Raw genomic sequence first — 123,019 nt, 5'->3', positions numbered from 1 at the left:
GAAGACCTCCGAAGTCCCTGCAGCGGCAGACGCGAACGGGGGAGCCAGCGCAGCACCAAGGGCACCGGGAGAGGAGAGGGAAGGCTCATTAGGACCGGGCCTTCCCTCTCCTTAGGTGAGTATCTGACTTTTTTATTTTTAAACTGGTAACCATTGGCTTTAAGCATTTTACAATCGAAAAAGTACGCAAAAGTTGGATATTTTTGTGTATTTTGAGTATTTTCTTGCTTGCTGGGGGGATTAAAAAACATTTTATGACACGTGCCCATATGCAATTTATTTTTTCTCCTGAGTTTTGACCTAGATGATGTTTTTAAACTTGTCAATAAAATGCCTTTTAAAGTGAACCCGAGTCGAAGCTCAGGTTCAAAATCTGACACTTACTATTTAGAGAGGGAAGCCTCAGGATCCTAATGAGGCTTTTACATGGGGGCTGCACAGCTCCTCTTCCTGGATCAAGTGCGCCCAATGACAGCGCGAGCCCACCTGCCCATGCGCAATAGCACGAAGCAGGGGCGGACTCAGTCGGCTATTGCGCGCACTTAATCTATGAAGAGGAGCTGCGCGGCTCTGATGTGTTTAGCGACAAGGCAATGACGCTAATCTTCCGGGGGGCCGCACTCAGCAACAGAGGACCACAGAGTAGCGAGGGAAGCCTCATTACGATCCTGAGGCTTCCCTCTCTTAAGGTAAGTATCTGATTTTGTACATGAGCTTCGGCTCGGGTACAAGTTAAGGCACCAGAAAGCAAGAAAATACTCAATATAATTTTGATATTACTTTTTCACCTATGTTTTGGTACTTTTTTTATTTGAAAAGTGTTGGAAAGTTATTTTAAATTGAAGATGAAAAATTATCTCCTAGGAGAAAGCTCAGGTGAAAAAGTGAATTGCATATTGGTTAAGGGCCCTTATTCATTAATTTTTTCACCTTCGTTTTCACCAAAGTCATATTTTCACACCATGGCCCATATGCAATTAATTTTTTTCCCCTGAGTTATATCCTAGGAGATAATTTTCATAATCTCTTTAAAATAACTTTTAAGCACTGTACAATTGAAAAAGTACCTAAAAGTTAGCGAAAATGTACTATCAAAATTATTTTGAGTATTTTCTTGTTTGCTGGAGGTTTAAAATGCATTTAAAGGAATTCAATCAAACTTTTACTTTTTCTGTGAACACTTTAAATCAATTTGCCAACAACAGTAAGGATGAGCACAGCATACATGTTTGCTGCGCAGAGTGTCTTTGTCTTTATCTAACTACTGTCGGCTGTCCCCTAATAAAACTGACGGCGACGGGGAATTGGGGCAGTCCATTATACAAGAGGGGAGCCTCTTGCTGAGTACAGCTGTGGTTTATTCTATTCTGATGGTCCCCAGTGCAGAGCGAGTTATACAGCGTGTGATCCTTATAAAGTTACTGTGAGGAGACCTCTCGCTCTGCTAGTCTGGAGACTCTGCTGAGCTGCTGCTGCGTTGCTACACAAAGGTAAACATGAGCTGGAGGAGGGCAGTCATTGCTTTGTTTTGAAGAGGAGCCGTAGAGGAAGATTTATTATGATAATAAATCTTCCTCTACAGCTCTCTTCAAAGCAATGACGCGCCCTCCTCCAGCTCATGTTTACCTTTGTGTAGCAACGCAGCGGCAGCTCACCAGAGTCTCCAGACTAGCAGAGCGAGAGGTCTCCTCACAGTAACTTTATAAGAAGGATCACACGCTGTATAACTCGCTCTGCACTGGGGACCATCAGAATAGAATAAACCACAGCTGTACTCAGCAAGAGGCTACCCTCTTGTATAATGGACTGCCCCAATTACCCGTCGCCGTCAGTTTTATTAGGGGACAGCCGACAGTAGTTAGATAAAGACAATGTTATGATCATGTCTGCAGCGTTTACTGCTGGCGGTAGTGGTATTGTAACCCAAGCAGTTCTGATGTCATTACATGCATTTTCTTGCATAGTTTGGTTTGCACTTAAACTAGTTGCTGATTCCATCTGCAGTCGCTCTGAAGTTAATGACAGTTTAATATGCTTTTGTGTAAACAAACATTGTCTGCTGCAATGGAGGGGCAATCCCTTTCCTGCAGGCTGCATATCATTGTCTGCCTTTTCCTGCTGTCAGCCTGTGATTAATTACCATTCACTTGTGTGGGAATCTGCAGGTCTGCTCCCATTGGATGACCTCAGTATAAAGAACTGCTTCCTGCAATGCTTGATGGGCTACCATAGTCTCAGATTCTGTCTGTTACTCTGCTCGTGCCCCACCTCGTTCCTAGACCGTGTGGACTGCGCTGACTCCTGCGAAGGGGTCAGCGAGTCCTCCTAGTTCTGCTCTTGTTTCTAGAAGTTGTTACTTTGCTTGTCTTGTGTCATATATTGGTTCATCGCCAATATATACGCATACTTGCACGTTTATTATTTTCCTTGTATTCGTGTTACGTTGATACATCAGTGTCGCTGATATATACGTACACGAACTGTTTATATCCTGTGTTCCGTTAGTCAGCGTTCCAGCACGCTGAGCTAGTTATCCTGTTCCTGGTCCTGTTTGTGGATTGCGTTCATCTCTGCGAGGAGATAGCGAATCCTTCTGAGTCCTGTTCCCTGTATTACTCCAGTCTTAGTCAGAGTTCCTGCTTATGTCATATATCGGTTCATTGCCGATATATACATATGTTAGTCAGACGTTACAAATAGTTTCATTGATAGCTGTAATTGTAATACGCTAGGAAATCATACTTCTTGTATATTTATCTGTGTTACGTTCATCTATCTTGATCCTGCTATTTCCTGACTATCCTGTCCTGTCTTGGTGAGACACGCCATCGCTGCTAACGCATTGGCTACCTCATTCCAGTCTGTTTTATTGTGGACGCTTGCTGTCACTAAGTAGTGGCTAGTTAAGCAAGCGTTCATTCTGTCTACCTGTCCTGATCTCCTCAGTCCTGGTTTATGCGCTCAGCGGATAAGGATGAAATTATTCTTTAGGACCTCATGTAAGGCTGGGTATGCACCATGCAATTTTCTCGTCAGATCGACGGTAAATTTCCCATCATTCAATAATTTCCAGCATGTCTAACTTAACCTGCTTCTGATCAAGAAAGGGATTGATTTTGTGCAGTACAAATCTCATCTCAAAATCAATCCTTTTCTCGATCAGAAGCAGATCGGACATGCTGGAAATTATTGAATGATGGGAAATGTCCCGTCAATTTGACAAGAAAATTGAATGGTGTGTACCAGGCATAAGAGACACAAGGGGCCTTATGCAAATAACTTTTCTCCCATTTGATAATTTTTAATCTTCTCGGAAAAATAACTTGTCAGCAATAAGCAAAAGTACTACAAACTAGGTAAATTTCAAGCAATTCACTTTTTTTCTCCTGGGTTTTCTCCTAGGAGATAATTTTCATATTTTCTTTAAGATAAACCCTTAAAGTGAATGTTTACCAGTTTAAGATCAAAAAGTCAGATACTCACCTAAGGAGAGGGAAGGATCGGTCCTAATGAGCCTTACCTCTCCTCTCCCGGTGCCCGGTCCCACGCAGGATCCCCCGTAGCAGTATTCGACCAGTTCGGTCAAATACTGCCACTTCCGCAGCCGAAGGGAGCTTTCGGAAGCCTTCGGGAGCACTCGGGCTCCCGAAGACGGGCCGCTCCATACTACGCATGCGCGAGCGCCCTCTATGACGCACTCGTGCGTGCGTAGTATGGAGCGGCCTGTCTTCGAAAGCCCGAGTGCTCCCGAAGACCTCCGAAGTCCCTGCAGCGGCAGACGCGAACGGGGGAGCCAGCGCAGCACCAAGGGCACCGGGAGAGGAGAGGGAAGGCTCATTAGGACCGGGCCTTTCCTCTCCTTAGGTGAGTATCTGACTTTTTTATTTTTAAACTGGTAACCATTGGCTTTAAGCATTTTACAATCGAAAAAGTACGCAAAAGTTGGATATTTTTGTGTATTTTGAGTATTTTCTTGCTTGCTGGGGGGATTAAAAAACATTTTATGACACGTGCCCATATGCAATTTATTTTTTCTCCTGAGTTTTGACCTAGATGATGTTTTTAAACTTGTCAATAAAATGCCTTTTAAAGTGAACCCGAGTCGAAGCTCAGGTTCAAAATCTGACACTTACTATTTAGAGAGGGAAGCCTCAGGATCCTAATGAGGCTTTTACATGGGGGCTGCACAGCTCCTCTTCCTGGATCAAGTGCGCCCAATGACAGCGCGAGCCCACCTGCCCATGCGCAATAGCACGAAGCAGGGGCGGACTCAGTCGGCTATTGCGCGCACTTAATCTATGAAGAGGAGCTGCGCGGCTCTGATGTGTTTAGCGACAAGGCAATGACGCTAATCTTCCGGGGGGCCGCACTCAGCAACAGAGGACCACAGAGTAGCGAGGGAAGCCTCATTACGATCCTGAGGCTTCCCTCTCTTAAGGTAAGTATCTGATTTTGTACATGAGCTTCGGCTCGGGTACAAGTTAAGGCACCAGAAAGCAAGAAAATACTCAATATAATTTTGATATTACTTTTTCACCTATGTTTTGGTACTTTTTTTATTTGAAAAGTGTTGGAAAGTTATTTTAAATTGAAGATGAAAAATTATCTCCTAGGAGAAAGCTCAGGTGAAAAAGTGAATTGCATATTGGTTAAGGGCCCTTATTCATTAATTTTTTCACCTTCGTTTTCACCAAAGTCATATTTTCACACCATGGCCCATATGCAATTAATTTTTTTCCCCTGAGTTATATCCTAGGAGATAATTTTCATAATCTCTTTAAAATAACTTTTAAGCACTGTACAATTGAAAAAGTACCTAAAAGTTAGCGAAAATGTACTATCAAAATTATTTTGAGTATTTTCTTGTTTGCTGGAGGTTTAAAATGCATTTAAAGGAATTCAATCAAACTTTTACTTTTTCTGTGAACACTTTAAATCAATTTGCCAACAACAGTAAGGATGAGCACAGCATACATGTTTGCTGCGCAGAGTGTCTTTGTCTTTATCTAACTACTGTCGGCTGTCCCCTAATAAAACTGACGGCGACGGGGAATTGGGGCAGTCCATTATACAAGAGGGGAGCCTCTTGCTGAGTACAGCTGTGGTTTATTCTATTCTGATGGTCCCCAGTGCAGAGCGAGTTATACAGCGTGTGATCCTTATAAAGTTACTGTGAGGAGACCTCTCGCTCTGCTAGTCTGGAGACTCTGCTGAGCTGCTGCTGCGTTGCTACACAAAGGTAAACATGAGCTGGAGGAGGGCAGTCATTGCTTTGTTTTGAAGAGGAGCCGTAGAGGAAGATTTATTATGATAATAAATCTTCCTCTACAGCTCTCTTCAAAGCAATGACGCGCCCTCCTCCAGCTCATGTTTACCTTTGTGTAGCAACGCAGCGGCAGCTCACCAGAGTCTCCAGACTAGCAGAGCGAGAGGTCTCCTCACAGTAACTTTATAAGAAGGATCACACGCTGTATAACTCGCTCTGCACTGGGGACCATCAGAATAGAATAAACCACAGCTGTACTCAGCAAGAGGCTACCCTCTTGTATAATGGACTGCCCCAATTACCCGTCGCCGTCAGTTTTATTAGGGGACAGCCGACAGTAGTTAGATAAAGACAATGTTATGATCATGTCTGCAGCGTTTACTGCTGGCGGTAGTGGTATTGTAACCCAAGCAGTTCTGATGTCATTACATGCATTTTCTTGCATAGTTTGGTTTGCACTTAAACTAGTTGCTGATTCCATCTGCAGTCGCTCTGAAGTTAATGACAGTTTAATATGCTTTTGTGTAAACAAACATTGTCTGCTGCAATGGAGGGGCAATCCCTTTCCTGCAGGCTGCATATCATTGTCTGCCTTTTCCTGCTGTCAGCCTGTGATTAATTACCATTCACTTGTGTGGGAATCTGCAGGTCTGCTCCCATTGGATGACCTCAGTATAAAGAACTGCTTCCTGCAATGCTTGATGGGCTACCATAGTCTCAGATTCTGTCTGTTACTCTGCTCGTGCCCCACCTCGTTCCTAGACCGTGTGGACTGCGCTGACTCCTGCGAAGGGGTCAGCGAGTCCTCCTAGTTCTGCTCTTGTTTCTAGAAGTTGTTACTTTGCTTGTCTTGTGTCATATATTGGTTCATCGCCAATATATACGCATACTTGCACGTTTATTATTTTCCTTGTATTCGTGTTACGTTGATACATCAGTGTCGCTGATATATACGTACACGAACTGTTTATATCCTGTGTTCCGTTAGTCAGCGTTCCAGCACGCTGAGCTAGTTATCCTGTTCCTGGTCCTGTTTGTGGATTGCGTTCATCTCTGCGAGGAGATAGCGAATCCTTCTGAGTCCTGTTCCCTGTATTACTCCAGTCTTAGTCAGAGTTCCTGCTTATGTCATATATCGGTTCATTGCCGATATATACATATGTTAGTCAGACGTTACAAATAGTTTCATTGATAGCTGTAATTGTAATACGCTAGGAAATCATACTTCTTGTATATTTATCTGTGTTACGTTCATCTATCTTGATCCTGCTATTTCCTGACTATCCTGTCCTGTCTTGGTGAGACACGCCATCGCTGCTAACGCATTGGCTACCTCATTCCAGTCTGTTTTATTGTGGACGCTTGCTGTCACTAAGTAGTGGCTAGTTAAGCAAGCGTTCATTCTGTCTACCTGTCCTGATCTCCTCAGTCCTGGTTTATGCGCTCAGCGCTACTTTGCGCTGAGACGTTATTACGAAAGTGTTGTTTGTGGCTGTTCGGATCTGCACCGGCTCTGTGCACCACAATCTCCTATTGGAGTCAGTCCTCTCCTCCACTAAACTGGGGATATCCTGATTCCTTGTGCTGGTGTGTGTACCTCCTTCACGTCAGCTTATGTGTTGCATGCTGACTGTGGAGATTACACCTCCAAGCTTAACATTATGGTAGCCCCATTACCAATCCCTATTGTGGGGGGGATTTCCAGAAATTATGACACTGTTTGTCAGGGGTCCTGCTCCTTTAAAAAATTTGAAAAGCTTGGTCCTGAAGTTACAGACAAATTTATATCAGAATTGGTTAAAGTTCTGGCCAATCCCGACTTTCAGGCTTCTGCAATTTCTACCTGGTCTGATTGGATCGTTTGTGCTCTTTTTAAGGGCAAACTTTTTGATTGGGCAATCGATGTCTTAGATCACACTCAGTTTAGACAAAGTCCTTTGCAATTTATAGCTTTTGTAATTCACAATTGGTTGCGCATAGATCCATTGCCTTTTCCTCTTAATGAACTCCTGGCAGCAGGCCAATCAGCTGCTCCTTCAATTGCTTGCAAAAATGACCAGCAAGCAGAAAGTGTTACTGATAATTTTCCTGCAGTTTTGAATAAATCACCAAAAACAGCAAGGTCAAAGGCAAAACGCAAACGTTCTAAGAAACGTGTCCAATCTGCAGAATCGTTATCTTTTGCGACTGCGCATCAAACCTGCAATGAGATTCTGCCATTAACAGATAATGAAATGCAATTGTCTTTCAGGGGAGTTAAATGGACTTATGAAACTACTAATGAACTTTCATCACTGGCTAGGGAAAATAAAGATTTTTGTTTAAAAGAATTATCTGAGTATGATTATGAGGATATATTACAGAGTATTGAACAAATCAATCTATGCGTGCAGCAAGAAAGATTTGCATACACTACAGTCCAACACTTGCTACAGGTATTGGAGATCCTTAGGAATAAGAAATCTGCCAATCGCCTGCTAAATAATCCAATGTATGTTTCTGCCATAACCACATTTGCAAACTGTGATCTGCCTGTTAAGTATGCTTGGAATCCTCCATTTGAGAAAGGAGAGATGGAAGCTCTGGTCAATGAATGGAAGAATGATTCAAGTTCATTTTGTCAATTTTACAGTGCAAAGAGTGAATTAGTATTGAATGCATGCATTAAGTCTGCCTATAACCTAATAAAAACTGGTGTGTGTGGGTATGACTTTGTGGCTCCATTGATCGATGTGTGGAAGATGATTTTGGACGATTTTTATGCGATTCAATCAGTTGATACCAGGGAAGACACACTGTCAATTGGAGACTGTCCCACTTCTCCAATTACTGAGTCCCTGCCATGTTTTGTGAATGTTCCTGTAACTCCACCCTGTACCATGGATAACTCAGTGTTACTTCCCAGTAAAACAGAAGCCACTGATACTTTCTTAACTTTGCCCTGCACAAATTTCTCAGCAGAGAATCCAGAGGTCCTGCTGACTTCTGAGTCCAGCCTAGCCAGTACTCATGAGTCTTTGTTCAGTGAAACAGACACCAGAAAAATCTTGCCTGTCTCTGCAAACACTTCTGCAGAAATTACCTGTGTTAATAAAGTTCAACTCCTGTCTGATCCAGCAGATGCCAATAGATGCACTACATCAGTTTCCGAGTCCCAGCAATCCTGTCCAGAAACCTCAGAACCCCAGCATCTGAATTTTCCAATTTCACAATTGAATGGTGATTCAGATGCGCAAACATTGTGTTTTGATCTTCCTGTTTCTACACCTCACTCTAGTTTCGTGAATAACTCAGAGCGTCTGCTATGTGAATCCGAAATCGCAGAATTATTACCGTGTTCAGAAAATGTTCCAGTAAATTTGCCCTGTACCATGAATTGTGCAGTAGATCTCTCCAATGAAACTCAGGTCACAGAATCATTATGCTGTCCAGCAGGTGCTTCCATGGTTTTGCCCTGCAATATGGACTGTTCAGTGATCCTGTCCAGTGAAGCTGTGGTCGCAGAGTCTTATGCTTCACCCAGTACTTTGGATACTTCAAACCCTCTAGCAGAGGAGTCTGAGGCACTGCTTACCTCAGTTGGTGTTGCAGTAATATTCACTTGTCTAGCAGCTGTTTTGGAATTACAGTCTGCTCTAATAAAACTTGATGAATTTCTGCCCAGCAAAGCAGAAGCCATTGAAATATTGTCCTCGTCAGCAAGTGTGTTAGATACCTTGCCCTGTACACAGTCTGATTTAACCAATGTTGTTGAGTCCCTCTCCAGTGTTGTAACAACCGAGGAACTCCAGCCCTGTCCTCTGAATGTTTCAAAAGTCTTGCCCTGTAACATGGATAATTCTGATTCTCTGGTCAAAATAATAGAAATCTCAGAATTTCAGTCCGGTCTAATGAGTGTTCCTGAAACCCAGCCCTGTATCCTGAAAGATTCTGGTTCTCTGGCCGCTGTGGCAGAGGTTCCAGAGTTCCCTTCCTGTCAAGGGAATTCCTCAGTTTTGCCTAGTCCAGTGGGGGCTGCTGCAATACTGACTTGTTCTGCAGCGCCTCATGAGCTCCAATCCAGTGTATTAGATGAGTCTCTGTCCAGTCCAGAGGTAGTTGTGGAGTCCCTATCTGGTTCAGTGCATACATCAGAAGATTTGTCCTGTCTTGTTAGTGCCCCTGAATCTGATTTGTTACTGACTTTGCTGGAATCAGCGACATCTAAGTCTGATCCTGCATTCTCGTGTAAAAGTCCAGTAGTTGCGAAGTCTAGTCATGATGATTTTTTTTTGGCCAGTCCTGGTTTTGGTCCTGTCTTGGCTGACCCTGAGGCTCACAGTTCCTTGACATGCCCAGAGGTTTCTCTTGTGCCAGTGTGCCCAGATGTTCTTTGTGTGCCAGAATGCCCAAGTGTGTCTAAGGTGTTAGCGTGCTCTGATGCTTCCTTAGTGGGAACATGTTCTGATGTTGCCAGTCTGCCTGCATGCCCAGAGATGGTTCTGGTCCCTGAAAGCCCTGATCTTGATGTTTGTCCTTGTGGCCCTGACTCGGGAATTGCCCTAGGTTCCATAGGGGTTCTTGATAGTTCTCCATGTGAGCCTAAGGGGCGTTCTGACCTATGGGGATCTCTTTAGAGCTTCAAGGTGTTCTGGGAGGTCTCTGAGAAAACTTGTCCTGGTGCCTTGGACTGGTTCAATTCAATAGTGGGTTTTGTGTTGGTAAAGACAGTCCCGGTGGGCATTGCAAAGGCTTTGGCGTTTTTGAACGGTTCCTGGAAGGCGGTGGGTATCGCTCAGGGAGTTTCGGAGGGCTTTCTTCTGGAAATAATGGTTCTGATGGGTGTCACACTGGGGCTTGTAGTACTGATGGGCATGGTTCTGTAGGTTCTGGTTCTGATGGGTCCAGTCTTGTGGGGCCTGATTCTGGAATTTGGTCTTGCCGGGCGGTCCCGGTCATCATGAATTATCAGTCAGATTGTTTTGTTGGGAATTTCAGTTTTGAAAAGCGTCTGGTATCCGCTTTTAAGGGGGGGGGGGGGGGGTAATGTTATGATCATGTCTGCAGCGTTTACTGCTGGCGGTAGTGGTATTGTAACCCAAGCAGTTCTGATGTCATTACATGCATTTTCTTGCATAGTTTGGTTTGCACTTAAACTAGTTGCTGATTCCATCTGCAGTCGCTCTGAAGTTAATGACAGTTTAATATGCTTTTGTGTAAACAAACATTGTCTGCTGCAATGGAGGGGCAATCCCTTTCCTGCAGGCTGCATATCATTGTCTGCCTTTTCCTGCTGTCAGCCTGTGATTAATTACCATTCACTTGTGTGGGAATCTGCAGGTCTGCTCCCATTGGATGACCTCAGTATAAAGAACTGCTTCCTGCAATGCTTGATGGGCTACCATAGTCTCAGATTCTGTCTGTTACTCTGCTCGTGCTCCACCTCGTTCCTAGACCGTGTGGACTGCGCTGACTCCTGCGAAGGGGTCAGCGAGTCCTCCTAGTTCTGCTCTTGTTTCTAGAAGTTGTTACTTTGCTTGTCTTGTGTCATATATTGGTTCATCGCCAATATATACGCATACTTGCACGTTTATTATTTTCCTTGTATTGGTGTTACGTTGATACATCAGTGTCGCTGATATATACGTACACGAACTGTTTATATCCTGTGTTCTGTTAGTCAGCGTTCCAGCACGCTGAGCTAGTTATCCTGTTCCTGGTCCTGTTTGTGGATTGCGTTCATCTCTGCGAGGAGATAGCGAATCCTTCTGAGTCCTGTTCCCTGTATTACTCCAGTCTTAGTCAGAGTTCCTGCTTATGTCATATATCGGTTCATTGCCGATATATACATATGTTAGTCAGACGTTACAAATAGTTTCATTGATAGCTGTAATTGTAATACGCTAGGAAATCATACTTCTTGTATATTTATCTGTGTTACGTTCATCTATCTTGATCCTGCTATTTCCTGACTATCCTGTCCTGTCTTGGTGAGACACGCCATCGCTGCTAACGCATTGGCTACCTCATTCCAGTCTGTTTTATTGTGAACGCTTGCTGTCACTAAGTAGTGGCTAGTTAAGCAAGCGTTCATTCTGTCTACCTGTCCTGATCTCCTCAGTCCTGGTTTATGCGCTCAGCGCTACTTTGCGCTGAGACGTTATTACGAAAGTGTTGTTTGTGGCTGTTCGGATCTGCACCGGCTCTGTGCACCACAATCTCCTATTGGAGTCAGTCCTCTCCTCCACTAAACTGGGGATATCCTGATTCCTTGTGCTGGTGTGTGTACCTCCTTCACGTCAGCTTATGTGTTGCATGCTGACTGTGGAGATTACACCTCCAAGCTTAACAGACAAAGACACTCTGTGCAGCAAACATGTATGCTGTGCTCATCCTTACTGTTGTTGGCAAATTGATTTAAAGTGCTCACAGAAAAAGTAAAAGTTTGATAGAATTCCTTTAATGTCAAGGGCCCATATGCAATTAACTTGTCCCTTGCTTTTTCTCCTATGTGGTATTTTTAAACTTGTCAATAAAATGCCTTTTGAGCCACCAGAAAGCAAAAAATACTCAAAATAATTGTGATAGTACTTTTTCACCTACTTTTTTAGTTGAAAAGTGCTGGAAAGTTATTTTAAATCGAAGATTAAAAATTGTCTCCTAGGAGAAACCTCAGGTGAAAAAGTAAATTGCATATGGGTCAACATATGAAAATATCACTAGGAGAAAACCCAGGAGAAAAAGAGACTTTTCTCCTAGGAGATAGTTTTTCATCTTCAATTTAAAATAACTTTTTATCACTTTGCAATGAAAAGAGTATCAAAATGTAGGTAAAACGTACAATCAAACTTATTTTGAGCATTTGTTTGCTTGCTGGTGGTTTGTTTGCTTACTGGAGTTTTCTCCTACTATCAGTGGCGGCTCCAGCTTCAGATTTTTTGGGGGGGCTCAAAGGGGGCACGAGGGCTGGCAGGCCGGGCTTGGCGTCGAAAAATTGGGCGTGGTCATGATGTCATGTGGGCGGGGCTAACTGTAATGTAGTTGTACCAGCTAACGTAGTTACATGGAAAAAAAATGAAGTAAACGCACATAATGACAGGTAGCCTTTCACCAGTAAATGCACATAAGAGACAGCTTTTCACCAGTTAATGCACATAATAACAGACTGCGTTTCTGCAGTAAATGCACATAAGAGCCTGCTTTTCACCAGTTAACGCATGTAATGACAGACTGCGTTTCCGCAGTAAATGCACATAAGGGACAACTTTTCACCAGTTCATGCACATAATGACAGACAGCATTTCCCCAGTAAATTCACATAAGAGACAGCTTTTCACCAGTTAATGCATATAATGACAGACAGCCTTTCACCAGTAAATGCCCATAAGAGACAGATTTTCACCAGTAAATGCACATAAGAGACAGCTTTTCACCAGCTAACGCACGTAATGACAGACAGCCTTTCACCAGTAAATGCACATAAGAGACAGCTTTTCACCAGTAAATGCACGTAATGACAGACAGCTTTTCACCAGTAAATGCACGTAATGACAGACAGCTTTTCACCAGTAAATGCATGTAATAACAGACAGCGTTTCCCCATTAAATGCACATAAGAGACAGCTTTTCACCAGTAAATGCACGTAATGACAGACAGCGTTTCTGCAGTAAATGCACATAAGAGACAGCTTTTCGCCAGTTAATGTACGTAATGACAGACAGAGTTTCCCCATTAAATGCACATAAGAGACAGCTTTTCACCAGTTAATGCACATAATGACAGACAGCGTTTCCCCAGTAAATGCATGTAATGAGAGACAGCGTTTCACCAGTTAATGCACATAATGACAGACAGCCAGTGTCCCCAGTATATGTAGCCAGGCGTATAGCTGTCCCCAGTATATGTAGTCAGGCTAGTGGTGGTGGGCTGGGGGCCCCAGGGCACCTCAGGCCTGGCTGGTGGTGGGCTGGAGGCCTGCGACCTGGCACCAGCCCCAGGGCAGCTAAGGCCTGGCTGGTGGTGGTGGGCTGGAGCACCTCAGGGCAGCGCAGGCCTGGCTGGTGGTGGTGGGCTGGGGGCCCCAGGGCAGCTTAGGCCTGGCTGGTGGTGGTGGGATGGGGGGCCTCAGGGAAGCTCATGCCTGGCTGGTGGTGGTGGGATGGGGGGCCACAGGGCAGCTCAGGCCTGGCTGGTGGTGGTCGGATGGGGGGCCCCAGGGCAGCTCAGGCCTGGCTGGTGGTGGTGGTTGGATGGGGGGCCCCAGGGCAGCTCAGGCCTGGCTGGTGGTGGGATGGGGGGCCCCAGGGCAGCTCAGGCCTGGCTGGTGGTGGTGGGATGGAGGGCCCCAGGGCAGCTCAGGCCTGGCTGGTGGTGGTCAGATGGGGGGCCCCAGGGCAGCTCAGGCCTGGCTGGTGGTGGTGGGATGGAGGGCCCCAGGGCAGCTCAGGCCTGGTGGGAAGGCCTCAGGCCTGGCTGGTGGGATGGGGGGCCCAGGGCACCTCAGGCCTGGCTGGTGGTGGTGGGATTGGGGTCCCAGGGCAGCTCAGGCCTGGTGGGAAGGCCTCAGGCCTGGCTGGTGGGATGGGGGGCCCCAGCCCCCAGGGCAGCTCAGGCCTGGCTGGTGGTGGTGGGATGGGGGGCCCCAGGGCAGCTCAGGCCTGGCTGGTGATGGTGGGATGGGGGGCCACAGGGCAGCTCAGGCCTGGCTGGTGGACTGGTAGGTGGGCTGGGCCCCAGAGTCAGGCCTGGGGGTTGTTGGTGGTGGTGCTGCTGGTGCTAGGCTCAGGAGGCCTGGGGAGGCTGGGGCAGAATGACAATTTGGCAGTTGACTGGCTGGAGAGGACAGCCACTGCCCACCGCACCCACCTTGTCGGAGTTCCGACTTAGTTCCAAGTCCTGCTGGCTAGCCTGGCTGTCAGCTCCAGAGTCCAGCCCCGTGCGTGCGCTGCCGCGGTCCGTGTGTCGGTGCCTGGGTGTCACACTGTCACACACCGCGTGACTAGCCCGCAGAGAGAGTCTGACTCTGTGATGCAATCAGACACTCTCATGTCGGCGGCAACTAGCTGGCTGCGCGGCGGGCAAGTGTCATGTGACGCCGGACGTTGTCACGTGACACACTTTTATAACGCCGCTATACGCGGCGCCGGCGAGACGCCACCACCACGTTACCCCTGGGGCAGGCCGCTCTGCGTGACTCAGCTGAGCCTGCGCCCGGCCCAGGGACAGAACGGAAGCGGACATGTCAGTTGGCCAGGGTGGGTGGGTCTGTGGGACTGATCGCTGCTGGGGTGGGTGCCAGGCCAGCCCAAGCCCTTGCCCAGTCGCCCTCCTCCCAGAGTCCCAGACTCCCAGGCAGCCCTCGGCTCCATTCACTGCAGTGCAGCCAGAGATTGACGAGCCAGGTCGGGTCGGACACAGCCGGCGGGGGGGCTTTGAGGGGGGCTAATGAGTTGCCAGCTGGGGCTTAAGCCTGGGTAAGCCCCAGCGTGGCGCCGCCACTGCCTACTATCTAGTTACATAGTTATTTTGGTTGAAAAAAAGACATACGCCCATCGAGTTCAACCAGTACTAGGATAGACTCAGGTTTTTCTCATGAGTTTTCTCCTAGGTGATATTTTTAAACTTGTCAATAAAATGCCTTTTAGGCCACTAGAAAGCAAGAAAATACTCAAAATAATTTTGTGAGTACTTTTTACAAACTTTTTGGTGCTTTTCCAGTTGAAAAGGCGCTGGAAAGTTATTTTAAATAAAAGATGAGAATGTATATCCTAGGAGAGGACCCTAGGCCCATATGCAATTAACTTTTTCTATTGATTTATCTCAAAGGAGAAAATTTTCATCTTCTCTTTAAAATAACTTTCCAGAATTTTACAGTTGAAAAAGGACCCAAAAGATGGTGAGTACTAACAAAATCATTTTGAGCATTTTCTTGCTTCTTGGTGGTTTAAAAGAAATTTTTATGACAATGTGTGAAAATATTACCTAGGAGAAAACTTTGGGGAAAAAGGGAATTGCATATGGGCCCATGGCCCTTATTCAATTCACTTTTTATTCTAAGTTTTCTCCTAGGAGATAATTTTTCATCTTCTGTTTAAAATAACTTTTAAGCTCTCAGCAATTGACAAAGTAACAAAAAGTAGGTGATAAAAGTACTATCAACATTATCTTGAGTATTTTTTTGCTTGCTTTTGGTTTGAAGGGAGTTATATTGGCAAGGTTTGAGAATATCACCAATGAGAAAACAGGAGGAAAAAATAAATTGCCTATGGGCCCATGGCCCATAGGCAATTCACTTTTTCTTCTTAGTTTTCTCCAAGTTTATATTTTTACACCTTGACAATAAATGCCTTTTAAACCCCCAGCAAGCAAGAAAATACACACAATAACTTTGATAGTACTTTTTCTACTATTTTTGGTACTTTTTCAATTGCGAAATGTAAGAAAGTTATTTTAAAGAGAAGATGAAAAAAATATCACCTAGGCAAAAACTCAGACGAAAAAGTGAATTGCATGTGGGTCCATGGCTCATATGCAACTCACTTTTTCTCATGAGTTTTCTCCTAGGAGATAATTTATTTTGTACTTTAAATAATTTTTCAGCACTTTTGAAATTAAAAATTACCAAAAAGTAGGTGAAAAAGTACTATCCAAATTATTTTGAGTATTTTCTTGCTTGCTGGGGGTTTAAAATGCTTTTTTGACAAGCTGTGAGAATATCTCCTAGGAGAAAACTCAGGTGAAAAAGTGAATTGCGTATTGGCCTATGGCCCATATGCAATCAACTTTTTCTCCTGAGTTTTCTCTTAGGTGATATTTTCACAATTTTGGCCATATGCAATTAACTTTTTCTCTTTAGTTTTCACCTAGGAGATAATTTTTCATCTTTGATTTAGAATAACTTTTCAGCACTTTGCAATGGAGAAAGTACCAAAAAGTAGGTGAAAAAGTGCTGTCAAAATTATTTTGAGTATTTTTTTTTGTTTACTGTTGATAAACTGAGAAGGATATGGATTTTTCCTTTTAAAATAATACCAGCTGCCTGACTCTCCTGCTGATCCTGTGTCTCTAATACTTTTAGCCACAGCCCCTCAACAAGCATCCAGAACAGGTGCTCTGACTGAAGTCAGACTGGATTAGCTGCATGCTTGTTTCAGGTGTGTGATTTTAGTCACTACTGCAGCCAAAGAGATCAGCAGGACTGACAAGCAACTGGTATTGTTTAACCACTTAAGCCCGAAGAGTAGATGTACAGAGGCGCCAAAAGCATAAAATATGCTAAAATGTTTAAAATATTCGGGATCAGCAGGAGAGTCAGGCAACTGGTATTATTTTAAAAGGAAAAATCCATATCCTTCTCAGTTTATCAACAGTAAACAAAAAAAAAATACTCAAAATAATTTTGACATTTTTTGAATTCACAGGCGGCCCGCGGGAGTGCGCACAGCCCAACTGGAAGAGAATGTTCGTCCAGTTGGGCTTAAGTGGTTAAAAGAAAACATCCATATCCCTCTCAGTTAAGGTTCCCTTTAAAAGACAAGTTTGAAAATATTACCTGAGAGAAAACTCAGAAGAAAAATCGCATATGGGCCTTTGTCAATAAAATGCATTCTAAACCATTTACAAACAGAAAAATACAAACAAACACGACAAATACCAACTTTCTGGTACTTTTTCAATTGCAGAGTGCTGGAAAGTTATTTTAAACAGAAGATGAAAAATTCAATTCACTTTTTCGCCTTAGTTTTCTCCAAGTTGATATTTCCACACCTTGTCAATAAAATGCCCTTTATACCACCAGCAAGAAAGACAATACGTAAAACCACTTTGGTAGTATTTTTTTTTTTGTTCTACTACTTTTTAATTACAAAATGCTGAAAAGTTATTAAAGTGAAAATAAAAATGTATCACCTAGGAGAAAACTTTGAAGAAAAAAATGAATTACATACAGGCCAGGGGCCCATATGCAATTCATTTTTCTCCTTAGTTTTCTCCTAGGAGAACTTATTTTTAAAATAACTTTTCAGCACTTTGCAATTAAAAAAGTACCAAAAAGTAAGTGAAAAGGTACTGTCAAAATTATTTTGAGGGGCGTGGCTTGCTCATGGCACGCTGAGGACGCTTCTTCTTTGAGCTCCCGCTCCACCTTCCCTCAGGCCTAATAATTAGCTACTATCAGCGACCCACATCTGACCAAATGGGGAACAGAAAGAAAGAGAAGGAGGGTAAGACCCCGGCTGGGGGTTCAACGGCTCCCAAAGACCACATACAGCGATTCCTGAAGCCGTTGACCCGAGCGGCCAGCACCTCCGATATACCTAAGATGGCGTCTGATCAGGAGACCCGAGACAAGGCCGCATCACCGCCCTCGTCCGCTCCCTCTCCGCCAAGAACAACCAGTACTCACGCCTCACCAGCTCGGTCAGAGGAACCACCAGTACCATCTCCGCCTAGAACGGCCAGTATTCCTGCTTCCCCGGCTCGCTCGGAGGGCGCAGAATCTTATATAGAAGTGGACCTGCACGAGTACATACGTACTCTACCCACTAAAGACGATCTCGAGAGGTACGTGAGCCGCATAGAGGAGACATATAAAAGAGAGCTAGAGGTGGTGAAGCAGGAGATCCGCCATATAGGAAACAGGGTGGAAAAGCTTGAGAAAGATATAGATAACATAGAGAACACCTTAATAGTGCAACAATCCATAATTGACCTGCATACCACGCAGATCCACAACATATTCATGAAAATGGACGACCAGGAAAACCGCCACAGGCGCAACAACCTTAGAATTAGGGGGTTACCTGAATCCATACAAGCAGCGGACACTCTCCCTATGCTCCTCCGCATCTTTAAAAAGCTGCTAGACAAGCCACCGGACTCTCCCATCGAGATTGACCGCGCTCATCGATCACTAGGCCCGGTCACGAATAACCCGGACAGGCCGCGTGACGTAATCTGCCGCATCCACTATTACACGGTGAAGGAGGATATAATGGCGGCTGCCCGGAAAGCTGAACACCTCGAAATAGACGGCATCAAAATAAGCATCCTCGCAGATCTATCCAGGCTAACTCTCCAGCTCCGGAAGGCGGTGAAGCCTCTACTGGAGGTGCTCCGTGACAAACACATCCCCTACAGATGGGGATACCCATTTCAACTGCAGGTCAGCCATGAAGGGAAATCGGCATTCCTGGCTTCTCCACGGGACTTGCCACGCTTCTGTGAGATACTAGGTATCTCTACCCCGACTCTCTCCGAATGGCCTCTGGAACTCCCGCCAGACAAAGCCCAAGCCGACACAGGCCTTCCGCAACGCCCGACATGGCGCACCGCAACCCACAGGAGAGGATGGAAAAGGAGCATCGCTCCGACGGAGAACACTGGGTGAGATAATTGCCTTTATTCTCTTGTGTCAGCTTCCTTAACATGTCGTAGTTCCATCCTGATCTTCTACTGTTTGAACTTTATTGTTTCCTTCAATAGGCCACAGCCCGTGGTCTTTGAAAGTCAGTTAGATTGCACATATCCTCCATCATATCTCCTGTTAATAAAGACACTTCATGAGAAGTTCCTGTTATCAAAGACAATCCCACCTGGGACAGTGTGGAACACTGGACACAGCACAGCAATACTGTAACAGTAATATTATTTCTACCAGCTCTGTAAATCCACCAGCTGCCCACACTATGGACTTTCACAGAACTTGCAGGAGCTCTCCATAGCCCTGTCTCCTCAACATGCCTAAGCAGTTATTTCTAATGTTTTTTTTATTTTTATTTTTCTCCCTGTTGATAGCTTCCAGAAGTAGGTCAGTGGGCTTTAATTCAGAACTGAGGGGGGTGGAGGGGCCTCAGTGCGACCTGGGCCTCCTCTTCCCACCAGATATATACCTGGCTATAGCCAGTCACACTATAGTGTTGATGCTAATCTATGTTTCTTATAGAAATGTTACTTGTCTGTTAATCCCCATGTTGATATTTTATGTTATGTTGATTCTCACAACACCCCTCCAGGCACCTCACCTCTGTCACACAAACCATGGCTTAGGCAGCTACGCTTGCGGGCTATTGGCCAGCACCTTACAGGCCAAAGCCGGTGTAATTGCCCTCTGGCCCTGTACCCCCTTCCCCACATATGGCTTCAAACAATAGGTACGAACTGAGGTCCTGTAAATGTGCCACGCTTAACGCGAAAGGATTAAGTATCCCGACCAAAAGATCACAGATCCTTTACAACATGCACAAGAATAACGTGAAAATCCTGTTCCTACAAGAGACACATTACCGCACTGATAATATCCCACAGGTTAAAAATAAATACTACACTTCCTGGTTTCATAGCACTTTCCCTCACTCCAAGTCAAAAGGGGTGTCGATTGCACTTCATAAAAGCTTGCCTTTCACAGAGGTGGAATCACTCTCTAACTCCCTAGGGAGATATCTTTTCTTACGGCTCAAATTGGGTAATAAATATTTCACCTTAGCCTCACTTTATTCTCCCAATCAAAACCAGGGGCAATGGCTAATACGCCTTCTCCCTAAGCTTGAGACCTTTGCTAAAGGCCCGATTATAATAGCAGCTGACCTCAACCTTTGCCTTAATCCTGATCTTGACTCCTCCACAGGCCATGCTAACATACCCAAAAGAGTCCTCCTCCAAGTAAAGGCTAAGCTAAATGAAATGCATCTTTCAGACTGCTGGAGAATCCTTAACCCCAAAAAAAAGGATTTCTCCTTTTTCTCCTTCCCACACGGGTCCTTCAGCCGTATAGATTATATTTTGATTTCGCATGGTTTGCTGGATAAAGCACTTGCATCCGACATAGGAGTGAAGCTTTGGTCAGACCACGCTCCAGTTTACTGCTCCCTGGATGTCCTGCAGAATCCCAAAGGTGAATTCATTTGGATTTTGGAGATTGAACAATAATCTACTCAAAGACCCAGATTGTCTGCAGGACACCCGCAGGGCCATCGCTGAATTCATCGCAAACCATGTGAATGATAAAACACCCGAGGCAGTAAAATGGGAGGCCTTTAAGTGTACCATCAGAGGTCTACTAATATCCCACGGCACTAGACTCAAGAAAATTAAAAGTGCAAAACTGTCTAAGTTACTGCATGAGTTAGCTTTATTAGAGGCAAAACATAAGACAGAAGACAATAAAATACCATCTACCACAGTAGAGCTTGACAAAACTAGACACCAAATCCTAGCCCTGATGGACGCGCTCTACAATCTCCCAGGTAAATTCAAAGATCTAGAACCCACTGCCCTCACAGATAAGATCAAATCTTATATAAACGACACCAAACTACCCACCCTACCCTCTGAAATGGTTGAGGAGCTCGAAAAGAATTTCTCTGAGGCTGAGGTCCTCTCGGGTATCAGCTGCATGAAAATCAATAAGAGCCCAGGGCCAGATGGCTTTATGGGAGCTTTCTATAAAACATTCTCAAAAGAGCTGGCACCTTTGCTGACCTCTGCCTTTAACTCAATATCACAAGAGTCCCCTTTTCCAACACAAACCCTCCAAGCCCACATAGTAGTTATCCCGAAACCGGGCAAGGACCCTAATTCATGTGGCAGCTACCGCCCTATCTCGCTCATCAACCTGGACGTCAAATTATACTCCAAAATCATTGCAGACAGGCTTAGAGACTCCCTGCCTCATATCATCCACACAGACCAAGTGGGCTTCACACCTCTTAGAGAAGCGAGGGACAATACTCTAAAAACTATATCTCTGATCCATAGAGCCCAATCTCATAAGATACCTATGTGTGTGCTATCGGTCGATGCAGAGAAGGCGTTCGGCAGGATCCATTGGGAATTCATGCAGGAATCTTTGCTACAGATTGGCATTGGACCCAACCTTTTACAGAAGATCATGGGTCTATACAGATCTCCCTCAGCTCGGGTTCGAGTAAATGGGATCCTGTCGGACGCCTTCCACATAAACAACGGCACGAGGCAGGGGTGCCCCCTATCGCCCCTACTATATATCTTATGTATGGAACACTTTGCCAATGCACTAAGAGCTAACCCAGACATAAGGGGAGTCCAGGTGGATGGGCGAGAGGCCAAGTTAGCGCTATATGCGGATGACCTGCTATTGTACATATCTTCGCCACACTTCTCCTTTCCCAACTTCCTTAGATAAGCTGAAGCATTTGGAAACCTTAGCAACTTTAAAATTAACTTATCCAAGACTGAGGTACTAAATGTCTCCCTTCCACCTGCCACGATTCCTAACCTTAAAAAAGCCCTCCCATTCAAGTGGCACGAAGCTGCCATCAAATACCTAGGAATTATGATCCCATCTGACCTGTCACACCTCTACAACTTAAATTTCCCAGCCCTACTAGACAGAATCCATAAAGATCTACAATCCTGGGATAAACTACATCTGTCCTGGTTGGGGAGAGTGAACGTCATAAAAATGGATATCCTCCCACGACTTCTATATGTGCTACAGGCTATTCCCATTCCGCTGCCTCGCACCTATATTAACTTGTTAGAACACAGAATAAGAAACTTTATTTGGAACGGCAAAAGACCAAGGGTTAGATTCAAACTACTCCATAGACCGAAAGAAGAGGGAGGCCTGGGCCTACCTGACATGCTGAGATATCACGATGCTGCTCAACTAATTTTGATCCTGGACTGGTTCCATGGCAGACAACAGAAACAGTGGGTCTCCCTAGAGAAAAGCTCACATGATCTTGACCAGAGAGCTTTACTTTGGTCCCCAAAATCCAAACGTCCCCCATATCAATCTCTGCCATACTGGTCTGCAGTAATCTTATCTAAATGGGATATGCTCTGCTCCAAGCACCATTTATCTACCATCCCCAGCCCTCTCACGCCTTTACTAGACAATAGCGAATTCGGAACAGGTATAGGCAGAAACTCATTCCTGGGCCATGACAGAGCCAAATGGCCACAGATCAGACATATTACTGCTGCATCCACCTTGCTCCCACCTGAACGGTGGAAAGCCAATGTACACAGTCCCAACCCAGACTGGCTCACAATCTCTCAAGTAAGAAAATTTTACACCTCCCTCACGCCAAAAGCTAAGATCCACAGAGCCCTGTCCCCGTTTGAACAATTGTGCTGCATGCAAGATAAACCCTCACACATGTTGGCTCAGGTATACTCGATACTTAATGCTTCCAATGGCACTGATTGTCTGCAGAAATTGCAAGACTCCTGGCACAGGGACTTAGGTAGAGTGCTTGACACTGAAGAATGGGACAAAATATTCACCTTAGCTCATAAATTATCCCCATCCATAGACGCCCAGGAAAGAAACTTCAAAATCATTTGCAGGTGGTACAAGGACCCAGCTAGATTAGCTAAATTTCAACCTTCTTCCTCAAACCTCTGCTGGAGATGTGGAAGTGAAATTGGTGACTATTTCCACATTTGGTGGAAATGCAAACACGTTCGCCCGTTCTGGTCAGATGTTTTTGACCTGTACAATCTTTTATATCTAACCCCTATGCCTTGCACTCCCGAGATAGCATTGCTCTCTAACATACCGGGTTCCATTTCCAGGGCTAAAAAATCCATCTTTAGATATATCCTTATTAGTGCACGCCTCCTTCTCGCCAGAAAATGGAAACAACAGGCCCTCCCCACCAAAGCTGAATTAATTGTGCAGGTCAATCATCTTAAAAGGATGGATGAATTAACACTATCTGCCCAAAATAAAAATGATATTTTTGTTGCACGATGGTCTATATGGATAGATTTCTGCGACTCCGACAAGTGCTCTAATTACCTGTAGTGATCCCCACCATACCTGAAGTCAGCCACTCATGTAACCGGATTAGTAAAATACACTTCTCCCATACATTACATACCCAAAATGTGCCTAAGCTATATAAAACGCCTTAATGATTTCTCCGTCATGAGGTCCCTGGTACCTTCCCTCCTCTCCCCCCAGCCCCCCCCCCCCTGTCCCTACCCCATATGTCTATATCCTTAGGATATAGCCCCATCCTCACCCTCCCTTCCCCACCCCCCCACCCCTCGCTTTCTACCCTTCTCTCCCCATCACCCCTTTCTGCAAACACCACCAGCAGTTTCAGTTACTACGGTTGTGGTTCATTTTAACTAAGTTTCTTTGATATTTTATCTAAAGAAATGTGTTAAATGGTGACACCTTGTTTCTGCCTAAACTTTCCGCCTTAGGCTTATACCCTACGGGTGTTACACATGTCATCTAATCACCTAGCTATCTGTGTTACCCATAATACCAAATGTTGTATTATACGTGTTATGCTAAACCTGTTCTGAAAAATAATAAAAATTGATTTTCAAAAAAAAATTATTTTGAGTATTTTCTTGCTTACTGGTGGGTTAAAAAGCATTTTATAGACAGGTTTGAAAATATCACCTAGGAGAAAACTCAGGAGAAAAAGTGAATTGCATATGGCCCCGGGTGTGAAAATATGACTTTGGAGAAAACTTAGGAGAAAAAGTGAATTAAATAAGGGTTAACGGGCCATATGCAATTCACTTTTTCTCCTTAGGTTACGCCTAGGTAATATTTTCACATCATACCAATAAAATGCTTTTACAGCAACCAGCAAGGAAGAAAATACTCAGAATAATTTTGACAGTACTTCTTGGTACTTTTTCATGTACAGTGCTGAAAAGTTATTTTAAACAGAAGATTAAAAATCATGCCCCAGGGGAAAATTTGGGAGAAAAACCTTAGTTCCCTCAAGTCGTATTTTCACATCATGGCCCATAATTTACTCTTTCTCCTGAGTTTTCTCCTAGGAGATAATTTTTTAATCTTTTCTTTAAAAAAACAACTTTTCAGCACTTTGCAATTGAAAAAGTACCAAAAAGTAGGTGAGAAAGTGTTACCCAAATCATGTTAAGAATTATTTTACTTGCTGGTGGCTTAATCATTTATGCCGCGTGGACGTGGGCTTCACGTCCGCAGCGGCAGCTGCTAGAGCCGCAGGGACGTGATAGTCATGTCCCTGCAGCTTGAGGAGCTGTGCGGGTGATCGTGCGGGTAAATGCCCGCGATCACGCTGTTTCTGAGTGCAGGGAGGATTGGCCCCTGTGCCAATCCGAGCATGTCCACTGAGAATAAACACTTTTTTTTGTTAAAAAATTGTATTTATTCTGAAACAGAGCCGCCACGCTGCCTCCTGCCGACGATTTCCGCCGCCCGATCATTAGATTTATGAATGGGAACTTTGTTCCCATTCATTAATCTTCCCACAGCCCACCCGTGATGCAGGTTTCCATTAAAACGTGCATCACTTCCCTAGTAACAATGTGGCAACACATTGTTTCCTATGTAGCGTAGTTGTGCGTTACATATTTTGCTCGGTGGGGACATCTTGTGGCCAAATAGTAAAATTACATCTACAGACATTAGGAAATAAAAAAAAAATATGTATGTCAAGAGGGCAATATTATTATAAATTTATGGGCTAAAAATTAGCGATGGATGTAAAACTGAAAAAATGTACCTTTATTTCCAAATAAAATTTTGTTACCATACATTATACTAGGGATATCATTTTAACGTTGCAATAACCGGGACAAACGGGAAAATAAAATGTGTGGATTTTAATTACGGTAGCATATATTATTTTAAAACTATAATGGCCGAAAACTGAGTAATAATGATTTTTTTCCTTTTTTTTCGTATTATTCCCGTCAAAACGCATTTAGAATAAAATAATTCTTAACATAATGTACCACCCAAAGAAAGCCTAATTGGTGTAAAAATTAGGTATAGATCATTTCTTTGTGATAAGTAGTGATAAAATTATTGGTGAATGAAAGGGAGGAGTGCTGAAAGGGGAAAATTCCTCTCGTTTGTAAGGTGAAAAATACCTGTGGGCTGAAATGGTTAAATGGCATTTCATTAACAATGTGTAAACATTTCACCTAGGAGAAAACTCAAGAGAAAAAGTTAATTTCATGTAGGCCCTTGTGAAAAAATAAATAATTTTTTTAAACCACCAGCAAGGAAGAAAATACTCAAAATAATTTGGTAGTACTTTTTCATCCTTTTGTGGGTACTTTTTCCAATTGCAAAATGCTGAAAAGTTATTTTAAAGAAAATTATTAAAATTATTATTTCTCAGAATAATTTTGACAGTACTTCTTCACCTAGTTTTTGGTACTTTTTCAAGTACAGTGCCGAAAAGTTATTTTAAACAGAAAATTAAAAGTTATCTCCTAGGTTTTCTCTTTGTTCTAATTATCTTCGTGTTGTTACATTGCATTACCCTCTTTTCAGGGCTTATCACTGCTGTAAAGTTATAACTATAATGTCAATAAACTAAAATGATCCCCTAGGAGAAAATTTAGGAGAAAAAGTAAATTGGGCCTCTTGTCATAAAATGATTTTCAAACTACCAGCAAAAAAATTAAAATTATTAATATAATGTTGATAGTAGTTTTTCTTCTACTTTTGGGTACTTTTTCAATTGAAAAATCCTGAAAAGTTATTTTAAAGAGAAGATGATAATTATCTCCAAGGAGATAACTCAGGAGTAAACGTTAATTGCATACGTGCCTTGGGCCTTATGCAATTAGCTTTTTTCTGACTTTTCACTCTGCAATTAAATAAGTAGTAAAACATACCATAGGTTAATTAGGTAATATTGAACTTAGTTTTTAATATTTTTTTTCTTGCTGGGGGCTTCAAGGTATTTTATTGGTTAGGTGTGAAATAACGCTTGAGAATAAACTTAGGAAAATAGAAAATTGAATATGGGCCAAGGTGTGAAATATTGGCAACTACTAAGTGTAGTATTAATAACACTGTGTTTTTCAAGGTATGTATTCTGCTTCTATTCCTTGGTGGCTATACTAAGCAATCTCTGAAGGCCCATGGATGTAACTAGCCCTTCTCCAGCAGTCCAGGGTGTTGGTGATTTGGGGTGTGGTAAAATGGGAGATTTGTAGCGTGACCATGCAGCTAACAGATATGCAGGAATTGCTTGATGCAATCATGCCAAGGGTGTAGCAATAGCAGCTGCTATGGGGTCCTGGAGCATAGGGGGCCCAGGTGGTACTTTAAATATTCATTATATACTTTCTTGTGTTCCTCCTCCCTCTCACTTTGTCTCAATACCCATGGACTATGTGTAGTGTAGATTGCATGAGAGTGTCAATTGCCCAATCAACTCATTTCCATAGGGTGGGGGCAGGTGACATTGCTCAAGCATGCCTACATCGCAGGGCCCCATGAAAGCTCTAGCTATATCACTAACTTGACGAGAATAAGAAAAGAAATCCACTCTACTAGACTACCTTCCCGAAGCTTGTATCAGATGTGAAGATAAGGGTCCGTCCACCCACAATGCAGTATATGAACAAAACAATCTGCACACTGTATGACTTCTGCTTGCTTAAAGTTTTAGTGAGGTAAAAGCAGCACCTGCATACAATTTACAGCCAACAGGTTCCAACGCATTTCCCACTTCTTATTCCATGAGTAAGCAAGTAGTGTGAAACGTATTAGTTACAGTGGTGTAACTACAGAGCTATGGACCTCAGTGCATATTCTACACTGACTCCACCTCCCCTACTTTTTATGAATCACATGATAAAGATAACCAGAACTAACACTCCAAAGAGACGACAACCCAGAGGAAAATGAAAGGTATGGTAATGATTGCGGCTATTCAAAACACATATAGAGTTGATTATTATCACTACAGCACCAACAGCAGAGTAATGTAATGACTGGAGGAGGGCCCCTCATGTTCAGAGGAACTGTTGCAGTCTGCATTCCCCATTCATACTCCGCTGACTGTGTGCCACAGATAGAGTGGAGTTTACTGACTGATAGAAGAATTCATCCATGAATAAATTGCATTCTGATTGTTTTTACAGTGGGTTGCAAAAGTATTCGGCCCCCTTGAAGTTTTCCACATTTTGTCATATTACTGCCACAAACATGAATCAATTTTATTGGAATTTCACATGAAAGACCAACACAAAGTGGTGTACACATGAGAAGTGGAACGAAAATCATACATGATTCAAAACATTTTTTACAAAGAAAAAACTGCAAAGTGGTGTGTGCATAATTATTCGGCCCCTTTTGATCTGAGTGCAGTCAGTTGCCTATAGACATTGCCTGATGAGTGCTAATGACTAAATAGAGTCCAAAATCGAGTCAGCACCGCCTTCAGTAGAAAAATAGCTCTTTTATTAATTAAAAAGCATGATGTCAAAGTAGCGGCGACAGCTCCGCTGTTTCGGGCGTGCAGCCCTTTTTCAAGCCAAAAGCAAGGATCATCACACTAACAAACATTACAAATCACCTTATATAGCATACAAACTTATGAGCTCACCTGTGATCGACCAATCAGAGGGAGGCAGGGGCTGGCGGACCTGATGGGGAACTAATCCCTTAGTATGCAAAGCGGAGTGTTCAGTACCCTCCCCCAGACGTCAGCAGTAACCCACCCAATCAGTGGGAAATATGGTTGCCATACGAGGAGACGCTTGAGGACGCCAGAGCCCAGCCGCCCCTTCCACCGGCATCCGCAGCGTCATACATGACGCAGTACCAGTCACATGGGATCAATCCTCCAATCAAACGAGCGCTCCGCTCTCCAATGCGGAGAACAGCTCGTCGTGGATAGAAGGGACGTCACTGATTACGTCTGGGCGATCCGCCCTCGCTGTCATGTGACTCCCAAAACATAAACATTATCCCCATGGCAATCCCCAAACAAAGGGCAATACCTATATTGTCGTTAAGGCAGCCTGGCCATGAAGTCCCCAGTCTCCCCCCGCACAGCAATCCATTGCGCACCCTGGATAATTTAAACTTGCCAGTCTCAGCCTCACTCCTCCTCGCCGATCCAATAAATCTGTAATAGATAAAAATAAACATATATACAAGATTAATATGTATCAATCACCTACACAAAAAAAGATACACTGCAGATCTAGATACACCCCGATAATTCATATTCCTTATTAAGCCCCCCTCTGCCAAAAGTACCCAATCTTCTAATCCACATCGCCTCTTTTCTCAATAACAATTTATGGCGGTCTCCCCTCTTTATACTAAACGGGACATTATCAATAACTTGAACTCTCAATTGCGAAACAGTGTGTCTGCAATCTTTAAAATGGCATGCAACTGCATGATCAGAGCTCTCACCTCTGATCGCAGATTTGTGCGATGAAATCCGGTCTCGAAGCGGTTGTGTGGTTTTGCCCACGTAACCTAGGCCACATGGGCACTTAATCAAGTAAACTACAAATGTTGACTCACAATTAAAGTATCCCCTGATGTAAAATCTCTTACCACTAGATGGATGCGTAAACATGTCTCCCTTTGTCACACAGCCACACATGTGGCAGTGCAAGCAAGGGAATGTCCCATTCCTGGGCACACCTACCCTCTCAACCGCAGACGTGTGTACCACCTTGTCTCTAATCCTGGGCGGCCGTCGGAAGGACATCAGTGGCGGATACCTGAATTCCTGTACAGTAGGGAAGGATTCTTTAAGTATCTTCCAGTGTCTATTAATCACCCTAGCTATCTGTTGGCTCTGGCTATTGTAGGTACTAACAAAAGCAATTCTTGGCTCCTTAGATCTACTCCTGGTTCTGGTTCTACTTTTACTATCCAATAGAGTATTAGGATACCCTCTCTTTTTAAATTTATCCCTCATCTGTTTCAGTCTGTTCTCCCGTTTCTCTGGATCCGCCACCAATCTCTCAACCCGCATTAACTGTCCAGTCGGGATATTATTCCTAATATGTTGCGGATGAAAACTCTGAAACTCTAATATAGAGTTTCGATCAGTGGGTTTAGTGTACAGGTCAGTGAGCAATCTGTCACCCACCCTGTACACCCAAGTATCAAGGAAAGAGACACCCGTGGCATCCACATGTGCGGTCAAGATTATCTGGGGACACTTGTCTCTAAGTTGGACAATAAATTGTTCCAGGGACGAACGTGGCCCCGCCCATACGCAAAATATATCATCAATAAATCTCCACCAGCATTTAGCATGCTGGTGGAATAAGGGACTAGTATACACGAAACTTTCCTCGTATTGTCCCATAAACAGGTTTGCATAGGACGGGGCCACGTTCGAACCCATCGCAGTTCCTCTACGCTGCGCATAGAAATCCCCATCAAAATAAAAATAGTTTTCTCGCAATACTATCTGCAGCAGAGAGACAACAAACTTCCTCTGTTCATCTGTCAAATCCGTATGTAGCATTAAGAACCACTCTACAGCCTCTACACCCCCATCATGTGGGATGGAGGTGTAGAGGCTTTCAACATCCAGAGTATTGTCCAACTTAGAGACAAGTGTCCCCAGATAATCTTGACCGCACATGTGGATGCCACGGGTGTCTCTTTCCTTGATACTTGGGTGTACAGGGTGGGTGACAGATTGCTCACTGACCTGTACACTAAACCCACTGATCGAAACTCTATATTAGAGTTTCAGAGTTTTCATCCGCAACATATTAGGAATAATATCCCGACTGGACAGTTAATGCGGGTTGAGAGATTGGTGGCGGATCCAGAGAAACGGGAGAACAGACTGAAACAGATGAGGGATAAATTTAAAAAGAGAGGGTATCCTAATACTCTATTGGATAGTAAAAGTAGAACCAGAACCAGGAGTAGATCTAAGGAGCCAAGAATTGCTTTTGTTAGTACCTACAATAGCCAGAGCCAACAGATAGCTAGGGTGATTAATAGACACTGGAAGATACTTAAAGAATCCTTCCCTACTGTACAGGAATTCAGGTATCCGCCACTGATGTCCTTCCGACGGCCGCCCAGGATTAGAGACAAGGTGGTACACACGTCTGCGGTTGAGAGGGTAGGTGTGCCCAGGAATGGGACATTCCCTTGCTTGCACTGCCACATGTGTGGCTGTGTGACAAAGGGAGACATGTTTACGCATCCATCTAGTGGTAAGAGATTTTACATCAGGGGATACTTTAATTGTGAGTCAACATTTGTAGTTTACTTGATTAAGTGCCCATGTGGCCTAGGTTACGTGGGCAAAACCACACAACCGCTTCGAGACCGGATTTCATCGCACAAATCTGCGATCAGAGGTGAGAGCTCTGATCATGCAGTTGCATGCCATTTTAAAGATTGCAGACACACTGTTTCGCAATTGAGAGTTCAAGTTATTGATAATGTCCCGTTTAGTATAAAGAGGGGAGACCGCCATAAATTGTTATTGAGAAAAGAGGCGATGTGGATTAGAAGATTGGGTACTTTTGGCAGAGGGGGGCTTAATAAGGAATATGAATTATCGGGGTGTATCTAGATCTGCAGTGTATCTTTTTTTGTGTAGGTGATTGATACATATTAATCTTGTATATATGTTTATTTTTATCTATTACAGATTTATTGGATCGGCGAGGAGGAGTGAGGCTGAGACTGGCAAGTTTAAATTATCCAGGGTGCGCAATGGATTGCTGTGCGGGGGGAGACTGGGGACTTCATGGCCAGGCTGCCTTAACGACAATATAGGTATTGCCCTTTGTTTGGGGATTGCCATGGGGATAATGTTTATGTTTTGGGAGTCACATGACAGCGAGGGCGGATCGCCCAGACGTAATCAGTGACGTCCCTTCTATCCACGACGAGCTGTTCTCCGCATTGGAGAGCGGAGCGCTCGTTTGATTGGAGGATTGATCCCATGTGACTGGTACTGCGTCATGTATGACGCTGCGGATGCCGGTGGAAGGGGCGGCTGGGCTCTGGCGTCCTCAAGCGTCTCCTCGTATGGCAACCATATTTCCCACTGATTGGGTGGGTTACTGCTGACGTCTGGGGGAGGGTACTGAACACTCCGCTTTGCATACTAAGGGATTAGTTCCCCATCAGGTCCGCCAGCCCCTGCCTCCCTCTGATTGGTCGATCACAGGTGAGCTCATAAGTTTGTATGCTATATAAGGTGATTTGTAATGTTTGTTAGTGTGATGATCCTTGCTTTTGGCTTGAAAAAGGGCTGCACGCCCGAAACAGCGGAGCTGTCGCCGCTACTTTGACATCATGCTTTTTAATTAATAAAAGAGCTATTTTTCTACTGAAGGCGGTGCTGACTCGATTTTGGACTTTGATATACGTTTGGTCTGAGGTGCACAGACCATAGGAGGTACAGCACGCCTGTTTTTTGATTCCCCCATTGGTGCTTGCCATACACAGTGGATAATGACTAAATAGAGTGCACCTGTGTGTAATCTAATGTCAGTACAAATACAGCTGCTCTGTGAGGGCCTCAGATGTTGTCTAAGTGAATATTGGGAGCAACAACACCGTGAAGTCCAAAGAACACACAAGACAGGTAAGGGATCAAGTTATTGAGAATTGTAAAGCAGGCTTAGGCTACAAAAAGATTTCCAAAGCCTTGAACATCCCACGAAGCACTGTTCAAGTGATCATTCAGAAATGGAAGGGGTATGGCACAACTGTAAACCTACCAAGTAGTGTTGGGCGAACAGTGTTCGCCACTGTTCGGGTTCTGCAGAACATCACCCTGTTTGGGTGATGTTCGAGTTCGGCCGAACACCTGATGGTGTTCGGCCAAACCGTTCGGCCACATGGCAGAACTAAGAGCGCATGGCCGAACGTTCCCCGAACGTTCGGCTAGCGCTGTGATTGGCCGAACGGGTCACGTGGTTCGGACCCGAACGCGCTCTGATTAGCCGAACTGTCACGTGGTTCGGGTAAATAAATACCCGAACCACGTCATATCTCCGCCATTTGTCTGTGGGTTTAGCTTTGGGTAGGCAGGCAGGGTAGTTCGCGCTCCAGCCACGCTAGCCAGGGTCCCCCCAGTCATTGTGTCGCTGCTGGGAATAGTAGTACACCGCTCGCTCAGCCACACTATATAGCATTCTGTTTACTGCCACTCTGTGTACCTCGCTCAGCCACACTATATAGCATTCTGTTTACTGCCACTCTGTGTACCTCGCTCAACCACACTATATAGCATTCTGTTTACTGCCACTCTGTGTCTGCTGGGAATAGTAGTACACCGCTTGCTCAGCCACACTATATAGCATTGTGTTTACTGCCACTCTGTGTACCTCGCTCAGCCACACTATATAGCATTCTGTTTACTGCCACTCTGTGTCTGCTGGGAATAGTAGTACACCGCTCGCTCAGCCACACTATATAGCATTCTGTTTACTGCCACTCTGTGTACCTCGCTCAGCCACAGTATATAGCATTGTGTTTACTGCCACTTTGTGTCTGCTGGGAATAGTAGTACACCGCTCGCTCAGCCACACTATATAGCATTGTGTTTACTGCCACTCTGTGTACCTCGCTCAGCCACACTATATAGCATTGTGTTTACTGCCACTCTGTGTCTGCTGGGAATAGTAGTACACCGCTCGCTCAGCCACACTATATAGCATTGTGTTTACTGCCACTCTGTGTACCTTGCTCAGCCACACTATATAGCATTGTGTTTTACCTGCCACTCTGTGTCTGCTGGGAACAGTAGTACACCGCTCACCCGCCACTGTATAGCATTGTGCTCTGTGTCGCTGCTGGGAATAGTGGTACACCGCTCACCCACCACTGTATAGCATTTCTGTACTGCCACTGTACTGCTGCCAGTCAGCGTGTACTTTAAGGATAAGTGAAATGAGGAAGAAATCCGGTGAAAGAGGGAGGGGCAAGGGAAGAGGTGTTTCCCCTGACGGTTCACGTACAGGCCACAGGGGAGCACCCAAGAAAACCCACTCAATACCGCCCATGTTGTCCAGGACAACAACCCTCACAAATCCAAAAGAACAGGACCAGATAATTACTTGGATGACCTCTCAAGCGTCCAGCAGTGGGTTAAGCAGCACCAGCACATCACGCACGAGGTCCGAGTCCTCAGCCAGTTACAAGGAGCCAGTGGGCACAAAGCTGACACAACCGGCAGCGACACCACGCACACAACTGCCAGATAACCAGTCCGATGAATTACCTCAGGACACAATGGGGTATTCGCAGGAGCTATTCCCAGCCCAACAAACCTCCACCTTTCAAAGGTCAATGGAGGAACAGCCAGAAATGTTGTGCCCGGATTCACAACCATTAACTGTGGGAAATGCACCGCGCACTGAAATACAAGGCGAGTCCGAGGAGGACTCGGAAACCCAAATCCCAGAGCAAGTTGGGCAGGAGGGGTTGCAATTGCAGGAGGTCGGCCGACAAGATCTGGAAGACGACGTTGGAGTGAGCTGCGCAGAGGTTGTTCTGGGGAGCTCTAGTCCACGGCGGCGGCCCCCCACAATGACATATGACGAGTTTCAGGAGATGGAAGAGAAGGGTATGGACAATGTGAACAGAGACCCAGATTTTGTTTGTGAACGAGAACATCGCCGTCGTATCAGCAGCACAGATGAGTCTGTTGAAGAACCCACTGCTGCACGAGTTCGCCTTGTGCCACAAGGTAGGCGGCGCGCAATTTCAGGCACCACAAGCGTGGAAGTTCAAGTGAGAGGCAAAAGAGGCGCAAACAGAAATCGCCAGCAAGGCAAGTGCTCCAAAGTCTGGGCTTTCTTTGAAGACTGCACTGAGGATGGTACTATGGCGATTTGCAAGGTGTGCAAGACCCGCCTGAGCAGGGGGAAAAGTATTAACAACCTCTCCACCACCAGCATGAGCCACCACATGCTATCCAAACATCCCACTCTGTGGGCAAATGCGGCAGGACAGGGTACCAGCAACACTGCCTCCCTTGGGGTCACCAGACTCACCACCAGACCCGCCTCAGCAGCAGCAGTAGCCCAGCCATTGCGTGGTTCACAACATTCACAAACATCAGACGCTGACACTGTCACTTTCCGGAGTAGTGCTCTTGAGGTCTCCCAGTGTTCATCAAACACAACAACCAACAGCCCTTCAGTGTGCAGCCCTACGATTCAGTTGTCTGTCTCGGAGATGTTTGATTGCAAGAGGAAATTGCCAGCAAATGACCCCCGGGCCGTGGCAGTAACAGCCAGCATAGCCAAGCTTCTGGCCTGCGAAATGCTGCCATATCGAGTGGTGGAGACAAACAGCTTCAAGGGCATGATGTCAGTGGCCATCCCACGTTACGTGGTTCCCAGCCGCTACCACTTTGCACGCTCTGCAGTGCCTGAGTTGCATGAGCACGTGGTCAGCAAAATAACCCGAAGCTTGAAGAATGCCGTTGCCTGCAAGGTTCACCTCACCAATGACACCTAGACGAGTGCGTTCGGCCAGGGTCGATACATCTCCCTTACCGCGCACTGGGTGAACCTTGTGGAGCCTGGCAGCGATTCCTCACCTGCTACGGCGCGGGTGTTGCCCACGCCGCAAACAGCTGCACCGCCGTCCCTCCCACTGGATAACAACAGCAGCACCTACCTCTCTGACTCCTTCTCCTCCAACGCATCTCAAAGCTGTACCTCATCCGGAAACGCTAACCCAGCAGCAGTAGGATCGTGGAAGCAGTGCAGCACAGCTGTTGGCATGCGTCAGCAAGCGTTGCTGAAGCTGATCTGCCTTGGGGATAAGCAGCACACAGGGGAGGAAATTTGGAGGGGAATAAAGGAACAGACGGATTTGTGGCTGGCACCGCTGGACCTGAAACCGGGCATGGTTGTGTGTGATAATGGGAGTAATCTCATTCGCGCTTTAAGGTTGGCTAAGCTGACACACATCCCTTGCCTGGCGCACGTGATGAACCTAGTAGTTCAGCGGTTACTGAGGACATACCCAGGCGTGGCCGATCTTCTGTTGAAGGTGCGACGAGTGGCCAAACATTGCAGAAATTCCAGTACTGCTTCGGGGGCACTCGCCAAGATGCAGGAGCACTTCAATCTCCCCCACCATCGCTTGCTGTGTGATGTCCCTACGCGCTGGAATTCTACGCTGCACATGCTAGCCCGCTTTTGCAAGCAGAAGAGTGCAGTGGTCCAGTACATGACGGCGCAGTACCGAGGCGCATCCGGACAGCTGCCAAGCTTCTGTGGATCCGATTGGGCCAACATGTTGGACCTCTGCCAAGTCCTCCAAAATTTTGAGCAATCCACGTTGCTTGTGAGCAGTGACAACTCTTCAGTCAGCATTACCATACCACTGCTGTGTTTACTGAAGAGGTCAATGTTGAAAATCAAGGAAACAGCTGTCATAATGCAACTGGGGGAATCTGAAGGAGAAAACGATCAGCATGATGGTACCAACATCAGGCCATCCGCATCAGGAAACGCTGGCCCCAGCAGCTATGACGAAGAAGAGGAGGAGGAACAGCTGGAGTTGGAGCAGGAATTTCCTGCCACCACTGACGAGGGCCAGAGCGGTGCACGTTGGACTTCCACAATTCAGCGCGAATGGTCAGCAGAAGCAGACCAGGAAGAAGGTGACGACTATGATGCATCACAACAACTATCACAACGCTCACAAGAGGATGATGAGGATTCTGGCAGGACTCTGGCACACATGGCTCAATTCATGCTAGACTGCATTGAACGCGACCCACGCATTGTGCGCATTCTGGACAACACCAATTACTGGGTTTATACCCTTCTGGATCCACGGTACAAACACAATGTTCCAAAACTGCTTGAAGAAAGAGTCAGACAGGTCAAAAAGGAAGAATACCAGCAGGCCCTTGTGGAGACTTTAGAGAGGAGATTGACATCCTCCCCCTCCTCTAGCCAGTTGTACGCCGACAGACTGACTTCCGCAAACCCAGGACGACCAGGAAGGCAGCAAACAACACAAGCCGCAGCTAGTGCACAAAAGGGAATTGTATCGGCAGTGTCCTTGGAGTGGGAAAATTTTATGACACCCATGCAGCAGCAGCCCACAGAACAGCAAGCGTGCAGATCCACCTCCAACACCGATCGCCTGGAGAAGATGGTCAAGGACTACATGTCAGATGGCGTAGTTGTGTTGAACAATGCATCTGCACCCTTCAACTATTGGGTATCGAAGCTAGACACCTGGCACGAACTGGCAATGTACGCAATAGAGGTGCTGGCTTGCCCGGCAGCCAGCGTTATGTCGGAACGCTGTTTCAGTGCTGCCGGAGGCATCGTCACAGATCGGCGTATCCGCCTCTCCACAGAAAATGCAGACCGTCTGACTCAAATTAAAATGAATCAATCCTGGATTGGAAACGACTACGCAACACTCCTGGACCCCAACCAAGTAACATGAACAATGACCATCTGTGATGGGTTAGCGTTTCCGGTCCCTGTTTATTGAACCTCTTATCTGTATTACATTTATGACTGCATGGCGGCAAAAAGCATTGCTATATCCGCACGCTATTTGTCCTCATGCAAGGCCTGGGATGTTGTGTCTCAAAAAGCGTGGCCTTCTCCTCCTGCGCCTCCTCCTGTTCCATCACGTGTGCTGCTGCTGCTGCTGCTGGGTTAGCGTTTCCGGTCCCTGTTTATTGAACCTCTCATCTTTATTACATTTATGACTGCATGGCGGCAAAAAGCATTGCTATATCTGCACGCTATTTGTCCTCATGCAAGGCCTGGGATGCTGTGTCTCAAAAAGCGTGGCCTTCTCCTCCTGCGCCTCCTCCTGTTCCATCACGTGTGCTGCTGCTGCTGCTGCTGGGTTAGCGTTTCCAGTCCCTGTTTATTGAACCTCTCATCTTTATTACATTTATGACTGCATGGCGGCAAAAAGCATTGCTATATCCGCACGCTATTTGTCCTCATGCAAGGCCTGGGATGCTGTGTCTCAAAAAGCGTGGCCTTCTCCTCCTGCGCCTCCTCCTGTTCCATCACGTGTGCTGCTGCTGCTGCTGCTGGGTTAGCGTTTCCGGTCCCTGTTTATTGAACCTCTCATCTTTATTACATTTATGACTGCATGGCGGCAAAAAGCATTGCTATATCTGCACGCTATTTGTCCTCATGCAAGGCCTGGGATGCTGTGTCTCAAAAAGCGTGGCCTTCTCCTCCTGCGCCTCCTCCTGTTCCATCACGTGTGCTGCTGCTGCTGGGTTAGCGTTTCCGGTCCCTGTTTATTGAACCTCTCATCTTTATTACATTTATGACTGCATGGCGGCAAAAAGCATTGCTATATCCGCACGCTATTTGTCCTCATGCAAGGCCTGGGATGCTGTGTCTCAAAAAGCGTGGCCTTCTACTCCTGCGCCTCCTCCTGTTCCATCACGTGTGCTGCTGCTGCTGGGTTAGCGTTTCCGGTCCCTGTTTATTGAACCTCTCATCTTTATTACATTTATGACTGCATGGCGGCAAAAAGCATTGCTATATCCGCACGTTATTTGTCCTCATGCAAGGCCTGGGATGCTGTGTCTCAAAAAGCGTGGCCTTCTCCTCCTGCGCCTCCTCCTGTTCCATCACGTGTTCTGCTGCTTGTGCTGGGTTAGCGTTACCGGTCCCTTTTCCTGGAACCTCTTCTCTGTATTACATTTATGACTGCATGGCGACAAAAAGCATGTTACCTGTGCAAAGAAACATGACATTTTCCACATTTAAAAGACAGTTTTTCCTTTGAAACTTTACAATCAATTTTCTCAAAAACTATAAGCTCTTTTTCAAATATTTTTTTTTCCTCTTGTACCCACTCCCAAGGTGCACATACCCTGCAAATTTGGGGTATGTAGCATGTAAGGAAGCTTTACAAAGCACGAAAGTTCGGGTCCCCATTGACTTCCATTATGTTCGGAGTTCGGCGCGAACACCCGAACATCGCGGCGATGTTCGGCGAACGTTCGCGAACCCGAACATCTAGGTGTTCGCCCAACACTACTACCAAGACAAGGCCATCCACCTAAACTCACAGGCCAAACAAGGAGAGCGCTGATCAGAAATGCAGTCAAGAGGCCCATGGTGACTCTGGACGAGCTGCCGAGATCTACAGCTCAGGTGGGAGACTCTGTCCATAGGACAACTATTAGTCATGCACTGTACAAAGTTGGCCTTTATGGAAGAGTGGCAAGAAGAAAGGCATTGTTAACAGAAAGCATGAGAAGTCCATTTGCAGCTTGCCACAAGCCATGTGGGGGACACAGCAACCATGTGGAAGAAGGTGCTCTGGTCAGATGAGACCAAAATGGAACTTTTTGGCCAAAATGCAAAACGCTATGTGTGGCAGAAAACTAACACTGCACATCACTCTGAACACACAATCCCCACTGTCAAATATGGTGGTGGCAGCATCATGCTCGGGGGTGCATCTCTTCAGCAGGGACAGGGAAGCTGGCCAGAGTTGATGGGAAGATGGATGGAGCCAAATACAGGGCAAACTTGGAAGAAAACCTCTTGGAGAATGCAAAAGACTTGAGACTGGGGCGGAGGTTCACCTTCCAGCAGGACAATGACCCTAAACATAAAGCCAGGGCAACAATGGAATGGTTTAAAACAAAACATATCTATGTGTTAGAATGACCCAGTCAAAGTCCAGATCTAAATCCAATTGAGAATCTGTGGCAAGATCTGAAAACTGCTGTTCACAAACGCTGTCCATTTAATCTGACTGAGCTGGAGCTGTTTTGCAAAGAAGAATGGGCAAGGATTTCAGTCTCTAGATGTGCAAAGCTGGTAGAGACATACACTAAAAGACTGGCAGCTGTAATTGCAGCAAAAGGTGGTTCTACAAAGTATTGACTCAGGGGGCCGAATAATTACGCACACTCCACTTTGCAGTTATTTATTTGTAAAAAATGTTTGGAATGATGTATGATTTTCAATCTACTTCTCACATGTACACCACTTTGTATTGGTCTTTCACGTGGAATTCCAATAAAATTGATGCATGTTTGTGGCAGTAATGTGAAAAAATGTGGAAAACTTCAAGGGGGCCGAATACTTTTGCAACCCACTGTATATATCATTTTTAAATGGAGGAAAATGTGAGAAACACACACACCTATATTAGCAGCATTGTGTAAATGCATTCAGGAATAACATTCTTGGTCTTACATGGATTAACAAATTCTTTTTTTATTTCGAATGTAATAGACTGCTGCCAGTCAGAAGAGACAAGCGTATAAATTGAGGCATGGTTGAAAATGCAATTTCCGATTCTGATGGAATTCCGTATTCCGAAGTGTCGAAATTTTCAAATTCCACAACATTTTTTTTTTTTTTTACTATTTTTGTCAATAAAGTTAGTTACTTTAAAAAGAAATCGTTTTTGAAAAAATCGGCAATATTTTGTGGATGTACGCTATTATGCATAATCCACATTTCTGATTGGCAATTGAGCTACACTTTCAAAACCTCTCATTTGCCCAATACTTCTGAGTCTTATGATTGGCCTAGAAGCTCAAAGCCTTGGTAATGCTGTATGTCGCAGAATCTCTATTTCTAAATACTGATCTCCGCTGCAGAAAGCTTATTTCCAATCGAAAATCAGAGTCCCACGAACTTTGAAAAAGCATCCCCACATCAAACATAATAAATAAATTAATGATGAAAAAAGGGTACTCTGCATAATTCTGATTTCTAGGGTTCAATACTGAACTCTGATTGGCCCAATATTTCTGAGACTTGCAATTGGACTAAAAAAATACTTGGTAATACTGCATGTCGCAGAATTCCGATGTCCGCATTCTGATTTTCAAATGCTGATTAATGCTGCGGAAAGCCTATATCTGATAGGAGACTCTTCCCTACATAAAACATAATGAATTAGTGATGAAAATTAGGATGATTAAACTTCAATCAATACTACATCCATTCAATAACTGCTAGAGGCAGAATGGATGAAAGGTACTTTACCTGCCATCTAGTGGTCACAACTAAAAAAGACGTGTCTAGAAACAAGGGGAAATTTTTTTCTATGTGACTAGAAAATAAAATGAATTATACCAAATCCTCTTAACTCCCCATCCACATTGATTTTCTTCTAGATACAAAAATGTAACTAAGAAATACGCACAGTGTAAAATTCACTGTAGTTTACTTATCCACTTTTTTAGTGCTTTATTAATTCATTATGCCTCATACTCATGAGGCTCATTTGTGGCCTGTCGCTAGCACACGGGAGCGTGTGCGCGACAGGCCAGCGACAGCTCGTCGCCAGGTCCCTCCGCATACACAAGGCGGAGGGACCTGGCAACTGATGTGGCGGAAGCTGTCGCTGTTGCTCCTCCCCCCGCCGGAAGACCAAGGTATTTACTGCTTGTTGCTGTCGCTAGTCCAACCTACCCACGCGGACTAGCGACAGTTGCGGCGGCGACTGTCGCCAGGTGATTGACCGCGTCAATCGCCTGGCGACATCAGCGACGAGCGACGGTTCGGGGTGCGCGCACGTGCAACATCGCATGCTCACGGGCGACCTGTCGCCGCAACACGCGCTCGCCGCATGTTGCGGCGACAATTGTAGCCCATGAGTATGGGCCATTACATCTAATACTGTCTATCTCTGAAGCAGGGAGCTAGCCATCATAGACAATAGTCGCTTGAGCCGCGTGCTCTTCCGGCACCTTACAAAAATGTTGCTCACTGCACTAAAGCTGGGTACCCACTTGAAGATAAATCAGGGATCAGCGCCGTCAAACAATCGTTCCTCTATCTATCTTTGTAACTGTGCAAATGATGTGATTGATAATTTAAACTGTAACGGAAACATTGTCCTCAGAGGCCTGAGGACGGGGAAACGTCAAAACAGGACAAGAGCGGGCAAAGCTGTACCAAATACCAAACAGAGGGATTTAGTACCACATGGGTGGGAAGCGATTTGTACCAGAGAGGATCCTAAGTGGATTAGGACCCTCACCATGTGAGTGCACCCTTATGTTGTTGGCAATATCTATACAAACTGAATAAAGCGGATATACTTTACAGAGGTGTCACTAGGGTTGGTGTCACCTGGTGCGGAAACCCATGGTGTCATCCCCTGCTACCCCATGAACCTCCACACTTAGCCAGGTAGTAACGTTGCTTGTTATAGGGAGGGTGTTAAAATGATCAGCATGTGGCCCTGTTAGCCTCTGAACTCTGTTATAAGCTCAAGAAGGAGCAGCCAGAGGGGAGTAGAGTAGGAGAGAAACGTCTATCAGACAGTAGCCTGGTCAGTATTTACATAGCCTTCTCCACTCTCCCTTAGCCTGTAGCTTGGTGTCACCCCCTCTGCTGGTGACACCTGGTGCGGTTCGCACCAGCCGCACCCCCCTAGTGACGCTACTGATACTTTATAAATTCACTGAGAGTACCCTCTCAGATCTTTTCTGCACTGAGTGTGCATACAGGTCGTGGCTGTGACCAAGAGGGAACTCTGGAGTGGAGTGACTTTTATACTTGTGCTGATTTTTGGATTACCAGCACTGTGGCATACTACTACAATTAGCAAGACATCCCCAATAAAGGAGTGAAGCTGGCTGATGTAATGGTCACTTTTGAATGCTGGCGGTGCTTTTACTCTAGTGGTAGCATGAGATGGAGTCTACAACCCATACAACTAGCTCAGGTAGTGCAGCTCATCCATGATGGCACATCAATGCGAGCTGAGGCAAAAAGGTTTGCTGTGTCTGTCAGTGTAGTGTCCAGAGCATGGAGGTGCTACCAGGAGTGAGGCCAGTACTTCAGGAGACGTGGAGGAGGACGTAGGAGGGCAACAACCCAGCAGCAGGCCTGCTAACTCTGCCTTTGTGCAAGGAGGAACAGGAGGAGAACTGCCAGAGCCCTGCAAAATTACCTCCAGCGGCCACAAATGTGAATGCGTCTGTTCAAACGGTCAGAAATCGACTCCATGAGGGTGGTATGAGGCCCCGATGTCCACTGCTGGGGGTTGTGCTTACAGCCCAAAACCATGCAGGACATTTAGCATTTGCCAGAGAACACCAAGAATGGCAAATTCGCAACTGGCACCTGTGCTCTTCAAAGATGAAAGCAGGTTCACAATGAGCACCTGTGCCAGAGTCTGGAGACACTGTGGAGAATGTTCTGCTGCCTGCAACATTCTCCAGCGTGACCAGTTTGGCAGTGGGTCAGTAATGGTGTGGGGTGGCATGTCTTTCGGGGGGCCGCACAGCCCTACATGTGCTCACCAGTAGTAGCCTGACTGCTATTAGATACCGAGATGAGATCCTCAGAACCCTTGTGAGACCATATACTGGTGCAGTTGGCCCTAAGTTGCTCCTAATACAAGACAATGCTAGACGTCATGTGAATGGAGTATGTCAGCAGTTCCTGCAAGACGAAGGCATTGATGCTATGGACTCGCCCGCCAGTTCCCCAGACCTAAATCTAATTGAGCACATATGGGACATCATGTCTTGCTCCATCCACCAATGCCACGTTGCACCACTATCCAGGAGTTTGTGGATGCTTTAGTCCAGGTCTGGGTGGAGACCCCTCAGAAGACCAACCACAACCTCATCAGGAGCATGCCCAGGCATTGTATGGTGGTCATACAGGCACATGGAGGCCACACACACTACTGGGCTTCATTTTGTCTTGTTTTAAGGACATTACATCAAAGTTGGATCAACCTGTAGTGTTATTTCCACTTTTATTTTGAGTCTGACTTCAAATCCAGACCTCCATGGGTTGATACATTTGATTTCCATTGATAATTTTCGTGTTATTTCATTGTCAACAAATTCAACTATGTAAATAATGAAGTATTTAATAAGAATATTTCATTAATTCAGATCTAGATTGTCATATGTTGTGTTCCCTTTATTTTTTGAGCAGTGCATAATCATATTTTCAATGGAGGGGAAAGGTACAATACTAGGATAAATGTTCCCCAGTGGTGAGACAATGTACACTCCAAGATGCTTTCCTGCTCACCACAGTTATAACTGGTGGATATTTGAGTTATCATAGCTGTTATGTCAGTTGTGTCTCACCAACAAGACCCCTGTCTGCAGGACATCAGCTGGCTGGACGTGTGTCCCCAACAATCAACAAATTGCAGGATGATCAACCCATATGTCTGGCATAAATCAGAACATCCTCAAAATCCTGGATTATTTTTGCCTTTGTTTTTAAGTAAACATTAACTTAAAGCAAACTCACTTAAGGCCCGTTCAGACTGCAAAATGCGGACGGCCACGCATGCGGACCGCAACGCATGCGAACGCACGCCATCCGCGTTCGTATGCGTTGCGTGGCTGATCCCATCACTGAAATGTGAATGGGACAGCCACGCGTTTTTGTAAAATCTGCGTGCAGCATGCGTTCCCGGACCGCACAGGTCCGGAACGCATGCAGTGTGAACATCAGACATTGCACTCTATGCAATGTCTGATGTCCTGCGTGTCGGTCACCTGCACGCGTTTCCAAAACGCGGCTGGAAACGCGTGCAGTGTGAACGGGCCCTTAAGGTTAGAGTCATGCCTAATTAGAAGGAAGGCTCTGGATACCATGGAGTCTTCCCAGTCATCCGAGACTGTGGTTAGTTAATAAAGAATAAAAATCTATGAAACTGACTTCACTTTCATAACAGTAAAGTCAAATATGCAAGTCCATAAATTGGTAATTTTATGCTTAAAGTGAACCTTAAGCCAGAAAAAAAAATGAGTTTTACTCATCTGGGGCTTCTACCAGCCCCCTGCAGCAGTCCTGTGCCCTCGCAGCCACTCCCTAATCCTCTGGTCCCCCGCTGCCAGCTAGTTTCGTTTTTGCCGACAGGCCCGTCAGGACTGGCCACGCGTAGCTTTTTTCGCATTCCCGACTGTAATTAGCGCTATTGCAGGCCGTAACGCGTACAAAAATACGCAATGCCACATATCTATGCGTTTGTAATGCGGCAATGCGTATCTTTGTATGCGTTGGTGTAACGATTGTGGAATCGTCTCCGTGGTCAGCGCACCAGACGTGCGCTGACGTGGCGGATTTCCTCCACAAGCGTATTATTGAGGACACCCAGGCTAGGTGCTATGCACCTGCACAGGGAAATTCCTGTCGGCAGGTGGAGCTGTGGAGTGCAGAGGAACAGCTCCTCTGCCCTACCACACATGCCAGACAGGAATTGTACGAAGGGAAGAAACGCAATCGCAAGAGAAGCGATTGAAAGTGAGCACAGAGACAGATTGTGTGTGTGTGCATAAAATTAGTCGCCAACCCGCGACTGTGCACACACCACAGCAGATAAGAAGCAGGAACGCGATCGCGAGAGGTGCGATCGCCAGACGTGACACAAGGTACAGCAAGGCGGAGCACGAGAGTAGCAAAGGCACAGCAAATAATACAATAAGGAAATACGGAAAATAACAAATGCTAGCTAACCGCGAACACCGCACTCATTCGCAACAGTGCACGCGGTTATGCGCGGTCTCCACGTGATAAGCACAATAGAGACAAGCACGCCTAACTAACCATTAACAGACAAACACGAAACAGAGAACGCGAGCGCTTGCTTAACGGTTACCTCACCGAGCCTACAGCAAGCGTTTCGAATCAGACAAGACAGACACACGAAAACAGGGACAAGCGAGAGATAGGATCCACAGCACTAGCGAAAAGTGGCTAGCGCGATCCAGTTACAGAGTAGCAGAACAGAAGGATCCCCAGCGCTAGCGAAAAGTGGCTAGCGCGATCCCAGAAGACAGAACAGAAGGATCCCCAGCGCTAGCGAAAAGTAGCTAGCGCAATCCCAGGAGACAGAACAGAAGGATCCCCAGCGCTAGCGAAAAGTAGCTAGCGCGATCCCAGAAGACAGAACAGAAGGATCCCCAGCGCTAGCGAAAAGTAGCTAGCGCGATCCCAGGAGACAGAACAGAAGGATCCCCAGCGCTAGCGAAAAGTGGCTAGCGCGATCCCAGGAGACAGAACAGAAGGATCCAAACACACGGCAGACAGAACAGATGAGGTAGGCAGAAACAACCGCTGTTCCAACCTACACTCCAGACTCAATCAGAAGGATCCACAGCCGCTAACGCTAGGGCTTGTGCGATCCAAACACAAGACAGACGGAACAGGCAAAACAGATAATACAACCTGACTGGACTAGAAGGGGAGCCTAAAGCAACCCCCAGGAATTAACTATACTAGATAGCAATGGCTGACACTCCAGCAGTGTCTATCAGGAACAGACCATGGAAGGGAAATGTCCAGCAAAGCATTCTGGGAGCAGAATGCTTTTATAGTGCCAGTCATCAAAAGAAGGCAGGTAACGGATTTGCATGACTAATGTATGCAAATCCCTCAGCAACACAAGCTGCAAAACTGACAGAAAGTCTCTCTTAAAGAGACCTGCAGAATGCAGACGTGAACAGTGGTCAAAACGCTGCCTGTCTGCACAGGCAGCTGAGCAGATTCTCACAGTTGGGGCCCGCAATAGTGCTAATTACAGTCGGGAATGCGGAAAAAGCTACGCGTGACCATTCCTGACGGGCCTGTCGACAAAAACGAAACTAGCTGGCAGGGGGGGACCAGAGGATTAGTGAGTGGCTGCGAGGGCACAGGACTGCTGCAGGGGGCTGGTAGAAGCCCCAGGTGAGTAAAACTTTTTTTTTCTGGCTTAAGTGTCTCTTTAAGACTTTAACACTATCAATGCCCAAGTGTTCTAAAATGACAATAAACAAATAATGTCTAAGTAGCTGTGCAAACATTTTCCTACTTTTCATGTCAAATATCAGAGGCAAAAGCTTTAATTCACTGTGTGCAGATTTTAGCTACATTTGGAATGTCTTATTTGCAGAGGTATGAATCTCTGAAGTCTGACATACTAAGAACTGTGTAATATCAAAGCAGAGTTATATGCAATTATTCTGGTATCAGGTTTCACACACACAATTACTAATGTTTATGTTGAACATAAAATACATTTCCTCTGCTCTCTGTGAGAGAAAGCATTACCTGTCTCTGACTGAGCTCTCTGCACACACAGAGTTAACAGATGCACTGTAAGGGAATTCCCCTCATGGTTCACTCTTTTGTCAGATTACAGCAGACTGCCTGTCAGAAAAGTGTGAAAGGAATTAGATAACAGTAAACAAAGAGATACAAATTCAAAGGTATACACCAGTACTTAGCAGCACTGTTCCCAAACATTATCTATCTCAATTGAAAAAAACACGTTAATAGATAATGTTTCTTTAAAGAGTAACTGTCAGGCTGCAGAAGCTAATTTAAACCTCTATTCTCCTGTGTTAAACAGTTTAGAAGGAAGCCAGAAAGCCATTAGTGAAGATAAAAATCTCTCTTACCTTTGATGTGTGCTTATCAGAAAAGCTAATTAGACCCAAGAGGACGCAAGCCGCATACTATACTGCAAAGCATTCTGGGGCCCTCCCCTCGGCTGCTAATGAGACGTTACAGCAGCTTGTAATCAGTCCAGCGCGTAGCACTGATAAATCTCAGGGCAGAGTACACTGCAGGAGTCAGCTATTGTTCCTAGCCACATGGCTCATTAATATTCACTGCACACTGTGTTATTCAGTAGGAGCTTTTCTGTGATCAGGAAGCAGGCAGGACATGACGACACATTTGACAGAAAAACATGGAGCCTGCCATGAGCTGTCAGGAGCATCTATCTCTGCATATACTATATACAAATTCTGTGAAATCCAAACATGGACAGTGAAATGCATATGTAATGTAAGTACAGCCAATATTTAGCTACTGATATATGTGTTTATTTTCTCTGAGACCTTATACCTAACAGCTCCTCTTTAAGAAAGTCCTGTTTAACACTAGTTTAAAATTGGGGCCCTAAAATTACTTTGTGACAGTGCATACTGTGAAATACTACTCCTTGGAAATGGAGTAACTGGAAAAAAAGCAAATGGTAACTGGATACCGTGTAAAGAACTCGCTGGGCGATTACATCGCCCAAGCAAGTTCTTTTCCGCTTGGGGGGATTATAACTCAATTAGAATTAGGCGATGCCCCCATCGCCTAAATTAAGAACTCGACAGCGCTTAGCGCTCTAGCGAGTTCAGTAATAGGATATGGCCCTAAGAGTTTTTTTTTTACTTTTCAGCACTTTTTCTTTTCATTCGCTAATAACTTTATCACTGCTTGACACAACAAAATGATCTATATCTTGTTTTTTTCGCCGACAATTAGGCTTTCTTTGGTTGGTACATTTTGCTAAGAATTATTTTATTCTGAATGCATTTTAACAGGAATAATAATAAAAAATTGAAAAAATAATTATTTCTCAGGTTTCGGTCATTATAGTTTTAAAATTTAATTTTTTACTGTGGATACAACCCACACATTTTATTTGCCCATTTGTCCCAGTTATTACATTTAAAATATTTCCCTAGTACAATGTATGGGGACAATATTTTATTTGGAAATAAAGGTGTATTTTTTCTAATTTTGCAGCCATCACTAATGACAAGCCCATATTTGCAAAAATTATAGTAATATACCCTCCAGACATACATATTAAAAAAAAAAATTAAGATAACTATTTATTTATTTATTTTTAAATGTCATTTATTTTTTTAATATGCAAATATTTTATTTTGGTAACTATGGGGTAGTGGGGGAGGTAAGGGGTTAATTTTAACGTGAAATATATGTATTATTGTGTAATGTAATGTGTTCGGGTGTAATTTAACTTTTGACCACTAGCTGTCCCCCCTCCATTTATACTGTTCGGCACACAGAGGAATTAACGCATATATATGCGTTAATTTTGCTACAATAACCGTAGGCATCTCATTGATGCTGGCAATCATTGACACCGGAACTTAGATCAGTAAATGGAAACTGTGTTCCCATTCATTGATCTCCATACTAACGGGTGGCAATGTTGCAATGTGAGCACGAGCAGTGGAAGATTAATATCTATGTCCCTGGGACTTCAGATGAAGTCCTGCAGGGTATAGATATACTAGTTAATATACTGATTGTATATGTTCATCAGTCTATAAACCGTAAGCTTGCATCGCGCTTTTATTTCCCTCCTCACTCCTTTCCTTGGCCCCTTTCTCATTTTTCATTTTTATACTTTTACAATTATAACTTTTTATACAATAATACTTCCTTATTTAAAGGGAACCTAAACTGAGAAGGATAAAATAATACCAGTTGCCTGGCTCTCCTGCTGATCCTGTGTCTCTAATACTTTTAGCCACATCCCCTGAACAAGCATGCAGATCAGGTGCTCTGACTGAAGTCAGACTGGATTAGCTGCATGCTTGTTTCAGGTGTGTGATTCAACCACTACTAGGTGCCCCCAGTATACGCTAGGTAAGTGCACGTGTCCCCTTGGATTAGGCTAGTTAGGTACAGGTGTCCCCCGGGATAGGCTAGTTAGGTGCAGGTATCCCCCAGGATAGGCTAGTTAGGTACAGGTGTCCCCCAGGCGTCACATGACTTCAGTCCCGATCCTCCGCATACTGGAAGATATGCGGCGCTGTGGAGACAGATGGGACACTCAATGGAATGAGGCTCTGTATGTATCTAGCAGGGAGGCGGCTGCATTGGGGGGGCATTAGGGGGGGGGATTGGGGGGTGAGGGGGCACTAAGCCTGACGTGTCTAATGCGGCAGATTGTGTACAGGAGCCCCTACACTTAGTTAACTTATACTGTGGGGCTCCTGTAGCTATGGAAACCCCCTGAGCGGCATGCCCGACACGGTGTCGGGCATACCGCTTTCAGTAAGTTTTCTTTGCCCGACACAATGTCGGGCATAACACTCAGGTGGTTAATTTGAGCCTGCAGGGCCATCAGCAAAGTGGGCCAGAGTTAGAAGCGGGATGCAATCTACTGTTCCTGCGTGTCACCTCTGAAAGTGAGAAGCCATCAGACTGCAGCCAAGGGTACGCGAAAGACAGGCGGGTCCCTTGCTCACCCACAATGGGTACCTCTGAACATGGAAGTACCGCGAATCACCCCTTTAATGCAGAAAGTGGCATTATGGTGGATACAGGGATTATGACACCTATTTTTTTCCAGCTTTTTGTTCCAGATGAATTTCTACAATGTATCGTGAAACAGACGAACACACATGCTGCACAATTTATTGCTGCCAATTGGATGTCAGTTCCCACAAACTGGACACAGACTAATGTGGCTTAGATCAGCATTTTTCTGGGCCTAACATTTAATATAGGCCTTACGTGAAAACAGCAGCTCAGTATGTATTGGAGCAAAAATGTAATCCATCAGTCTCCTCTCTAATCGGCGACTATGAGAATGTTGAGGAATAAAATGCTGATGTGGTTTCTGCTTTTTAACTGCTTGCCGACTGCGTCAAGCCGATGGGCGTGGCCGCGGCGGCAGCCCCAGGACCGCCTAACGCCGATCGACGTAAAGTCCTAGGGCGGCAGTTTGCAGGAGATCATGCGCATCTCCTGTTGGTAGGCGGAGCGGAGCGATTGCCGCTCGGGAGACTTAGACGGCGAAACCGCCGTTTTTCTTCTAAGTACAGCGCAGCGATCTGCGTGTGACACGGCTGTCCCCTCCTGACTGTCGGCAGTGATCAGCTGATCACAGGGATTGGCTGGCGGGGGGGAGGGAGGGAAAGTATTGTAAAAATGTTTATAAATAAATAAGTAAATTTAATAAAAAAATATTAGTATAAATACTTACAAAAATAAAAAACAAACACTGGGGGAGGTGGGGGGGCGATCAGACCCCACCAACAGAGAGCTCTGTTGGTGGGGGGAAAAGGGGGGGGGATCACTAGTGTGCTCTGTTGTGCAGCCCTGCAGCTTGGCCTTAAAGCTGCAGTGGCCAATTACTCAAAAAATAGCCTGGTCTTTAGGGGGGTTAGCACTGTGGTCCTCAAGAGGTTCAAGGAAACCAGAGACAAGACAAAAAAAGTTTTAGTGGACGCACTTCTTTTACACAGACGGGCCGCGACTGGAGGAAGTTACGGGACCGGAGCTGCAGGCAGCGGAGGACGGCGGCGTGGGAGGGATCCGTGCGTATGAAGCTGGAGGAAGCCCAGGTATGTATAAAACTTTCCTCTTGAATCTTCATGGCAGCATACTGGTTAGCCCCGCCCCTAACCCTGCCAGGACCAGTCTCTATAAATCTTTGCTCCCTCCCACACACGGTCCTTTTGTTTCTAGTACTACTGTAGACTGTCGAGTACTAGGGTGGGCGCTCTGTATGCTGCCATGAAGATTCAACAGGAAAGGAAAATTACCAGTAAGTATAAATTTTCCGTTTTCTTGTCGAATTCCTGGCAGCATACTACGGGATTTAACTAGACAATTATACAAAGGGAAGGACATGTGTTAAGTGCGAGACAATAACAAAAAAAAACTTTATTCCATTAGGAAACAAAGAAAACAAAAGGTAAGAAACTTCAGTATCTTCTAAATATACCAATAAGTACAGAAAACAAAAAAATGGTATTCTACATCAAAGAGTACATCAATTGAAAACACAACAGAGCTTCATCAGCCTTTTTTTTGTCATGCTCTGTGCTAAAGCTAGGACTGTCCTTCCAAGCTCTACTGTAGAAGATGCTCCTGGATCCACTCTGTAGTTTTTGGTGAAGGTGTTGGCCGACGACCAGTTTGCTGCTCTACATATCGTCTCAGAAGACACTCCTGCCTGTGCCGCCCACGAAGTGGAAATTAATCTAGTCGAGTGTGCCGTTATATTAATGGGAGGTTCTGCCCCCCAACCTCTGTATGCAGCCCTAATTGCCCTTACCAACCAGGATGTGATTGTTCTTGTAGTATCAGGCTCACCTTTCCTATATCCTGTAGGCAAAATAAACAGTCTTTCAGTTTTACGTATCTCTCTTGTCCTGTCCATTTATACTTTCAGTAGTTCTGGTATATTCTATGTTGAGGTACCTCAGCACCTTGGTCTACGAACACTGGTAAATTTAATTCTTGGTTAAAATGGAATGCGGCCGCCACCTTAGGTACAAATTGCTGGTTAGGTCTCAACGTTACTCTATCGTGAAAGAACTGTAAATACGACTTAATCTTCTGGAAAAAAACGACTAGTCCCGGCGTAGGATGGGAAAAAAAGCACTGTGTGTGGGAGGGAGCAAAGATTTATAGAGACTGGTCCTATAAATGCTGCATGAATTTGACAGGACAGATGCATTCCAAACACAATGCACATATGGACACAAGAAATTACTGCGCATCCTGTCCTTCCAACCCAGGCCTCTCCTTTGAAGAATGGTTTCAGAAATATCATACAGTCTACAACTAGTAAAGTTTTTTTCCTTTTTAGCCCATTGCAAGGCAGTGTTCCCCTCAGTACAATTTCAACCACTTGACCACCAGAGCAATTTTCACCTTTCAGCGCTCCTTATCGCAATGAAATGAACTGTATCTTGTTTTTTCTGCCACCAATTAGGCTTTCTTTGGGTGGTACATTTTGCTAAGAGCTACTTTACTGTAAGTGTATTTTGACTGGAAGAATAAGAAAAAAACTGATAAAATTCATTATTTCTCAGTTTTCGGCCATTATAGTTTTAAAATAATACATGCCTCCATAATTAAAACCCACGTATTGTATTTGCCCATTTGTCCCGGTTATTAAACTGTTTAAATTATGTCCCTATCACAATGTTTGGTGCCAATATTTTATTTGGAAATAAAGGTGCATTTTTTTCAGTTTTGCATCCATCCCTAATTACAAGCCCATAGTTTATAAAGTAACAGTGTTATACCCTCTTGACATAAATATTTAAAGAGTTCAGTCCCTAAGGTAACTATTTATGTATTTTTTTTTCTTATTGTAATTTTTTTTTCTCTTATTAAAAAAATAAAATAAAATTGGGGAGTGTGGGAGGTAATGAGTTAATTTATAGTGTAAAACTAGGTATTTATATAAGAAAAATGTTTTTGGATGTAGTTTTACTATTTGGCCACAAGATGGCCACAGTACTTTTTTGTTCATGCGACCTGTAAGCGTCGGAAGTACGCTTACAGGACGTTGGGAAACTTTTTTTTTTTTCCACAATGATTGCGCTGCTTCTCATAGAAGCAGCCGATCATTGCTGGGTGCTGAGATCAACAAACGGGAATGTTTTTTCCCGTTCATTGATCTCCGGGCGAGCGGGTGACGGCGTGCACGAGCACATGAGCAAGCGGGAGTGTGGACATCGGCAGTACCACCAGGGGTGTTTCTACGCCACTAGTTGTAAAGTGGTTAAAAACTGCCCCAAAACTCCAAACACACAGGCCGTGCATGAAAGAAGGCAAATTTGCAATTGCTCTTAAATTTAAAGGGACCCAGAGCACCTCTCATGAGTATGCCTAGAGACTCCGACCAGTACTGCAAAGTACTTAAAGATGCATACCTTGAGGGGCATGGCCAAGATGGCGCTCTGACCAGAGGTACTTTGAGAGGCTCCGCTGCCCGGCACATCTGCAAACTCTTTTAAACACTCCAACGTGCTCCTGAACTGGTCAAAAACCATCCCATTCTGCTCTTTAAAGGGAAGGTTCAGGGACGCTGTGAAAAAAATAAAAATCCAAATCCACTTACCTGGGGCTTCCTCCAGCCCGTGGCAGGCAGGAGGTGCCCTCGTCGCGGCTCCGCAGGCTCCCGGTCTCCTCCGGTGGCGTGCCCGACCTGGCCAGGCCGGCTGCCAGGTCGGGCTCTTCTGCGCTCCAATGTGCGGCTCACTGGTGCGCGCTGACGTCATCGGACGTCCTCCGGGCTGTTCTGCGCAGGCAGGGCTGGAGGAAGCCCCAGGTAAGTGGATTTGGATTTTTGTTTCTTTCACAGCGTCCCTGAACCTTCCCTTTAAGACCCCCTGCTATTCATGAGTGAACTAGCTCCGTGGTACGATCTGCTGGACGAGAGTGAAGAGGAGATTTTGTGTGACCCGCCATCCTCTTCTCAAGACAGGGACGCAAGTGCTGGGCCCTCCCGCCCTCAGAGATCTCCGCTTCGCTACACCCCATACCCTGCCATGGCGCAGAGTAGAAACCACAAAGAAAAAGGCGACAAGGAGAGACCAGTAGACGAGCCTCCCAATACGGGTCTCCGGTCGTAGCAAAACGGCAAAGGAAGATGATGCACCCACTGATAATACTAAATAAGAAGAAACTCCAATGCCAAGTCCCGCTAAGCTATTAGAAGCGATAAGAACCTGCCAATCAGCTCTCACCATGAAAATCGACACTATAGAAGCTGGTTTTAGCCTGCTTCGCCATGATATGTCCAAGCTCCGGAACCGTACCGTAGAGCGTGAGAGAAGAACCTCTGACGCTGAGGATACGTTGCAGACCCACAGAATCTCTGTCCCTGCTATGCAGCTTCGCTTGACACAATTGGAAGAACAGGCCATTGATGCAGAGAACCGCAACCGGAGGAGTAATCTCCGTGTAGTCAGCATACCTGAAAAAGCAGAAGGCTCTGACGCAGTTACCTTCATGGAAAACCTCCTCAACTGCTACCAGAGGCCAACCTTTCAAAGTTCTTCTCTATCAAGCATGCTCACAGAGTGAATACACACAAAAATCCACCCAGGGCAGCACCGAGACCCATGATCTTTAAACTCCTTCATTTCAAAGACCGTGATGCCATCCTGACTGCAGCTAGAAAGGTGGGTGATCTTTATTATCAAAACACTCGGTTAATCATCTTCCCAGATTTCACCACAGAAACCCAGCGTCAGCTGCATTCATTTCAGCTAGCTAAGACTAAACTGCGGGAAAAATAAATCCCACATGCAATGTTATTCCCCGCTAAGCTCAGAGTGCAGGATGGCGAAAACGTCCATTTTTTTTTGAAAAACCTGAGGATGCCATAACTTGGATTGAGTCCCTGCCAAAATCCTAATTTTTTCTAACATATGTGTGATGACCATGCTCCATGCTTACGCTCTGTACCAGGTATTAACTGCTTTATTGCTTGCTTATACTGAACTATTGCTCTAATATTTTACACAGTTTATTTGAACAGCGTGAACTTTAGCAGCCATATTTTTGTGACGTCAGCCTTCTTCTCCAACTACTTTTTCCCGCCTGGACATCTTTTACTTTCCCTGGAACATTAACCACGCCTTTTTCCTCAATGATGTAAAATCCCTTCACATGTGGGCAATAAGAGCGCCTTTCAGTCCGATTACTTATATGCTTATACAGTGCCTCATAGCCCTATACCTAAGCTAATCAAGCACCCTGACTTTGTGAAGGCTACACAATACCAGAACTTGTGTTAATCTTCCCTGCTTAACAACAGCCTGTGGGTATCTGCAGTTAGTGCAGATGTTACACCAGAATGCGGACACGTGTAGTTGCATAATGTGCACTTCTGATTATGCTAGGTTTTGTTCTCTTAGGTTTATATGTAACTGTATAATGCTAGGCATACACCTAGTCAATTATGCGCTGGATCGAGCTGCTGGCTCGATGTCGGCGCATGCCCGCTCGTCCGCGCGGATCGATCCCCGCTCGTCCCCGCTGGCGCTGCTTATCACCCGCTTGATTTCCCGCTATTGTCCGCCAGCGGGGATCGAGCGGGGAATCTATCCGGCAGGTTATCGGACCTGTCGGATATTATCAATCGAGCCATCAGCGGCTCGATTGATAAGGGCTGAAAACGCCATGTATGCATAAGATGATGTTTCCTACAGCATGTATGCCGGGGGAGTGTGTGTCAATGCAACTGTATATACTCTGTGTGGGGTGGAGGGTGGTCTAAGGCACATTCTCTTATAGCTTTGATGTACCAAAAATGGATTCACAGTTACTGCAGTTCTATATTCTGACTGTATTGAGGCGGGCCGATCCTCCCCGACCCAGAGGTGTTTAGTACTATAGGAAGGGACAGATCACTTGAGTTAGCCTTTTGATTTCATTTGGTGTCTGTTGGCCCCCCCCTCGAAACCATTTCCTGATCTGTCCATTAGATGGTGCTGTGCCTCAACTATGACAGCTAATGTATTTATGGTGATCCTTTCAATTAATATCTCCTATTGGTTAATTTTCCACTTTTGCGCTACTGGGTCGAGGGTTCGGTACACACTCGCAACAGCACCCACATGTCTGGATGGTTACATTAGATAGCTATTATGGTTACATTAGATAGCTATTATGGAGAGGGAGGGCAAATAACCCCTATAAGCCGCTTTGTGTGATGCCGACTCAGGTTTTTTTTTCTCCTTCTCCTTCTTTTACCTCTTTCATATTGAAAGCAAGTTTGATTGTATACTATGTACATTTAATCCACACCTTAACCCCATTGGGATTAGTATTCTGGGGGAGCCTTACTCCACACTGTACCACCAGCCGGTTCTTACCATTAATCACTTATGCCGATAAATTTACCTTGTAACCTTTAAGGCTCAACTTAATACTAATTGCTGTCAAATCTCTGCCTCATCCCTTGGGATATGTTACTTAGACATAATGGCTAAGTTTAGGAGGGGCGCTGCTTCGGCATCATATAAAGTTTATTGAATTACCGGTATTCTTTATTTTAAGCCTTGGGTTTAGTCTAATGGTAAATTTGTATAAAGACACTATATCCATGGAGAGGGTCCTCATTTAAGTTTGCTGTACATTTCACTTTGGAATTCTATAAGGTTATGCCTATAGTATACTAAATATGTAGACTGTGTATATACTGTCAGTGATCCTTTTTTTTGGGCCTAATTGTTGGTATATCTATTTTCTATTAACGGTGATAAGGAGGGGAAAGCTTAAAAAATTGATGATGAACTTTTAACTGCTAAAACACAGACTTTACCACTGCCTGGTCGGGGTTTTCCCCCTTTGCCCCATACAGAGAGCCCCTACATTCTTAATTCAATTATGTATTCTCCCCAGTAACTGTTGGCAGTTGCTGGGCAGCGGACCCTCATTGAGTGTCACCTTCCACACCCTTCTTGTATAGGTACTTACTAATAACACCATTGTGAGTACCTAAGTTGCAATTATTGATGTTTGTTTCATGCTTAGTTCCCCCTGTGAGTAAGGGGGTAAGTGGGTTTTATTTTAGGTTTTGGGATCCAAGCTACTCTGGACCTGTTGTTAGGTTGTAGCGGGGTGGGAGTTGTGGGTTTAGGGACTTCAAGGATGGTAACTACTTCATTAAAGCCACGGATTTGTACTTTATCTGTGTTAATACTACCCGACTGTGTTCGTAACTCTTTAACTCTGCTTTCCCTCTTCTTTCTGTCTGGTTGTGACCCTCCCCTCTCTGTCCCCCCCTCCGTTATGATCACATATGTCTGCTTCATAGCGGGCATTTTCACTGTGAGGTATGGACTTACTGTATAAATCTTCATTTAAATATCTCTTATGACAACACTTAAACTTGTCTCCTGGAACGGTAGGGGGCTAAATTCTAAAATAAAGAGATCCTTAGTCAAGGACTTTTTTAAAAGGCATAACCCACACATATGTCTTCTCCAAGAAACTCACCTACAAGGTAGTAGAGTCCTGGCAACAAAAAGGCCTTGCTTTGCCCACGCATATCACTCAACATATTCCTCCCATGTGAGGGGAGTATCAATCCTGATTAATAAAAATCTTCCCTTTCAATTACACACCCTTAAAATTGATCCAGGGAGTCGGTATGTTATAATGAACGCTACTATTAACAATGAGTATTACCACAGCTAATGTATACTTACCTCCACCTGTTGACCTAACAATTCTTGATAAGGTAATCACATTAATAACTCAAATGCCCTCTGGGAGAGTCCTGATCTGTGGAGATTTTAATCTAGTGCACAATCCATTACTTGATAGACTCAAACCATCCCCTAGGGACAATCTTGAGTTTGCTAAATGGATTGATGCATGCAATATGACAGATGCCTGGAGATGGAAACACCCAGACGTCAAAGCCTTCTCATGTCATTCCACTACACACTGCTCTTTATCCCGCATAGACCTGGCTCTTGCCTCAGCGGAACTCCTTCCAAAGGTATTAGCTACTACATTTCTAGCTCAAGGCATTTCTGATAATGCCCCGCTAGAAGTAATTCTCAACTCAGGTGTGAGGCGGACTGATAGAGTTTTTTTCTAAATTTTGGATTTCTGATCCCATTATAGATGATATTATTAAAAGAAAGCAACGCGAATACTGGTCTTTCAATACCGATACTGCTTCTCCGAAGATGGTATGGGACGCTTTTAAGGCCTTTCTGAGAGGGCATTACATGAGTGCAATTAAAATGACTAGATCCCAAGCACAGGCGCTTATCCAATGGAAAGAACAAACAGCTCTACGATTGGAAGCTGCCAACTCCCTCTCGCCAGACCAAACACTATACCGCAACTGGCAACTAGCTCTTCAAGAGCTAGAAATATACAGAACTAATTTAATAAAAAAAAAGTCTTCTTGATCAAAAACAGCACATCTTTTAACAGGGTGACAGGAATGGCAGTATGCTTGCTTGTTTGGCAAAAGATGAACGTGGTGCAGGAACTATACCACTCTTAAAAATGCAGGATCAATCACTCACTTCTGACCCAGATATAATCAACAACACTTTCTATACTACAAGAACTTATATACTAGCAAATCCATGGTCACTGAGTGGGAGCTGGAGGACTATTTACATGAAATTGCTCTACCAGCTCTGTCTTCCACTGACTCAGCTTCTCTTGAATCTCTTACACTTGACGAATTTTCGGACGCCATAGCTAAGTTGCAACAAGGTAAAACACCTGGCCTGGATGGTCTACCTGTAGAATTATATAAAAAATACCATAAAGTACTGGCCTCTAAACTTAGAGATACCCTTCAACTGCCGTATTCTAAATGCTCCGTACCATTATCCATGTCTGAAGCCCTTATTGTCCTGATTCCCAAGCTGGAAAAAAATCCCCTACACTGTGCATCTTATCGCCCGATCTCGCGGCTAAATGTTGATGCAAAGATTTTGGTGAAAGTACTTGCATACAGACTAAACAAAGTAATTACTAAACTGATACATTTTGATCAATCAGGCTTTATGCCAAGTAAGGGCACTGATATCAATATCCGCCGTCTTTTCGCCAACATTTCTGCTTCACACTCTAATAAAGGCCAAAGAGTTATAGCCTCGCTTGATGCCGAAAAGGTTTTCGACTCTGTAGAGTGGGATTATTTATGGGTGGTCTTAAAAAAATTCGGATTTGTTACCAAATTTTTAGGGTGGATACAACTCCTGTATACCAATCCAACAGCAAAAATTAAAACTGGTGATGTTATTTCTAGGTATTTTACTTTGGGAAGGGGAACTAGACAGGGGTGCCCCCTGTCACGGATGGTCGCGTGGCCACAGACAGCGTCCTTCAATTGCCCGTGAAACAATGCGATCGCAATGGATATTCTGCATCGATTGCGATTAAGATCGATAGAATGTGGATTGGTTGTGTAGGGGCTATCTGCAGTCAATCTGGGCTCTCTCTCTCTCTCAGCAGAGAGATAGCATTAGCTTAACTGCAGGATGGCTCTTTTGATTTGCTAATGAACAGGAACAAACTCTTGTGTTCAAGAGACAAGTGTTTATTTTTAATAACCTGGTGGTCACTGTCTCTTCATAGGGGTTAGCAGAATTTCTTTTCATAAGAGCCAAGTATGCTCCCTGGAAAGTAATTTGTAATTAGCATATGACTAGGATATGGGCCTTTCAGATCTCAAGCTTAGATGTTAATTAGCCAGAGGTGTAAAACTCCAAGTTTGTCCAAGCTGATCTCACATTCAGATGTTAATTAACCATCAAAGGTCTTTTTAATACAGGGAGAGCCCAGGAAGCTAGTCACAGCTTGAAACCAGACTCCCTGGCACCACTAGGGGCAGATTCAGATGCATGTGGTATATGATTTTTTGCATATTTACGGAATACCGTAAGTAGGATATTTATGAGAGCAGTATCATTGGATTTGTAGAATCTTTTGATACCAGTCTAGAGGGGCGAGGGGCCCCTACAACCAAGTTATTACACTTCTGAGGAACTGGACCCTATTCCCTAATCATGTCTGATGTTATAGGAATTGTCATCATCTAAGGAATATCAATCTGTTATCAGCACCAATGTGGCATTTATCGGTTTTGAGTTACAGCGTTGTATAAGTTTAAACCTGAATCTCTCTCCAAGGACTTGGAACTGTGATTGGTTTGTAATTCAGAGGGGGCAGGCATTGCCACACCCCCGAACCAGCTTCATCAAAAGCACATTGCCAGCAGGCGGACCTCAGCCCTCCCCTGTGTACCATCACCTGATCAAGCCAGCCAGAGGACCATGTGGCTGGCGGCCATTTTCCTGAACTGAAACAAAGGAAAATACCCTTGTGCTCAGATCTTCCCAGAAGGACATATTTCCATGAACTAAGTATTTTCTCCATTTTTATTTTCTATACTGTGTTATCATTTGTCTCTATAATTGTTGATTTTAACGATTTTCTGTATATATTAATTATTTATATTGCATTTTAATAAAACGACACAAATGCCATTTTGTTTATTCAGCTACCCTGCTATTCAGCCGCACAAACTGAACCTGGTCTCTGAAGAGTCGCTACTATTGTCGCTAGCTAGACAGAATAGAGTGTGTTTAACCGTTTTTATTTGCAGGTCTAGGCTCAGCCAGTCAGTGGGTGCCTCTGTCCCATGATAACAGAGGTGGTGGCAGTTCTACCCTGAAATAGTGTGTAATTTACAATTACCGTAACTCACAGGCTCCCTTCTAGTCGGTCTGCTGCCAAAATTCCAGCAATTTCTGCGCACCGATTGCAACCACAGCTTGCATGGTCTGTGTGCTGAAACCGATTGGAAGGCATTTTGTGGTCCGGCCACTAGGGGCCCTGTGACACCCCCTCTCCCCTACACTTTTCGCTTTGGCTATGGAGCCCATCGCGGCATACATTAGGCAAACACAGACTGTCCAAGGCCTTAAAATTGGCATTCTTGAGGAGAAAATTTCTCTCTATGCCGACGATGTTCTCCTATATCTAAACGATCCAGTCTACTCCCTACAAGAAGCACTGCGTCTCTTTACTAACTTTGGTAATCATTCAGGTATATAAATTAACTGGGACAAATCTTTACTATTTCCTCTGGATAATACTCCTCAAAACTTACTTCATCCCAACTTGAAACTAAAAATCGTCTCACAATTGAAATACCTAGGAGTCCAAATATCAAATAACCTCTCAAACTATAAATCACTTAACCTAGACCCCCTTACACCTAACCTAGAAGATAAATGTAAAATTTGGGATAGGCTACCATTGACGCTTATTGGGAGGATCAACCTTTTTAAAATGATTTTTCTTCCCAAATTTACTTATTTTTTCAGACAATGCCCTGTTTGGATCCCTAACTCTTGGTTCTGCAGAATTAATAAAATAATACTTAAATTTATATGGGCGGGAAGGCAGCCTAGAATAGCCTTGGACATTCTCCAACTTCCTAAGAACAGAGGCGGATTGGCATTGCCACATCTTCAAAAATATTACTGGGCTGCCCTGTTGGTCACTGTTTGCTGGAGGTTCTCGCAGGATGAATATAACCCTTCAGTGACCACAGAAGCAGCAATATTGGGCTCTTATGAGCAACTCACTAACTTTCCATACAGAGGCCCCAAATCTAACCCCCTGGCTTCATTAGCTATGGCAACAACATGGAGGGCATGGAAGACAGTAATGGCACCTCTTAATCCCCGAATACTATGTCACCGCACACACCAATCTGGGGTAATCCGCAACTTCCTCACTTCTTAAATATCCCGGACCCCATTCTGTGGGCCCGATTCAGGATAAAAACTCTTGCACATATTCAGGGTGAGAGATCGGATTTGCAGTGTGCAGGGAGCCTGACAGTGATTTTCCAAGCTTTTTTTTTTTTTTTTAAGAAAAGCTGTACACTTCCAGCTCTACTGTACATAAAATTGCTACACCAAAACGCTCCAAACATTGCTAGGCATAGCTAGAAAATCGCCAGGCACATGTTGAAATTGCTTTGAAAAATAGCTTCAAAAAACGCTTAACGTTTGCGTTTATGCTAGTGCTTTTAAGTGTGCTCCAGCCCTTTCAGTTTTCAGCCATATAAAATGTGCTTGATACATAAAAACCACACATTTTATTTGCCCATTTGTCCCAGTTATTACAACATATAAATTGTGTCCCTATTACAATATATGGCAATAATATTTTATCTGGAAATAAAGGTGTATTTTTTAAATACTATAACTATAATTATGAACCTTTATTTGCAAAATTAACAGTAATATATCCTTATGACATACATATTAAAAAGTCCATAAGGTAACCATTTTTTTTTGCGGGTGTGTCTTTTTTTTTGGTAACTAAAGGGTAGGAGTGTAAGTGGTTAAAATGTGATAAAAATGGAATGTAAGTGCATGTTATGTAATGGTGTGTTAGGGTGCATTTAACTTTTTGGCTACAAGATGTGGCTACACTTAACTTCCGTGTTCTATTAATAGTTCATGGAAGTATTGTTTACATTCAGCGTTTGTGAAAGAGACCCTGGGTTTTGTTTACCGCAGGCTCACATTTATTACAGGCACCATGATCGGGTTTGAGAACAAGATCATTCCCTGATCACGGAATGGCGGGTCTGCGTCACGAAGATCGGGAACGGTGAGGTAAATAAACAGGTACATATATCTGTGCCCCTGGATTTTAAGTGAAGTTTCCAGGGGTGTAGATACAGGTACCAGCAGTACAGAACTGGTAAACACCCTTCTGTAACCTTACAAATGGCTGTATTGCATAGTTGCAATGCCCACAGTATACGTAGCCAGCTATAGGTGCCTCAGTCTAGGTAGCCAGTTATAGGTGCCTACAGTATAGGTAGCAGGCTATAGGTGCCCCCAGTATAGGTAGCCAGCTATAGGTGCCTACTGTATAGGTAGAAAGCTATAGGTGCCCCAGTATGGGAAGCCAGCTATAGGTGCCTCCAGTACAGATCGGGTATAGGTGCCTACATTATAGATAGCAAGCTATAGGTGCCCTCAGTATAGGTAGCCAGCTATATGTGCTCTCAGTATAGGCAGCCAGGCATGGGTGCTCTCAGTATAGGTAGCCAGCTATAGGTGCCTTCAGTATAGGTAGCCACGAATAGGGGTAGCAAGGTGGTGTAGTGGTTAGCACTCTTGCCTTGCAGTGCTAGGTCCAGTGTTTACATTTCAGCCAGGGCACCATCTACACAAAGTTTGTATGTTCTCCCTATGTCTGTGGGGGTTTCTCCAAGCACTCTGGTTTCCTCCCACATCCCAAAAATATACACATAAGTTAATTGGCCCTAGACTACAATACATACATGCATGATACATACGTTGACATACGACTATGGTAGGGATTGTGAGCCCCTCTGAGGGACAGTGACAAGACAATATACTCTGTACAGCGCTGCAGAAGATGTTGGAGCTATATAAATACTAAAAATAATAATAGGTGCCCAAGTATAGTTCGCCAGAAACAGGTGTTTACAGTACAGGTAGCCAGCTATAGGTAGCCAGCTATAGGTACCCTCAATATAGGTAGCAAGGCATAGTTTTCCGCACTATAGGTAGCCAGCTATAGGTGCCTATAGTATAGGTAGTCAATTACAGGTATCCCCAGTATAGGTAGTCAGCTATAGGTGCCTTCAGTATAGGTAGCAAGGCATATGTGCCCCCAGTATAGGTAGCCAGCTATAGGTGCCCTCAGTATAGGTAGCCAGCTATAGCCTATAGGTGCCCTCAGTATAGGTTGCCAGCTATAGCCTATAGGTGCCCTCAGTATAGGTAGCCGCCATAGATGCCGTCTGCACGTCTGCACCGAGTCTATCTGCAGCACCCTCCCTTAGCGGCTCAATTGCGACTCATGTCCACGGCACACAGAGCAGCAGTACGACTACGATATGCTCAAGGTGGGCGGAACTACGATGACAGCCGCCATGCCTACTGTGTACGTCAGATGCTCGCTCCCGCTGGCCAAAGCAGCCCAGACGAAGGTGTGGAGGGAATAGAGGCGCGCTCACGTGTGCCAGAGGTCCATTGGCTGTCGTGGCGACCAATGAGCTTAGGACGTATAGTAAAAGGACCCGGAAGTGGCGCTGTGGCTAAGGGAGCTTCCGGTTGGGAGGATGGAGGCTATTCACCGGCTACGGCAGTTTGATGCTTATCCAAAGACCCTGGAGGACTTCCGAGTAAAGACATGTGGTGGGGCCATAGGTGAGAAGGGGTCTGACCACTGGGGGCGCTGTAGAGCAATGTGGTATTGTTAGGGGAGTTATACACTGTGACACACCTGACTGCTGCCTGTGTCAGTATTACTAGGGGATATGCACACTGACACACCTGACTGCTGCTGCCTGTGTCAGTATTACTAGGGGATATGCACACTGACACACCTGACTGCTGCTGCCTGTGTCAGTATTGCTAGGAGAGATGTACTCTGACACACCTGACTGCTGCTGCCTCTGCCTGTCTTAGTATTGCTAGGGGAGATCTTCACTGACACACCTGACTGCTGCCGCCACCTGTGTCAGTATTGCTAGTGGAGCTGTACTCTGACACACTTGACTGCTGCTGCCTGTGTCAGTATTGCTAGGGGAGATCTTTACTGACAGTCCTGACTGCTGCTGCCTGTGTCAGTATTACTAGGGGAGATGCACACTGACACACCTGACTGCTGCTGCCTGTGTCAGTATTGCTAGGGGAGATGTACAATGACACCCCAGACTGCTGCTGCCTGTGTCAGTATTGCTAGGGGAGATGTACAATGACACCCCAGACTGCTGCTGCCTGTGTCAGTATTGGTAGGCGAGCTGTACACTGACAAACCTTACTGCTGTTGCCTGTGTCAGTATTACTAGGGGAGATGCACACTGACACACCTGACTGCTGCTGCCTGTGTCAGTATTGCTAGGGGAGATGTTCAATGACACACCAGACTGCTGCTGCCTGTGTCAGTATTGCTAGGGGAGATGTACACTGACACACCTGACTGCTGCTGCCTGTGTCAGTATTGCTAGGGGAGATATACACTGACACACCTGACTGCTGCTGCCTGTGTCAGTATTGCTAGGCGAGCTGTACACTGACAAACCTTACTGCCGCTGCCTGTGTCAGTATTGCTAGGGGAGATGTACACTGACACACCTGACTGCTGCTGCCTTTGTCAGTATTGCTAGGAGAGATGTACACTGACACACCTGACTGCTGCTGCCTTTGTCAGTATTGCTAGGGGAGATGTACACTGACACACCTGACTGCTGCCGCTGCCTTTGTCAGTATTGCTAGGAGAGATGTACACTGACACACCTGACTGCTGCCGCTGCCTTTGTCAGTATTGCTAGGAGAGATGTACACTGACACACCTGACTGCTGCCGCTGCCTTTGTCAGTATTGCTAGGAGAGATGTACACTGACACACCTGACTGCTGCCGCTGCCTTTGTCAGTATTGCTAGGAGAGATGTACACTGACACACCTGACTGCTGCCGCTGCCTTTGTCAGTATTGCTAGGAGAGATGTACACTGACACACCTGGCTGCTGCCACTGCCTTTGTCAGTATTGCTAGGAGAGATGTACACTGACACACCTGACTGCTGCCGCTGCCTTTGTCAGTATTGCTAGGAGAGATGTACACTGACACACCTGACTGCTGCCGCTGCCTTTGTCAGTATTGCTAGGAGAGATGTACACTGACACACCTGACTGCTGCCGCTGCCTTTGTCAGTATTGCTAGGAGAGATGTACACTGACACACCTGACTGCTGCCGCTGCCTTTGTCAGTATTGCTAGGAGAGATGTACACTGACACACCTGACTGCTGCTGCCTGTGTCAGTATTGTTAGGGGAGATGTACACTGACACACCTGAATTCTGCTGCCTGTGTCAGTATTGCTTGGGGAGCAATACTGAGGGATATGGAGGCTGGCCTGTTTATTTCTTTTCAAACAATGTACATTGCCTGGCTGTCCTGCTAATCCTCTGTCTGTAATACTTTTAGCCATAGACCCTGAACAAGCATGCTGCAGATCAGATATGTTTGATAAATCTGACAAGATTAGCTGCATGCTTGTTTCAGGTGTGTGATTTAGACGGTGACCAACCCTACTGACCAGAAAGATCAGCCGGATGCCAGGCAACTGGTATTGTTATAAATATGGCTGCCTCCATAGGTCTCACACTTTGGGTTCCTTGTAAGGATTGGCATTACAGCTGCAAGAACAATTGAATTATCCATACAAAAGTTGTTCCAGACAGAAGTTAATTATTGTTTCAAGTTTTTATCAAAAAGCTCATCTAAACTTCACAGTGCAGTGTTAAAAGCATTTGCTTCTGCTGCTTAGGATACCCGAGGGTAATGTGACATGAGATAGATGTGTATGTCATTTTGAGGAGGAGGAGGAGGAGGATTGATACAATTGTTTATTTCATTAATTTATTTTCACCTCGAGTGTCTTTCTATTGGCAATCTATCCTGGCAGTTGGGATTCGTCCAGCCTCTTTTCATCAGATCCTAACCTGTATGGATAATCCAAACTGTCTGGCCTCTTTATCATATAATCTGTTGTTCTTCACATAAGGATCTCAGTAGTTATAGCTGAGCTCCTTTACAAAGTCTCTCTAAAGGGCTCTTTCTGTTCTGTCAGTGTGGCTAAGCGGGATAACTGGCTTTTTCCAGTGTTCTGTGCTTATTTACAGAGGGGAGGATATCACACCTGGCTGTGTATACTGGCAGTGAAGAGAAATCAGTGATCCGTACATACACTGTTATTGTGATGCTGGTATATGGTTGGCTGTTAACCTTTTCCTGACTGTACGGCTAATTTACCCTCACATCCTCTGAAAAACATGCAGTTCTACTGCATTTACAGCCCTGCTAATCATGTTGATTAGTGTCAACTCTATGTACTACCTTCGAAACTGAACTTTTAAAGTTTTAAAAAGCCTTAGCCCGTCTGTGCTTGCCTGCTCCCATGCACCTATCTATTCAGTGTGAATACCATTTTGATACTTTGCCATTAGCTGACTGAGGTCTTACAATTGCTCTCCATCTACTTTCTGAAAACTAGAAGTATGCCTTCTCATGTTGACACATGGTTTCTACTGGATTCCAGGGCTGCGGGGAACTTTAGTCTGAGGCTGGTTTCACACTGAAAACCATCTTCAGCGATGCAGTGCGTCGCGCCTGACACACCGCAATGTACCGTCAAAAACACCACGCTATTGCGCGGTTTTCCCTATCTGCCCACCGGCCAAGCAGGAAATGATGCGCGCTTGCCGTCACTTCCTACTTCGGGTATGTGGAAGTGCATGGATGCATATTGTTAAAATACACTTCCGCGCACGCACGTTGCATCAGTGATTTTATTTTTTAGAAACCACGCATCGCCATAGACTACCATGAATTCCGGGCCGATGCACAATCTGCGTAGTAGCGTAGGTCTGGCCCTGCGCCGGGAATGCGACAAAAATATCACTTCCGTCTCGCCGTAACGTAGCAGTATGAACATTTCCATAGACTTTCATTGCACAACGGTGACGTGCGGTAAAAGTAATGCACCACCTCGGTGTGAAAGGGCCCTTACTATTGTTCTTTCTACTTTGTGCCTTGTGTGATCAACTCTGATTGACCTACCCAGCAGCTGAATTCATAGCAGGGGAAGCAAGCTGTACGACAGTTTCAAGCACATTTAACGCACAAAACAGTTATTCTGCTCAACTCGTTGGTTCTTTTCACTGTTTGTTTATTCCCCTTTTATGCTGATTACTATTAGATTTTAGATGTTAGCTGGAAAGAGAAGCTATGCAGTCTCCATGTACAAGTCCTAAAAAATTACCTTCTGTTGTCTATTTTTATGACTATAATGTATTTATACAGTGGTGACCTCTTCCACATCTGTATTTTTGTATTATTTTATAATACCCCTGAATGTTTGTCACTGAAAATAGTTCTCTACTTTCATATAACATTTTTCCTTCAGTGGGATTTTGAGCTTTGGTATTAGGGCAGTTTTTTTCCATTCGTAAAGAGGAACTGTCAACCTAAACAAGCATACTGTCATTAAGTTACATTAGTTATCTTAATTAAAATCGATAGGTAATATAATCTCTTACCCACCATGTTTTAAAAAAACAAGCAAGGAGGTGACGGGGAGCATGAGACACAGTTCCAACTGTCCTGTGTCCTGATCACCCCTCCTATTTGCTAGGCAACGAGAACATCATCAGAAATCCCATCATGCTTTGCACAGCATCAGGGGAAAAATGCCTGGGCAGTTTTCTTTGATTGGGCGGAGCTTAGCTTCTGTGCAGCCAAAAGTTAGGCTTGGATAAGAAAAACCGTTTTGATGCTGTGAAACTGTTAAAGAAACACCAAGCCTTTTCAGTGCTGCTGAGTAGATTTTTAGTCTGGAGGCTCACTTAAACTGATTTTTGTTTTTTTTCTTTCCTAGTTACCGTGATTAGTGGTCTTATAATGCTGATTTTGTTTTTCTCTGAACTACAGTATTTCCTCACTAAAGAAGTAAGTAGATTGTTTAATTTTAATATACTGCATTTTTTCTATGTCGTATTTAATGCATATATTTACATTAGTAATTTGTGTTAATTAGCAATGCATAATATACATTTCACATCTGTACTTATTGAAATAAACAATTGTAAAATACTTGGCTGGCTGAGTCCTGTAGCCCCATTTCCTATTGAGAAAACGGTACACTTTTACTGGAGAGAAAGCTGTCTTTGCTCCTCCCCCAATCCTATCATTACTTACACATTAACCACTTGAGGACTGCAGTGTTAAACCCCCCCCATAAAGACCAGGCCTTTTTATTGTTAATTGGCTACTGCAGCTTTAAAGAGAATCTGTATTGTTAAAGCCTTCCTTTTGAATCTCAAGAGATCATTTGTGTGTTTACCTTCTGTCCCCCTGCAGCTCTCATCCACTGAATACTAGTGACAGGCTGCAGACAGCTCTGCATGTATCTATAATTCCTCAGTATGTGTCAGCCAGCTCATTTCACTCCTTGGGCTCGATTCACCAAGCGGTGCAAAGTGTTAGCACCGTGGTGAAAAGGCCCTTATCACGCCTAAAGTCACTTTAGGCATGATAAGAAGAAACTCGCGCGAAGTTGCCGCGCGTACGCAACACCCGACGCTTCGCGCGAAGCTCCCATTGAGCCCTATGGGACTTTGCGCGCGCTCTCACGCGCGTACGCGCGGTAACTTCGCGCGAAGAGCAGGAAAAATCGGTGATAACTCAGTGGTGAAAAGGTCATCACGCCTAAAGTCTTTTAGGCGTGATAACTGGGTTATCACCGCTTTGTGAATCGAGGCCCTTGTGTCAGACAGCTCTTCTGTCACTGATAAGAGAGCAGAGACGCTGCTGGCTTATGTTAATAACACACACACACACACTGGAGTGTGCATAGAGGGGCCTGGAGAGGGGCATTGATAACAGATCAGCACGGAAGAGTTGGCAGCCTTCCAGACACAGGAGGACAAGTCAGACCAGGGGAAAGATACATTGATTTATTACAGAGACTGTGACAGTAGAAAGTGCTGCAGTGAGCCAGAGCACATTAGAATAGGTTTAGGAACGTGTAGGATGGTAGAAAAAAATATGACATTTTTGTTAGAGAGTCTCTTTAACCACCCTGGCGTTCTGATTAAATCGCCAGGGTGGCTGCGGAAGGGTTTTTTTTAAATAAAAAAAAAACTATTTCATGCAGCCAACTGAAAGTTGGCTGCATGAAAGCCCACTAGAGGGCGCTCCGGAGGCGTTCTTCCGATCGCCTCCGGCGGCCAGAAGTAACACGGAAGGCCGCAATAAGCGGCCTTCGGTGTTTCGCTTACCTCGTCGCCATGGCGACGAGCGGAGTGACGTCATGGACGTCAGCCGCCTCCGATCCAGCCCTTAGCGCTGGCCGGAACTTAGCTACGCTGGGCTCGGGCGGCTGGGGGGACCCTCTTTCGCCGCTGCACGCGGCGAATCGCCGTGCTGCAGCGGCGATCAGGCAGCACACGCGGCTGGCAAAGTGCCGGCTGCGTGTGCTGCTTTTTATTTCATTAAAATCGGCCCAGCAGGGCCTGAGCGGCAGCCTCTGGCGGTGTTGGACGAGCTGAGCTCGTCCAGACCGCTCAGCTGGTTAAGGCCAAGCTGCAGGGCCGCACAACATGGCATACAAGTGATTTCCCCCCCCCCCCCCCCCCCCTTTTCTCCCCACCAACAGAGCTCTCTGTTGGTGGGGTCTGATCGCTCCACGGTTGTTGTTTTTTTTTTTTTTTTTTTTTTTAATAAATATTTTTTTTATAATTTTTTTTTTTTTGTATTTATATTCCCCTGCTCGCTCCCTCCCTCCCTCCCCCCGCCAGCCAATCAGGGTGATCAGCTGTCATAGGCTTCAGCCTATGACAGCCGATCACTCCCCAGTCTCAGGAGGGACAGCCGTGTCACACGGCTGTCCCCAGTACAGCGCTGCTGCTGATCGCAGCGCTGTACATGTAAATAGACGGCGATGGCGCCGTCTAACAGTCTCCCGTGAGGAGGGAGTGGAACTCCGCCCCCCGAGCAGGAGATGCGCGCGTAATCTTTTGCAAAATGCAGCCCCCGGACTTGACGCCAATTGGCGTTAGGCGGTCCTGGGGCTGCCGCCGTGACCACGCCCATTGGCGTGGGGTGGTCTTTAAGTAGTTAAAGGACTCCCAAGGCAAAACCCTTAATGTACCTTTACTTACCTGGGCAGGGTCGTAACAATAGACCCTGCAAGGGATGCAGCCGCAGGGGGGCCCCAAAGCCACAGGGGGCCCTGTCCTGACAGACTGACAACTAAGGGCAGGGAGAGAGAAAAACTTTCTGCTCTCTGCACAATTGTTCTCATGACTGCATCTGCTCAGCCACTGATAAGGAATCACAACATTTTGTAGACAGTCCCATATTCAGTTTTCAGCAGGGTCTTGTGTACAGCGCTGTTCTACCCCCAGCCTTTCTGGGGGAGGGGGTTTGGTGGGAGGGGCCCCATCCAAAGTTTTGCAGGTGGGCCCAGTGATTTCTGGGGCTTCTTCAAGCCCCTAGAAGTAATCTGGGTCCCTTGCCGCAGTTCTGGTCCTCCATGGTGTCCCACTGGCCTCGCGTAAGCATCGCAGAGTCAGTGCTTCTGCTCATGCCTGGGTGCATGAAAGCGACCACGACATTGAGCATGTACTGCAATGGCTGCATAAGGTATGGAAAACGGTGACAAATCTGGGAAGATGAGTTATGCAGTATACTATAATCCTCATCTAGATTGGGTTTGAAATAAATGTGCTTCACTTCCTGTAGCAGAAAATCTGTAGCATTGTAAGTTCTCTCCCAGCATGCACCCGAGTTTGCAACTTCCTGTAAGCATAGTCATGTGACCACAGCCCGGGGAAACTGAAAGGAAGGCCAGTTCCCCCATGTCATGTGTGAAATGACTAGCCAGGCAGTTTCTGCGCTCTGAGATAAAGGCCCTGCCCTTTCCACTTCAGCAATGCCATTGGCTGCTTATCTGTTCATGTGACTGCTATCAACAAGTTTTCCCTGCTGCTGAATCCTCTGTCTGCTTTGCTTTAAATGAATACAAACTGGCTGTAACAAGACTCGACCCAAACCCTGACTTTCACTGTTTGGTTTGGCTGCACGCTACTAATGTAAGTGCACAGATTTTGATCTCTTAAAAAGATGCATAAGCAGAATCTGCTGTCAGACAGGAGCAAAGAGAGGACACACCTACAGTAATTTTAAGGATCAGAATATCGGAATACAGTGAAAACATTTCCTGGAAGTTATAGCCTGCCCACTTGGAAATCAACACTGTCTTAATTCTGGCATGAGCCAACAGCTATGAGAAAATACAGAAGCACTTATTACTGTGCCCTTTCTGTAACTGCTGGTTTAGTAATAATGGCACTCTGGCTGTTTGTACCTTCTAAGTCACTTACCTTGAACAAGTAAGCAGAGCAGTGCCTGAAGAGTGTCTCATCACCCTGTTCTGCATGTGCGAGTGATTTTAGAATGTTTTATAGCCACAAGATTAACAGTGTATACATCACACAGGGTGCTTCCACCTTCTACCCCCTCCCCCCCCCCCCTTCCCTTTAAGGCATTCCCTGGCAGTCTGGTGAAACCCTCCACAGTCACTGGTGGTCTAGTGGAATTCCTGCTGCCCCTTAAACATTCACGGGCAGTCTAGTGGTATCCTGTTTAAGGATCCAGCTCTAGTGGTAACCCCCCTTTTCCCTTTTAAGCTAGTGGCCGTTTCCTTGACAGTCTTATGGTTGCCCCCTTTGCAGAGATTGAGAGCTGTAGAAGGATGTATGTAAGTATGTCACCCTTCCTTGTTCCTGCGACGATTTGCTCCTCCCCTCACTTGTACCAATGCTGGGCCTCTTGTGTAGGCATGTACGTGTCCTGGCTTGATGACGTCATGAAGCCGAGATCTGTACAAACAAACTCAAGAGGACAGCATTTGTCCTAGTAAGGGAAAGAGCCGATCAACGCAAGATCCAGGAGGAGTGAGATATACTTACCAGCCACACTGCTAGCTATTGCTGAACTCTGGGGAGGGGGGGGGGGGGGGGGTGTTGGGCACCAGGGTACCACACTCGGGTTAGTCCCTTACTTGTTCCCCTGGTGATGAGCGCAGGGGCATGCTCTGCTCATCAGATGCTGCAGACTAACAATTGTGTCCTTTTGCTGCAACTGGTGGCAGAGATGATGTGATTGTGCTTTTTTTTTTTTTTTTCTTTTTATTTAATTTTTTTTGCACTCTGTGATTAGCTTACCGGGCCTTTAAATTGGCTCTTGAACAGCGTGCAGAATTAATTTGCCATTAGACAGCTGAATTTAGCGACGGTTCATGCAATCAAGTTAAATTTACACTGTATCAGGATTAAAAATCCACAAACACCACAGATTTAAATATATGCACGGCCCCAAGGCGTGTAAATGAGGGGAGAACAGGAAGTACTTTACTATTATAAATGGGCAGTTGGAGGCTGATGCTGAGGCGGTGAGACCACAGGCTGCCTTACTGAATTAAGGGCACCCCTGTTGGCTGTATAGTGAAGACAAGCTATAGGAATCATGGACAACCATTGTTAGAGCACCTAAGGTAAAAATGACAGAGCCTTTAATGAGGAAGTCGCATGGTTAAATACTTGTCGTCCCCCCCCCCCCCCACACACACACACACACCTTTCCCCCAAAAGTGGCAGAGCTCTTCGGAAACCTTGGACTGTGTTGCTGGACCCCACCCCCAGCTTAGCAGCCACCAATGATTCATCGGCTGTTGAGCTGGCCGTGGGAAATCAGTTGGGGGTTGCCAGAGCCTCGCCGGGGATTTTGAAAAAAAGATCACCGTGGTATTTTCTCTGAGGTGGGGCGGAGCAAGCACATACCTGGAGGAATGATGTCAGAACAGGTAAGTATTTAACACCGCAACACTAACTAATCCCCCCCCCCCCCCCCCCCCAATCCCCAATCTGTCCTCCATTAAGAAAAAATCTTTCATGACATGCTCTGTCATTTTACCTTAGGTACTCAAATAAGTATAATAGCTTTTTATATTGTCTGTTTAGTTTTTAGTGTGGCTGACATGTAACTGACTAGAACACCTTACCCTTTCCTAATCTTATTTATTTGACATTTTACAGGTCTACCCTGAATTATTTGTGGATAAATCCAGAGGAGACAAGTTAAAGATCAATATAGATATTGTGTTTCCGCACATGCCCTGTGCTTGTAAGTAATCTGTGTGCTATTACAGCCAGTGTTTTACTGATTTCCAAAGATGAAGAGACTCCCACATACCTCTCGTTCCAGTTGTCCTTTAAAGGAAGTATCAATCAAATAATGCTGCCCCATGATATACTTACCCGGGCCTTCCTCTAGCCCCTTGCAGCTGACAGATCCCACACAGCATCTCTGCTCCCAGCCGTTGGCCCGGGATCCCCGCCAGTGCAGAGGGCGACCTCCTCCACTGTGCCTGCACGAGCACTGCTGTAAATCAAGCCCACGTAGTCCGCAGTAGTTCTGTGCCTGCGCAGTACACTGGATAACGTGGACTTGATTGACAGCAGTGCTCGTTCAGGTGCACTAGAGACAACCTCGAGGTCGCCCTTTGCACCGGCGGGGATCCCGGGCCGGCGGCTGCGAGCGGAGATGCTGAGTGGGACCTGTCGACTGCAAGGGGCTGTAGCAAGGCTCGGGTAAGTATATCATAGGATAGCATTATTTGATTGATGTTTCCTTTAAAGCACACCTGAAGTAAGTATATGGATGCTGGCATATTTATTTCCTTTTAAGGAGAAGAAGCAATTTTTGGTACCTGGAGTCAGAGTTGGAGGTTTCATAAACTGAGGAGTCGGACCCACTCCATGGCCCTGCAAGAGTTGTTGAGTCAGTTAGAGCAATTTTGGGTACCTGGAGTCTGTGGTTTCATAAACTGAGGAGTCGGTGTCCGAGTTAGAGTCGGATGATTTTTGTACCGCCGCCACAGCCCTGATCTAATCTGCCTGCTTTTAAGGCTAAAAGCATTAGAGGCAGAAGATCACCATGACAGCAAGGCACCTGCCATTGTTTCAAGGGGAATAAATATGGCAGCCTCGTTCACAGTGTGTTACGTCGTTCGTTCTACCATGTCCACGTTCACAATTAATTCCGCCTGAAATTACAGTTTGCGGAAAAATCACCTGCAAGTACCTGGCGGTGTTTTTAACTTCACATCCAATTACATGTAGTCTAGAGCCGTTCGAGATGTGTTTGCTGGACTTTGGAATTTTTCCACAGAAAACGATATTTTACACATTTTTAACGAACGTTTAACAACTTTTTTTTTTAATTTCGCTACAACTGCCATGTTACCGCACTATTTTACCTCACCTTTGCTTGAAAATTTTTGAGAATGTGAAAAATTTAAAATGGTAATTACCGCTGTCGATAAGTTGTCTCAAATCTCTTTACCACACGTGGTATTGTGAATAGAGGCCAGTGGGGGTAGTATAGGAAATGCTGTGATTCGGGAAATTATTATTTGGTGCAGAAAGACTGGCCTGAGTCGTAAAAAATATTTTCCTCTGCATTTCCTCTTGTTGGTAGTAACAACATTATTAGTTACACTGCAGTATAGTAAAGCAAGCACAAGATGTCACTGAAGAGTGATGTGAAGATCTCTATGGTATTGTGATTTCCTGTATTCACTCTGTGTTCCTCTCTGTCCTAAGTAAGCTGCATTTCCTGATGGTGGTGTGCGTTTTACCTCTGCCTGTTTTTTTTTCTTCAGTTCTAACTTGCCATACTAGGTGCCTATCTGCGTGTGCAGAACACTCTGCTCCATCACCTCTGACAGTTGTGTTTTGGCCCTGTAGATTTGAGCATAGATGCCATGGATGTGGCTGGAGAGCAGCAGCTGGACGTAGAACACAATCTCTTCAAACAGCGTCTAGACAATGACGGGAAACGAGTGACTACAGAAGCAGAAAAGCACGGTATGTGTTTTAGAGAAGGCACTAAACTAGAGCTTTACTCACTGCTATTACTCTTCCCCCTTACACCATGTCCATTTGAAGTATAACTCCAGGCAGCAATTTAGGAAATGTCCTTGGGAAGAGACAGAAAGTTCCGATTTGGTCTACACTGGTCTTCACTTCCAGCTCTGTTGTCACTGTGACAAGGCTGCCCTGGCTGTTTAACTCTCTGGCGGTAACCCCAAGGCGGGCTTGGGTTGGAAAAAAAGAAGCCGGAAGCGGTGCTCTGGAGCCTGACTCGGGGTAGCCACCAGGAGTTATGCAGAGCACAGTGTAGCGTGGCGACATTTTAACCTCTTGACAACCAGCTAACGCCGATCGGCGTAAACTGGTTGTCTGCGGGTTTCCATGGAAAACGTTCCATGTCAGTTCACGGAGGGTGTCTCCATGAACTGCCTGCGAGCCTCCGATCGCGGCTCGCAGGCGAAATGTAAACACGCGGGGAAGGAATCGCCCCCCCCCCCGCCCCGCAAGGCACAGCAGAGCGGCGGCGATCAGACCCCCCCCAGCAGGACATCCCCCTAGTGGGGAAAAAAAGGGGGGGGGGGGAAGTCTGATTGCCCTGCCTGCAATACGATCTGTGCTGGGGGCTGAAGAGCCCACCCAGCACAGATCAATAGGAAATCACTTGGTCGGCAAGTGGTTAACTCGCCTCCCCCAGAATCCAGACGCTTACAGCAATTCTTCTTCCAGTCCTCCGAGGCTGTGTATCCCTCAGGTGAGATCGCTGTTTGTCATCATGACTATAGACGGTGACCTCACTATAGGGGCACAGCGCCACCTGGAGGACGTAGGGAGAATTGCATCGCTGTATCCCAGGGAGGTAAGTGCAGGGGCTGCTGCAGATCTCCCTGCAATATGATTTTTTTTTTTATTTTTTCCTGGTTTTCGGGTCTAAAATTTTGTGTAAACGTTTAGACTCTAAATTGCACCACTTTTAGACCCTAAAATCTGGAAATAATCATACCACCAGGGAGGTTAAAGCAAACCTGTGGTGATTTACAATAAAATGAGATACTTGCCAGAGGCGAGGCAACCCACCGGATCCTCCAGAGGATCCCCACGTCCTCCTGGAGACCACCCCCACTGCCAGGGGCACTCTTGAAGGTCACATCTGCGCTCCTCTTTATGCGCGGTCACGCCGTTCTGCACCTGCACAATTATAGCCATGCCTATGCAGTAGCAGTTTAAAGTTCCTCCCCTCTGCTGTAATCAGTCTCTTCCATCACCGCTGTTCCACCACCGGGTGGCACTGCACCGCTGACACCATCCCCCGGGTTACGATAACATGTCATATCGTGATCGGAAATCCGAAGAGGATGAAGAGAGTGCAGCTCCTCTGGTGGAGGAGAGGAAATGCCAACCAGTTGACCGGAAGCAGGTAAATCTAAAGCAGCTCTGAATAATTAAACTTGGAAGGTGCGCTGGACATTTTAATGCCACTTAAGGGTCAAATTCTGTATTCATAAAAATGTTATTTTATGCTGATACCACACTCATATGTCCTCACATACAAGAGAAAGCTGATTCGCTTTAAAAAAGTAAGAATACTTGAAAAAATAATGTATCATAAATATATAAAATATTATGAAAAAGGGGGAGACAGACCAAAAAGTTGTGTGTAGAGTTCTGTGGAATCCCTCTAAAAAATGTATATTCACGTCCTCTAAAATGAGTCTCTGTATATGTGTGAGTATCCGGTGTATGGCTTCTGGTCTTGCGGGGAGACGTCACTTCCTCTGTACGTCTCACCCACTAAACTATTGATACTTCCTTGCGTTCCACTTTGTGGAACTCTCTGTGGATAAAGGTTAGTATGTCCTAGGAAAAATGGGGCGCCCCTTCTCTTCCTCAGATTCTGAGGATGACAGACGACTATCTGTCGAAACATGGCAATCAATCTCTCTTGAGTCAGGGAAGTGAAGGGGCGCCCCGTTTTTTACTAGGACATACTATCCTTTATCCACAGACACCGCATAATATACCATGGGCAGCAAGTCACTTGTAAAGTGGATACACGTGTTTAACGTGCCAGCTATATACACGGCAGATTACTGTGGATTTCTTAACAGCAGTTACATGCTTTTTGCAAAGCAGCCTGTGGAAATAGGAATTGTGAAACCATTTATGTGAACATTTTCCGGTAGCAACACTGCAATACCTTGTGGAGCAGGAATATATGTCCCCGGCATGCTCACACATATACACAGAGACTCATTTTAGAGGACCTGAATATATATTTTTTAGAGGGATTCCACAGAACCCTTTACACACAACTTTTTGGTCCGTCTCCCCCTTTTCTATATTTTCTATATTTTTAATACAATTTTTTTCAAGTATTCTTACTTTTTTAAAGGGAACCAGTGTGCTCTTAAAGAAATAAAGAAATTTGACCCTTAAGTGGCAATAAATTATCTATGTCCTTCCAAGTTTAATTATTCAGACCTGCAATTTGAGAGGTGGGGAAAAAGGGGAAATCCCACCCCGGATGGTAGCAGCGGGAAGAAGTCTTTATTAGTAACATCTTGCAGTAAATGTGGCCTCAATTCACTAAGATCATGCTGGAGATAATAAGGCAAGAGAAAACTTGTCACCACGCAGTGAGACAGTTATCTTATCTCTTCATTCCATATAGTTATTTTCACATGCAGTTAATTAACAGCCTGTCTTTAACTTTATAATTCTGGAGTTATTTTAAGGATTGAAGAGTTAACTTTAGGTTTTCCTGAGGTAAAATGTTTCCTGAATACTACATGCCTTATCACCATGGTGATAACTCTGGAAACGTTTTAAAGCGGTATAAAACACTGACATAATAATCAATAAAAACATGTTTTCCTACTTTTTATATGCCATATGGTTATCATATTTGCATTTGTGCATAAGTATTATTATTCATTTAGAAATTACAAGTTCCCAAAAGTAAATTTTTTTTTGCTTTGAGAGCTGACTTTGCATTTTTTTCATAACTGGTTTTATTCATTATGTATTGAAGGCAGAAATGCTTTGAGTCTGTCTGTGTCCAGGAGCTTCTGCACAGTCAGAGAATGTGTCACATTCCTCACTTGATACAATTAACCTCCTTAGCGGTCTGGACGAGCTCAGCTTGTCCACTACCCCCGGAGGGTGCCACTCAGGCGCTGCTGGGCCGATTCGTTTCAAATAAAAAGGAGCACATGCAGCCGGCACTTTGCCAGCCATGTGTGCTACCTGATCGCAAAAGAGGGTCCCCCCAGCCGCCCGAGCCCAGCGCGGCCGGAACAAACAGCGCTAAGGGCTGGATCGGAGGCGGCAGACGTCAGGACGTCCGCTGACGTCCGTGACGTCACTCCGCTCGTCGCCATAGCGACGAGGAAAGGGAAACCAGGAAGGCTGCTCATTGCGGCCTTCCTTGTTACTTCTGATCGCCAGAGGCGATCAGAAGTACGCACTAGGAGCGCCCTCTAGTGGGCTTTCATGCAGCCAACTTTCAGTTGGCTGCATGTAATAGTTTTTTTTTTTTTAATTAAAAAAAAAACACCCTCCCGCAGCCGCCCTGGCGTTCTTAATAGAACGCCAGGGAGGTTAAGTAAACAAAAGATAACATTCTCTACACTTAGGATTCCTCCAGATTTCTCTGCACTGAACTTTCAAATCCTGTGTGTAACCCTTTGAATGCTGTTCTAGTAAAAAAAAAATGCTAGTTGTATATAATATGCTGTAAATAATTTTTTAGAGCAACAAAGAAATGCTGGGTTTCATTCCGCTTTAAAGACAGGAGATAAGCTTAGTGAATTGAGGCCATTGTGGTTGTATGTATGGTATTTTACCTCTCTCATATACAACTTTAGTAAATAATATCCATATATCAAACCCTTGATACTTTTTATTAAATCTAAAGCAGCTCCCTGCGCCAATCTGCATAGCTGCATAAGGCAGCTAAACTGCATATGCCATTTGAAGACGCCCTAGCATGCGTTATCTGTCTCAAGATAATTTTTGCAGGGCTGCTAATAGGTTAACCCAGGATTGAACTTCCTCCCAATCAGTAGACGATACCCCCCCCTTTCTCACGGGAAATCTTTATTTATTCTCAAGCAGATCATCTGGGACACGGTATGGCTGATATTGTGGTGAAACCCCTCCCACAGTGTGATGTCATGACCATGGACCTGACAGTTTGCTATCTGTGAACCTCTTTGCATTGTGGGAATTACGTCTTTTTCCAACTGCAAAACTAACTATTTTCCTCTGTGCATAGAACTCCCAGTAAATGAACATTCCATACAGATCATATGGCAGAACTAAAGCTGTCACCGCCAGTAATAAATTTCAGAATGTAAATCAGGGAGAGGAAAGCTTTTTACAATGGGCAAACACTGACTAAATAATCCTATAAATGCATATTGTAAAAAAAAAAAATAAGCAATATTATTCATTATTTATTTTCATTACAGTTCCTCTTTAAAATCTGCTGTTTTTTTTTTTCTCTGTTCGTAAGCAGATTTAGGAGCATCAGAAGAGCATGTAGCATTTGATCCTAAAACGTTAGACCCTAATCGCTGTGAGAGTTGCTACGGGGCAGAAACGGACGACATCAGGTAATGATGCTGGTGGTGTGTGTGTTCTGTGCTGCTCTGCCTGGCTCTGTGTGCAGGTAATGCGAGGCTGGTGGTGTGTGTGTTCTGTGCTGCTCTCCCTGTGTGCAGGTAATGTGAGGCTGGTGGTATGTGGTCTGTGCTGCTCTCCCTGTCTCTGTGTGCAGGTAATGCGAGGCTGGTGGTGTGTGTGTGTGTGTGTTCTGTGCTGCTCTCCCTGTCTCTGTGCGCAGGTAATGAGGCTGGTGGTGTGTGTTCTGTGCTGCTCTCCCTGTCTGTGTGCAGGTAATGTGAGGCTTGTGGTGTGTGTTCTGTGCTGTTCTCCCTGTCTCTGTGTGCAGGTAATGCGAGGCTGGTGGTGTGTGTGTTCTGTGCTGCTCTCCCTGTCTCTGTGTGCAGGTAATGCAAGGCTGGTAGTGTGTGTTCTGTGCTGCTCTGCCTGTCTCTGTGTGCAGGTAATGTGAGGCTGGTGGTGTGTGTTCTGTGCTGTTCTCCCTGTCTCTGTGTGCAGGTAATGCGAGGCTGGTGGTGTGTGTTCTGTGCTGCTCTCCCTGTCTCTGTGTGCAGGTAATGCAAGGCTGGTAGTGTGTGTTCTGTGCTGATCTCCCTGTCTGTGTGCAGGTAATGCAAGGCTGGTGGTGTGTGTTCTATGCTGCTCTCCCTGTCTCCGTGTGCGCGAGGCTGGTGGTGTGTGTGTTCTGTGCTGCTCTCCCTGTGTGCAGGTAATGTGAGGCTGGTGGTATGTGGTCTGTGCTGCTCTCCCTGTCTCTGTGTGCAGGTAATGCGAGGCTGGTGGTGTGTGTTCTGTGCTGCTCTCCCTGTCTCTGTGTGCAGGTAATGCGAGGCTGGTGGTGTTTGTGTTCTGTGCTGCTCTGCCTGGCTCTGTGTGCAGGTAATGCGAGGCTGGTGGTATGTGTTCTGTGCTACTCTCCCTGTCTCTGTGTGCAGGTAATGTGAGGCTGGTGGTATGTGTTCTGTGCTGCTCTCCCTGTCTCTGTGTGCAGGTAATGCGAGGCTGGTAGTGTGTGTTCTGTGCTGCTCTCCCTGGCTCTGTGTGCAGGTAATGTGAGGCTGGTGGTGTGTGTTCTGTGCTGCTCTCCCTGTCTCTGTGCAGGTAATGCGAGGCTGGTGGTGTGTGTGTTCTGTGCTGCTCTCCCTGTCTCTGTGTGCAGGTAATGCGAGGCTGGTGGTGTGTGTGTTCTGTGCTGTTCTCTCTGTGTGCAGGTAATGTGAGGCTGGTGGTGTCAGGAACCGGCCCGCGGCACGCCTGCGTATATGGTTCCCGACTGCGGGTTTGACCAGACTGAGAGGGGAAGCAGCCTTAGTCAAGCTAAAACAAGGCTGGGACCCCTCAGAACACCTCTCACTGCCACCACTAGCGGTTCGCTAGACACTTCCACTCTGCTGTCGAGTCCTCAGCGCGCACTCCGCGTTTTCGTATTTGGGTCAGCTTCGCGCTTAGGCCGAATACGAGAACGCCACGCACCCACACACACAGTATAGTTGTACAGTAACACAGCACAATCAGACACTGACTTGTAATGCAAGTTACACTGTCGTGCAGCAAAACCACTAACAGTCGTTCCGAACGATACTGTTAGCTACTCGCACTGGCGTTTCGTACGTTGGGTCAGCTGCGCGCTTTAGGCCAACGTATGACAAACGCCCCCACACACAATGCAATTACAATTTCATATGGTAGTGTTGCTCAAACATACAACTAGGCACGGACTTATACACAGCTACACTGCAGTCTCCTTTAGGCTATGAGTGTTAGTTTAGTACGGCAGAAGTCAAGCTTATTAAATAATAATTTAATATTCCAGAAAAACATAGAACAATGCAGAACTTAATATATACAAAAGATTACAAAAAACTAAGTAAAAATAGTTACAAGATAAAAGTTACAAAGATACACACGGATACTTGCATAAAAATAAAAATGGGGATTAAAAACGTTACCAACTTGAAGGTCTCAACGTTGTCGGCAGGAGCATGCCGCTTGTTCGACCAGAAGTCGAGATCAACTCTAGCTATGCGCTATCTCCAAGAGCAGATACCGGTGGCTGTCCTGGGTCATCTTAAATAGTCCGAAGTGTCCCCTGGGGCATTTAATGTCCAGCCCCCAGGAACTAATGCACTTTCCCCGTTTGTGACATCACCGAACGCTTGTCATAATCTTGAGAACAAATATCCTGTTGACACTTACAGATTTCAAAGCAATTCCTTTTCCAGAGATCCAACATCCACTATAGTACCCACACCCAACAAAAGACTTCCTTAGCCCAATTTCCCCAGGTTACAATGTCTATACATCAAGAGATTGTTAAGTGAGGCTTTCAACTCCAGGTGAAAACTTGATTAAGGCTTTTTCCTGTCTCCTGTTTTTAAAGTCTGCAGAGATTTCCATCCCCCTTCCAATAGATGTAATTTACAGGGTATGTTTGCGTTTCTTCACCACAAGTTGACATGTGTTAGTCTTTTCCTGACTAGGCTTGCTTTGTGTATTGAGACAATGGGCCATCTCCTGAGTTCAAAAAGCCAGGCAGATAATCCCATTAGCAGAAACTCAAAGCACTTCATATGGTCAAGACAATACCCACTTCCTTGCCCCAAGCAATCAAAGGCAACAGCTTCCTCCATGGAACACAGGCAGAAAAATGAAAGAATATGTTCCTGTTATCCTTACATCATAAGCACCCCAATATATCACCACAGGTGGTGTGTGTTCTGTGCTGCTCTCCCTGTCTCTGTGTGCAGGTAATGCGAGGCTGGTGGTGTGTGTTCTGTGCTGCTCTCCCTGTCTCTGTGTGCAGGTAATGTGAGGCTGGTGGTGTGTGTTCTGTGCTGCTCTCCCTGTCTCTGTGTGCAGGTAATGCGAGGAGGGTGGTGTGTGTTCTGTGCTGCTCTCCCTGTCTCTGTGTGCAGGTAATGCGAGGCTGGTGGTGTGTGTTCTGTGCTGCTCTCCCTGTCTCTGTGCAGGTAATGCGAGGCTGGTGGTGTGTGTTCTTTGCTGCTCTCCCTGTCTCTGTGTGCAGGTAATGCAAGGCTGGTGGTGTGTGTGTTCTGTGCTGCTCTCCCTGTCTCTGTGTGCAGGTAATGCAAGGCTGGAGGTGTGTGTTCTGTGCTGCTCTCCCTGTCTCTGTGTGCAGGTAATGCGAGGCTGGTGGTGTGTGTTCTGTGCTGCTCTCCCTGTCTCTGTGTGCAGGTAATGCGAGGCTGGCGGTGTGTGTGTTCTGTGCTGCTCTGCCTGTCTCTGTGTACAGGTAATGTGAGGCTGGTGGTGTGTGTTCTGTGCTGCTCTCCCTGTCTCTGTGTGCAGGTAATGCAAGGCTGGTGGTGTGTGTTCTGTGCTGCTCTCCCTGTCTCTGTGTGCAGGTAATGTGAGGCTGGTGGTGTGTGTTCTGTGCTGCTCTCCCTGTCTCTGTGTGCAGGTAATGTGAGGCTGGTGGTGTGTGTGTTCTGTGCTGCTCTGCCTGTCTCTGTGTGCAGGTAATGATGCTGGTGGTGTGTGTGTTCTGTGCTGCTCTGCCTGTCTCTGTGTGCAGGTAATGCGAGGCTGGTGGTGTGTGTGTTCTGTGCTGCTCTCCCTGTCTGTGTGCAGGTAATGTGAGGCTGGAGGTGTGTGTTCTGTGCTACTCTGCCTGGCTCTGTGTGCAGGTAATGCGAGGCTGGTGGTGTGTGTGTTCTTTGCTGCTCTCCCTGTCTCTGTGTGCAGGTAATGCGAGGCTGGTGGTGTGTGTGTTCTGTGCTGCTCTCCCTGTCTCTGTGTGCAGGTAATGCAAGGCTGGTGGTATGTGTTCTGTGCTGCTCTCCCTGTCTCTGTGTGCAGGTAATGTGAGGCTGGTGGTGTGTGTGTTCTGTGCTGCTCTCCCTGTCTGTGTGCAGGTAATGCGAGGCTGGTGGTGTGTGTGTTCTGTGCTGCTCTCCCTGTCTCTGTGTGCAGGTAATGCGAGGCTGGTGGTGTGTGTGTTCTGTGCTGCTCTCCCTGTCTCTGTGTGCAGGTAATGAGGCTGTGGTGTGTGTGTTCTGTGCTGCTCTCCCTGTCTCTGTGTGCAGGTAATGCAAGGCTGGTGGTGTGTGTTCTGTGCTGCTCTCCCTGTCTCTGTGTGCAGGTAATGATGCTGGTGGTGTGTGTTCTGTGCTGCTCTCCCTGTCTCTGTGTGCAGGTAATGCGAGGCTGGTGGTGTGTGTTCTGTTCTGCTCTCCCTGTCTCTGTGTGCAGGTAATGCGAGGCTGGCGGTGTGTGTGTTCTGTGCTGCTCTCCCTGTCTCTGTGTGCAGGTAATGCGAGGCTGGTGGTGTGTGTGTTCTGTGCTGCTCTCCCTGTCTCTGTGTGCAGGTAATGAGGCTGTGGTGTGCGTGTTCTGTGCTGCTCTCCCTGTCTCTGTGTGCAGGTAATGCAAGGCTGGTGGTGTGTGTGTGTTCTGTGCTGCTCTCCCTGTCTCTGTGTGCAGGTAATGCGAGGCTGGTGGTGTGTGTTCTGTTCTGCTCTCCCTGTCTCTGTGTGCAGGTAATGCGAGGCTGGTGGTGTGTGTTCTGTGCTGCTCTCCCTGTCTCTGTGTGCAGGTAATGCGAGGCTGGTGGTGTTTGTGTTCTGTGCTGCTCTGCCTGGCTCTGTGTGCAGGTAATGCGAGGCTGGTGGTATGTGTTCTGTGCTACTCTCCCTGTCTCTGTGTGCAGGTAATGTGAGGCTGGTGGTATGTGTTCTGTGCTGCTCTCCCTGTCTCTGTGTGCAGGTAATGCGAGGCTGGTAGTGTGTGTTCTGTGCTGCTCTCCCTGGCTCTGTGTGCAGGTAATGTGAGGCTGGTGGTGTGTGTTCTGTGCTGCTCTCCCTGTCTCTGTGCAGGTAATGCGAGGCTGGTGGTGTGTGTGTTCTGTGCTGCTCTCCCTGTCTCTGTGTGCAGGTAATGCGAGGCTGGTGGTGTGTGTGTTCTGTGCTGTTCTCTCTGTGTGCAGGTAATGTGAGGCTGGTGGTGTCAGGAACCGGCCCGCGGCACGCCTGCGTATATGGTTCCCGACTGCGGGTTTGACCAGACTGAGAGGGGAAGCAGCCTTAGTCAAGCTAAAACAAGGCTGGGACCCCTCAGAACACCTCTCACTGCCACCACTAGCGGTTCGCTAGACACTTCCACTCTGCTGTCGAGTCCTCAGCGCGCACTCCGCGTTTTCGTATTTGGGTCAGCTTCGCGCTTAGGCCGAATACGAGAACGCCACGCACCCACACACACAGTATAGTTGTACAGTAACACAGCACAATCAGACACTGACTTGTAATGCAAGTTACACTGTCGTGCAGCAAAACCACTAACAGTCGTTCCGAACTATACTGTTAGCTACTCGCACTGGCGTTTCGTACGTTGGGTCAGCTGCGCGCTTTAGGCCAACGTATGACAAACGCCCCCACACACAATGCAATTACAATTTCATATGGTAGTGTTGCTCAAACATACAACTAGGCACGGACTTATACACAGCTACACTGCAGTCTCCTTTAGGCTATGAGTGTTAGTTTAGTACGGCAGAAGTCAAGCTTATTAAATAATAATTTAATATTCCAGAAAAACATAGAACAATGCAGAACTTAATATATACAAAAGATTACAAAAAACTAAGTAAAAATAGTTACAAGATAAAAGTTACAAAGATACACACGGATACTTGCATAAAAATAAAAATGGGGATTAAAAACGTTACCAACTTGAAGGTCTCAACGTTGTCGGCAGGAGCATGCCGCTTGTTCGACCAGAAGTCGAGATCAACTCTAGCTATGCGCTATCTCCAAGAGCAGATACCGGTGGCTGTCCTGGGTCATCTTAAATAGTCCGAAGTGTCCCCTGGGGCATTTAATGTCCAGCCCCCAGGAACTAATGCACTTTCCCCGTTTGTGACATCACCGAACGCTTGTCATAATCTTGAGAACAAATATCCTGTTGACACTTACAGATTTCAAAGCAATTCCTTTTCCAGAGATCCAACATCCACTATAGTACCCACACCCAACAAAAGACTTCCTTAGCCCAATTTCCCCAGGTTACAATGTCTATACATCAAGAGATTGTTAAGTGAGGCTTTCAACTCCAGGTGAAAACTTGATTAAGGCTTTTTCCTGTCTCCTGTTTTTAAAGTCTGCAGAGATTTCCATCCCCCTTCCAATAGATGTAATTTACAGGGTATGTTTGCGTTTCTTCACCACAAGTTGACATGTGTTAGTCTTTTCCTGACTAGGCTTGCTTTGTGTATTGAGACAATGGGCCATCTCCTGAGTTCAAAAAGCCAGGCAGATAATCCCATTAGCAGAAACTCAAAGCACTTCATATGGTCAAGACAATACCCACTTCCTTGCCCCAAGCAATCAAAGGCAACAGCTTCCTCCATGGAACACAGGCAGAAAAATGAAAGAATATGTTCCTGTTATCCTTACATCATAAGCACCCCAATATATCACCACAGGTGGTGTGTGTTCTGTGCTGCTCTCCCTGTCTCTGTGTGCAGGTAATGCGAGGCTGGTGGTGTGTGTTCTGTGCTGCTCTCCCTGTCTCTGTGTGCAGGTAATGTGAGGCTGGTGGTGTGTGTTCTGTGCTGCTCTCCCTGTCTCTGTGTGCAGGTAATGCGAGGAGGGTGGTGTGTGTTCTGTGCTGCTCTCCCTGTCTCTGTGTGCAGGTAATGCGAGGCTGGTGGTGTGTGTTCTGTGCTGCTCTCCCTGTCTCTGTGCAGGTAATGCGAGGCTGGTGGTGTGTGTTCTTTGCTGCTCTCCCTGTCTCTGTGTGCAGGTAATGCAAGGCTGGTGGTGTGTGTGTTCTGTGCTGCTCTCCCTGTCTCTGTGTGCAGGTAATGCAAGGCTGGAGGTGTGTGTTCTGTGCTGCTCTCCCTGTCTCTGTGTGCAGGTAATGCGAGGCTGGTGGTGTGTGTTCTGTGCTGCTCTCCCTGTCTCTGTGTGCAGGTAATGCGAGGCTGGCGGTGTGTGTGTTCTGTGCTGCTCTGCCTGTCTCTGTGTACAGGTAATGTGAGGCTGGTGGTGTGTGTTCTGTGCTGCTCTCCCTGTCTCTGTGTGCAGGTAATGCAAGGCTGGTGGTGTGTGTTCTGTGCTGCTCTCCCTGTCTCTGTGTGCAGGTAATGTGAGGCTGGTGGTGTGTGTTCTGTGCTGCTCTCCCTGTCTCTGTGTGCAGGTAATGTGAGGCTGGTGGTGTGTGTGTTCTGTGCTGCTCTGCCTGTCTCTGTGTGCAGGTAATGATGCTGGTGGTGTGTGTGTTCTGTGCTGCTCTGCCTGTCTCTGTGTGCAGGTAATGCGAGGCTGGTGGTGTGTGTGTTCTGTGCTGCTCTCCCTGTCTGTGTGCAGGTAATGTGAGGCTGGAGGTGTGTGTTCTGTGCTACTCTGCCTGGCTCTGTGTGCAGGTAATGCGAGGCTGGTGGTGTGTGTGTTCTTTGCTGCTCTCCCTGTCTCTGTGTGCAGGTAATGCGAGGCTGGTGGTGTGTGTGTTCTGTGCTGCTCTCCCTGTCTCTGTGTGCAGGTAATGCAAGGCTGGTGGTATGTGTTCTGTGCTGCTCTCCCTGTCTCTGTGTGCAGGTAATGTGAGGCTGGTGGTGTGTGTGTTCTGTGCTGCTCTCCCTGTCTGTGTGCAGGTAATGCGAGGCTGGTGGTGTGTGTGTTCTGTGCTGCTCTCCCTGTCTCTGTGTGCAGGTAATGCGAGGCTGGTGGTGTGTGTGTTCTGTGCTGCTCTCCCTGTCTCTGTGTGCAGGTAATGAGGCTGTGGTGTGTGTGTTCTGTGCTGCTCTCCCTGTCTCTGTGTGCAGGTAATGCAAGGCTGGTGGTGTGTGTTCTGTGCTGCTCTCCCTGTCTCTGTGTGCAGGTAATGATGCTGGTGGTGTGTGTTCTGTGCTGCTCTCCCTGTCTCTGTGTGCAGGTAATGCGAGGCTGGTGGTGTGTGTTCTGTTCTGCTCTCCCTGTCTCTGTGTGCAGGTAATGCGAGGCTGGCGGTGTGTGTGTTCTGTGCTGCTCTCCCTGTCTCTGTGTGCAGGTAATGCGAGGCTGGTGGTGTGTGTGTTCTGTGCTGCTCTCCCTGTCTCTGTGTGCAGGTAATGAGGCTGTGGTGTGCGTGTTCTGTGCTGCTCTCCCTGTCTCTGTGTGCAGGTAATGCAAGGCTGGTGGTGTGTGTGTTCTGTGCTGCTCTCCCTGTCTCTGTGTGCAGGTAATGCGAGGCTGGTGGTGTGTGTTCTGTTCTGCTCTCCCTGTCTCTGTGTGCAGGTAATGCGAGGCTGGTGGTGTGTGTTTTGTGCATCTCTCCCTGTCTGTGTGTGCTGTATAAGCTCCGTGTTCCTTGCCCTGCGCAGGTGTTGTAATTCATGTGACGACGTGCGAGAGGCCTACCGACGGAAAGGCTGGGCCTTCAAGACTCCAGATTCCATAGAGCAGTGTAAACGGGAGGGCTTCAGTCAGAAGATGCAAGAGCAGAAAAATGAGGGCTGTGAGGTGTATGGATTCCTGGAGGTCAATAAGGTAACTTTTTTTTGTTCTGTTTTTTTAAAAATTGACCGTCCTGAAGCAAATAATTCAACATCACATACATCAACTGCACTATTAAGCTCCCTGGCGGTATTGACGGATTTACACGTCAATACAAAATATGCTGTGAACAGTGTTGACATGCATACACATGAATACAGTACTCTCCCGCTCTGTATACTAGACCCTTGCTTGACACATTTTGGTAAGATACAAGAAAAAAGTTATGAAAATTAATTAGATCACTTTTTGCACAGAAATCCTGGGGAAACTGAACGCCAGAGAGGATAAAGTGGATTAAAATGAAATTGGTACTTACCTAAGGCTTCCTCTAGCCCACCGTAGGCCATGAGGTCCCCCGGCGTCCTCCTGGCTCCTTTACCAGCGACTTTCGGGCGGAGTGTTGGCCCAACACTTCCTGGATCGGGGCGCTCCGCGTCATTACGGCACCTGGCGTGACAGTCCTGCGCGGTTTTCTAACTCTGAACCGCGCATGCTCAGGACTGTCAAGCCGGCCGCTGTGATGACGTGTAGCGGCCGGCGTGATGATGCGGAGTGGCTCAGCCCAGGAAGTGTTGGGCCAACACTCTGCCCGAAAGGAGGAGCCAGGAGGACGCCAGGGGACCTCGCAGCCTACGGTGGGCTGGAGAAAGCCCCAGGTAAATGGCAATTCCATTTTACTGCACTGCTCAGTGTCCCTCCAACCAACTCTTGTATGGTAACTTTCATCTTTTTATGATTTAAAAAAAAAAAAAAAAAAGTCTGGTTAAGCTTGTGATCATGCCAATCCCCCCCCCCCCCCCCCCCCAAAAAAAAGTGCCTACCAAATTGCAACTCTGACGAAGATTCAATCAGACTATTGTTTTTTTATTTTTTGCTAGAAATTGGATCGGTAGTGGCCACCATTAGAGTTCCCATACAATTCATGTTGTTCCTCCTTCACCGCCCTGTCTATTTGGGTGGCTTCCCCTATGCTGGCAGTGCCTGTAATACAGGCCTATTTGGTCAGAATTTGCAGCCTGTTACATCCATACAAATTACACAGGAGCTTGTAAAATGCTTTGTCCACTAATCTGGGAGCTGACCATGACAGGTTGTCTTTTTCTTTCTCTTAAGGTGGCTGGAAATTTTCATTTTGCACCTGGGAAAAGCTTTCAGCAATCTCATGTTCACGGTAAATATATCTTTACTGTACTGCAGCAAAAAACATTGTTCTTATAGCAAGAGGGACAGTTTAAGGTTGTAAGACTCCAGCAAATGGGATACAGGGGACTGATTTCTATAAGCTGAATATAACAGATCTCCATAAAATGGAGAATCCTTTTCAAAATGTGCATGGTAACATTCAAATCCCTACACGACCCAGGTCCAGGATACCTGAAGGATTTGTTTCAACTTTGTCACACCTCCCTTAAAGGGACTCCGAGCACCTCTCATGGGCATGCCTTTATGCCAGACTTCCAACAAAGTCATGCTATGACCCCTCTGGAGGAGGCTCTTGCAATGGCCATGCGTGTCCTTTCCTCTTCCTGCTTCATTCAGCGATGCACTTCTCTAACAGAGAAAACAGGGGTGACCCAGAAGTTATAACATAGCCATGATGGCAGCAGTGATATTTAAATTGAAATCGAACGAAAACTATTCAGGCATTCAGCGATTCAAGCATCAAATGACAGGAGAGCACAAGCTACAGGAAGGTATGCATCTTTAAGTACTTTGCAGCCCTGGTTGGAGTCTTAAAGGTATGCCCATAAGAGGTGCTCGGAGTCCCTTTAACCTCAAAGTGATCTAATAACTTAACCATCCACAGTCTAACTAAAAACCTTTGAAGCCAGAGATTTTTGTCATGCTGCCCCTACCTTTTGGAATCCCTTGCCAAACTTAATCAAGACCGCTCCTAACCTGGACACATTTAAATCAAAATGGAAAAAAACACCTGTTTACTCAGCCATTCATGATCACATAACTTTGGCCCCTGTACACATTACTATGTACTGATCTGAGACCAGCTTATATGCTTGGAGTCCTATGGGAGCAATTTGCAAATGTTTAGTTGTTCAGTAAAGTGGATCAGGCACAAATCTGCTTTCAGCCACATAGTCAGGTTGGGGTTAGTGTACCTAAGACATTAACTACTGCAGCATTTACACTTACATGGGGCTGCCTCCAGCCCCATGTCTGCCTTTGGCTCCCTCGCCGTCAACACCCCCCACCCGGCCACTCTTTTGTCCCGCTCTCAGCTCCAATAAATTAGCCAGTCGCACTCCAGTGCGCATGTCAGATGCTTACATTTATGCATAAATCATAATTTAGTGTGTTACGCTCCTCCCCTTCTACCTAGCGAAACAGTATATTAACAGTATACTTATCTTAACAGTATAAAGAAACACTTGGGTTCGCCACAGCTTATGGATGTTTCCCAGTCTGTGATCATGTCAATATGGTGAATTAGTGTTCCACACACATGCAGTCTGTTAGACCAACGACTACAGTTCCTAATATAAACGAATGTATTATGCAAGTGTATTGTAAATTTTAACATATTTTGTGACAGTGGTCCTTCAACTTTAATAATCTGATTAGTTACTAAACACCACTGTGCTCTCTGCACCATGTTGTTAGGGTTTGGTTTTTTTTTTTCGGGCGCTCGCTCCCACAGTGCTGAATGCAGCGATTTTGTAATCGCATCACTGCAGTGCGACTGCCCCCATGGGAAGCACCTGCACTAGTGATTTGCTGATCACCTACGGTGTGAAACAGCCCTTAGGCTTGGTTCACACATAAATCTGCCCATCTCCTGTCCTATCAGTTTTCTATCAGTTTTACCTGACCGGACCAGAAATGTACACCTTTTAATGTGGGAACACACCCATAGAAATACGTACTATAATATTCCTGATATTTGTATAGCGCTTTTCTCCTGTCGGACTCAAAGCGCTCAGGAGCTGCAGCCACTAACAAGAGGCCACCCTGCAGTGTTGAAGTCTTGCCCAAGGACTTCTTACTGAATGGATACTGACCTTAGCAGAACCCTTTAAACCCTGGTCTCCCATGTCCAATGCAGAGCCCTTAACCGGTACACCAGAGCTGGCCATTGCGTCGATCGCAATTTAGCAGTAGATTGCGGTCAGTGGCTTAAAATTGCACGGCAGGTGCTGACACTGCAGCGCCAGCATACCATCTAATTGTGCTGCTCTGCTGCCCTATGCAGAGCAACGTACAGCCAAACAGAAGAAGTGACTGGAGAGGCTCAGCAGGTGAGAGCTGCGCCCTGCCCACTCCCCTTCCTTCCCGGCCACCGTAGCCTCCAGCACATCGTCGGGACCCCCCCTTGCTGGCGCTGTATGCCCAGTGGGCCATGCAGCACTGAGATGTCTTATTAGCGGCGACTGCAGTGAAGAGGAGAGCGGTGGGTAAGGGTGCGTGTACAGGAAGTGCTTTTCCTGTATACACGCCGGTACCCTCCGCTTTCCTCTCCACTGCGGGTCGCCGCTAATCTGAGGTCTCAGTGCTGCATGCCCCACTGGAGGCATAGAGGGGGGCACCTATGCCTAGCTATCTATATGGGGGGCACCTATGCCTAGCTTTCTATATGGGGGGCACATATGCCTAGCTTTCTATATGGGGGGCACCTATGCCTAGCTATTTATATGGGGAACACCTATGCCTAGTTATCTATATGGGCGCACCTATGCTTAGCTACCTATATGAGGACACCTATGCCTGGCTATTTATATGGGGAACACCTATGCCTAGTTATCTATATGGGGTAGCAATCTATATGAGGGGCACCTATGTCTAGCTAGTCTATACTGGGGCACCTATGCCTAGATACATATGGGGGCAGCTATGCCTGGCTACCTATACTGGGGCACCTATACCTGGCTAGCTATAGTGTGGGGCAACTGTACCAGGCTAACTTTTATACTGGGGGTACCTAAGCCTGGCTACCTATACTGGGAGCACCTAGCCTGGCTACCTATAGTGGGGGTACCTATACCTGGCTATTTTAATTGTCGGTAGATCTCTTTCGAGCTCAGGAATTTTCAAAGTAGCTTATGAGTCAGTGTGGGCACCCCTGCAGTACACTAATCGGCCACCACAAAACTGACAGGACTGGACCGGATCGGAAATGTATAGATTTATATGTGAACACAGCCATAGAAACACATGCAAACCTGATGCCAACTGTCAAAAACTGACAGGACTAGACACCTTTTTATGTGCGAACCAAACCTTAGAGTTTTTCCTCTGGAAAATGAACACTTTGGAAAGTTTAGCGGTGTTCGCCCTGGATCTGAGCAGGAAGATATGGGGAGACTGTGTGGGCTAGGAGAATGGGAACAGGTTTGTCTTCACTATAAATCTTACTGAAATATTTGGAATGCCTCTAAGCAAGTGATAAATTGCTGCATGAGAATGTACTGCATATTGTTTGCATGGTTTTCATTTGTCGGTGTGCATTGTGCTTATAGCATGATTGTCATTCTCTTGGATCTTGGAGCTTCAAAAAGGCAGATTTGACCAAACAGTTAAAGGTCCTTATTACCTAAACTCAAAAGATTTTAAATAAGATGTATCACTATGGCCTTGAATTTTCAGTATCCGTTGAACTCTATAGAACGCTTCATAAAAACTCCAGGAAACCTCCACTGGTCGAAAGAGGTTCATGTAAGCAGAAGTTCAGGAAGCATAGTCACATGACTGCTGTTGTCACAAGTATGCCAGTCATAAGTATTGCTGGTGTTGGAATTCGGCATATTGAATTTGAAGCACCTGATTACTCCTGTACACCACATCATTTCAGTAACGAACAAGCAGACAGGGTCAGGGGGAATTAACACACCGTATTTTTTTTGACGTGATGCATTTTTTCTCCCCCAAAAATGGAGAGAAAAGGTCCCTGCGTCTTATATGCCTAATACAGGGAGTCCTCGACTTATGAACGCCCACAGATACGAACCGCCGATCTGCTGTGAAGTCAGGTACTCCCTGCATTGTCCCCCGCTTACCTTCTGCCCCCCGTGTGTTTTCCCCTGTGCCTGTGTATAACCGCAGAAGCAGCAGCACCACCTCACCCAATGCACGGCTCCAGCAGTGATCTCAGACCTCTCTCCTGTACGGCTATTCTAGTGCCGGCTTCTGCTAATAACTCAATGGGGGGGCAGAGGGGGATACAGGAGGACACGATCATCGGAGGAGACCATCTACAAGATGCTCCTGGACCATGGACGTACTAGTTTTAGTATATAAATTCTTTTGTTCTGTTTTTTGCCCTCCAAACCTAGGTCGGTCTTATAGTGTGAAACGTCTTCTATGCTGAAAAATACAGAACATGTCTCCGATACTTCCTCCTTCCGGGTTTGGAAGGGGGAAGCATCGTCGCCAACTGAAATGTTTTGTGCAGTGCGAGTAGCGAACTCCCCCTGACCCTGTCTGCCTGTTCAATACTGAAATGGAGCTGCCTTGGAGTAAAAAGTGCAGCCAGAGAACAGGTCAGCTAGCTCTCTGATAACAGGTGGGCTTTACAAGTGTATTTCCATTTTTATATAGTGCATTGTTTGGTTTGGATTGGCACCCAGTAGTTGCCTGCACTTCCACCTGAAGGAACTTTGTGACATTGTGAACAGATGCCTTTGTGTAACAAAGAACATGTTTCTCTCTTCTCTCCCTGCCTCCTCTGCGCAGTACATGCTGTTGAGAGTAAGTGTGAAACTTGTGCATTTACAAGCAGTTCTGGGTACTCTGATGTCACTTCCTGTGTGTAACAGCTCTTCAGTTTCCATTCACTTAGCCCACCTAGTCTACCATGTTCCACCTGCTCTAAGGCCATTCATAACTAGGACTGACTCCATAATGTTGGGTCTATAAATTGTGCTATAGAAAGGCTCCTCTGATGTTACAGGGAAATGGTGGTATCGGTTTCGGAATAAATGAACTGTGAAATAAGACTTTCCGACGTTAATGCCTTTAGAAAAAATATCAGGTCAGAGGAACGCACTGCTAGATTCACTTTAGAGTGTTCTGTCTTGCCTACGGTTTCATTCACACTATGTGCATTGGATCATGTGGTCCGTATAACGTGCATCATTTTAATGACCCAATCTCATAGCACCCAACTGGTCCTTTTTTTTGAGGGACAGTTCCTATTTGGAAACAAAATCCCTCTGTCCCCATTTCTTCCTCATTTGTCCCCCTTTCAAGCGTGATATACCGATCTTTGTAAATATATGTATTTTTGTATTGAAAAAATGTGTTTGACTCCAAACTTTATCGCCATCCTTTAAATTGATAGATTTCTTAATTTTAACTGTTAATATGAAGAAAAAATAGTGATGATAGAAATGACCAGTGTGGTTTGAATTCTAAAATGTCACATTTTGCTTATGAATTGTAGTGGTTTGCGTGGCTAGGGGTGTGGTGGGGACATGTCTAATGCTGGGAATACATGGTTCATTTCTGTTGCCGATACATGGTTCGATAGATCATTTCTGACATGTCCGTTCTCCCGTTCAAACGTTTTGCCGCTCGATTACGGATAGAAGTGAATGTAAAAAGATATGAAAATTGAGCGGAAGAGAATGGAGTGGCAGAAATGCATCGTATATTCCCACCTTTAGGCAGGGAACACACTTGTCTGTTTTCGTGCGCGTTTTCTGCACAGAAAAACTGAGAACTCATGTTAATCAATGGGCTAGTACACACTTAATATGATGTTCGCGCGCAGAAAAACAACTGACATTCTGCATCCTGATTCTGCACATTTTGTTAGTTTTCTCTATCAACTACATCAGCTGCTGTGAAAAAAACGTGCGCGGTTTCCTGCATAGAAACACACTTGGTGTGCAGAAAAAGTATGCAGGAAAACGCGCGCAGAAAACTGAAAGACAAGTGTGTTCCCTGCCTCAGTGTCCCTCCCTCTTTTATACAAGCAATCAGTCATGATGCAGAGATATCAACAGCCCAATAGAAGTGCCTTCACCTGTGCTACTCCCACATTGAACACAATGTGCTCTGTGTGATCAGGGCCAATGCACCTTCCTCTGCCTCTTCTCTGCTGTACCTGTAAAGGTTAGCTGGAAGATATGATGGGGGGGGGGGGGGGGGGGGGGGGCACACCGAACACAAGAGAGATTAAGCAGTTGTTGTGACTTTAAAGCCCCAAAATAGGCGTATGAGAGGAATCGATGCAGGAGACTTAGGCGCAGGATACAGCCCGTATGGCTTATCCTGCCCCTGCACATATTCCCATTAGTTAAATACTACAGGCCGCCATGGATGGTGGGGAGTGCAATAATTCAGCTTTCAGCAATTGCTGGAGGCCAAATTAATGTGTTTTTATAAGTAACTTCAGCTCTGTCTTCTGACGGCGCTGAAGTTACTCACTGCTGCGCCCAAGTCTCCTGCGCTGGAATGGCAGTGTTCGCCAAAATAGCCTTCCTTTTGACATATTCTCTCTGTGCCTTTTGTAAGTAAGTAGTAAGGAGAAATTCAGTCACATAGCATAGCAGAGGTTGTGACCACACCATGGCCCCTGGACTTGAGCGACCTTTTTATTTATGCTGTAGCGGTAACGATCTCCTCTGTATGTGCATTCATTAGTGGTAATGATTAACAAACCATCCCTTTACCTCTGCTTCCACCTCTGTCACATGATGCACACACGATGCACATACACACGCGCACACACGCCCAGTTTAACTTACCTAAGGGCTTATTGCAGCCCCCCGGAGTCATCCTGTGCCCATTTTGTCCTCCTTCAACCCTTCAACCCCCCCCCCCCCCCCCAAAAAAAAAAGCTGGCCAACCATGCGCCGCCTCGTGTCTCACTTGCCGGGAGCGTTCTGCGCATGCACAGTACAGGAAAATCGCTATTACGCATGCGCAGAACAATTCCGGCACTTGATCAGGGTGTACGAGGCCGCGCATGAACAGTGGCCTCCGACTGGCCTGCTTTGAGGGGGCTGCCGCTTCCAGCTGGAGAGTCTGTTTTTTTTTTTTTAGTTGTTGTTTTTTGTTTTTGTCTTTATTAACGCTTTAAACTTCCGCTCTGCAAAGAATCTAGCATGTATACAGCGGCCCCCTGCACAGTTCCCCGCTAGATGCCTCGGCGAGAGACCAACACCGCCGGATTATCTCACCTAACCTCTGGCTGACTCCATTATACTTCCTTCTTGCCCCTTCAGCTCTGTGTCATTCCTCCTCCCCTCTCCATAGCAACAGAATATGAATCCTGATCCAGGCAAGTGGCAGTGATTATTGGTGTGTATGTAGCCTTAAATACTTTTATAGAGCATGCAGGATGAGGAACAAAACTAGTATTCTAGACATCTTTCTGATAACTGCAGATTAATCTTCCTTTGAGTACACAAGAAGAACTGGATAAATACAGACTCTTGGGAAAAGTCAATAGACACAACTGTCAGCACCGAGCTTCATCTGAAGTCATTTTCCACTGGGGAGGGCAGAGCTGGTAAACAGCACAGAGCAAGGTCTCCCAGGGATGAGGTGGCAACTTTCCTATCTTCAGGCGTTTAGCTTGTGTCACATGATTACAGATTTGGCACAATGATCACATACATAGCAGTCTCACATGGCCGGGACATAAATGTCACAAGACTGGTATGGTATCCTCCCAGCTATGAGCCTTGCTGGAAGACTGAGCAGTCTGACAGCAGGTATGTCTCCTCTGCAGACAAGTCTGAGACGAGGCAGACTTGAGACAAAGTCCTTTTTTCATTCAATACTGTCCATTTTGAAGTCTGATTGCGATTGATTAGAAACTATAAACTAGTTCAGTCATAGGCTAACGACCAACTTTTTCAAAACAACTTGTCATCTGACTTGTCGTTTAAACGACAAGTTGGACGTGTGTACGTGTTGTCGAGCAACTGATAACAGCCGGTTTGCCTGAACTGCTCAGCGAATCCGTTGGACCAACTGTTGTTCAAACGACTGTTAGGTTCTTACATGTGTACAAATGACTTTTAGTTGTTTGAACATCTATTAGTTGGACAAACAACAAGTCGTTTGATCAGTCATTTAATCTAGTCCATTGTAGGACCGCCTAACGACGATTGGCGTAAAGTCCTGGGGCTCTGTTTTGCAGGAGATCGCGCGCAGTGTGCACGCGCATCTCCTGCTTGGTGGGCGGAGCTGAGCTCCGCCTTCAGTCCGCTCGGGAGACTGTTAGACGGCGTAACCGACGTCTAATAATATGTACAGCGCAGCGATCTGCAGCAGTTCTGTACTGGGGACAGCCGTGTGACATGGCTGTCCCCTCCTGAGACACAGAGGTGAGCGGCTATCATATCCTGAAGCCTATGACAGCGGATCACGGGGATTGGCTGGCGGGGGGAGGGAGGGGGGATTACAGTTGAAAAAAAAACCACTTATTTTTATTAAACAAACAAACAAACGCACACACACACACACACACACACCAGACCCGGTAGGGGGGGTGGGGGGGATCACTTGTGTGCTGTGTGGAGTGGCCCTGCAGCTTGGCCTTTAAAGCCGCAGTGGCCAATTTAATGCAAAACGGCCTGGTCTTTAGGGGGGTTTTAGCACTGAGGTCCTCAAGAGGTTAAACAACATAACATGTAAATTAGCATGTCAGTCGCTTTGTTGGTCAGTGTGTACATGACGTGTGAACGACTTGTCCTTTGAACGACTTGTAGTGTAAACAACAAGTAGGATGACAAGTTGTTCGAAAAAGTTGGACGTGTGTACGACCTTAAGGTTATGGTTGGACAGATAATTAAGGTGGGCATACATCTCTCGATCTGCCACCAGGTCGACCAGTGGATAGATCCCTATCTGATCAGAGTGGGATCTATAACCTGGCCACACACTGCAGACAGATTTCCAATAGATTTGGGTATGGTATCTATTGGAAGGCATCAAGCAGTGCAATGCTGCGATTTGATTGATTTTTAATAGATCATGCAGCTGTGTGTGGTAGGAATAGATCCCTCTCTAAACAGATTCAGATCGGAGAGGGATCGACCTTTAGAGGTCACTCTGATGAATTTCCAGATTTGTGCTGGATATGTGGTGCAGGGGCTGAAACTATGCGCTGTAATAAACTTTTCCATGGCGGATGATGACCGCCTTAGCAACGAATCGTGACCCAATCCAGCCTGTATACAGTGTTATAAACTGTTCTTATCACCTTGCTTTGACACCATCGTCTCACAGACTGTGAGATCACTTGACTCTCCACACAGCAAACAGGATATAGACTTGCTCAGGCTTCTTTCAATGTTTCCGTTACTTATTCAAGTCACAGGAATACAGATAGATACATTCATCATGTCCTAGCCATGCCAATCTTCATGTTGCGTTATAAGCTCATGATTAGACTCCCTCTTGGAGTCAATCAGGTACCTTCTTCCTAACTACGTTACACTAAACTACATATGTACAGCATACATTATATCAGATTACAGAAAGGACGAACATGCTTAGGTCCCAGTCGGCCTTGCGAGCTAGTGCAGAAGGAAGAAGCAGAAGTGAGTTCTCCATTGCTTGCTCCAGCTTTAATGCCGGCTAGGAAAGAGTTAAATATGACATCATCTTCGCCACCCCCTATATCAGTCTATTGGTGGACCCACTCATGGTGTCATCATACCCGCCTACTCGATTAATAATCGATGAGACATTTGACATACATGCAGGAATGTGAATATTTACAAAACATGACTGATGTTTATTGTTCCAGGCCCAGGTCAGGGAGACCTGCGGCCTTGATCAGAACAGCTTCTTGGTATGTTCTAGTTCTGCTGACAGAACTGCAGATTTTCTCTCTTCAGAGAAAATCCCCTTAAAGGGCAGGTCTGCTCATCAAGCCTTTTTGACTAACTCAGTCCAAATAACTGAGGCCTACTTAAATTATAACAATCCCCCCTAAAACGGCTTGACCCGCAGATCCCAGCGTCTGAACCTCCCAGTACCTGGTTTCTTTCGTTTATGTTTCACTTTTCGATGTTCGTGCTCACACAACTTCTCTGCTCTCGGTGGTTACCCCTGGAAGAGAGAGAGCAAGACCTCTTGGTCTTCCTGTAACCAGGCTCTCTGGGGAAGCCCTACTTCTAAGTCCCTCAACACCACATGCTCAGCATTTGCGTCACTTGCGTATCACTCACAAACTTGCATGACCACAGAAAAGTGAAACTCGTTTGGTTGTTACAAAACGGAGCAGTGCCAGGTGCCTTCTAAAAGAGCGCCTTTATACAATCAGCTCCTAGGTACTACTAAACCTATACCCGTAACCCTGTATATCCCTTAATTTAAACTATTGGTTCCGGAGATTGTTTATGAGGCACCAATCTCTGGACCAGGTTAATTTATTTTACGTAATTTTAACCCGCAACCTCACCTGGATAACGATGCCTAAAGTTGTCATCCCCATCCAGACGACCAGTGGGTGTAGAAAGAACTTTGGAACTGCAGATGCCCCGTCCGAGTGTCCCTGGAACATCACCGGAACCTTTGTCCACCAGGGCAGACTGGAACTCACCTGCTCATTTTTGTGTTCTACCTCGTTAAGATCACCTGTATCATGGTGAAATCTTACTTCTAACTTAGTGTACTGTTTGTTTAACCTTTGTAACAAAATGTGGTCGTCTTGGATCAAACCCTGTTCCCCTTCGTCCCATGTCGTGTTCTCTTTCAGGACGGGAACTACTCGTGAAACTTTGACCTTTAGAGTTCTCTTAACAATTTGAGAAACAACGTCATCCAGCCTGGATGACAGGATCCATATGGGATCTCCACTCACACAATATGTTCCCCTTGGAAAATCCCCCTTATCGGAACAATTATGAGAATATACCTTGAATGTATCATTAGACCTTATGTTAAAAAACCAAACCCTTCCTTCAGCCACCGGAACTATTGGTTTGGCTTCAGGGTGGATCTTTTGAATGGTAGCCTCGCAGTCTGCGTTATTGAGCCCGCAGGCTTCTTCACTAAATTTGGCTTGCCCCGGCCAACGCAGATACTTCTGCAAGAATTGCCCGCATGAGGACAACTCTACTTGCTTCACCTCCCCGTCTAGCACCAAAAAAGGTTGACCTCTCAGGTCCTGGTGTAAGACATGTGTTGAGGTGGGAACTAAGGAAGTGGCGGTGCCTAAAGGAATGTTGCACCGTTTCCATTTGTTCACCCAAACATCTCGAAGATGCCATGCAAAAGATCCTTCTCCAGAAAAGTTACTATACCTCCCCTTGTCCAATCTCTCGCTGACAAAATATGTCCCCAGCTGTCCTGATTGGACCTCTTCCCCCCCTTACGTCCTGAGGCACAATATGTACCTGAGGTCGGGAAGACTGTACTCTCTGCAATCTTTCGATTAAGAGTACCTCTTCACTTACCCAACTATCATGAGGATAAGCTGCTGCATATGGACTGTGTAATATCGTCCCCTGTTGTGACCCGTGTAGTGTGGATGGGGTTCCCTGTGTTGGCTTTCCCTCCCCCGGGACCGCTCTCCCCACCCTCTTTGTCACCTGGAAATGTGGCTTGATCTCGATTGTTACTTCTTGTTTCGAGAACCACCCACCCTTGGCTTTCCAGCCTTTACGTGTGTAAAGTTGTTTCAGAGGCACTCTCTGTTGGTAGCTCCAGAGTGTGATGTTGTCCCCTGCGTCTCTCTGGTAAGAGAATTGACGCCTCCTGCTCGTTCCTCTCCAATCTGGAACCATCTCACTCTGCATAACCAAGACAAGGTACCCCTGAATCACACACTCCACCTTTTGCATGTACCCATTGTACTGCAATGTACCTTTTAACAAACCTTTGGATCGGTGCATTGATTCTGGGAGTGTGGCATTCAATAGCAGATTTACACTGCCATTAAATTCCCACTGCCCGCACACTTGACCCTTCAGACCTTTCACCCACCTTGTGCCATGAAATTTGCTTTCTCCTGGCACAAGTGCTCTTTTCCTCCGTCCCTGCATGGTCCATCTGTGCCAAGCGGAGGGAGGTGTGAAAGGATCAGTACCTTTGTCACCCAACATTAACATGCTTGGGCCTTGCATTCTCATTAACCCCTTATTATACATGAGAATGTCCTCTCTTCGTTCTCCTAGGACGGAATGGCAACCTAGGATCACCATCAGCATGGTACACTTCATTATAAAAGCACCACCCTGGGAAAGAAAAACATTAGCACTTTGCATTATGCTTTGCTCCGACAGTTTTGTTAGTCTCTTTCCGATTTCAGGAATCTCGTGGTTTAGTCTCTTTCCAATTTCAGGAATCTCGTGTTTTAGTCTCTTTCCGATTTCAGGAATCTCGTGTTCCTCCAAGCTTAGATTGGCATCTGGAACCTTTCGCTTATCCGACTGACATCTCCATCTTTGCTGCCAGCACTGCAGCTGTCTCAATTCCATATTGCCAAACACCTGAAATCGAAATACAAACAAATCAATTCTTATTAATGATTTGGGATTCGCCCTGCGGCTTGTACTCTTTACCCTTTAAATTGATCAATATATATCGTAATTGATCTCGTTGCTTTATGGTTCTCCTGAACTCTGTTTACTCTTATTGGTAGATTGGAGTTTACTCTTATTGGTAGATTGGAGTTAAACTTCACCCCCCTACCTCAGTACTATCCTCAGTACTTACCTGTTTAAAATATGCTCCCGCGGACTTCACCTATGGAAGCTCGCTTCACCTTTGGAAGCTCTCACCCCATTGCAGCTCACTCCACATCCCCCCTTATCTGTCCATGCGCGGCCGTCGCATGCACAGATTACGGATGCCACACCTGATGCTGCTTTGCAGGTGAGCCTGCAATGCTCTTACTCATTATCGCATTTACTTATCTAGAACTTCATCGCGATACCAGCTCTGCTAGAAGTTCTGTGTGTTGTACCCTCTGACCAATGTTTGCCGTGCCACCACCTAAACTACCAAAAAAACTGGCTGCCTCCCTGTAGGAAGGAGCACTTTGCACTTAAACTACACAGGGTGCAGGGCTAAGCATACCAGCGTCACATGCCTGTATGCAGATCCCTGAATGCCCACATGGAAGGTAGTCACATGGCAAACAGCGTACTGATACACTGTCACTCTGTAAACGGCAATTCTATCATCTGTATAATTGCCCCATGAACTGTTGTCAGTCCTTGTTCTTTGTGCTACAATTGATAGGAGCTGGAAAAAACATATTTGACCAATCAGTGGACGAAAAAAAAACGCACACAAAACAGCTCCAGCCCAGCATAGACCTCTCAGTCCAGCTCTGGCCTTATTCACGACAAAACCGGAAAAAAAACGTTACCGCTCTGCAGAGGCGGCGACGGAAACCCGAATTGGTCAACTCCCTTTTTTCCAACTCCGGCACCCCCTTTGATGCGCTGTCCCCCTTTCCTTCTATTGGGAACTCATGCTGCACCACCCATTAAGGTGCCTCACTTACAGGAATAATCCCATAAGCAACACAGTACAGACCCATTTCTGATCTGTACTGCTCCGTGTGTCCCTGCACCGAGCTGGGAAACACTTCCTATTCTGGCATTCCTGTCCATGGACTCTGGGAAAAACTCTGGGGAAATACGTTGAAACCCGAGACACACAGTAGCATGTCTCTGTATCTCTCCCCCCCTCCCTTTCAGCTGCTCTGCCCGGAGCCGCGAGCACAGCCTGCCGTGACGTGGATCCCCCAGCCCCTCCTCCCCCCTGCCATGACGTGTGGGGGCCATGACTCACGGGGGCGGGCTCTCTCCACTGCCGCCATTTTGAGTCCTGGACTGCCAGCCAAGATGGCTGCTCCCATAGCAGCCTCTCGTTCCTATAGACCTAGGAGAGAGAGCAAACACAAATAGAACATACTTTTTTTATGCATCGTTACACACAGCTTCTATCCACAGTGCACAAAAATCAGCCTCAGCATTCCTTCACGTCTCAGCTGTAATCCGAACTGCAATCAAACATACGGATCCCCAGAGACGTAGGAATCTTTCTCACTCTATCACAGACATAACTAAGAACCGCCCGACTGGAAATGCGAGAAACGTGCAGAACATCTCACAAACAGAAAGACACTCGCTTTCCTCCTCTCTCCCCTCTCTCCCCCCCATCCAGCCCCAACAGACTGAAGCACCACTGGCTTATCTCCTGCTGCGGGGGACCCCCCCCCTTTTTCCCAGCCTCTGTAGAGACGGGAAGAGAAGAGAAGAGAAAAAAACTTCTTGCCAGCACAAACATGCCTGAGACAAATGCAGAGATAACCACTCCGTAAATATACAACACAGGAAGCTTGAATCTGAAGAGGGAGAAGAAAAAAAAAACCAAGCACATAAACCAGACTCCCCCCTCCCACCATGCATGGGAGAGATGAGAAGCCCGCAGCCACCATGCTGCACTTAACACCGAATATACACATTAACACATTAGCCTCCTCTCCTACAATAAAGATAATGCCACACAACAACGTAAAACATACTTGCCTGAGCAGAAGACTTTGTAAGCCTGCGAATTCGACCAGCTTTTGGCAACTTTCCACGACACTGAGTGGATCTCTGGAACTACTGAGCGTCAGCTCTGTGTACCCACACTGGCTCAGCGGATCATCTCCAGCAGCAGCTGCCAGCCGGCCTCGGAGCTTCCAGACACCTGTGACCCGGTTTGGCAAGGACTGATGTGCACTGTCAGTCTAAGTTTAACATCCACGAGTGTCGCCGCTGGTTCTCTCGAATTGCAGCTGTGTGCTTGGCTCCCACACACACCCACTTATCAGTATCAGCTTGATAAGCTTTACCGTCTGCGTCCGTCTATTCCGCTTGTTTTGCTGTGGAATATCTTGAAACCATTTTCCTTCGGCCCCGGCCCCGTCTGCCTGTATCGTTAGGCAGGGAAGGATTTCAGGCACCACTGTTATAAACTGTTCTTATCACCTTGCTTCGACACCATCGTCTCACAGACTGTGAGATCACTTGACTCTCCACACAGCAAACAGGATATAGACTTGCTCAGGCTTCTTTCAATGTTTCCGTTACTTATTCAAGTCACAGGAATACAGATAGATACATTCATCATGTCCTAGCCATGCCAATCTTCATGTTGCGTTATAAGCTCATGATTAGACTCCCTCTTGGAGTCAATCAGGTACCTTCTTCCTAACTACGTTACACTAAACTACAGCATACATTATATCAGATTACAGAAAGGACGAACATGCTTAGGTCCCAGTCGGCCTTGCGAGCTAGTGCAGAAGGAAGAAGCAGAAGTGAGTTCTCCATTGCTTGCTCCAGCTTTAATGCCGGCTAGGAAAGAGTTAAATATGACATCATCTTCGCCACCCCCTATATCAGTCTATTGGTGGACCCACTCATGGTGTCATCATACCCGCCTACTCGATTAATAATCGATGAGACATTTGACATACATGCAGGAATGTGAATATTTACAAAACATGACTGATGTTTATTGTTCCAGGCCCAGGTCAGGGAGACCTGCGGCCTTGATCAGAACAGCTTCTTGGTATGTTCTAGTTCTGCTGACAGAACTGCAGATTTTCTCTCTTCAGAGAAAATCCCCTTAAAGGGCAGGTCTGCTCATCAAGCCTTTTTGACTAACTCAGTCCAAATAACTGAGGCCTACTTAAATTATAACATACAGCGGCTGCCTGACATCTGTGAAGATCTGGCATGCCGGATCCATAATGCTCAACCACTGCCCGATCGCATTGTTCTCTCCTACCCACAGGAATCGTGTGCCACTTACTCTCCCTCCCCCCGCATAGCAACATATGTGTCGCTAGCCTGGAGGCTAGTAATGCATTTGTACAGTGTCGGCACAGCACTGCCACCCAAGAGATCATTTATTGAACCCTGCTGGGTGACAGAAATCTCCTGGTTTTTACAGGGTTTGACAGCTTGAGGACCACATGCTTACACCCCCCTTGTGACCATGCAATTTTTTTTTTACAATGCTTTAAGAGCTTGCTGCAGAGCCATATAACTTGGCACACAATTGAATCTCCTCCCCTTTGTCATCAACAGAGCTTTTTGTTGGTGACATCTGATTGCTGCTGCAACGTTTTTGTTTTTAAATTTTATTATAAATATCAAAAAATCAGGAAAAAAAAAAAGTTTATTTTCTTTTTTAACACCCACCCTCCTCCCCCTTGAGAACCTATCAGGGCGAATGGCTCTCATAGGCATTAGCCTAAGAGAGGTGATCATTGTCCCTGTCACTCGAGGGGACAGCTCAGTGACAGAGCTGTCCCTGTACAGCGCTGCAGGAGATCGCAGCGCTGTAAATGTAAATAATGGACGTTTTCAGCCATTACACAGCCTGTCAGCCGCGATTGCGGCTAGCAGGCTGAACATGGAGCTCTGCTCCGTGTCATGGTGTTCCCTGAAAATCCCCACCCACCGCTCTTGATGCCTTTCGGCATTAGGTGGGCTGCCACCTTACTGACGCCTATCGGCATTAGGTGGTCGGGAAGGGGTTAAAGTGTACCTGAGGTGGTATAAAAAAAAAAATAACTTCCTAAGAAGAGAGAAGCCTCTGAATCCTGCAGAAGCTTCCCACGTCATCCTGCGCCCACCACCGAAACCTGTCCAACTAGAGCTTGTTGGAAATGTTGCATGGCTGCACTCAGGCGTACCTGCACAGAATGCTGAAGTGGCTTGTATACGAGCAGCTTCAGCCTAGTGGGCGTCGGAGCATTTATAGTTGCCTGTCCGGGTGGCTGGATCGGCTTCTTCTCTCCTCCACTGCAGCAGCGATGTAACCCCGACATGTCTTCTCGGTTCTGATCACATGATATGACGTGATCGGGATCCAGGACACCATGTCAGTGTTACAGCGCCACCCGGTGGTGGAAGAGGAGTGATGAGTCTCGTCTATCAGCCCTCTTCTTGGTGGCGCTGTAACACTGACCTGGTCTCCTGGATCCCGATCACGTCCTATCATGTGATCAGAACCGAGAAGACATGTCGGAAGTTCAGAGCCACCGGTGGAGGAAGAGAAGATGCCGTCCGAAAGAACTAACTATAACGGCTCCCTGCCGCCCACACGTTTGGCTGCACTAGGCATTTGCCTGCAGAGGTTTACATTGCACAGCAGCTTTCAAACAAAACCTTTCATTTGAAGCTGCTAATGGTTTAAAGCAATCCATTTTCAACCGGAGAAATTTTGATATAGTGCGTTCCTACAATAGCTAAAGGCCTTTTTCACACTAGGTACGTTTTTGTGCGCTTTTAACAGCGCATTGCCCTGTGCGTTAAGCAAGGTATTGATTTTCCCATGTATGTGCCTCGTTCACATCTATGCGCTGTGCTGTGCTGCATTACAAAAATGTAGGGTTGCATGCATTTCTGTGCGTTGAGCTGTAAAGCGCACATCAATGCAAGTGAATGGGTGTGCTTTTTTTTTAGCACATACAAGCGCATAGAAGCGCATGCGGTTTTTACCTCTATTTGATAAAAAAAATACATTTACTGTACATATGAAAACAAAGCTTTATTGACAACTGCTACAATAAGCAAAACCTGCTTAAAAAAAGCGCAATGCACTGAAACGCTCACTAAAGCGCGCACAAGCGCATGCGTTTTTATCATGCGGTTTTTACACGTTTTTCAATGCACCCAATGTGAACGAAGCCTTAGATTTTGTCTCCTTTCAGGTGACAGTTTGACAGATGTGCAGGCAATCCCCCAACCTTACTGCTTTTATTTCTTATCTACCGTCTGTTTAGAGAATTTAGGTGACCATACACCAGAAGATTATGGGCAGATTCGGCCAAGAGACAAATTTATCTCTAATCGAATCTGATTAGAGATGAATGTGTCTCTTGGTCGATTCTGCCCATACACTACAGGCCGATTCCCGTCTGATTTCAGCATGAAATCATCAGGGAATCTGCTGAGCCCGCCGCTGCCGCCGCAATGTATTAATGTATGTAGTGTGTGCATTTATACATTACCTGTCCTGTAGCAGCTTCTGCACGGTGTAAAGTGCCAACATATTACACAACGCTAGACATTACTTTAGGTTACAGACAATATTTAGGGGTGACATACAGCAATATGACAATACAGGAATACAAGAAAAGCCAGATCACGCAGCACAGTACGAGTACAAGGTAACGCTTAGTCCAGTCCCTGGATTGGAGCATGGAGATTAGGCAAGTCGTGATCACTCAGATCAATAGAATGGGTGTACGTTGATGGAGGTGCTTGGTCAGGCAGGAGACACAAGGAGGACCCAGCCGAAGGCTTAAAATCTAGAGATAAAGGTAGGGGACCAGAGTTCAGCGTTCAGCTGCGAGTTTAGAGCACCAGTGAGGGGCAGGCCTCTTTGTAATGGCATGCATGATGAGGGTGGAGTTAGGAAGGCAGGTCTCTTTTTTTTTTTTTTTTTTTAATGGCATGATAGGTGGGCGGAGTCAGGAACTCGCCTTCCGAGGTTCTTGGAGCCATATAAAAATTATGGGTTACTCTACCGGCTATCACAAAGCGAACCATCTATTTTAGGTGCTTTTACACTTTTTAACATCCACTTTTGAGAATAGATAACAACTTGGAGCGCATAAGTGGAATCATCTCACTTTCCTTTCATGTAACCACATGTAACGGCATATTGGTCTTTTTTTGTTATTTTTTTTTATCTTTGCTGTATATCCATTACAATGTTTTGTTTTCCTTCTACAGTTCATGACTTACAGAGTTTTGGACTTGACAATGTGAGTATGATTAGTATTATTATCCTGAAATTAAAGTTATGTGACATGCGCACTGAAACATAAAATCGTATAAAACTACCAATGAGCGATTGTTCCAAGATCAAATTCAGAAGATGTTAAATGGAATGTTAAGTAAAAGTAGCCAATTACTTACCTGGGGCTTCTTCCAGCCTCCTGAAGATCTCCTGGTTTTTCCACATCATTATATGCTGCTTCGTTCCCCTTTTGTCACCCTCTGTAAACCGGACGATTCTGCATGTCGCTGACCACTGCGCATGCGTGGAGTTGGCTGCGTGCCTCCTTAGTAGATCTGTACACACTGCTGACGATAAACGATTATCTGCCAAAGTGATCCGTCCTTTCGGTCATTCAATATGTCCGAGCACTATCTTGGATTGTTCGTTAATCGTTCCCTTAAAGTAAACCAGACACTAAAAAATAAAACGAATCGATACTTACCCGGGGCCTTCTCCAACCCCATAAGCTCATGTGAGTCCCTCGCCGTCGCCCTGCTGTTCAGCCGCGATCAGCCCCAGTAACTGGCTTAGTTGCGTCAGTCTGAGGTCCATGCATGCACAGAAGACCCAGACTAAACCCAACTGAGCCTGTTGCTGGGCCTGATCGCAGCTGAACTGCAGACCGCGGGAGGACGGCGAGGGACTCGCATGTGCTTATGGGGTTAGAGGAAGTCCCGTGTATTCTTTTTTTTTAACAAATCAACCCGTGTATTCTACCGTATGTCGTTATGGTTCCTCCTTAAAGAGAACCCGAGGAGGAATATTGAAATCCTAATAGGACCCAGAGGCATGTCAAGTGCACAATGACATGCCTCTGTGTCGCTCTATATTGCCGATGCCAGTCCCCCTGCGCTCTGCGGTCCCCCCTGAAAAGATCGCTAGCCTGCTTCGTTTACCTGAGGCTTGTCAATCAGCCTCCTCCGCATCACCCCCTCGATAACACGCTCCCCCCGCTGCTCTCCGCCTCTGCTAGCCTCCTCCAATAGGAAGCCAACCCGCAACCCAGGAGTAGGGGGAGCCTGGGGATAACACTCCCCCCCCGCTCCCTGCCTCTGCTAGCTTCCTCCAATAGGAAGCCAAGCCACGACCCAGGAAGTACGCGGGGGGGGGGGGGGGAGTGTTATCCCCAGGCTCCCCCTACTCCTGGGTCGCGGGTTGGCTTCCTATTGGAGGAAGCTAGCAGAGGCGGAGAGCAGCGGGGGGAGCATCTTATTGAGGGGGCGATGCGGAGGAAGCTGATTAACAATCCTCAAATAAATAAAGCAGGCTAGTGACAAGCAGCCTGGCGATCTTTTTCATGGGGGATAGCAGAGTGCAGTGGGGACTGGCAGTGGCGATAGATGGACACAGAGGCATGTCTCTGTGCACATGACATGCCTCTGGATCCTTTTAGGATTTCAATATTCCGCCTCCTGGTTCTCTTTAAGCCGTAGTTTGTACTTTGAATTTCCAAACAATATCTGAATGCTAAGTCGTTCTTTGTTTGTTTTTTAGTGATTTTATTTCTCTGTGAACAAGCCATTAGGATTGGGTTGTAATCTATCTCTGATTTCCCTCCAGATAAACATGACCCATCATATCAAACATCTGTCGTTCGGGCGAGATTATCCCGGCCTAGTGAACCCTCTGGATGGAACACGTGTGGACGCCATGCAGTGTAAGATGGGCTTCTGTTTCCTTTCTCACTCGCCATATAAATCTATAGTTACATAGTTATTTGGGTTGAAAAGAAGACATGCATCCATCGAGTTCAACCAGAGAAAAAAGTACAACACCAGCCTGCTCCCTCACATATCCCTGCTGATTCAAAGGAAGGCAAAAAACCCTTACAAGGCATGGTCCAATTAGCCCCAAAAGGGAAAAAAATCCTTCCCGACTCCAGATGGCAATCAGATAAAATCCCTGGATCAACAATGCTGGGAATTGCCTAGTAACTATAGCCATGGATGTCTATCACTGCAAGGAAAGCATCTAAGCCCCCTTTAAATGCAGATCTAGAATTTGCCATAACTTCTTCCTGTGGCAATGCATTCCACATCTTAATCACTCTTACTGTAAAGAACCCTTTCCCTATGTTGGATCATTTTTTTCCCTTTTTTTGAACTGTATCTAGTACTGGACTAGATTCATTCTTAAAGGGAACCTTAACTGAGAGGGATATGGATGTTTCCTTGAAGGACACCCGAAGCGAAAAAATAAACGAATGAAACAAATTATCGTATCCATCTTCCTTCTCCTAAAAATGACTTTTTAAGATATTGCACAGTTTTATTTTATGTTTTAAATTTACTTTTTAAGTTTTAACTGTTGTTTTTGCTCAATGTCACATTCATTGAAGGCTGCCAGAGATAAAATCTATGAACTATTGATACTTTTTATCGCTTTCCTGCTCTCAGAAGCCATTTTCTGCTAGGAAAGTGTTTTATAGTTGGAATTTCTTATCAGAATTTCTTATCAGTCACACTGTAGTCACTTCCTGTCTGAATCAGGACTGAGTCAGCCACTTACATACCTGATATTTAACTCTTTCAGGCAGAGAAAAAAGAAAGGAACACAGCCTAGTTATTTGTCTGCTAGGCACTGTACATACACATGTCTATCTCATCATGCCACACGTGACTTTGGGTATCCTTTAAATACCAGTTACTTGGCAGTCCTGCTGATCTTTGGCTGCAGTAGTGGCTGAATCACACACCTGAAAAGCATGCAGCTAATCCAGTCTGACATCAGTCAGAGCACCTGATCTGCATGCTTGTTGAGGGGCTGTGGCTAAAAGTATTAGAGACGCAGGATCAGCAAGAGAGCCAGGCAACTGGTATTATTTTAAAAGGAAAAATCCATATCCTTCTCAGTTTAGGTTCCTTTTAAAGAGAACCTGAGGTAAGCGGGATATGGAGACTGCCATATTTATTTCTTTTTAAACAATGCAAATTTACCACCTGTCCTGCTGATCCTCTCACTCTTCTGCCTGGTGCACACCATGCAATTTCCAGTTAGATAGATGGGTCAAATTGGTTATTTCTGACTGGTCTGATGTGATTTCGATTTTTCTGATCGATTTTCCAATCACTTCTATATAAAATTGATTTTTAAAAAAAAAGGCACACAGCTCAACAGTCCGTGGAAAAGAGGCCTAAGACTACTGATACCAGAATGATCAGCAGGACTGCCAGGCAATTGGTATAGTTTAACAGCATGAGGACCACAGGACTACACCCCCCTAGTGACCCTGCACATTTTTTTTTTTTTTTACAACTCAGCACACTGCAGCTTTAAAAGCTCGCTGCAGAGCCATACAACTTAGCACACAAATTAATCTCCTCCCCTTTTCTTGCCACCAACAGAGCTTTCTGTCGGTGGCATCCGATTGCTGCTGCAACGTTTTATTTGTTAGTTTTTTTTCTGATTATATTTATAATAAAAATTGTTTTTATTTTTAACACTTTCCCTTCATCCTAGCTACACTTTGAGTATAGGAGAGCACACCTGCCCGACATAAAGAAAAGATCTGCATGTGGCGGTCTCTTAACCTCCTTGGCGGTAACCCCGTGTGTGACACGGGGTAAGCCGCCGGAGGGTGCCGCTCAGGCCCTACTGGGCCGATTTACTTAATTTTTTTTTTTGCTGGACGCAGCTAGCACTTTGCTAGCTGCGCCAGCACCCCGATCGCCGTCGCCGCGCGCCCGATCGCCGCTATCCGGTGCGGCGCGCGGCCCCCCCCCCCCCCAGACCCCGAGCGCTGCCTGGCCAATCAGTGCCAGGCAGCGCCGAGGGGTGGATCGGGTCTCCCAATGACGTCCCGACGTCGCTGACGTCGGTGACGTCATCCCGCCCCGTCGCCATGGCGACGGGGGAAGCCCTCCAGGAAATCCCGTTCTTTGAACGGGATTTCCTGATCGGTGATCGCCGAAGGCGATCGAAGCGGGCGGGGGGATGCCGCTGAGCAGCGGCTATCATGTAGCGAGCCCTCGGCTCGCTACATGATAAAAAAAAAAATTTTTTTTTAAAAACTGTTGCGCTTCCCCCTGGCGGTATTTTTCATACCGCCAAGGGGGTTAAGAGTTGAAGGGTTGAACTAGTTGGTACTAGTCCTGAAATGGTTTTGAAGTTTTTCTTGGTTATTTATTTGAGTTCAGTAGGGCTGTAAAGCAGGTCTCTGAAGTCTCGTTTTTTTTTTTTATCATGAAATCATGAACGTCACATAAATTGCTCTGCTGTTAAAAATTGGTATACGATAAATGCCTTATATTGTATTGCAGCCTAGGGTCACATGACCACCAAGCTGGGTGCTCCTCCTCCCCCTGCTGGAGAGCAGTGCTCCTAAAATTAATGACCGATGCACCTAAAGGCGCGTACACACTCCATAGTTTCACAAACGACGGGTCCGTCAGACCACATACGTCCTACTGTCGGCAGAACGGGTCTGAGGGACCCGTCGTTTGTGAAACTATGGCAGGTGTACGCGCCTTTACCTGCTAATCATCAGATTATCAATCATTCTTGCTTTTTTCTCTTTTTAGCTTCCATGATGTTTCAGTACTTTGTAAAAATTGTCCCCACAGTATACATAAAAGTTGATGGTGAGGTAAGTAAACCAACTATTTATCTAATGTAAATGAGCATTTACATTTGTTCTTTCGTCTGATGTACCAACCTGGACTGCTGAGCTTTTTAGAAGTGCCTTTAAGGTTAGAGAGAATTGACTCCCAAGACACAATAAAGTGAGGATCCTGCCATTGCAAGCTTACAATCTAAAGGCAGTAGGCTATAGAACTCCCAGGACGAGGGTGTATAAATTGCGTGCCCCCTGTAGATTCAGGCACACTATTGTGATGTGGTAGCCAGAGGTGCTCCCCAGTAACAGGTAGCCCCCAATATAGCTAACCAGAGGCCCCAGTATTATCCAGACGTAGGACACCCCCCCCTCCCCTGTATAGGTAGACAGAATGGCACCCAGTGTTAGTTAGCCAGATGTAGCACCCCCAGCATAGGTAGCCACAGGAGCCCCCAATACTAGGTAGTTGAATGTAACCCCTCAGTTTACGTAATCCCAAGAACCCCCAGTATTAGGTAGCCAGATGCAGCCCCCCCCCCCCCCCAGTACAGTTAGCCAGAGAATCCCCACCCCCAATGTAGGTAACCAGAGAGGCCTCCGCCTCCATCACATGTAGGTAGCCAGGGACCCCACACTGTAAGAAGCCAGAGAACTCCCCCCCCCCCCCCCCCCCCAATGCCCTTGCAGAGTGTGCAGCTGGTCGCGTTGACTTACCTTGCCGGGATCCATATGTACTTTCTTCTCCATTGCTTACCAACCTTATAGTAACAGCTCCCCCTATGATGTCAGTCATCATGGGCACTATTACTATGATGGCATGCCAGTGACCAGGAGATAGATGCGGCGTATTGATCCTGGAAAGCTGAGTTAATGTAACCTCTGTGCACTCTGCGTACACTGCTGCGCCCCGCTGCATGCAGTATTTGGCAGCTTAAAATCTCAGTTTCCTCTTGTCCCCTCCTACCTCATCCTGCTGCTGTTGTGGAAGTGGCTGATCCAGGAATACTGCTATTGCTCCTCTCCTCCAGCACATGGCATGCTCTTAATGTCTACCGCCTCCCTGCTTTTGGTGTAGAGAAATTGTCTGAAAAGAGTGGATTCCTGGCTATTGCCTCTGCTGCAGTTGATGTCCTTTTACACAGGGGAACATTCTGGGGGTGGAAGGGCCCACAGCAGGCTGATGAGGCAGGTGAGTGGCAAGCTAGCACCTGGAGTAGAAAGGCAGCTCAGATGCATACACTAAGGTATATGCAGGCTGTTAATGCTGACAACACAATTATGAGTTAATCGACAAATCGAGCCTATTTCTTTAAAATGAAATGCCACATTCAGTAAATGGGTTATACCATCCAAAAATAAAAAAAATTGCCTAAAAATAGTTTGTGCCCCAAATATGTTAACCCCTTTTTTTTTCTAAAATAGGCCCTTATATGTCCCCTGATCTTATTTTATTATTATTATTATTATTTACCCTGGTCTGTGTGGTTTTGTTTAACTGTGCAGTGCCTATAGGATTGTAGGAAGTGTTTTTTTTTTTTTTCTTAATATGCTATAACGCTTATCTAAAAATGCCAAAAACAAACTTCCCATTTCAGATAAGTACAGTGGCCAGAAGGTAATTTCATCCCTTGTGACGCCACTTCAGCTGCCTCGCCACCTTTGTCTCTGCCCCCCCTAATGTAAATGTGCTTTTTGCCCAAGCATTGGTAACTTTACCAGTCTGTTTTCTCCTGACGTGGTCCCAATTCATCTACCGCAGTGGGCGGGCTTCAGACGCTAAGCATGTGGCGCATATATGATGTCACATGCAGCACATGCTTTACGGAAGCCCAGCGGCAATGTGGACGATGCATAGGGACCACGGCGGGAGACAGTGGACAGGTAAAGTAACAAACGCTTGGGCAGGCAGCACATTCACATTAGGGGATACAGCACTGGGGGTTCCGTTGTGTTCATCACTCGTCCCGATATTGCGTGCTGTTACCTCCAAGCACCCAATCAACCACATCGGCCTGACCTTTTTCAGCATGTCCGTTTGATACATTTGACCAGTTGCGGCCCAAAATTGGTTAAATTGTTGATTGGCCATGCTAGTGGAAGCACAGATTTTCATTTGATTCAATAATAATTATCGGATGCTCAATCGGCCGCCAAGTCGACTGATATATGAGCATCTTAACTTGCCTACACCGATAAAGCACTGACTTATTAACGCTTGCGATGGAAATAATACAAAGTTCCAGGTAGGATTGGTACCATATGTACACGGTTTTTCTCTACCTGCCACTTCATGTGCTCTTTGACCCTGTACCCTTTATCTGTGTTTGAATTTTAATAACTAGAACTCTTTTTGTGTCTCTATTTCAGGTATTGCGCACCAATCAATTTTCAGTGACTAGACATGATAAGATTGCAAACGGCCTAATAGGAGATCAGGGATTACCCGGAGTATTTGTGTTGTATGAACTCTCTCCGATGATGGTGAAACTCACAGAGAAACACAGGTGAGGTGGATCATGCCCTCTCTGTATGCAGATATCGTCACTTGTGTTGCAGAACATGTGTTCTCTGCGCATTATCTCACTGTGGTATCCTCCTTCCCATGTCTAGGTCCTTCACTCACTTTCTCACTGGAGTGTGCGCCATAATCGGAGGAGTGTTTACAGGTACTTTTATTGTCCTCTACTTGTAGTGACTCCGCAGGATGCCAGGCAACTGGTATTGTTTAGAAGGAAATAAATATGGCAGCCTTCATATCCCTCTCGCTTCAGGTGTACCCGTAGGGGAGAAAAACGCCCCAAAGGGTAAGGGCCCGTTTCCACGACATCCAAATTCGTATTGCAATTTTCGCAGTAAAACTGAAACCGATGTGTGACCCAATTTTCAGTCCCTGGTTAACGAATAGGACCTGTAGGTTCATTCTTCACCTGAATCTGTCCATAAGTCCAATCATTGTGCATCTTTCCCCTGTACCGCCTCTGTGCCCCCCTTTACCTCCAGTGTCCTCCTCTGTTCCCTGTACTTTCAGTGTCCTTCTGTGTCACCTCTGCCCCCCCAGGTGTGTCACCTCTGCCCCCCAGGTGTGTCACCTCTGTCCCTGTGTCCTAAGTGTACCACAGCAAAATGTAATTTTACCAGTTTAACTGCCTCCTGAATGCCTAATGCCGATAGGCATCGGGAAGGTGGCAGCCCCAGGACCACGTAACGGCAATTGGCGTCAAGTCCTGGGACGGGGTTTTACAGGGGATTGCGTGCGCCGATGCACGCGCATCCCCGCTTGAATTACTCCGCTCTGTCATCAGTCTAACAGCCGCTATTAGACGGCGAAAACGCTGTCTATACAGCGCTGTGATCTAAACACAAAAGAAAAAACAAAACATTGGAGCAGCGTTCAGAACCCACCAACAGAAAGTTTTGTTGGTGGGCAGAAGGGGGGGGGGGGGATTACTTGTGTGCTCAATACTATGGCTCTGCAGTGAGCTCTTAAAGCTGCAAAGCCTTAAATTGCAAAACATTAGCCTGGTCACTGGGGGGTGTAAGCCTATGGTCCTGAAGTGGTTAAAATTTTCTCATTCATTTTTTTAGATCAATTTTCTCATAACCTACAAGGTCTTTTTTTTTTTTTTTTTTAAATTGACTTGTTCCCACCGAATCAAATTTCACATTTTCGGACCATTCAAATCTTGGGTGCACCTTTTTTGAAAGTGAGAAAATGTAAAATGACACAGAGCACGTAATCGGTGAACTGATTCCGTAAGTCTTATAAATGAATGGAAAGTGGAAATTTGGCCGGTTTTATTTCAGACACCCCACTTGTAGGTGCCTGTATAATTTGTAAAAGGCCTGTGAAATCTCTAAAAATCAAACCACTGAAAGCTGCGCTACTTGTCCTAGGAATACTGTGGGGTCAGTATTTTAATGAGGTCTGTGCACCATGTTTAAAGGCTGTTTGATTTGTGTATCAATGAACAATTGCTGTTTGGCTTTCTTATAACCTGTATATCATTGTTTCCGTATAGTTGCAGGTCTCATTGACTCTCTCATCTACCACTCCACACGTGCCATTCAGAAGAAAATTGACCTGGGGAAAACCACATAGAGAAACCACAGGTCTCCAGCAACAGAGCAAGAGACTGGCCAGTGTGCTCATCCGTTCTGTAGAAACGTGGAAAAGGGTAACCTTACACGACAGAGAATGTGTACTTTACACGACAGAATCCACATTGTCCAACCTGAGAAGTCTATCAAGAGATTTGTTTTATGGTGCAAGCCGAAGCCTGCGTTGTTTCCCAGGGAAATTTTATGTGACACTTAGAGTATTTTGGCAGCTGTTAGCTGGTGCGTTTGGTGTTTTTTTCAGTGGGATCTTTTATTTAAATGTTTTCTTCCCTTGCACTTAGTCACGTGGAAGGTTATGGTATTGCTTGGGGGCATGTGACTGCTCAGCACAGCCTCCTAGGTGTATCGGAGAACTGGAATTACCACTCATAGCTGGGAGACCTCACAAGTGTTGGGCATAACAGAAGATCCATTCAGGTTTTCTCTCTTTAGGGTCTATCGTATGGAACTGACCAACAGCCAGTCGCAGGAGGACCTACTTACGGTTACCGGTATTCCCGCGCAGTTAAATATTAAGGAATGTTTTAATTCTCTCCGCTAGCTGTTACGGAAGATCACGGCTGGATACATCAGAACCTATAAGAACTTCCAACATGACCTCACAACAACCGTGACCTGTTTACAAGTGAGAATTAAGCTGAATGTGGTCATCTGATTTTTGATTGGCTCATTACTGGTCAGACATGTCCCTGGATACTTGTTAGTGACTTCTGATGCAACAGAGCACAGCTCGTCTATTTTCTCTTTTCTGTGGGTCGACCTTTCTTAAACCAGTGTGATTTTAACTTAAACTTGCTCATAAACCGGAATTTGGCCTTTTACTAAGGAAATCCTTGCACATAATTTTTTTTTGTCCTTTGCAGTTTGCAAACATTTTAGATTATTGTGTAATTTGGGTGGCTTAATTCTTTTCTTTGTGGGTTTCTTATAATACTGAACATTTTGATTTTGTTTTCATTTGATGCGCCAATGAATGATCAGTTTTTGTAGCACTAGCTGTAATGTGGACTCTTTGTGGTCCTGTCCCAGTATGTAGTGCAGTCTTTTTTTTCGACATCACTAATTGGACTCTCAGGTCCTAAATTTGGTTGGGTTTCCTGGTCCAGAAGCCCAGCCATGCCCCCCTTTTACTGCAGCGAGGTGCCACAATATACAGCCTTACCATCAGTTTCATTTACTCTGTATAGAATCACTTTACAGCTTCCACAGGAAACAATAGGGCAGATTTACCAAAACCAACACCAATGGAAATTGGAGTGAATCTGCAGCAGATGTGGTGTAGTTGTTTAAAGAGACTCCAAACACCACTCATGGGCATGCCTTTAAACCAGACTACTTCCAACATAGTCATGTTATGACCCCTCTGGAGGAGGCTTTTGCAATGGCCATGCGTGTCATTTCCTCTTCCTGCTTCATTCAGTGTTGCACTTCTCTAACAGAGAAGACAGGGATGACCCGGAAGTTATAACATAGCCAAGATGGCAGCTGCGATTTTTAAATTGAACAAAAGCTATTTGGTGTAGAATGGCAATTCAGGCATCAAATGAAAGAGGAGAGCACAAGCTACAGAAAGGTATGCATCTTTAAGTACTTTGCCGTACTTAAAGGCATGCCCACGGAGAGGTGCAAAAAAAAAAAAAAAAAGCTGTTAGAGATTAAAGGAAGACCTACTTACTTCGGCAGTGGGAAGCCTCTGGATCCTCCAGGGTTTTTTTCCGGCCTCCCTCGCCAATCCAGTGCTCAAAACTGCTCACGGTTGCACAGAAAAAGCTGAGCCTGTTTGGCCAAGGGCTTGTTAACGGGAAACTAATCAGTGAAAAGGCAAGGAGGAGGGTGGCTTAACTCTCGAGAGGTAAGTACCCCAATTAAGTTCCTTTTTTCTTTTTTCCTTTCCTCTTCAGGTTTTCTTTCAAAACAACCAATCACAGTGCTTGATCTAGTTATCTGCTCTACTTTTGTTTCAACTCTCTTCTTGCTCTGGCTTTTATACATTCTCTCCACTGTTATTGGTTTAATTTTTTTATTTAGTCTTAAAGTTCTTAATAGTACAGTGTCCATTTGGCTGTGTGATGAGTTAAAGTAGAACTCCAGCTACCCCCTACTATGACAGCTTTGTCTTTCATGTGAGAATCTCACACTGCAGCACTAGGAAGGAAAGGGAAGTGTCTTTGGCTGATCTTGACAAACTATGCCTGAATTTGGGCTTTCAGACTCTAAAAACGATCCTATCCCCTAAACTGTGGTTAAAACTCACTTCACCTTATACTGTCACTAAGCTTGCCTGGATTACACAAATGATATTTACCTCATAGAAAGGGAAGTCTTGAAACTTCAGTTTCCTGGTGTTGCATCCCTGTTTACCCATAGCAACATAGCTGTGACGTTGGTACTATTGTGTAGAATAGATACATCCCTGTGTCTTATCCCCAGCCTTGGGGCTATGGCAAATACAGTGAAGCAGTTCCATGCACAAGAACACTACTTACACTCTTCTTGCTGCATAAATACAATTATATGGGAAAAATGATCATGCTACCAGGCTGAGAGAGCTGTAATTAAGTACATCCATCATTTATTTATGTTGTCTGTCAAGAAGCTAAATTACTGTGGATAGACACAAGGTATTCTGTATGTGCACAGGGGGCAGTGAGTTTTCATCTCTCACAGCAAGCACAAGAAGTATACTATAATACTTTTGTATCTTTCCAGGCTAAAGGTGCCCATACACTCGTCAGATTGGCAGCAGATAGATAAGAAATGCATCTGATGATCTATCTGATGCATTTTTAGAACATTTTTTACCAGGATAGAATTCCAATAGATTTCAGTTTGAAATCTATTGAAATTGGATCTGATGGCATTTTTTTGCCATCAGATTTTCATTAAGGCCAATGCAAACTGATAAGCAATCTCATCAGATCGACCTAAATTTTCCACCCTGCCAGTTCGATGGAAATCCATCGAAATCGATCGAAATCGGCCATCGATCGGTCAATTGGCCACCTGATTTGCGATCGATCGGGATCGATCGGCCGGCCAGAAAATCGGCTGAGTGAATGGGCCCCTTAACTATATACAATTTGTCTCCATGGTCAACAAGTTTTGAAGGACACCTGAACTGCGAGACAGCTAATTTTGTCGCAGAGCTGGGCCGATGATGTGGGCGCCAGCATAAGACGTAATGAGAATTATGGCCAGATCGCCACTCAGTGACCAGTTTGGCCTGGACCCCCCAAACCCCCCCCCCCCCCCCCCGATCATCATAATGAATCTAATAAACGACTCCGTCAGCATACCCATCAAAGCAGTATTTAAAGTGGATCATCAGTCAGAAATAGGAAATTATCTATTTCCATGTGGTCAGGTTTGGAATCGGCAAAATACCAGCATTTTGGAAAACAGATCGGAAAGCTGTTGTTGTGGAGGGGACTTTATTTGTGGTGTTGTCCATAGCTGCTGTTACCGCCACAATCCCACTAGTGTTTGGCTATAATAGCTGAACTCCAGCACCCAAATGACTTTGTAGACACCGGCATTAGCCAGACGCCAACCATAGCCGTTACTGAGATTGGCAACTCCAGGGTCCAAGGCGTCATATAGTCCAAATACAGGGAGTTGTCGATTTGTGAACACTGCCGATACGAACCTCCAACCCACCGCAATGTCAGCGACTCTCTGTACTGTGCCCATGCAGAGGAGGACACGGGGCAAATAGAGGATACAAAGGGGCATAGAGGAGGACACAGGGAGACATAAGGGGGCATAATCCACATGATGCTCCTTCACCATCAATGCACCAGGTTTATTATATACAGTATATATTTTTTTTTTTTTCTTTCCCCCCCTAGTTTGTGTCCTCTAAACCTAGATGCGTCTTATGGTCTGAAAAATACGGTATATAGAGCCAACATATTATGCAGTGCTGTACAATAAATAAGATGACACAATGATAACGGGTGACTGACAACACAATACAGGTAATAAGCAATAAGATGCATAATGCCAGAGTTGTAGTTCCAATAATGCATGTTCACATTATTCTGGGTAAAGTGCAGAATCAGGTATTATACATAAGGAGAGAGAATCCTGCCCAAAGGCTTACAATCTAGATAGGCGCTCCAAGTCGCAGCTGCATTAAGACAGTACTAGAGAGCGAATAAAGCAGGCCGGTCCTGCTAAAAGCATCATCTTTTCTGGTGTCAATCAAAATAACACAAATTTCTATACCAGTGTTTCTCAAACCTGTCCTTGTGACTCCCCAACGGTGCATGTTTTGTGACTCCAATGGTGCATGGCAACCTCAACTATGCGGAGGTTGGGTAATTAGTGTCTCATCTACATGGAATCCACCTAGCTGAGACACTAATTACCCCACCTGTGCATAGGTGAGGTTGCCTGCAAAACATGAACCGTTGGAGTCACGAGGACAGGTGTGAGAAACTCTGATCTATACCTTCAGTCTAAGGTAACAGTTTCATTACGGACTCAAAATTGATCATAACCTTTGGTGTGCCTGATACCAATTTGCATATAGCCCCCCCCCCCTTCCTCCCGGTGTCTCAAGAAGCTTATCCAGTTTTTTTGGAGTGCAGCCCATCCCAACCAGGATATTTCCTTGTGTTGTTGGTATTTTCCCCTTGCCTGATATTGTGGTTGCCTATCCGCAACCTAGTTTAGCATAGGCAACCTAATTTGTAGGTAGTATTTGTCTCATTTGTTATCCTATTGCCTGAAAATACTTCCCTGTTTGGTACTCCTAATGTTCAGTTTTTTTGTTTTTTTTTGCTCATCTCAGTCCCTGAGAGGATTTCATCCACAGTATGCCCTTCATTATTTTAACTGAAGTCTGAATAAAAAAAAGAAACTCAAGGAGAGGGAAGGCTCTCTGCCCCATAGAGCAGAGCTCCCCAACCCTGACCTCAAGGGCCACCAACAGTACATGTTTTGCAGGAAGCCACAAATATTCACAGGTGGGGTAATTAGTGTCTCAGCAGAGCTGATTAACTACCTCTGGATTTCCACAAAACGTGCACTGTTGGTGGGCCTTGAGTACAGGGTTGGGGAACCGTATAGAGCAGTGGTCCTCAAACTAAGGCCCGCGGGCAGAATGTGGCCCCCTGAGGCTTTTTTACTGGCCCCACACACACAAAATGTATTACTTATAGATGCGGTCAGCTACATCTTTAAAATATTGGTGGTCCGCATATAGAATAGCAGTGCTGGCACCACCCATCCACATGGAAGCCAGAAAGCAGTCATTCGCTGGTTTCCAATCAAATTCCACATCAGGTGACACTGCTGTCCAATTACACTGCAGGTTGTCACCTGGGAATGCTTCACTGTCTGGCCCGCAAAGACTTCTACATCATTTCATGTACACTTCGACCGGCCCCCCAGCAGTCTGAAGTATGTTGACCCGGCCCTCCACCCAAAACATTTGGGGACCCCTGGTATAGAGCCTTCCCAATCTCATGGTGTCCTCATTCACCCCACAGGCTCCTCTGTTTGAATCTCCTACAACAGGAGACTTCGTAAGTCTTTCTAAGCACTCGGGCTCCCGAAGCATGGCGGCTCTGTACTGCGCACGGGAAAAAGGGTGCTCACGCAGGTGTAGTATGAAGTGGCCAATCTTCAGAAGCATGAATGCTTCTGAAGACTCCTGAAGCTGGCCGTACGCGGAAGAGAGCAGTATACGACCTATGGGTTATAGATTGCTAACAGGGAGCCTGTGAAGACAGGCAGGGCGACCGGGAAGACCTCCATAAGACCCTAAAGGACTCTCCTTAAGTGAGTATCCTTTTTTTTTGTTTTTTCTTCCACTGTAGACTCCATTTAAGTTGACCTCGCCGGGTCTATTGCCACCTAGTCTAGTTACTTTCAAGCTTTGTAATGAGAAAGATATGATTTTTGCTACTACTGCAGAAGACATGGTGGCACTAACCCTAAAATAAACGAATCCCTCACTTCACATTTCCTTATAAACCTTGGTAAAAAGGCTTCCTCTGTTTTATGACCATAACGCAGTTTTTGCTAGTCACATTGAAACGTTTTATCTGTGACATGTTTAATGTTGCCGATTCTCTGCAGGGAAACTTGCCAAATATCTGACTGATTGGGGAAATCAAAGATTTGCGTTGATTTTATTTTTTGAAGGGGATTTTATGGGATGCGATTGTGAATTTGGGATGGATTTCATTAAAAATCTATTTAACTATTTGGTTGTGGTGTGTCATTTGTGTTGCATTATTTTTATGTTTCAATTAAGTAAATGTCCAATTTTAATTTGGTTATAACAAGGTAATGTATTAACTGAACCACAAGGTACCATATGCAACTTTTTTTAGCTAACACATATAAAACCATAGTAACCGCAAAAAAAAAAATACTATTAGGGCCCATTCACACTAGAGCGTTTTGCTGTGATTTCAGCAAAACGCTGAAACACTAACGCTTTTTAAAAGCGCTAATGTAATGAAAACCTATGGGCCCATTCTTACTTAGGCGATTTGTGATAATCGGCCAAAAACGCAAACGCGTCACCTGCACTATTTTCAGGTGATTTCCCGGCGATTGCGTTTCAGTGCTATAGAAGCGCTAAACGCGATCGTGGCAAAATCGCCAGTGTTCAGTTAATTTTTTTTGTTCCTGCGTAAAATCGCTCTTGCAAAACGTTGGCAAAAATGCATACGAGAGAACGGCGCTGGTGGAGACTTGGGCGTAGGATTCAGCCGGTATATGGCTGATCCTGCTGCCACACAAGTCCCGGCTGTATTCAATATTATTCCTCCTTCAGCCCGCCATGGATAGTGGGGAATGAAATAATTTGGCTTTGGGCAACTGCTGGAAGCCGAATTATGTTTTAAAAGTAACTTCAGCTCCGTTTTCTGACAGCGCCGAAGTTACTCCCTGTGCGCTGCTATAGCCGTAATTCCTATTACGGCCTATGGTGGCGCCGGCTGCACCCAAATCTCCTGCGCTGTTTTGCTGGCATTT

General features: G+C 45.7%; 1 protein-coding gene across 2 annotated transcripts; it reads left to right on the top strand.

Annotated features, from left to right (window-relative positions):
* Nucleotides 1–63,070: 63,070 nt before the first annotated feature.
* Nucleotides 63,071–122,240, top strand: ERGIC3 (ERGIC and golgi 3). Of its 2 annotated transcripts, XM_068263665.1 has the most exons (14): nt 63,071–63,220; nt 67,456–67,526; nt 72,677–72,764; nt 74,390–74,509; nt 79,032–79,128; nt 87,456–87,621; nt 88,744–88,801; nt 93,316–93,330; nt 107,304–107,335; nt 108,913–109,009; nt 111,873–111,937; nt 114,275–114,411; nt 114,518–114,573; nt 115,927–122,240. In XM_068263665.1, exons 1-14 carry the CDS (start codon nt 63,133–63,135, stop codon nt 116,004–116,006), a joined length of 1,170 nt encoding a protein of 389 aa, XP_068119766.1. In that variant the 5' UTR covers nt 63,071–63,132; the 3' UTR covers nt 116,007–122,240. The 2 variants fall into 2 exon arrangements, with proteins under 2 accessions (XP_068119766.1, XP_068119767.1); XM_068263666.1 differs by lacking the exon at nt 93,316–93,330 and having other exon boundaries at nt 63,080–63,220.
* Nucleotides 122,241–123,019: the final 779 nt, after the last annotated feature.

The sequence above is a fragment of the Hyperolius riggenbachi genome, chromosome 12 (assembly GCF_040937935.1).
Source record: "Hyperolius riggenbachi isolate aHypRig1 chromosome 12, aHypRig1.pri, whole genome shotgun sequence".
Taxonomy (NCBI): domain Eukaryota; kingdom Metazoa; phylum Chordata; class Amphibia; order Anura; family Hyperoliidae; genus Hyperolius; species Hyperolius riggenbachi.
The sequence above is the reverse complement of the archived record's forward strand: the minus strand, read 5'-3'. Positions and strand labels throughout refer to the sequence as shown.

What these genes read in the sequence shown, in the direction of transcription:
- ERGIC3 (XM_068263665.1), top strand. Translation starts at nt 63,133, where the DNA reads ATGGAGGCTATTCACCGGCTACGGCAGTTTGATGCTTATCCAAAGACC. An exon ending in GATTCCTGGAGGTCAATAAG is followed by an intron (nt 87,622 to 88,743) that starts GTAACTTTTTTT and finishes CTTTCTCTTAAG; the next exon opens with GTGGCTGGAAATTTTCATTT. An exon ending in AGAGTTTTGGACTTGACAAT is followed by an intron (nt 107,336 to 108,912) that starts GTGAGTATGATT and finishes ATTTCCCTCCAG; the next exon opens with ATAAACATGACCCATCATAT.